At 42.5% G+C, this 123,628-nt stretch overlaps 4 protein-coding genes across 15 annotated transcripts; 1 reads left to right on the top strand and 3 right to left on the bottom strand.

Moving 5' to 3' along the window:
* Positions 1–9,328: 9,328 nt before the first annotated feature.
* On the bottom strand, positions 9,329–28,650 carry CHRNA9 (cholinergic receptor nicotinic alpha 9 subunit). The gene is made up of 5 exons (XM_074589476.1): positions 28,317–28,650; positions 13,658–13,803; positions 12,693–12,847; positions 11,489–12,021; positions 9,329–9,885 (listed from the first exon to the last, which is right to left on the bottom strand). Exons 1-5 carry the CDS (start codon positions 28,531–28,533, stop codon positions 9,329–9,331), a joined length of 1,608 nt encoding a protein of 535 aa, XP_074445577.1. The 5' UTR covers positions 28,534–28,650.
* Positions 28,651–29,144: 494 nt separating this feature from the next.
* Positions 29,145–30,988, top strand: LOC141743615 (uncharacterized). Of its 2 annotated transcripts, none has more exons than XM_074588229.1 (2): positions 29,145–29,358; positions 29,797–30,988. In XM_074588229.1, the coding sequence occupies exons 1-2, from the start codon at positions 29,193–29,195 to the stop codon at positions 30,696–30,698; spliced, it is 1,068 nt and encodes a 355-aa protein (XP_074444330.1). In that variant the 5' UTR covers positions 29,145–29,192; the 3' UTR covers positions 30,699–30,988. The 2 variants fall into 2 exon arrangements, with proteins under 2 accessions (XP_074444330.1, XP_074444329.1); XM_074588228.1 differs by having other exon boundaries at positions 29,794–30,988.
* A 19,783-nt stretch (positions 30,989–50,771) lies between these two features.
* On the bottom strand, positions 50,772–68,750 carry RHOH (ras homolog family member H). 4 transcript variants are annotated; one of them, XM_074589228.1, is made up of 3 exons: positions 68,481–68,750; positions 67,286–67,391; positions 50,772–53,963 (listed from the first exon to the last, which is right to left on the bottom strand). In XM_074589228.1, exon 3 carries the CDS (start codon positions 53,734–53,736, stop codon positions 53,161–53,163), a length of 576 nt encoding a protein of 191 aa, XP_074445329.1. In that variant the 5' UTR covers positions 53,737–53,963; positions 67,286–67,391; positions 68,481–68,750; the 3' UTR covers positions 50,772–53,160. The 4 variants fall into 4 exon arrangements, with proteins under 4 accessions (XP_074445329.1, XP_074445330.1, XP_074445332.1 ...); XM_074589229.1 differs by having other exon boundaries at positions 68,702–68,731; XM_074589231.1 differs by lacking the exons at positions 67,286–67,391; positions 68,481–68,750 and adding an exon at positions 58,476–58,558.
* Positions 68,751–85,473: 16,723 nt separating this feature from the next.
* Positions 85,474–123,050, bottom strand: N4BP2 (NEDD4 binding protein 2). Of its 8 annotated transcripts, XM_074587855.1 has the most exons (20): positions 122,863–122,988; positions 116,196–116,310; positions 115,723–115,896; positions 113,356–113,502; positions 111,020–111,358; positions 107,956–109,186; positions 106,989–107,113; positions 105,738–105,826; positions 103,887–103,963; positions 101,921–102,076; positions 98,366–100,683; positions 96,911–96,996; positions 96,145–96,187; positions 94,905–95,149; positions 93,388–93,506; positions 91,892–92,030; positions 91,607–91,792; positions 89,240–89,408; positions 87,266–87,389; positions 85,474–86,439 (listed from the first exon to the last, which is right to left on the bottom strand). In XM_074587855.1, exons 5-20 carry the CDS (start codon positions 111,234–111,236, stop codon positions 86,394–86,396), a joined length of 5,370 nt encoding a protein of 1,789 aa, XP_074443956.1. In that variant the 5' UTR covers positions 111,237–111,358; positions 113,356–113,502; positions 115,723–115,896; positions 116,196–116,310; positions 122,863–122,988; the 3' UTR covers positions 85,474–86,393. The 8 variants fall into 8 exon arrangements, with proteins under 8 accessions (XP_074443956.1, XP_074443953.1, XP_074443957.1 ...); XM_074587852.1 differs by lacking the exon at positions 113,356–113,502 and having other exon boundaries at positions 122,863–123,050; XM_074587856.1 differs by lacking the exon at positions 113,356–113,502 and having other exon boundaries at positions 107,956–109,183.
* Positions 123,051–123,628: the final 578 nt, after the last annotated feature.

Here is a 123,628-nt window from a genome sequence, read left to right as displayed (position 1 = left end):
GAGGAATCCTCCAGAGGATTGCAATCTGATGTGACAGTGGAAGTTTAAGTTGGCATTTTGAGAAGAACCATCGTCTTCAGGAACAAGCGCAGGCTTGGATTGCAACAATGAACCAACCAGAACAGTTTCTTCTGCGTTCTTCAGAAGTGTTAAAAACTGCATTTATCAATGTGTCCACCTTTTGAAGTGAAAGCCATCTATGGAACTGCTTCAATGATTTCCCCCCCCTCACTCCAGCTGGCTGTAGGGACAGTCTGATACATAGAGAGGACCCCTTTTAACACTAATACTATGTGTTTGCAGTGAGCAGGGTATAAGATTAATTGTAAAGTAAAAGTGAGAGCAAATGATCCCTTCTTTCTTCAACGTAAGGGGTGTTGCCCCACCCAGTCAACATTATGTCAGGGATGCTGTCCTATCCAGTCAACATCTGCGGCTACTGAACTCAAGGAGACACATTTGTGGGACACAGGGAACAGTACCACGATGCTAAAGTTGTTTCTTATAGGGGTATGGTCATAATGTAGGGTATAACAGGATTCATACTACTCTCAGAAGAGAGCATACAGACTAGAGGAGTAAACGGGCTGAAGAACTCAGAAGCAACTCAGAGAAGAGTGGGATCAATGGAAGAAAGCCACTTGCACGAAGTCTGTAATTTGAAGTTGGTCAGAAACCCCAAGTTGACACATCTCTAGTGAACTGGCTAAGGGCTAAAGTCCCTCCTGCTGCAGTGCCCAATGCCTTCAGTGGGCATTTTCTCTTGGTCTCAGCAATATGTCTCCACTGCTCATGAAGCCTTCAATCTGCAGTACTTTGAGGACTAACAGCCTACCTCAAATCCGTTCTGTTCATAAGACTATTAGCCCCCAGGTCACACTATAAATTTAAGCATGGCTCCTGAGGAAGCCATGAAACAGCCTTTCAGAACAGCAGTCTTTGCACTTGCCCATGGCATACAATTCTTCATTTACCTAGACCGTAATAAAACATTAGCAGGAACAACCATGCTAACAGGGCAAAAAGTCTCTATCACTTGTTGCATCTGGGAGAGAACAGAATATTTAGGGTTAAGAGCAGCTTTTTTTTTGTTGTAATCATTAAAAGATTGCCTAAGAAGCCCTGCCTTGAAGCACTCAGGCAACTAGAACGGCACTTGTATGACCCCTAGAGGTCCCAGGATTTAGGTGAGAAACTGTCTCCACAGGAGGAGCTTTTGCAAGTTGCTGACTTTCACAGCAGAGACACCTGGGCCCTGGACTCATTCTCACCACCACCCTTCACAGCTCTCCTCCCCTTCCCTGGGGCAGGACCTCCAGGCTGGTTTGCTGCTGATGCCTCAGGAACCGAGGTGTAATGCTCCTAACAACACAAAACTCGCTGGCTTGAAGCACTGCTGAGAATTCATGCAGCTCAAGGGCGCTGTGCCAAATAAGCACTTGTCCAGCCCACTTCACTTGGAACCATGGTGTTGGGAAATGCTCTTTGTTATAGTTCAAACAACCTCTGCAGGATAGTGAACGTGGCATTTGAAAGCAGAACTAAGGCATGGTGTACCTGAAGGTGACTAAGTTTTGCCCGTACCTGCACACCAGGCCGCTGAGCTCACTTGCACCACACTACTGGTTCAGTGCAAGGGGGTGAGGGGCCAGTTTACCCTTGGGTTTGCGACGTTAGTGTTAAGACTTTAGGAAAAATTCCCATCCTTTAGCTATGAGGAACGAGATTGTCTCATGATCACCGTTCTGTTTCCAACTATGCTAAAAACACTAGAATAAAAGCAACACAAGTTTCACTCACTGCAGATATCTTCCTGGCAGTCATCTAGAGCATTAACACACTGAACAAAATGGGGGACAACCCGTAGGACACAACACCACATTTAAACAGCTCTGAACCATGTCAGAAGTGCATCTATCAATCAACTTCCTGTGAGAAAGTAGGTGAGCTGAACAGAAGGTGATTTGAATACACATGAGAGCCAGAAGGAACTTACGACTATAAAGTAGCCTAGAGGAAGCCAACCTTCCAGACCACCTAAGTGATAATCTCCATACTGAGGGCCACCAGACACATTTGAGAACTGACCAGAAGGGTGAGACGGGACTGGTTTACCAGCAGCACTCTGGGTAAGCTGGGACCTTTGCCCCTACCCCAGAACAGACCTGCTGCTGCAACACAGCCCCAGGGTAGGAGCTGGGTTTGACTTGCTGGTAGCCCACCCCTGGACACAGGCTGGCCAGTGAATGGGGTGTGAAATGGAAGTAGCTATACCACAGCAAGAATCTGGTCTGGTAAACTCACCAGTGCTGAACAATAGTCTCAGTAATTTTACGTCTTTCACCTCATTTGTAGTTAGTTTTCCCCCTCTCTTTCCTCATCCTCATTTTGCAAACATCACGTAGCGTATTTTTTGCAACGCAGATGTGTCTGCTGCCATCCTCTAAACAACTTTGCCCTGTGGAGGTCACACCATCACTTTCATCACCATTGAATAGGGACTCCACATTCTAGCCAAATGCTTTATCTGCGAAGGGCTTTTCTGGAGCCCTAACCCTACTTTCTACTGGCTACTCCAGATGACATTACCATTTATTTAACTTTATTGTTAGAGTCCATTTTTGCTACAGTGAAACACTAACAAAAGGCACTCCCTGCCACTGCAATGTAGTGAGGAGCTTGGCAGCATTCAGCTCAAACTGAAAGTACAGAATAAGAGTCAGGTCTATTACTTACCTATGGCAGACTAACAACAGAACCATACAGGGACATCCATTAGTCAGTATCATTCTTTATTTGTTCACATTATATTGGCTCAAAAATTTCCTGCTAGCATGTTCTGAAGCATGCTAATGAAGAATTCACAAGCAAACAAAACCAGAATATGATGTTATTATACAGTATTTAAGACCACTATTAATCAAAGTTATATTTTAGTGGTGACACATAGCAAGCAAATACCAAGTGAATCCCAATTTACTCATTTTATTCACTGTAACGCTCTGCCTACAATAATCTGGGTTAGGTTTATGCAATTTTAAGAACCATGTTATTTTTTGGTCTGCTCTTCCTTTGCCAGCTCTGTCATTGCATTCAGATTAATGGAAACCAGTGCATTCTTCAAACGAAAGGATAATGCAGGACAGACTTTGTGGAGCGCCATCCCCAGCAACTCCCAACACCATAGAGAAAATCTTGTTTGATGAAGAGTGATATGAATAAAAATAATGGCATATAAAAAATCTGTTTCAAATTCTTTTAAAACAGAGGCAAAAATTTATTGCAAGTAGCTGTGTGAAGAACCTGGTAAAGATAAATGCTCAGAATGGCAGAAGAAGCAAATAGCAATACCTGTTCCCCGGAAAAATCCATAAATCTAGGTGGGTTACATAGAAGGTAGTACCAAATCACTTTTTAAATAAATGTTTTCAGCAACTAGATTGAAAAACCCTCTTTAAAACTGTAGCTGCCATTTCTTAATCTTGATTTGGGTGTTCTGGATGTATACTATATCGACATCTACTGTGAAGCAGGAGTGCCCAAGAAGAGACCAAGGCATAACAGTTCTGAGCAAAAACTGCATCTGGAACTAAGCACAGACCACATTCTCCACCCGTCAACTGACATACCTCCCCCAACAGCTATATTTGTATTTCATCCTGTTGCAAAGGTGCCCCTGGGTTGCCTTCTCAAACACAATGGCTAGAACTACACCTGGAGACGCAGCACTGTCAAGGCCAGCCAAAGCATCTCAGGACCCCACAAGGCCAAGAAAAGGCATGACTTAGTTCACCACGAGCCTGCTGCAAGGTCAGGTAAGCAGAAAGCTGACTGCACCGCCTGTGGGACTCGCCTTTGTGGCTGAGTTGGACAACTTTTGGAGTTCATACAATCTCACAAATCCCCACGTGTAGCCACGTGGAAGGATGGGTTAAACTAGTGCAGCTTGACAGAACAATTGCAGTGTATTCCTGGTGGCCTTGCAGACCTTCACTGGTCTGTGGAATACTGACTAGGAATCAAATGCACACAAGTATTTAGAAAGAAAGGAGTAAGAACATACCCGAGCTGGGTAATTGCAATTTGTTATTCCTTGCTGCAAGCAATGTAAAAACAGTATTGTTCACTGTCATCTTGCAGACTGGAGTTCTTGAAAGGTGTCTGGAGACAATGAAGCTCTAATTTGCACAACACAAACTAGGTACAAAATCCCCAGCTACTTCTTGTCCCTTCCACACAGCTGGACTTGTCTCTAACAAAGAAGATTTCTCCTTTTTAGTGGACTTCAGAAAGAGTGAGAAAAGAGACGTTCAGCTTGCCTTCCTCTTTTAATTGAGCTCTAGGTTACTCTGTCTGCAAGTACAAAAGAGGTGGTTGCACACAAACTCCAGAGGCCACCTTTGGCCCTATATCCTGTCACCGATGAAAAGATTTTAAGAATGAAAACAAAAGTTGACGTATTCTTTTCTTCAACGGGTAACAGACGTTTGTAAGAAGAAAAGATGGATTCTTACCAGTTTTATAAACAGAATGAAAGGAATTCCCTCTCACCCCACACACTCCTTTTCCCGTCTCCTAAACAATCACTTTACAGGTCTTCCATTTCTCAAGTTGGGACAGAGGTGCACAATTTGCCCCACTCCTGCACTTCTTCAGAAACAGCTCTCAGACACTTCCCATACTTCTGGCAGGGTCAGAGAACAAGGCTTTGTTAACCAGAGGGCGAAACACGCAGATAGCTTACGATGTAACATCTGAATTCCCGAACATGGTAAAACCCAATTCTCTATTTCAAGATATCATTTACTGTCCAGGATGGTCCTTTTGAGTTTAGCCTGAATTCTCAGGCTGCAATTGCCACAAACAGAAACAGATTTCCTGGGGTAGCTAACGGCATCTCCTCCCTTTCTGCACTGTTGGAAACTCAACACCCCAATATCCCATGACACTTCATCTTCAGTTCTGTAATCCTGATCGTGGAAGAGAGCACAGTGAAGGCATCACAGAGACAGCTTATATTTCTCCTTATTTTAACATTGCAATGACTCAATGTAAGAGGGGAGAGGTGATCTCTCTGCCAAGAGATGGTAACAAAAAAAACCTGTCAGCTCATTCCCCAAAGGCCTCTGCAGCATATAGATCTCAAACAGTATTTTTAGAGCATCATTGTCCTCCTCAGTAAATATAAAGTCACCCCTCTGCCTTCATGTTAAGCCTGCAGAGTTACTCAGACAAGTGCATAAATAGTTATTTTTCTGTTACTATAATCATAGCCATTCGTCATCTCCAGATTTAATCTTCCTCAAAGATTACTGGATCTAAGCATGAGACACACAAAGGAAAGAGGAAAAGACCAGGGCAGACAGAATTAGATCACACACTCCTGTCTCCACTCAGCACTGGGGTTGTCACATACAGTTCTGACTGCTAACACACTTGGTTGATTTAGAGCAGGTTTTTTCTTACTGAAATAGCTAAATACAGAGATATACAAACTAAACATAAGACCTTGGAGGGACACAAACTTCAGTCCCTACAGTTTAGTTAGGGACTCCTAAGCTAGCTTTAAACCAGCTAGCCCAGGTATGGCTGCAATAGCATGGACCTTGGGTCAGCCTTGTCATCAAAAGCATGGCTCTGCAGCAATACTTTGTTTTTACCCTGGAAAATTATCAAGTCCAAAGATGTGACTCTGAGGGCCCCAGCATGAGGCTTCACAGTTACAATTCAGGTATCAATTTCTATCAGCACGCACCATCTGCTGCTCACATTCTTTATTTGAATCCAGGGCTCTTACGAACTACAACCAGAGAAGTGTTTGTTACAAGAGCAAGAATAATATCATAGAATCACAGAATCTTCATGGTTGGAAAGGACCCTTGAGATCATCAAGTCCAACCAAACAACCTACAATCTCTGCCACTAGAGCATGCCCTGAAGTGCCACATCTAGACGCTTCTTAAACACCTCTAGGGATGGTGACTCAACCACCTCCCTGGGCAGGCTGTTCCAGTGCCTGACCACTCTTGCAATAAAGTAATTCTTCCTAATATCTAATCTAAACCTCCGCTGCCGCAGCTTCAGACCATATCCTCTGGTCCTGTCATTATTCACCTGGGAGAAGAGGCCAACACCCACCTCTCTACAACCTCCTTTCAGGTAGTTGTAGAGGGCAATGAGGTCTCCCCTCAGCCTCCTCTTCTCCAAGCTAAACATGCCCAGCTCCCTCAGCCTCTCCTCATATGACCTGGTCTCCAGACCCCTCACACCAGCCTGGTAGCTCTCCTCTGGACACGCTCCAGCACTTCAAGGTCCCTCTTGTACAGAGGGGCCCAGAACTGAACACAGCACTCGAGGTGAGGCCTCACCAGTGCCGAGTACAGAGGCACGATCACTTCCCTACTCCTGCTGGCCACGCTATTCCTGATGCAAGCCAGGATGCTGTTGGCCTTCTTGGCCACCTGGGCACACTGCTGGCTCATGTTAAGCTGGCCGTCCACCAGCATCCCCAGGTCCTTTTCTGCCCGGCCACTCTTCCAGCCACTCTTCCCCAAGCCTGTAGCATTGCTTGGGGTTGTTGTGACCAAAATGCAGGAACCGGCACTTGGCCTTATTAAACCTCATACAGTTGGCCTTGGCCCATCAATCCATATCCACGATATGTAAATAAAGGAAGAGAAACACTTGAGAGTCACTGGTGATCCAAAGAAAAGGATAACAGAAAATAATTAAAACCAAAATGTAATAGTTAATAAATTCAAATAGCTATGAATAACTTTCAAATCATATTCTTGAAAGGAAGAGAATTCTTTAGTACTATCATATCTTCACATAAAACACGCTAGGGAAGTGCAAAGTATGAGATCAACACCATCATCCAAGCATGCAGCGTACTGAGGAGCACCAGCACAATAAAAACATCTGGGATCCACCTATGATTGCAAAGTTTCCCTTACTAGCCGACAGCTACAGCAGTTTGTTTGGAACAGAATGGCATGGGCACAATCTGAATTTTTAAGAAAGATATTCCGAGTCAGACTAAAGGTCTGTCTAAGCCTGGAAGCTGTCTCCAATGGGTGCCACCAGTGGGATGAAGGGCACCAAAGAACAACACGCAGTCATGAATCCCTAAGATATTGCTCTACCTTTCAAAACTTCATGACTGTATTTAGTAGTATGCTGATATATTTTTCTTCCATGTTTTTTCCCCGACTCTTTAAATCCACATATTTCATCATTCACAAATCTCACAAAACCTGTTGCAAGGAGTTCCTCAGCCTTCTCACATATTGTACAGACTCCTCCCCTGTCACACACTGTATATACTTGATGTACCCAGTTCCTGTATGGGAAGACACAGTGAACAGTAACTCTCTAATTTCTGTATGCCACCCCTAAGCCTTGGACAAACCCTTGGTCATCAGTTTTCCATTCTGAAGACCCGTGTTCTGAAAATTTACCTTAATCTTTAAATACTTTGCTCCCTCAGCTTTTGGGACAATATTTTTTTTCCACAACAAAGAACACATCAGTTTCCTCAAACAGGCAGTGTAAGTGCCAAACCCTGAACCCCATGGCAAATGGGTGCAACCATTTTTCTGCACGGTGAAACAGTTTGTCTTCTAAAGGAGCTATTCAAAGTTACCCCGGTTGACTGGGAACTGATAATGTACAGGGAACACACTTGAGACTTTTTCCACATACTGAGTTTATTCTTGGCTAGCCACCCACTTTAGCTTTACATTAGAGCCTGGACTTTAAGGCTTGCATTATGTATGAGAATCCAGATAAGTTTACAGCATTAATTATTCCACACAAAAGAAAACCTGCCATTAGCAATTCAATACATCATTTACATCATCATCATCATCATAATTACAATTCCCTTTCTTCCAATAAATTTTGGCATAACTACTGCATCACTTTGTCATTTTGACTCATTGCTCTTAAGTTACAGCTCTACAGGTATGCTCCTATTAACTGCAACAATTATGAAAATGAGTTTTATCACATGAACTTTTGACTGGGATCCATTACAGTGTCATTCTGCCTCTCCCACTGCATCTAAAATATCATGGTTTCAAAGTTCAGGGTGCTTTGTAAAAGCAATTTATCTGCCTGCAGGCGTGCTTGGGGTACTAGCTTCTCACTTTACTACATGAGACATCTTCCAGAGCTCTATTAGCCTGAGAGAGTTAACAGGAATTAAGGCATAGAAAAGGGGGTTTTGGTGTTGTCAGTGACAAACACATTCACATACACTTAAGTACTAAGGTGTTGAGCAAGGAGTGTTGATTATGGCACTACTTTAAGAGCCTGTAAGATCATGCTTTTGTGCTAAGTAATGCACAGAGCAAACTCAGCATTCCTGTGAACAGTTTAAAATGTAAGTATTTAAGAGGATGCAAGAGTGAACAAGGGACACGTGGGGTGAACACCAGTGAAGGTCAATAAAATGAGCAGAGACAAAAGTCACAGCCTCCTATTTTAGCAGTCTCAAGTGGCATTTAAAGGCCCACCTTGCAAAAACGCCCAGGGGAATGAGACATCTAGGAAGGACAGGCGAAGTCCTTCCTATTAGGCTCAAGAGAAAGAGAATGGAAGATTTGCCCTCCAACTTGGTGAGGAAGAAGCCCTGGGAATCTGGCTTACTGGAGCCACAGTTACAATAGGGTAATATTCAGCAGCAGGAAATGATAAAGAGCAAGATCAAGGTAACCATCATATTCAGTAAGCTCAATGGCATTAGAAGTGAAAGGCACAGCAGATAGACATGTAAAGCCTATGAAATGACAGGAACAGTGATCAGAAAGGCCATAGCAAAAAGGTAAGTTAGGAAGACGAGCTAAAAAAAAAAAAGGAAAAAAGCCAATGCCATGAAGGCATGATTTCCAGGAACTGCCTGAACTGACTCCTAGGTCAAATACACATTTGTTTTTCCAGGGGAGAGAAAAGGCTGCTCAAGTTACAAGGTGCAGAGATGCAGCCCTGTGAATACAGTGCTCCCTGCTAGGCTGTCTGCTCCATCGCTGCAATGCTCCGCCCTGTCCATCCCCAAGTCATGGCCACCACCCATCAAGATGGAGCCCAGAGTGCTCACCCACCAGCCTCATCAGGGCCGCACTCCTGTACTAAAAGGCAAGGACAGTCACTAACGAAGCCCTCAGCCGAGCAATGTCCCAACATGCTGTCACAGCCTACAGAATCAATTTGCTTATTGTTACAGAATGCAAGACAAAGATCTCAAAAGCACCCCTGTTCCAGAGCTCCACCGAAACAAGCTAACCCAGTATATACAGATTTACAAAAGGAATGTGTTCACCTTCGGCTAAGGTGCTTTTCCAATGACCAGCACACTCATAAAAAACACCATAATAAAGAAAATCCACATGAAAAACCTGTCCATCACTTTTGCGACTTTTTTCCACTCAATTCCTTTGGCCCGGTTTGCTTTATGGTCTCTAACACAATTAGCAATATATTCGATATTTTTAATCAGCGTTTTGTAACAGGAACAGCAATTAACAGTCTCCCTAACATTTTCACCATTAACTCCATAGCTTTTATTCAAATTTCCATTGAGCTTCTCCTTGAGATCACGGTCATCCTTCCTATTGGAATGGTGACTCCTTACCTCTTTGTGCCTCCTCTGACACCCATCGTCCCCCTCTAACTTACGTTCTTCTTCCTTCTCTCTTTTCGGACTTGTGCAATTTTCACCCACATCATAAACAAAAAAGATTTTTGACATGTAGTCCAAAATAATCACCTTGGCCCATTGTGGAACAGGCTTTGCTTCTGAGCCACAGTGATGGAGATTCATTATAATGATTGTCAATGCAGTGGAAGCTGTGATCATGGTCATAGTCGCTATGTAATACTTTCCTGAAACACAAAATAAAATCATATTAAAAATGCTACCCTAATAAAAAAAAAATCAATGCAGAAATAACAATGTGACAACATAGTGCTAAACATAAGTGCAAGCAAAACCATTTTTTAAATCACCCTGATTCTCTAGATACTTAGATCAACACTTAATTTACCATTTAAAAACAAAGATTAAAACCATTAAAGTAAAACCTCACAGTCATTACTGGCATGCCTTTATCAGATGAGTAAGTGACTATTGTATTAGCATTGTAAATATTTGCAAGCCAAAACCTCTGATTTCTTGAAATACACCCATTTAAAAAACAGCTTAAAAATGTTTAGCAGGAGCCTTGCTCTTTTCCTGGTGTCTGTAAAACCCCAGTGTTGACGTCTTCACGTGGCACATTAGAAATCCCACTTCCCGATGTATTAACAAAAGTGGTGATAACGCTTTGTTGGAGCTACCCCACACCAGCAGATGGATTCCTTCGCGTTCACACAGGCCGGTGAACACCCAGACATTGCTGGTGTCCACAACTCCCTTGCTGACAGCTGGGGCCAGGCACAGAGCTGAGGGGTGGCCCTGTTGCCTGTTGAGATGTGTTGGCTGGATTTTTGATCCCAGTTTTCAAGGGGGTTGGGAAAGGATGGTGAGGGAATAGAGAAAGCAGACTGAGGCTAGATCCTGGGGCTCCTTAAATTAGACAGCATGATAGGAGGGTAGGGAAAGTACTCCAGAACAGCAAGTCCATATTCTAGGCAGGAATAGTTGCTGCTGGGTATTGGAAAAGCATTCAGCCCTCCTGTTCATTGACCAGTGTTCTGTCTCAGTTAAGCCATGCAGTTTCTCATATAAACAGTACTAACAAGAATAAAAATAATGAGATATGAATTATCTTAATGAAGCTGGAAGCCAGCACGGAGGCAACTGTGTTCCTAGTCCTCCAGAAATCCCACCGGGGAAGCTGGGAAGCCTCCTGCCGCAGGAGATGGAGCATCCAGGAGCAGGAGGTGGGTCCTGGCAAAAGGCAGATGGGACGGTGCTGAACACCACCCTTTTCACTACATATCAGCTCTTCTGAACTCTCAGACATAAATTAAAATTCAGCATAATGGATTGCCAGGCATTACAGTTCAATGTAACAATTGTTGGATATGTAGTCAGTTGGATATTAAGTCAGGATTGTGTTGGGTATTAAGTCAGTTGGATATTAAGTCTGAGTGCCCCAGCCAGGCCACCCAGTCATCTGGATCTGACAGAAACATATCTTGAAACAGTCTGGTCTTATGCATACAGCTCTTGTTTACACTTTGTACCCTGGTTCTAACATTGTTTTCCATTACTAGCTTTATTACAATATGTGATAAAATAGTTTTACATTTCTAACTATATTTGATAAATAGAAATAGATAGGTAATACATAATTTAAAATAAACACAAAATAAACTTTAAAAGCTTCAGCATACCTGTAGAAATTCCACACACATGTTAAGTATTTCACTATGTTTTAAAAAAGCAGCACCTTTATCTTCCCAGAAGCCATAAATTATGTATGGTCTCCCTGACATACAGCCCTGCTATTAATAAGCCACGTTTAAAGTGTGTAAAGCTCACCTATCAAAGGCACGTTTTCAGAGGGAGGCATGATCTCTGCAACCATCAGCTGAAACACAGTCAGAGCAAGCAGGACTGTAACACCCAGAGACACTTTTTCCCCAGAGTCTGCAGGGAGATAGAATCCCAGTGGGGCCAGGAAAGAGATCAGAATGCAAGGAAGCAACAGATTAAATATGTAGAATGAAGACTTCCTTTTCAAAATCAGTGTGAAGGTCACATCTGGATAAGGCTCAGAGCAGCAGCCGTAAGTGATGACATTCTTAACCGCTGGCATACCATGAATCTCCCATTCCACATCTTCTATGAAGTCAGAGAGGTCACCACTATCAAGAGAATTGATGATGTCTACCTGATTACCATTATAGGTCCAGGACCCAAAGGTAAGGTTGCACTGCTGGCTGTCAAAAGGGAAATAAGATACATCCACTACACATGAGCTCTTTGTGATAGCAGGTGCATCCCAAGTGATTTTTCCATCATATCTCAACACAACATTAGTATTCACTGGTTCTGAAAAGTCATCATCAGCCCTAGAAGACAGAAAAGTAACAGTCAAGATCAACCGTCAAGAACTTAATGTGCTAAGGGGAAAGGGGAGGAAGTCCCTTGTTTCACACCTTTAAAAGCATGCTTCTGAAATCATGTACTAATTTATCCTGAATTTTATTAGGAACTTACTATTAACTATTATTTACAGGTACCAGTGCCCATTAATGCCAAACATCAGTGCTGCTAAATTATGTTGTTATTTGTTGGCCATGGCTTCTTCAAACTTGACTACGAACAGGATGCAGTAGGATAAGAATCCATTCAAAGATGAAAATAACCTCCAGTCACTACTGGCCTGGGAGAGCAGTCAAGGAGTGTAACCTTTGTGTACCACCCTTTTGTGGACACACAATCTTCCAGAGCTCTTCAGCAGCCTCAGCAGAAAGCACTTCAGACAGCCAGGGTATTCAATTCTCAGCGCAGAGGAATTCAGAAGAGCTTTGCTGCGTAGCATAATCAATTGCCAAATCCTATCTATGGCTTTATTGCAAAATATTTAGACGATCAACAACAAATGTTAAAACAACAAACCAACCCCTTGCTAAGGTAAGGTAAAGTGATGCAAGTTCAGACTCTGTGGGTCAATTCCTCCTTCTACCCCCTCCCTCCCTCAGACAGATAATTCAAGCTGATTTTCTCCAGCAACGCTCACTTGTTATACAGGACAATATCTGGTCTCCAAACCAAATCGCTTGGAATCCTGATGGAATCCAACCCATCGTATTTATCTTTGTCCCATTTGAGGTACGCATCATACCAGCTTTGTCGAATCCATAAGTAAGCTGACAAAATTTGGTTCCTTTCATCCTGCACAAAAACATAGAAATATTTCTAGCTGAAGGTGACAAAAGCACATCCTAGATGCAGACGGCAGTTGTTGTATAGCTTTAAAGTAGTGCCCAAAGCAGGCCAGAATGCTGACAGGCCACAAGAGTACCCCTCAGACAGGTACATATGCCCATACACTGTATGGGGAGGTTATTTGTTTGGACTTTCTCTAGTCCAAACTTTCTTCCCCCCTGCACCCTCCCTTAGCTTTAATCACAGTTGTCTGAGGCTCCCAGTATCTTAAGAATTTCCTTTTGTGAGCTTCAGAACACCAAACAGCTAATGGATTCAGTCTAACGCCATTCTCTGAAAGCTTGGTGAGGCCTTGAAGTTGTAATTTAGAAATCACAAAAGTGATTTTCCATCCTCCTTCCCGACACATTTTATTTTGCCTTAAAAGCGTATCTGGCTGAAAGAAATGTATAAAAAAAAAAGTCACTGGCGGCTAAAACAGGGAGTTTATGTAGAAATTAATTGCATCTCAGAAAACACATTTGCTCTTTTTATTTGAAACTCGGTAAAAATTGCCTGGGGGGTGTGATACCGACACCTAACTACAAAAGAAGTCTTAACAATTCAGCAGCTCTAAGTTTGCAGGCTTATAATGGAAGTCTTAGTGTTGCAATCAGACAAGAATCTACAAAGAACTGGAGAACATGACCCTCCTGAGGAACCATTACTGAAGTTGTCACAACAAAATGCAAGTTGTTTTTCCTACTCCAAGCAAAAGGCTTACAGCTAGTGCATTTCTGCACATCTTTAGAAAAACAGAACTGTACTCTTACTCACCATGTCTTTAATTTGGGACAATGTGATCTGAAGGGTGACATTCAGTACTTTATCTGTGTCTTCCACTGGTCTTAGCGCATTTGAGTAGTCTTCAAACAGTTCATTAAACAGCATGTGAGCATATTTTCCTTTGGCTGATTCTACTGCTAGATAACACAGATTTGTTCAGTACATCAGATTAAGCACTGAGCAGTATCAGAAGACATCCTCTTTCCACACCTTCAAGTAGTATTTGCCATAACTGTATTTATCATTCGCATACTAGAACATCATTTAGTGTGGAGAAGAAGTAAACCTGATGAAGCTATTTAAATGAAGACAGCTTTCATCTGTAGTAAATGAATAGCTAAGCCTAGCTTTTCACACCCACTGAAAAAAAACCAACACTCTGCATCCAGAGATTCCTGCCTTTTTTGAATGTAAATATCATTATCTTTATTTTACTGATCTTTTACATAGGCACAGAGATTATTGACTTACAGTCACACAACTGCCATGCTAAAATTAGAAGCGAAGTCTGAAGTCAAGCCTGCTCCCGGGCTAGCGACTGGCAATATCTCCCTAAATGCAGCACTGATTCCTGCTACTTTCAGAATTTACCCCCACCCTTTTTTTTTTTTTTTTTAAACTACCACTTGGAAAAAGCCTGAGCTGCTTTTCTTCACAAACCAGCAATTGCATGTTGTCTGAACACATCCTTGGACTAACATCTTCCCCAAACCATGTATTTGGGGATGCTTCTTGCTATCCAGACTTAACCACTAAGGATAATCCGCTGAAACTTTAGATTTTAACTGACACTTTTGCTGTTCCACACTGTTTTGTGCATTACAGTTTCTCTAGGCAGTGTCTATGTTACCTTTATATAGATTCACACATTCTTGCAAGCAAAGGGCAAGGACAGTAACACAAGACTTGCACAAATGCCATCTGGCACTACGTAGGAAGCAAGTGCTTTGGCACACATCACTCTCAGGTGACTCACAGTGACTTCCTGCACTAATCAGAGTTCAAAGCAAACCCTTCTGATTAAAAAGAAATCCTAACAAATCAATGAGTCGCAAAGAGCAATTAAGTTCTGTATGTACATAATCATTCTTTTTGTCTATGCATCACTAAGACAAAGTAAAACAAAACAGATGAAAGACTTCCAGAGCTCAACTGTGTAAGACACACCAGGACACCAGCTCCTGAATAAAACAAACCTCAACGCAACGTTTAGCTATCGAGCAGTATTCTCACCTTGCAGTATCGCTGCTGCAAACAGCAACCACAGAGAGATGTAAGAGGGCAGGCTATTTCTCTTCATTTCTGGACCTTAAATAAAACTGTTCACCCAAGGGCACAAAAATGTTTATCACTATCCAAAACTAACAAAAAAAATAATCAAGCTGCACAGCAATATAAAGATGCTGAGGCACTGATGAGCTGCTAGAAGCAACTCAGTCCTCCCTCAGCAGCTGTCAGAGTCCTAGAGTGATGGATGGTCTTTGTCCCTGCCACCACCTGGGGCTGTGATCAACCCTCCCTCCCTCCCTCGTAACTTGAGAGCTGCCTGCTCTGAAGCTAATGCTGAGAGAGAAGACAAACGGATGGGATATCAGTAGGAAAATTGTATTCCATTGCATTTTTTTACTACAAATATGAGATTTTGTCCAATTTATGAAGAGCCCTTTATAGTTCTTTGGTGGGCCACGTTTTTGCTGCCCCTACGTTCAGCAGTAGCTTGCTCAGAACCAGTTCTGTGGAACTCGTGTACCCTCACAAAAAAGTCATCTGCCTCAGTACTTTAATTGGTATAGTTACACTCACACATCCAGTATGTCAAAAAAAAAAAAAAAGCAGCCTACATACTCCCATGCTGACAAAACAATGTTTTTACCTAACAAAGTGATGCCACATGGAAGAAATGCAGCTACGCCAAGTTGGACAACGCAGGCAATATTTGCAGCAGCCTAGTATCGCTGTGCAAACAAGAACTTACACGGGTGTTGACAATTCTGAGACCAGTACTCAGCACAGTAAATCAGGAGCAAAACTGGACTCTGCAGATAAACTACCACATCCCAATAAAGCACAGTTTTTCCCAGCTGGACTTGGCAAGACTTTACAAAAAATTAGAGTTACTGGACAGCTCTTGCATTTAGCCAAAGATTTACAGGAGAGAAATATGAACACGAAACAATACCACACCTGGCCTCCCGTCTACCCCAATGGTCAAATCTTCATTAGCTCTGTTTATATTACTCATGTTGCCTAGTTAGTTTCCTAGTACTGCAAGCAGTTTCTTACAAGTTTCTCACAGAGAAGAGGAGATGACTTCTTCCTTTCCACAGTCCAATCCATCCTTCATGATATACGGCAGTCCATTTTACCATCCTTACAGAACAGAAGAGAGTCACTAAAATAAAATGGTGAAAACGCACAATGACCTACCAGCAAAAAGAATTGGCCCAGAATAGTTCTGATCCACACAAAATACAAATACAAAGCATATAATCTTTTGGCTAGAAGGAAGCTGATCCCTCCACACATGTAATTTCTACATAGTAGCACTCCTGGCACTCACTGGCTAATGCTTGTGCTTTTGTGGGGTCTATAAATCAATGACATTTATGGCCAGGTTTAATAGGTAAGTAATAAATAATTTCAGTCAAAGCACCCATAATGAAATTCATCTCTGTCACTTCATTTGCTGAACTGTCAAAGGGGAAAAAAAAAGTGGAAAACAGTTTAGAAGTCACAAGGTCAGAGCAGCCCACAGGCAGTATGTAACAACCTGCTTTTTCTGTGGGAAGAAGGTATATATTGTTAAGGGCAACAAAAATCAGAGGCTGAAGATGAAAGATTTTTGGATACAGTCAGATCAGCGCATTCTCAGGGGATACCTTTAGTCTACAGTACATTTGCCATTATGTCAGCAAGTAGCTATCGCTTTGCTTCTCTCACTGTAATTACAAGAGTGACCAGGGGCACTGCTTTAAGTGTGCTCCTGTAAATACTGCTGGAACCAAGACTGAGCTTGCTTTGCCACAGGCTTGAGACAATCTTGTGACCTGTTACACCAGCATTACATATCTGCCAAGTAGTGCAGACTGATGTACTTTAATTTGCATAAGATCATGTATATTAAAGAACCCCGCACCTTTATTGTAGTGACATCTTCTTAAAGGGAAACCACAGGTTCTGGAAAGACAAAACCAAGAAGCATGCTTACATGCGTTATTTACTCAATTTATTCTTATACGTACATATATTCCATATGTTATTCATTATAAACTTGCAAAGGGATAGATCACAACTGGAAGGTTACGATCTATCATGTTTTCAGTCATCAAATATATCCAATAGTTGCCATATATTGGACATACAGACAGGCAAACACAAGCACACATGTACAAGAACGCATTTGTTATGTTTGAGATGCTGCATTGATTATACAGTGCTTTAAAAATAAAATACACCCAAAGGCCTTCAGTATTACAGATTCAAGAACCTCAATCTTAGTATGCCAGAGCATTTGGCTCTTTTACATTTGCTCACAAGAAATATGATCTGTAATTTTAATCAAGACATTTTGTGTGAAGAGTGAGTATTAACATTAATCGTTGTTCATTGGTCTGAGAGATTCATCTACAAACCCATGTTTCCTCAGAATATAGTTTTGAATTGTGGCATAATCTACGGCAGTACTACTCCCAGATCAAACATCCCATTTAACGTTTGAATGGAGCTCAAATTTATAGTTAAGCAGTTCTCCATTTTTACAGTATGAAGTTCTGCTATGAAGTCAGGAATTAATATAAAGTACGAAGCAGCTTACGAAGATAATTTAAGAAGAGTCACGGGTGTTTGGAAGTTAGAATCACGCCATTAACCTCTCCTGGAACTAGACTCGTTCCCAGGGAAATTCAAAGTTATCCTGTTAGAGCGCATCTGCCAGCAGATGGCCCTGTTAGCCAGCCTAATGCTCTACCCAGATATTCGAGACGGTTTTTGTTTATCACACAGAAATCACATCTCATTTTAATATACTTCGATTGATTTCACTGATTATTTGCCTTACGTTTGATATAAGACAAGCAGAGACAAGATGTTCTTCTGAAGAAAAAAGATAAGCAGAAGGAGCAAAACCGCTTAGTGGCTGAACCCGGCTCTCGGCTGTGCTTACCATACATGAGACCAGTCACGAGAGGGTTTCAGGGAGAGCAAATATATATCATTGTCAACAACTGTACAATACAAAACCATATTTAGAGCACAGGCCGCTTCTGCTGATGCAGAGAGTGGTTAAGGCCGATGGCACAATACCCAGCCCTGCTTCACATATTTTATTCAAACATTTGACTTTGTGAGAACGTGCATGGGCTATTAACGGAGCAGAACATTGTGTTCGTGCTCACATTCAGTGGGACAAGAGTGTACCATTCATTGGTGCACTGAGCTTGTACGACACTCATGACACATGTAACTTTTTATGGTTCTAGACAAACACACGTGCTGTTATCAAGACAATAGCCAAAAAAAACTGAATTCAGTGTACGGCCATGTAAGGGAAGTTTGATTTTGCATGCGCTTTAAGGACAGACTGAAGTGGAGATGACATTGGAGGGATCCAACTTTAGATATTTATCTTAGCCAAACTATAAGCAAATCAGGAAAGAAGTCTAAAAACATTTAAAATTTTGTTCTTTCAATTAAGCAAGTCTTTCCTCTCCTGTCTAAAACAACAATTTGCTCCTGAGGCTCAAGTTTTGACCCGTACATTTTCAGAATTTTTTTTAATGGATTCTTATCCTTTTTTGCATAAAAAGCAGTAAGAGTTTTTAAGCCTCCAACTGGAAAAGCTACAGATATTGTATTATCACAGGCCTCAAGGCTGTCTGCACCATTTATAATCCATCCCTTCATCAGAGAACAATAAAGAAGAACAGATTGGTTTCTAAGCACAGTTTGTAAGAAGTGTCTCACAGTCTGCTCCTCCTTGCCTTCCTGCCAATTTTTCTCCCCAGAAGCTGTTGCGTTCACATTCTTCGGAGCATTTGCAACAGAATATTATCTTGTGATGGGGTCAAGCAGCACACTAACTCTTCAGAGTCAGACTTCTCTCCTTAGCCTAACTGAAGTCTTAACAGCACGGGTAACAACAGCTCTTCTTGCCAGCAGAATAGCCTCCCTGTGCCTGCTCTGGAGAAGGAGAATACAGCACTTCATTTAGACGCAGTGTGTTTCTGTCCGCCTCATTTTTTTCTCACCCACCTACTGCCTCCTCCTTCCTTCTCTCTAAAAATCCCCTACCACCTGAAGCCAACATACTCATTCATATTTTCTTCCACCCTGTTGTACACATGGAAGACAGGAAATACATTAGGAAGCGTTCACAATGTCAGGTCATGAGATAATGCAGAATATTCGCCATATTTTCTAGACGTGGAAAATCCTAACTTACAGGTTACAGTTGTGAGTTTTTCAGAATATAAATTTTATTTGGGTCCACTTACACAGGCAGCTCTGCTGACCACCTCCCAGCACCTGAAGCACAGAAACCTTTCACGCCTAGAAGCCTTGTATAATTTAGTGTGATCTAAAATGCAGCACATTCATCCTTTTTCATGAGACTGCTTGCAAGCTGACTGGTATTTTGTCCGTCCTTGAGAAGCATTCAGTATCTGGCAGGGTTAAGAGCAAAGCTATTTTATAATTTTAGCTATCAGAAAGCTATTTTATATACAGCTCTTTCTCATTGGGATCATTTCCAGCTTCGTACCATGCCTCTGAATGGCTGACCACAGGATCTGTGCTCTACACAAAGACAACCTCTGGGCCTAGACACTGTTCCAGATCACAGGTTTGCTCTGACAGGCAGAAATACTTCTACCCTTTTACAAGGGTGTAGGCAGACTCAAGCATCTTCCTCTGCATGATCACTCTTGAGCCATGGAAGACAGCACACAATCTCAACTTTCAGAAGTAGAGGGAAGCCCTACAGCTACCAGTGCAGGCTGAAGACAATTCCTTCAGCTTGTGTGCACATCACAAAAAAACTGAGATTGAACCGCTATCTGAAGAAGAAAGACTGGAAGGGCAACAGTGTAGATACCTACTCAGAACAAGTTTCACTCTCTCCAAAATTCAAAGTGGGGAGGACATCCCTTTAAAACACTGCTGAAACTCACCATGTTCACAAGAGTATCTGTATAGAGGATCCAGCATCCCCTGAAAACATCTGCCTTCCTGATAAGCTCACAAACACCTTGCAATGCAGAAAATCGTACATCCAAACTTCTTTGTCATTATCTGAGTTGCTTAGAATGTAAGTGTTCCCCACAAAGAGCTCAGACTAATGCTGTGCACTAATACAGTGCAGCTGGCTGAAAAGGCAGGATGCCAAAAGATGAAGACAAGAAAAAAAAATGCAGACCATAAAGTATCAACCTAAACTTTAACTGTGTTTTCAAGGAATTCACAGAACTCAGTATTAATACATGCTACTTGACCAGTGTTGTATACAATTTTACTTACATTGTGATACAAATCTCTTGGAAAAAGACACTAAGCAAACATTTATATTGCAACATTTGGCATTATCTAATTGTTTCTGCTCCATCTAATCACACACATCAATCTACCCAGGGGATTCATCCATGTTCCCAGAACTTACAGGAAGAAAACAAAAATACTGCTTCATTCCGAGTGCAAAATACCCACCTTGGCAAATCACTCCAAGAGCAAGGTTTTCGTTAACAAAATAAATCAGTTTCCAAGCTTACAAATATTGCAGAGCTGCCCACTTTAAAAATATCAGAGCAATTACATGGGGGAGGACACAAGTCTAAATTATCACAATGTGTTTACGCCTGAACAAACCTCCCTGCAGGATAAGGCAAGGAGCAGCAGCTACTCAACTCTTTGAGGGAAAAGAACTTCTAATAAATGGTGGGTTTAGCTACTGAAACATCTCATGGTACATGGGTACTGACATGCTTTAGAATTATCTAGCATGAAGACAGCTACATTATGCTATTGACTGAGCAAAAAAAAAAACGTCCTTGAGCAAAATATGGTAGTAAACATGCAGTTTTATTCAAACTCTCCCAACTATGCTTGTTCTGTCACAAGAGTCATTTCATTTAGATCTTGGGGACAAAGCACCACCATCTCAGATGAACACAACATCCCTTGTCTTCAGCATCTCTGAGCACAGGGGCTGCAGATCAGTTAAGGGAGGCTGTATTCATACCATTGGGTTTTATCTGCGAAGTTTTAAGAAATTGTCCAGTGCCAAGATACTGAATCATAGAATACCAGGTTGGAAGGGACCTTAAGGATTACCTGGTCTAACTTTCTTGGCAAAAGCACAGTTCCTTCTTTTCGAACCACAATAAATGCATTGAAATGAAGGCTTAGTACTTCCATGGGAAAAAAGTTCAAGTGTTAATACAGGGTATCAGCACCAAGGAACATCCTTTTCCTTGGTTAACTGGGCTGAAGAAAACTTATTTTGCCCATAAAGACAAAGGATTTGCCATCTAGAAGTGTTAGCCTACAACACTGATTTGAATCTTACAGGCTGAATAACTGCTGTTTTTCAAGTTCTGTGGAAGGTGATATGAGGTATAAAAGCTGTTAAGGTCAAAAAAAATTGTGCTCTAACAGTAAAATGCTACTATAACCACATATTATACCTGGTTGGTTTGTGTGCTTTGGGAAACATTTGCTGCTCACCTGCCAACAACTGGCAGGGGGCTGTGAAGTATCTTTGCCAATTGCTCAGCTGCCTTTAGCTTAAAGAAGGGCATGAAAGGCGTTTCATTCTGAAACAGAACCAAGATGTTGGGGAACAGACAAGAGGGATTAGTGCACAGTTTACAGCTATAGCAGAGCTATGAGAAGACAGACTATCCTACAATCATCCCATGGTTATAGCTTTTGCGAAGTGTATATAAAAGTTCAGTTAAAAGCAAAAGACAGTTCCTCAAATTAGTATAAAAGAGCTAGCACAAGAACATTGCTTGGAACAATTTTAGCAACAAATTCCATATTGGCTTTACTCCTGGGCTCTAGCAAAAGCAGCATATTACATTCCCATTTCAGAGAGCTGCTCCTAATCCAATGACTGAGGTATGGTCAGGTCTGGACTCTGATGGATAATTGATTTGTTCTTGGTGGGAAGCTACACGTAAGGAAAAAAGCATAGGATATGTGGTATGCGTGTTCTCTAAACTCTTTCCCTTCTGCCAGTACTTCAAGGCAACGTAAGCAGCAAATAAGACACAGGTATGGTTAAGCAACCCGTTGCAGTGAATGCACAGCCAGCCTCAGAGAATGAGATGGCAACACATTATGACACCTCATTGGAAGAGATGATTCAATGAGTCAGTAGCAATTGGTGCATTCGGCACTATACCAATGCTTCTGGCCAAACTTGCATCACAACACATAAAGCAGAGCCTTCTTCACTTACCTTGATTGAAAAACATGCTTTTCCTTTAGGTATCTTAAAATAAATGCACTTTTAATGCCTATACAGCTTCCAAGTTTGCAACATTAGCAATTACAAATCTCCTGAGGAGGTATGACTTAACAATATGAAATGAAACATCTTCAACAGAAAGCCAAAGCAGGGTAAAGAGAGCGCTGGCATGTCGTGCCCAGTGTGCTGCTATTAGAGCTGATGCAGAATGTCAGTGTCCTCTTTGCTATATGGAGTAGAATGATTAAGTCTCTTCAATTTACAAGTAAACATTACAACTAATGGATATATGTATGTTAAAGTAAGTAGAAGGAAGAAGTCAAGGTGACAAAAGACTTCTAGATACCCAAAAGGCACTTTAGGGATGTTTCAGGTAACAAATCAATGTAACTCCTCAATCTTTACCGTCTTTTGCTAGCTACTTCCCTTCCAGGTGCTGGTTGCAAACAAGAAACAAAAATATGGGAGATGCAATTGCTTGCATTTGCAGATTGCCTCAAAAAGCTTCCTCTGCGCTTTTTATAGTGCAAATAATTCTCTGTATAACCACTGAAAAGAAAACCCCAAGAGGTTTGAAGGCATTTGCCTGTTTATCCCTAGCTTTCTGGACTTGGGTCTTCACTATCAAAGAACACTGAGTGCTATATTAGCAGGGGATGCTTTCATTCTACATGCAAAAGCATGGAGTACTCATGGATCTCGGTGCGAAACCGGACAAATATCTGATTTAGTTACCTACTTCATTTCCAGGAGATATGGAAAGAAACCATTTTTTTTTTCAAATCTCATCCATTTCAGGAACATGAATGAACTCGGAGGTACAGGTTCAACAACAGAAGTTTTAGCTGTGTAAGAACATACACTTGATACTTGATTAATTAGTACCACAGTGATTAATGGGTAACATTATTTCTGTTATTCTAAGGAATATGTATTTGATATAAGCATTACAATCAGAATAGAATCGAATGCATACCAACCAGGTGTACAGAGAAAGTTCGGGGCTTTTTTTTAATAAAAAAAATACTACTGATCACTTCCCCTTTATTCTTGAAGAGTCTTATTAGTTAAATTCAACAATTAGAAATTATAGAAATTGTAAGTGTTCAGGCTTCCACATGAATGATTCACCAATATCTCCACATAATACAGTGAATTCCCACAGCAGACAGCGATCCCCAGTACAAAAGTAATTTAGCTCTTTCTAGTCAGTATGCTCAGCCTTTCACCCTTAACATGATAAAAATGTGTGAAATCAGTAATTAACATTGTAAGAAAGAATTGCTGGTTGAAATAACTCCCCGTTTCACTTCTCAAAGTAAATACCTTTCTTATATCCCCTTCTGCTTCTATTCAGGGTCTTTAGAACAGCTAAATGGAAAAACCTTGCAAATGTTAATTTGTTGTAGAGAGAACCATTTCAGGATTCTGAGCTGATGATGCGAACCTCCTAACATTCAGGAGAAAACGGGTCTCATTTACTTACCAACTGTCTCAGTTTCATTTGTCATGTAAAGAGAGACCTATAGCTCCAACAAGTAATTATAGATCAAGCACTGCATTTATAACCCTGTTATCTGAAAATATGCCAGCCTATCAAAACAGGGCTCTTTAAAAAGCTAATTACCTCTGTGATGGCTGTTCCTCAAAAACAAATTTCTCTTTTACTCAATGCTGGGATCAGAACTCAGTGGAGTTGATAATTATAGTTGATTGTCCGTTATCTCTCCAGCTATTTGCTAGATTTCACTTCCTCTTAGTGGGGTACAAGATCAAAATCTCTGGCTACAGCTACAGAATGTAGGTAGAAATAAGAACAAAGATGATTTTCTCTTCTGCTTCATGTATCACACAGACATAGAAATTACAGCTAAGACAGACATTCATTTTCCCAGTATTGTAGAGCAATTATCACGGCATTTATTTGCCAAACACTAGGTTCTCCGGAAGACAGACTTACCTCTCTCTAAGGTTTAAAAACAACACATATATTAAAGATGCTAGCATTAATATGGCCATTCCTGTCTTACTAGAACATCCACTTACACTCTAAAAATATTTGCAAGGTTTCCTGTCTTCCCATTTGGGAAATCAATTAAATGGGAGAGTCCTAGCACAGAGTTAAATGGTCACTGACTTGGTTTTAGACCAAGTTCATTTTGGTAGTGTAAGAAATAAGTTCCGGTCCGAATGAAATAGGCTCAGGCAGAATCCTCTGTGAAGCACATTTTTATTCACGTTCTTGCAAGAGTGGGTGACCTAGCAAGTAGGCACACTTTTGGTTCTTGAAACACACCTTTTTATTTCCTAATCCCCGGCCGAATTTTCCCTCCCCTGTTTCCCATTGGTTAGGTACTCCAGGGTCCACAGTCTGTCCGAGGTGCCTAAAATCCTTCCCAGATGTCCTCCCTCTGTTTACTTCTCCTTATGCTACACCTAAAGGGATTGTCTGACTAGTTTATTTCTTTTCTTTTTGGTAAAATTGCTCAATGTCATTAGCACTGGTTAAATGTTTGACTACCCTTCTAGTCACTAATCCGGTAAGAATCAGTTTGTCCTTTTGTCTGTGTGATAAGAGATGTTCTACAAGCCTTTGCTGGAGTCTCTTTGTCTTAGTCATTCCCTTATCATGTCACCTCTGATGGAAATGGCTTTTCTCCGTTGCAAAAACAATACCTGCCTTTCTTACAATAGGTCTGGTGCGGCTACTTTGATCTACTTGCATAGAGGGTTAAAGACAGGGAGATCACTTAATTACTGTCACAGGTAAAACAGACTCAACTTGGGAAAAATAATTTATTGCCAATTAAAATATTTGGGTACTGGGAAACAAAAATATGAACTGGGCAGCCTCTTCCTACAGAGGCCACCCCTGCAGTCCATCCCCCTCCCGCCCCTCTACCAAAACCATGCCCCATTTAGCCAATACACAGACCTTTCACACCAAGGCAACAGACGGTACTAGAAGCTGGCATGCCTGGGTACAGCACAGGCCAGTGAGCAGACACATCGCGTACGCACAGGACAGCAAAAAAAAAAAAAAAAAAATCCATCACAGCTTACACAGAGCACAAAGCAGTTCCTTATCCAGGTATGTTCCAAGCATCTGCTCAGCCTGACTGGCAGCAACAGCAGCTGGTGGGCACCTCAGGATAAGTTCCTGTGCAGATGCTACATCTGCATCACCTTAGCTCTATTTACATTTAGATTTCAGGCACAAAAATTGCGATATAAATAAGCATTTCTAGTGAATAAAGCCACACAATGAAAAAGACAGCTTTTAGCTGAAGTTAAAGATCTCAGATATGGTCATAATCACGGAAGTCTTGCCACACTTTAGTTAATTCCCACAGTGAACACAACGACACTCTCACAGTAAAGAGCAGCAGACTGGTGCTGCTCTACGTAGACAGCGTTAATTTCTACTAACCAGAAGTCTCAGAAATCACAGCTAACTATCCACATGGAGATCAAGCCAGCATTAAACTTCAGCTAGCTCCCACAATTCTGTAACCCATAGGTTTTGGGGTTTTTTTTTAGAAAAGGGCAGAGTAAGATAGAAAACTAGCCTGCTTAGCAGTAGTCATGGCCCAGGTTTGGAGCAGTGATAGTAATAAGGGTGATCGAAAGTCTTGCTCACCGCATTTCTCAGCCAGGGGACAGTCTGACTCACCAACTCCCTTCCCAGTCCAGCCATATGGTGAAAAAATATATTCCACCACATGCTATCACAGTACTACAAATGCTATGATTACAAAATTAGAAGTATTCGAGCTATTGTACTTTATGATTATGGTTGAAAACTCAATTTTAAAAAGTAACTTAAAACTCAGGCAAAAAAAGAACAGGTTGAATTAAGGACAGCAAGTACCACATCCTAAGGAAATCATTAACTGTTAAGTGAACCATGTGCCATTTTTGTTATTTAAAATACTGATTAGGCTAATTATGCTCAGAGGGAATTGGGTCTAGAGGATTAAATTAAATATTTTCAGAGGTAGAGTTTGATGAATAGAAAAGCTCCTGTCTCCCATTTAAACAGGACAAGATATCACTTTGAACATCTTATGAATATAAATGCTTTAAAAAGCTCATCCTTTGGTGTCTGTTATTGGGCTAATAACGGAGCTTTTGACCTTAGTGGCGTATCACAGAATCGCAGGGGTTGGAAAGGACCTTCAGAGATCATCGAGTCCATATGTTAGTGTTAAAAAGTGTACAGCTATGCCAAAAGGCATTACAATTTAACTGCCTCCTGGCTTACAATGATTACCTTAGAGTCTCAAGAGCTTTCCTTCAAAACTTCAGAGTCTGTCATTCATTGCTCTCAAAGCCAAGACCACAATTTCAGTAAAGAGCAACAATATTACTAGTAGGCAGAGACTTTTTTTAAAAAAGGAAACATTTATTAACTCACACTATACAAGACAAAAGTGCCTGCAGACTTGCTCTGCCAAGACCGGCAGACAAGGTCCACACACAGCAGGTTTGACACCCCCACCCTCAACACCACAGACGGCACAAGCTGCAACAAGTGAGTGAACTTCAGAGACCATCCCACTGTGAGGTAGAAAATTAATTACAGGTGTTAATATTAAATTACTGCCAAAGACTAGAAACTATACAGTTAAAAGCCAACTCTACAGAAAGAAGGTAATTCATTAGCTTCTTCTTTCCCTGTTGGTCTCCATGGCTATGATCTCTCTGGGATCACACAGGGCCATCTTGCCAGGCGAGTGATGTCTTCCCCAACATAACCGCAGCGTGCAGCAGTGATGGCAGTCCCCAGACGGAAGGAATGCACGCCATACTGCTCCGGGCACAGCCCCAGCAGCCGCAGGGCCCATCGGAGAACGGTCAGGAACTCCCTCTTTGTTACGGTCCTATCATCTGAGTGCATGAAGAGTGGCCCTTCCAGCGGCGAACGAACTGTCACATAGCTCCGGAGCGCCAGAACAGGGCACACCCACGGCTCTCCAGACAGCCCAAGGCTGATGACATGTCTCTCCTGACCCACAGAAGAGTTATGCAGACAAATCGCCACTCTCCTCTCCGTCAGCTGGAGGTCACTCAGGTACAGCAGCTCAGGCTGCTGTACATCATGGTGCTTTGCCACCATCTCTCCTATTCGAAGTGCCCCAAAAAAAGCTACAGTAAATAATGCACGGAACAGTAAGCATTCATAATGAGTTACGCATACAGACTCCAGAGCTCCTAAGAGAGATCGCAAGACCTCAATTGTTATAGGCAAGTATTTATCCCGCAGGATGCCTGCTCGACGTTTCAATCCTATCATCATGCAATGGGTTATAGGATCTACCAGAGGATCGGGGTTACCAGTCAATTTTGATAAATAAGAAAGTGCTGACACATACACCAGTGTCTTTGAGGATGAATTAAGAGATTCCATGGCCAAGAACCCTCTAACTTGCTCCTCTGGAATTGGCCAGGCTGCAGGCATCCCCATGCTTTTCCTAAAGACAAGGAATTTCTTCAGTCCTTCGAGGTAGGCTTGCCAAAGCCTACTATCCCCCGAGCACTCCAACAACGACAAAGTCTTCAGAGGCCAAGGTCCCAAAGAATGTTTCCGAGGACAACTAAACTCCTTTCCTACAAGAGAGGATCCTCATTAGCACACATATGCCACTCAGAGCAATAAAGAAAGCATTCCTCAGTGCAATGTACCTCTAGACAACGCTCTGGCGGTTCATCCGATAAATCACACACATCCACACCCAGAGCTGTTAGAGAGCTGAGATTTTTTCAAACAAGAAACATCAAGCAACATACCAGGCACATTTCAAGCAATAGATCTGGTAACCCTCTGGGAATTTACAAGTTTGTGGAGTAGTAACAGAGAAGAGAAGCAAAAAAAAGAAAGAACGTTTAAAACGAAGTTTAAAGCTTTTTAGCATGGCTTACACAGATTATGACTGCAAAGGGCACAGAGCACACTCCCACCAGAAGACAACATGTTTTCCACCGCAGGAAGGTGAACTCCCTCGAGGCCTCCCAAAGCTCCGGCCTTGCACAAGAACGCGAGCACAACGAAGGAAACGCTGCCTGGCGGGAGCCACGGCTGCCAGCGACCCGCTCGCCCCCCGCCCGGAGTCAGATGCCAGCCCCACCGAGTTACCACCGCCGCATGCGCTGCCAGCCCCACCGCGCAGCACGGCCCGCACTTACCAGACACCTCCGCGCCGCGCTCCCCGCACCGCCGGGAGGCGCCGGGATGCGCCACCGCCTGGGTCCTACACGCTGCTCCTCGGCTGCCACGCGGGAAGGTGGCTGCTTGCCCAGCGAGGCCCAGCTCCAGCCACTCCATCCCCGGCTCCCGGGCCAGCAACGACAGCATCTCCCAGAAGGGCGCGACGGCGGGCCCGGCCGGAGCGCTGCGGGACATGGCCGGAGGACCAACACTCCGCCCGCCACACAGCACGGCAACTGTCACAACAGCCCCCCACGGGCCCTGTTATAGTCGCGGAGCGGCTCGCAACGCCCTCCTCCGATTGGTTGCTCCGAGCGGCCGATAGCGAGGGGCGAGGAGCCGGGCCCGGCCTGCGGGCTGGAGGGCGTGAAATTTATGGGTGTTTCCCATGCTTTTTTCTGCTGAAACCTGAAATACGGACAGGTTTACTGATAAGGCTAAAAGGAGAGAGGAGTGCTTGCCGTTATCAACCCATTGTTCTCCTGTATGAGTCACGCAGCGGAGGCGCACCCGGGGGCACACCCTCTGTCACCGCCGGCACCTCCTCAGTTGCAGCGCAGCGAAGGCGATAATGGGCCATTTAGGCCCGGGCAGCCAAATCCCACCCTGCGGGCGCCTCCCGGCCCAGCGGGGGCGGTGGGACCCCGCAGAGGCACCGTCCATCAAGCACAGGGAGGGGCGGGGCGCAGAGCCGCGCGGCGTGCTCCCCCATTGGGTAAGAAAGGAGCGGAGGGCGCGCGGGGATCGCTCCGATTGGTCAGCGTTAAGGAGCAGGGTATAAAAGGGCAGCGCGGAGGCGCCGCTGAGGACTGTCCCCTTCGCACTTCTGAAGCGTGGGCGCCATTTTGTTGGTGATGCAGAGAGGGGTAGACGAGCCGCTTGTTGCCTCTTCTCCCTTCTGGGCGCTGCTGGCCTTGCTGCGGCGGGAGCCCGGTATGGGATGGCTGCTACGCGGCCTGGATGGCTGCAGAGGATCGAGGGGTGCCGGTGGAGTGGACGCTGCCAGCAGGGAAGGAGCTGGTGAGTGCAGCCCTTGGGGGTCGGCTGGCTGTGTGGTGGGGGAGGTGGGTAGAAGACTTAGGGGACCTGCGTGCACTGCCGAATCTACTGCTAGTTTGTGGTGGCTTTGTTACTCCCAACCCCTTGTTGCCCATTGATGGAGGTCTGGGGTTGCAGAAACCTTGCAGTAGTGTGCCGGGACTGTCAGCAGGCTTGAGGTGTTGCTTTAAAGAGAAAAATCACTGGGTTTCACTGGGGTTTTTTGAGATTTTAATCCTTCTCCTGTACTCTGGTTCTTGAAAGCTGTGCAGAGGAGACTTTTAAGAATGCATGCGCTGGGATTTTTCAGAGAAGTTCAAGCAGAAGCTGAAATGTGTTGAAAGGGAGGAAACTTCTGTCTGCTTTACTGTATATGAGACTGCCTTGCTTGCCACTGCTAATGCGCATTTTCCTCAGCAGGTGAACTCAGCCAGGTTCCTGAGAAGCATCCCTTGGGCCCTTGGCCCCTGAAGTCTCTGCTGTTACTGGAGGACTCAAGAGATAGCTGCTTATGGCAGGTCTACTATGAGGGCCTGAAGAATTTCCTTGCCTTTAGAGAAGGCATGTTTCTGTCTGCAGTCTGGCCAATTCCAGTGGATCAAGTGAGAGAGTTCTTGGTCGTCATGGAGTCCCAGGATCTGCCTCCCACAAAAATAATAATGTATATGGAGGGACTGTCCTTCATCTCCAGAATGGTAGATCTTCCTGATCCACTTCAAGATCCTGTTATCTGCCACATGATATCAAGGTTGAAACATAGGACTGGTCCTTCAAATGATAAATACTCTCCTGTAACCATTGAAGTGTTAAGGTCTCTCCTGGGGACTCTGGAATCTGTGTGTAGCTGTCCCTATGAGTGCATATTGTTCCGTGCCATGTTTACTGTAGCTTTTTTTGGTGCGCTCCGTATAGAAGAGATGGTGGCAAATCACCAAAATACAGCACAGCCGGAGCTGCTGTACCTGAGTGACCTCCAGCTGACTGAAGGGAGTGCCAACCTTTGCTTGCATACATCTCATATGGGCCAGGAGAGGTTTTTGATCCAACTGAGATTATCTAGAGAGATGTGGGTATGTCCTGTTGAAGCTCTCCGTATCTATGTGGCAGCACGGCCGCAAGGAGAGGGCCCTCTCTTTGTGCACTCTGACAGTATGGCTGTGACAAAAAGGGAGTTCCTAACCATCTTCCGCCGTGCTCTTGGGCTTGTTGGACTTCCTCCAAACCAGTATGGTGTGCATTCCTTCTGGTTGGGGACTGCTGTAACAGCAGTATCTCATGGGTATTCTGATGAAGCTGTTAAGAGAATAGCAAGGTGGTGGTGAAGATCCTGAAGAAGACCTGGTTCCGTCTATCTTTCACAGTAAAGGGGTATCTTCTGCAATGCAGAAATCTTGTGCTTTATACAGAATAAACTTTTGGTGCTCTGTAAAGTTACAGAGAAGGGGAGTAACTAGTACAAGGTGACTTTTCCCACCTGGGACAGTTTTGAGAATGGGGTGTCAGCAGTTTTAAAACTGCTGTGACTTGTGGGTCTGTGTGCACGCTATTTGGCATGTTTGTTCTAATTGTATTTTGACCTTGTGTAAGGTTATATTAAACTGCACTTTCTCTCAATAACTTCTCTGTTCTTTCTGTTACACCCTGGTCAAAGGCTGTTGATCATAGTGGTGACAAAATAACTTCATATAATGAGAAGTGAAGCTAGCTGATAGTTGGTGATTGGAAGCTGTGTGTGTGAAGGGAATTTAGCTGTGAACTGATGTGTCACTAGCAGGGACCATGTTGTCCAAGTTGCAGTTCCATAGCAGCTGCAATCTCAGTCTCCGCACCCAGAACATGTTCCCTGTGGTGATTCTTACGATCCTTCACTGAGTCCTCTTCAAAGGACATATCAAACCTGGGTACAGACCAAAAGCAGCCTTTAATTGAAATGTGGCTAACATCAAAGATGATCCTGCTTGGTTTAAAGGACCCTTTGTAGCAGAGAACATAAGTTAAGAGCTAGCTAACACAAAAAACCCTCATTCTGTAATTGGAGCACTTGTTAAAGAAAGACTTAATGCAGATTAAATAACTAGTGTTTGAGAAGCAGGATCATAAGAAGGTTGAGTGTCACCTTTCATAATGAGGGTGTTTGAAGTCATGACATCCCCTGTAGTGCATCACAGCTGCATGTTCAGGAGCTGCTTAGGTGACAACTAGGTCTACAGAAGACAACCAGCGTTATACTGCACTTTTCAATACCCAGTCAAGTTTCTAAGAGGATCTTTAGTTACAGAAAGCTCTTGCTCTGCTCTTCATGCAGAGCACACTGCAAAGATGGAGATGTGGTAGCAGACAACAGTCTGTTAACTCCTTGGCATATATTTGGTAGCTCTCCTTCCACGGCATTACTCCAAGCTGTTTCTGAATTGGCACACGGTGGTGCTGAGGCTGCATCCCCATCGTCCTGCCTCGTACTCAGGAGTGTGAAGTGGTATGTCAGAGTGGCTAGAGCACTCTCTGTGACTGCAGGTAATGGGTTTAGTTAAAATATCCATGTGCAAAGTGTGCCAGAGGAAGCAGAAGTCTTAGGCTAGGGGATGAGAGGGAGAAGGAAGAGTTTGGCTTTCCAGCCTTGGTTATCGAGGGGAGCAGGGTGAAGGCTTGCTTTGGCAGTGAGGGGAAGACTTCCATTTATTGTGAGAATGCAAGTGGTTTCTCTGGATCACAAATAGTGGACTCAAGAGGGAAAAGGGGATTTGTTAGGGAAGGAGAAGTAGGATGCTGCTTTGTGCATGATGGTGGGGGTGGAAGTGACTGCACAGGCCCAAGCGTTTGTGGGCATGGCTGCTCAGCCTTATGTTGTGTGATCTCACATGGAGTCCTGGATTGCTCTCTCAGCCTGAAACTCAGGGGCTGGCATGTGGCAAGGACAGGTTGGAGAACCTGTTTCACTGACCCTTGTGCTACCAGAAAAGTGCTGATGTACGTCACGGAAGCGTAGCAGGCTGCAGAAACCAAGACAGCACAGGGAACAGCAACCTTGAGGCTGTCCTTGGGCGTGCAGTTGAACGCTCATCCTGTCCCTACCCAGCAGGTCTCTGTTAAGATCCAAGTGCAAATTGATAATCTTTTCAAGGCCATAAGAAGAGTGCTTTCAGCTACAATGATGGTAAATGCTCTCATTTTACTGTTCTTTAATTTCCTGAGAGGGAAGGGGATGCTGACCTGTCTCAGAAACCAGGGTATTCTTGATAGTAACAGTGAGGGCTTCACACTAAGAATCTCAAAGAAATGGGCTGTATCTCCATACTCATGTCATTACAGTTCACCTAAGAGATGGGACAAGAAAGGATGTAGAGCTCACTATAGCCGACTCAAAGCCAGGAAAGCCTCTCTGGGTGTCCCCGGTGATGATCTCCGTGATGCCAAGCAAGCAGGGAAGAATGGCAAGGGAGGAGGAACTCACAAAAATTGTCTGAATGCCGCTGTGCAGAGCAGCCATCCCACAGTGGTTCCTCCTCATCTCTGTAAGCAGTTCCAAATGGCGATGGTTATTTTTCTCCCAACAGGGAAAAGGGTTCCTGAGCAAATGCTTAAGGCTGTGCTGCACCTACAGGTTCACAAGTGTTTCAGCAGCAGCTACCGTAAGCCCTTTCTCATCCACTGCTGTTGATTCCCTCCCTGTACCACCCCCCTCAGCTAGTACACTTCACTTGGCTAAACTTGAAGCAAATCTAAAAACAAACAGATTAAAAATAATCAGATTAAGTTTATCATGTAGATCTACAAAAAGCTGTACTGAGGCCAAGTAAGAAAATGGCACAGGTTGGTTCTCCTGCCAAAAAGTTTTCACCAAATTACATCCTGAAAACACCTCTGTGAAGTAGTCTTCCTGGGGCACTATCTTCCTACACTGCAACCACCCAGAGTTTTAATTGTTGCCTGTCCTGAGGCTAAGTTACTGCAGCAACAACTCCTGGATAGCAAAGCCAGGCAAGGGAAAGGAAATTACACCAATTTAACTGATGTATTGTTAAAACTTCCAAGGAGCTTTCCCTGCCGGGTTGCTAAGCCTTGTGCACATCACGGGGGAAGCTTTGCTTCACAGAGTAAAAAATTCTGTAATCCATTGGGCACAACAGTACTGAAATGCAGCCACTTCCTAAAAAAGGGGAATTGATTGACAAATTAAACAGACAAATTTAACCCTATTTTACCCTAGCAATGTGACCACATATTTGTAGATAAATATGTCACTGATAGACACTTGTTTCTTCTTTCCAGGCTTAGTCTGTAGCACAGTGGGGCAAAATCATATGTAAACACGGTCCTGAAAAAGTCAAGGTAAATTAGTGTAAAGGCTGGAGGTAGCACACAAACTCCTTATGGAGCTCAAGCCTTAGACACCATGTTCTAGAAATTGGAGAGCTCAGACCTTAAAATTATTAAAGCCTCTTGTGTGGTTTCACACACCCATTCTGCATTTAGTATTTATAAAGATACCTGATACGCTTTAGCCACAAATTCCCACGGCGTTATGCAGGCTGGACCCCAATATCCAGTACAAGCCACTCACTTAGATTTACTCAGCTCTTTACTTCATGGTACATCGCCCTCATTCCTTCAGAAACTCAGATTTACTTTAAGACTAGGTCAATTTGGAACCAGGTCTTGCATCCCAGCTTGGCTTTCCTGACAGCACGCTGTAGTTTTAGCTGCCTGGTCACTTCATGGCACACCCCATCCTCTCGCCCCCAGCCACTCGGCAGCGTGAGCTCTCACATCCTCATGCTACAGCCACGTTGTACAGTTTCTTTGCTACTAACCTTTGGAATGAAAGCCTTTAGGGGGTTAAACAGCAAAAATCATAGAGGATTTTACTGAAAATGCACTGTTGGTGGTCATGCAATAGAATAAACCAGCGCCTGTAATATTAGTGACCAGTATACCCTGCGTGTGATGTCTGAGATAAATTTAACAATAAGTGTGGGAGGAACAGAGGCAACGCATGTTGCCTGTAGAGCTTTGGCATCCCACTCAAGCATCTTGTTCCTGCTGCAGTGTCTCTGCAACTCTGAATGTATGGACACGGCTATCTTTCTGCCACTGAGGTCACATTAGTGTCAGGGCATTTTCTGTTGGCTTTTTTTCTTTTTCCTTTTTTTAAAATAAATATATTCTTCATTCAATAGATATTTAAGTTTTAACCCTCAGCTGATCCCTGGTCTTTTCATGCCTGGACACAAGATGATTGCCAAAGGCTGGTTCTTCCACAAGCATTTCTGGCCCTTACCACGTAGTTCACAAAGTGGGTTCTGCAAGTGCCCAGATCTCAGCCTTTTGGCATACTTTGGCTGTTTCACAAAAGCCCACCTACTACAAACCAAAACGCTAAAAGAAATTTAGGAGACGCATCCACCGTGTCCTGAGACCTGCTCTGCACTGGGTGGTGCTCACAACAAGCCACAGTAGCTGGTAAGCAGATGCCATCCTCCTGCCTCAAGCACGCTCAGCCCTCAGGGCCATCACTTTCCGCAAGACTTGGTAACTGCAGTCACCCGTAGAGACACCTGAAGGGAGCTAGGAGTGAGACCAAGTGACAGCGCATAGCACTCCAGAACCCACTGCACCCACACAGATCACCTGCTGCTTTCATGGTCAGGAAGGAATCGGTAGGCTCAGTGCACTGCAGAACAATGTCCACCCATGCATCCGTACGTGCATTCACATATGTGTTCATCCATCCATTCGTTCATCCATGCATCCATGCATCCACCCAGAGGTGTGGGTAGATGACACTTGAAAGGTTAAGAGCTGTCAGACCCAGCTGGGCTTGCAAGACCCAAGGGATGGCTTTCATGGGCCACAGATATTGTACCCACTAGGATCCCCAGTGCTAGAACTTAGACTAGCTTCTTGGACAAACAGTACGCATGGAAAATGCACCAGATTTAGGCAGCTTGCCAAAAGCTGCCTGTGCTTTTGCTGGGCCCGTTTTAGCAAAGTTTAAAAGAGATAGGATGACTTTTTCCCAGATCTTGACATTTAGATGTGCCCCAGCTTGGCAAGCCTCCATTTTGTTGGAGGAGAAATGCTGACGAGCGGGGCAGAGGCAGTGAATCGTGCGCAGTGGGTAGCTGCCAAAAGGAGGAGGAGGAGGAGGCAAAAACGTTTAACTGCTGATCCGATCAGGCATTTCGGCTGCCCCTCCTCGGCGGGCTGCACTTCACCAGGCATGGGTGGCAGGGCTTGTACCTTCCTGTGCTCGGGGCTGTGACCTGCCCTGGGCTTTTCTCCTGCAAACCACTCTTCAAAGAGTTCAGAGGGGACAAAAGCGGCCAACTGCTCCTCCTCAGGAAGCACCCACCAAGCTATCCCTTCAGATTGCGGAAATGCAAGGTCGGAAATGCAAGGTCACCCTTGTGGCCGAGGACCTGGTATGCCCTTTTTTGGGGCACAGAGAGTTCAGGGCTGCAGCACCTCTGTTGCTGGGAGAGGGATGGGTGTGGACCCACCACCCCCTCCACGGTGGCGGCGGTCACACACATCACGTCCTGGGCTGGTTGGACCACAGCACCGTGCCTCCACACCGGGGCCGGCAGCTCCACGGCCAGTGCCTTGTGGCGTGGGGTGTGAATCACATACAATCATTCTGTGACAATTTATTTTATCCAAATTCTTTCTAGTCGGGAGGCAAAACGCACCTCCCAGCGCACAGCCCGTTGCGAGAAAAAAACGCGTTCCAACAGAAGCCTGCCATGCACCTGGTGAAACGACCCAGTGAGCTGCCTTGAATTCAAGCCGGTGTACCGAACATCACCGCCTGACCTGCTGCTATACGGCTGGAAGTTTAATTTGGGGCTTTTCTTTGTACAGCCTGAGTGAAGGCAGGCTTTTTGGCAGGTGTTTCCGGTGCAGAGAGAAAACAGGCCCCTGTGGTTAAGCGGCGCAGTTTGCTTCAGCTCGCTCGCCAATCGGCGCCCGGCCCCAGCGGCTCCCCCACCTTTATCTGAGCCCCTGCGAAAAAACTCCAGAGCCAGGAGAACATTTTAACACCCAGCACTAACCTCAATAATCTAATGTTACACCAAGAAAGTAACTTTAAAAAGGAAAACAAAACAAAACAATTTACTTAGTTTTCTGCAACAGTGGCTGCAAAAGCTGGGCTCGGGCAGCGGTGTGGTGGATGCTGACAGTGGTTCCCATGCCCAGGAGAAGCTTCCCGGCCTCCCCCAGTCCCTGTCGCGCATCCCCATCCCTGGACTGGCTCATCCCAACCTGAATGGAAGTGTGGCTTACCTGTCTCCTTTCCACCAGGGAGACTGAGGAAGAATAAAGACCTCTGAAGGCTCCCGAAGAAAAGTTAAGGAGCAAAATTAGGCCGAAAAATGCAGTGATGGAATATGTGGTAATCCTCCCATGGGCAGAGCACAGCCAAGCCCAGCGTGAGTGCAGGAGGCAAAGAAAGGCTTCCTGGGCCAAAGATTTGGAGGCATGCCTATCGCTACACCTCCAGCCATACAATAAGCCCTGAAGCAAGCTCAGCTTTTTTCTTCTTCCACAAAATTTCCCAACCTGGTCCTGCAGAAGCAAGCAATAATCTTTTTTTCTTGTTCTTCTTTTCTTGTTCTTCTCAAGCCTCTGAAGTGTTTGGGTGCCCACCAATTTCAGTTGGGCTGTTGGCACCTGAGTTGAAGATGCCACTTTGAACACTCCAGCTCCCATTTCTGCCAGAGGTCCCTTCCCCTTGTGTTTCTCCAGGGCAGACCCAGTGTGCTGCCTTGGGTCAGCCTGAGACAGCCAGGACCATGGGAATGCCTGCAGGCACACAATTTGTGGCCATAAGGTTTCTCAGCTACTTAATTTTCCTACTACATACACACAGAAGCAGCTTTGTTTTGACAGCCTATCTTCCTCACACCTCTCCTCACCCACCATCCAGAAACAGGGTGTTCCTCTGTCTAAGAGCATGGGCACATGAAGAAATTAATTGACGGTGTGAATTTACAGCATGTCATTTATTCCATGGTAACTACCCATGCGTACACACTCCTACTCATCAAAACACAAGGTAAAAAAAGGTGTAAATGGCTTCACGTTTCATCAAAGAGCAAGAGCAATCACCCAGAGGTATTTTACCCAAGCAGCTCACTCCACAGTAAGCTTTGCCTTACTTCTGGCCTAATCCAGCCCAGTGTGCATCACTTCATCTCTTTGTTTCAGGCAATTAGCTCCCTGGCAAACATAAAAGTTTCACGTGTTCCTTTAACCAAATTATGTGTCCCTATTTGTGTTCTGGGGTACAGGATAAGGAAGACCTTACCTCCTTTTAAATGGGAGTGTGGTCAGGTTCCCATTGAAGGGGAGTTGTTATCTCCCGTTAAGTGGGAGATAAGGGACCCAGTAGCCAAACGCTTGTTAGTGCAGGACTCAGATTTTCACAGAGTTATCAAGTCGTTTTATTTATGTGATGGTGTTTCTCCTCATCTTAGGTAGGAACCAGCATTTAAAATTCAGAAGAGGAATGAGATTACACGGCCAAGAGCTCTCGTCTTATCTTCAGACTTGGAGTTGTACACCTTGCAATTGATCAGGCTGTCTGAGTCGAAAACTTCCCGGTCACTTTAATTTATGTGGAACAGCCAATTTTTGGTCACCTTGAGCCCAATAGCATCTCACCAGCTTCCCAATGGCAATTATCTGTGAAGAGGGGGTGACAAATGCTGGGAATGCTGATGGCAAACTTTTCAGTGAAGTATTTTTTCTCCTAAAATCTCTGTCGAAGGAATACTCCATGAGAAGTGTTATTTAAGAGCTAGTGAATGTTAAAGGGAGAGAATACTGTTTGCTGTAGGAGGGTATGCTGCATGCCCTCCCGACGGAGCTGGAGACCACAGGACAGGGGAGGCGTCTAGTAGGCAGAGCCCAGTGACTGTCATTAGTTGGTTCTTGGTATAGCTAATAAGGAAGCCAAAATTAATAGAATTTGTAACTGCATACTGGATGCACTTTATAATTAAAAGCATTCCCAAACCATAGCGGCTGCACAGCGCAGAGATCTACAGGTGCACTCAGTAAGGGAGAGGGAGGTTCGTCTGATACCAAAGATGTGCATCTGGGAGCTTCCCCCTCTTCTCTCATTGCATCTCTCTGAAAAAAACACAGGAACGTGTCCTAATCTCACCAAACATTGTCTGGCACGCAGGCAGCAGAGGCCTCCTTATTCCACTGCAGTCTCCTTGAACAGTTTCTCATGTGCGTGGACCTCAGGGACGAGACCTAGTCCTTTCTGCATGCACCTCCCTTTTCTCCTCCACGAAGGAGATAACGAGAGTGGGTGGGAGAGCTCAGCTCCTCCCTGAAGGCATTAAAGACTGAATTATTGCTTCAACTGTTGGTACAACGCCCACTGAAGTAGCTTCAGCTCTCCTCCCCCAGAACCCCGAGTAAAATTACCGAGTGCTTAGCCAGGTGGAAGGAATAGTATTTCGTTGTAATAATTCAGCTGGCATACACTTCTGTAAGGAGACCACATCAAAAAGTGAAACTGCAGTCTCATGCGGTCGTTTGCAGAGTAGATGAGTCAGAGCCTCTCTCTTTCCATGCTGCAGCTCACTAAACCTGCATCGAGTTTAATAATTTCCATTCCCTTCAGGACAGAGGGCCACCTTCATGCTGGGTGATCGCCCAAACACTCTCCACCATGTAGTGAAAGACCTGAAGGTCTTAACCTTAGTGTGTAATCGGTGAACAATACTTCATTTAAATTGTTAGATTTAACACACATCTGCTTTGGCAGAAAACCTCATGGCTAAAAATCCAAGAACAGAGAAGCTTCACTGTTAATCCAGTGCCAAAATGAACTCTGGATTCCCTTCTGGATTTAATTCCAGCTGCAAAGTTGACGGGGACCGTTTTGTGAGCGAGGATGGCTAAAGAGGGAGGGCTGTACCCATTGCACAAGCATCAGGCCGTGCCTTCACGCTGCACATCCCTCACACCCCATCGGTGTCCATCCCTGTCCCAAAAAATCCTAGGTCTGACATCAACCCGTCTGAGCTGACTTTGTACCCCATCCCACGGGAAGCCCCTGAAGTGGCTGCTGTGAGATTAAATGCCTCAAATCTACAGAGCGGAATAAGCCTGTCTTGATCTTGATGCAGAAGTTGAACTTCAAACATTTAGGCCCGTAAGCTTTACTTTTGTCTCTAATTCCTCTGAGTTTTGTTTGATTCTACATCAAATATAGATGATCGTACCTTTATGCTGCTTTGTTGCACAAAGTCGTTCCTGGCAGTTTCTCGTTCCGCCCCTGGAGTGACAGGTGGGAGAAAAAAACCCACCTTTAAAGTGCAGTTAACTTCAGAAAGACAAACAATAGCTGTGACAAGTGCCTCCATCCCTCTCAATGGCGTTGTAATATAAAATAAGGTTTAAATGCAAGTAGAAATCTGTTTTGTTATACCTCTGCCCACAGTTTCAACAGCAGCATCGCGATCATGTGCATATGTTTGGAAAGCATTTTCCCTTGGGATCAGACATGAGGTGAACACTCTAGTCACCTGAATTCGTAAGAAAACAAGGATTATGCGATTGCTGTCTGCTTGTCTCTCCTCTCCAACAACTTGTTAATGCACTGGTAAATTTCAATTAAATTCAATGGAGGAGCAAAAAAACCTCAGAGAGACTTATTTCTTAAAAATGTCATGGAAATATTGAAACAACTGAAGTGAAAACGCTGTGATCTGAGCTGAACTCACCCACCTTTGAGATACACGTCTCTGGGAAAGACAGCTTCACCCCTTCTGCTGCGACGTTCAGGCACCGCAGTGGTGACAGCTGCGGCAGGACTCCCCAGACCAGTATCAGACAGGGCACAGAAAGCTCCCAGAAGCTGTGCTAACTGGTCTGTGCACAGTGGCTGTAGACAAGGGTGGAATGAATCCCCGCATCTTCAGTTGCCCCAGCATAGACACCTACGGCAGAGTGGGTTGTTTAGACTCCTTTTAGAGCTGAGAGAGAGAAACGTGCTTTTCTGGGGCACAGACCACCTCACCAACGTCTGGAATAGACCAAGTGAATTGTACGTCGGAAGTACCTATTTATCTCTGTTAAACTTCTGGGTTTGGTTTTGGGGAGAGTGGGTGGGAGGCAGGAGCAGACCCCTGCCCACGCCGTTGCATCTGGGAATGGCTGGCACCAACAGAGCCTGTGAGCAAGCTCTTGCAAGGCAAGGAGAGAAGAAGAATACAGCCCACAACCACATTACCTGCAGCTGCTGATTAGTAATCTTTCGTCTCTGTTCAATTCTGCGAATGCTCCTTCCCTGACAATTCTTCTGAAGTGCCGTGCAGATGGACACGTGGATCTGAAACACTTTGAAATACCAGCTGTTGGGCCAGCAGCTCTGCTCTGAGCTATACCCAGAGTAGTTATGTTGTTCCAAAAGCAAACCCTGCCAAAACCCACCGGCATGTAGAGCTCATATCCCAAGAGGACCGTGCATCATCACGAGCCACCTGGTCTCTCAAGCATCTGCAGGACTTTGCAGCAGAGCACCAGTCCCACAGCACGTGCTCTGAAGGCTTTCTGTGTCGCTTCATCTTAGGCACAAGCTGATTTTTTTACCCCAATCGGTCACCTGGCAAATGAGACTTGCTTGTGAAACCTGCTGGATGCTTGGCAGGCTGCTCCCCAGGTCTGCAGCAAACCTGGGCAGAATCGGTGGCACAACTTGAGTCCCAGCAGAGGGAAAAGCTCCCAAGTCAGATGCAAAACTTGTTTAGGGTGAGGCCAAATCTAGAAAACAGATTTCTACTTTCCTTTAGCAACCCAAGGGCACTAAGCCTTGGGTTTCTCTACCAGTTTCATGAAGTTTGTAGTAAGTATGTGGGTACCGAGGAAAATATCAGCCCTAGGTTTCATTGCCACAAACACTACTGCACCCTGACTGCTACCACTTGGTGTCACCGGGTGTCACAGACCCAGTGTCTCCCCACACCCTGGGGCATTTACAGGTGCTCTGTCCTCTCTCCACAACCCCCTTGGCCACAACCACCCAGCACCTCCGAAATAGCCACCCTACTCACTTTTGACCTCAGACGTCCTCCCGTGGGCGCAGCACCAAGCTCTTGGTCCTTGGCAGAGCTGTGCTGGCCAAGGGACAGCCTCCCCGTCCCCTGTGCCACAGTCCCCTGAGCCCCGGGCAGGGTGTGGGAGAGGAGCAGGCAACCAGGGAGGCACGCGTGGGGCCACACACAGGTGTCACAGCCTGCTGCAGTGCAGGCACAAAGCGAATTTGCTTTTTTAAGGGAGTGTATTAGGCTTTGCCTCTAATTCTGCCTGAGAGCACTGGGTTGGGGGTGGACTTAGCTGCCCTTCCACACTTTCCTGCGTGGCAGAGGCTGATCTCGCAGGAGAGCCCTTGAATTTGACCTCATTTGCATGAGGTCATTCCTCATGTCGCCTGTTCATCAATGAATTCCTGGTTTGAGACGTCACCTTTGTTGCTCTTCTGTCGGCAGAAGAATCAGAGCAAATTGTCTGAATCCCGCCTTGTGCTGCAAACCACCCTGAGAGAACAGCTTTTGAAAACAGGAGCAGGGAGCTAAGGAAAAGCTCCCTTCAGCCACATTTTCTCTTCTCTAATTTCTTTGATTCTCAGTAACCTTTTTCACTTTTTACAGCCTCAGCTATTTCCTTTTACTACGCTTGAGCTCCTACCGTTCTGCTTACAGCAGCCCACCTCTCTATCCTCCTTCCCCCTCCTACCTTCTTTCAAGACTTTCATGAGAGCAAACCACATCCTTACGCTCCTCTCATTGTTAGAGCCTCCACTGTCGCTGCTGTTACAGCTCTACTTTTTGATCAAATGGTCTAGCGCAGCTCTGAACCCAAACTGCTCTTCAGATGTTCCCATCTGCAGGTGCGCAGACCACCCCAGTAAGCTGTATTTTACACGTTTGAACTAAGTTCCCCTTAACCGTGTCGTATACACCTCAAAGCTGTAAATTATTCCTTGCAATAAGTGCAGGCTCTCCATGAAGTCGAAAGTCAGGGCAGGTTTTTGTTCCTGTGAAAACAGCTTGCTAAACAAACTGCTGGACACTTCAGAGAAAGAAAGAAAAAAGGTGATTCCTGTTTGTGCCGTTGACCAAGGGCTTAACTTTGTGGCCATTAATGCCAAATCTGTGCATTGTTGGATCACTCAGTGCTTGACTCAGACCTGAGCTAACCGAAGCGCAGGTACACGGCTGAATTCTCAGTGCACCACTGGCAGTGTTCGCGCTTACCTGTGAAGAGCATGGAGCAGTGACCACAAAACCCAGCTGGGGCCAGCTCTTGCAGACTGCATCATCTCCATCCCCCGGCTTGCCAGTATTTTTCGTTCTGTGACCCCAACCCTCTTTGCGATGTAGAAATATTTGGGTTTATATTTGTTTGGGGGGAGTTTCCTTGCTATGTCCAAGCAGCATCTCTGTCCCATTCAAGAGGTTTTGCAGCTTGATCAACATTTGCTACATGAAGAGAGAGCTTTCCTCATTGACCCGGGACCACGCTGGAGGGAGGCACAAGATGCAGACCTGCTTCTTAATGATCTGTTCCATGTATGCCCTCAGCCTGTGAAAGGAAAATGATTTTGCAAAGGTCATACTGCACACGTGGGAAGATCAACAGTGGAGGCCTCTGGACTGAAGAAGATGGGAACCTGCTGTGCTAAAATGGGGAGCATTTGGTCTTTTGAGAGAGACATATTGGTCTTCTGACATCTGGCAGCTGGAAGCCTCTCCTTCACTGTTCAGTAGATTCAAACCTGAGAATATGATCACTGCACCAGGAGGTGACATTTCCATTCCTGCAGGTCTTGTCCCAAACAACCTGCAGAAGACGGATGCAGAGGAATTCACAGGGGAGTTTTGCTCCCTGAGCATTTGGCGTGGTCAATGGGAAACATGATCCTACAGGCCGGCTCCCTTGGCCAAGCTCAATTCCTCATGAGGAAACAGAAATATGAGTGCATTGTCAAATATCACGGATACTTTACACCTCCAGTTGGTCTGATGAGGCACATGACAACCGTACTTTCCACATCTCCTGCCTCTTTGTTGAGTTCAAATAGGTCTGGCCCCAGCCCTGACCCCTGATCTTCAATCCACTGAGAAAAATGGAGCTTCTGCACCACCCTCCGTAAGTGGCAGTCCTACCTTCCGTTCTGATGTTTTGAAGCCATTACCAGATCCCTTCAATTACTTCTGTATGGCCAGTGACTGTCCATAAGAAGTACTGACAGAAAACGTACTTGAGTCTGACCCTGCTCGATTCTGATTCTGTCTCCTGTTTGCCCTCTGTGTCCTGCACAATATTTGTGCAATCAAGGACAAGCAGACGTCAGCCCGCCACAGTCACTGCCTGATCCAGCTGTGGCCCCTTCACTCACATCCCACTGGGAGCACCAAATCATGAGATGCTTGCAGGGATGTGAAGTCCCTCACAGCTGCTTGCTGTCATGTAAAGCTGTGCACGCACCGGAGGCACACAATGAACTTGTCATTTTTTTTACTTTGATTTCTTTTGCACCTCTTGCTGTGATTGCTGTGTTATCCTGGCAAGCTGCTCTTGAAAATTCTGGTGCTCCAACCATTCCCAGTGTCTTGCAGCCCAGTCCTGAAGCCCATTGCACCCTGTTAAACCCAGGTCAACGTGGGACCTGGTGTTGTTATGAAGCCACCTCTTAGTGCCACATCAACATAGGCACATGCTTCCCGCTCCAGGGACTAGTGGCTTTAGCTCAGGCACGTCTGCATGCTGCTAGCCATGTGGGCTACAGATGTCCCTCAGAGGCCTGTCTCCTACGTCTTTTGTTCCCAGCCCAGCCAAGCCAGGGGATGGTAAGAGTTAGACTCTGCCTTGTCATCAGACATGGTCGTGCCACAGCCCCCAGGATGTCCATATGACCTTGTGGACCCATCACAGATATCGACATGGCTCCTCTCTGTGTTTCGGTTGTGGCTCAGCGTTCTCAGGCTGCTGCCTCTCGGAGACCTTTTCAGCAAAATGGCTGATTCATCGCCGCCTTCCCTCCAGGCTTCAGAGAAAGCGTGGCTCGTTTCTCTGTAATATGTACCTGCCAGGGCAAAACCAGCACGTGACCGTGTTTCATAGTCCCCATTGTCCATGTTTCCCACCAGAAAAGCGCAGCATCACCTTCCCAAAGCGGTAGCAGCTGTGGAAGCCCCAGGTCCAATCAAAGGCTTTTATTTCCCTATCTTGTCATGTACCTGCAGGTCCTCAGAGGCCCTGGCGCAGCTTTTTGTCCACAGCCCAGGGATTTTTTGTAAGCGTTACATAATTATCTGTAGCGCCGCAGCTGCTTACGTACCTCTGCCCTGTACAGAAATGAATGTAATTTCCATTCACATTCATGCTGACTCTGCCCATCTGCCGCTGCTTCGTCCACTGCTCCTGTGAAGCGCACCCCCGAGCTCCCAGGCTTTTGTCTTCTCTCCTTGCCCCGGGTGTCTTCTCCTGGTGCTTGCAGACTCCTTGCAGACAATGATGCATCCGCTGCTCCTTTTGCATCTCACTCCTCCTGCCAGCCACACTCGTAGCTTCTTTTGTTCGTCACAGCACACGCAGCTCAGCAGACTGATTTTGTGGAGTTAAAGGCAGGGTTTTTTCATGCCACCCTGCCTCAGGTTACAGTTTTCCCACTGTTTTCATTCTTCTGTCATATGCACAGCGTCAGAGCACCACCCTGCAGACATCTAAGCTCCTGTGCTCAGCCAATGCCCCGTTAATTCTGGGTAGTTCAATAGTATCCCTGAGCGATTTGTCCCAAATCCCAATTAGAAATTAGTCTTTTTTCAGGAACCCGCTTAATCAACCCCTTCTGCCTCAGATCTTTCCAGAACCCATCTCTGTTTTCATATGCTATTTGTAGTCTCCTTAAAGCCGTATCACTCATGTATTTAATATGCAATGCCGTGATATCCCTCCAGCCTCTGCTGTGCAGTTTCACAGAGCGTTAACTCCGCCAGGGTTGGCTGGCACCTACCGCAAAGATTGACTCCATCAGAACTAGCAGTTCTCAGGGGGGAACAGCAACTTCCCAACCAATCTTTTTGCTAGGCAAGGCTCATAGGTTTTCTTTCATCCGTAAATTAAAAGTTAAGTTGTGACATCTCTGTAGTGGGGTTCAAAAGCCTGTGTCAGTTTTGAAAGCAGGAGGGGAATTTCTTGGGTAAGGTTGCCTCATTTTCTTTAAGTGCCTCTGGATAAATACGGCCCTGCACATTAGAACCAAAAACTTGAGGATGGTCCAGAGCAAGGGCAGTGCATCAGCTTTCTTGGCAGCCAGGTGGAAAGTTGTGGAAGATGTGGAGCAGAGTCAGAGGCCCCTCCTTGGGTTAATCTCCTTGGGTTATGTCTTGTACTGACTGCATCAGGAGCCTGAGACTCCGTATGGGCATGTCTGTCTGTTCCCACTGCAGAAAATAAAATCCTTCCCATCACAAAGGAACAATTTGGGTAACATCGGTCATTTCTCCCCAGTATTTTATCATGGAAGGGTGAAATTCTAAGGGTGCAAAGACTTTGGTTGCTTACCTCGTGGCTGCTCTCCCTGGTTGTGCTAAACCCAAATGCTTGCTCAGGTTGTCTTCAAGTCTCTTCTCTTCACCCTTAAAGGAAACAGGAACGTTTTCAAGGTGATGACATTTCAGTGAGATCTGTCTCTTGGGCACTAAATCCTTAGTGTAAGAATGTCCCTACTGCACACATTGAGATCAGTCCAGCCCAGAGTCCAGTCACTACAGTGGATGCAAGAGTGTGCTCCAGAAAGAGCGGGCAGAAAGTATGGAGGGACCTTCCCGCTGCTTTACCCTCCTGGCACATGTCACTGATGAATCAGGTGTTAGCTCAGCCCGTACCCATGTTATGTACAGTTAAAAAAGGGCATTATGTTGATAGTCGTGATTACAACCTGTTAAAATAGTAAAGTAATTAATGCATTGTTATATATTGTCCTTTCTCTTTCTGTCCCTTGTGCTTACCTACTCCCTATGCCTTCAGATAATTGAAACACTGGAAAGCCCTAATCCCATAAAGTGGTATTACAAATCCCTTCAGAGCGAATTCTGCAGGTCAAACCCATCATCAGAAACATTTCTCAGAAGGGGAGGTAGGACCTGGCGAAGTCAGAAGTATCTACCAGCACCAAGATCTTTCATGACGAATCTGAAAATACTTTAAAAAAAAGGTCACTGCCATCTCCCCATTTCACGTGGGGGGCAGGCGGAGCCGTGGCTCGCCTGGTGTCACTCAGCTGTGGCAGCGAGGCCTGGGACAGCCAAGGTGTCTGTGCAGCGGCGTTTCACGTCTGCAATTCATCCTCCCGCCGTTCACCAGCCAGCCACAGAAAACAAGGTGAATCCATGGACTTGATGATCTTAAAGGTCTCTTCCAACCAAAACGATTCTATGATTCTAAATGTAAAAGCTCCGCATTGACCTGACCTGGCTTTGGCCAAGCTCTGCGTGATGGGAGAGGGATTAAACAGCAACGTTCACTGTCTAAGCCAAAGCCCTGATCATGACCCAAGGCTGCACCTCTGGTTTAGCTGGTCAATAATTCTATGACGGATCAGATACCATCCCAAATTCCATGTACTATGTAATAGTTTAAAATATATGTATGTATTTTAATACCCAATATCCATTAGAAGACATCAGAAGATCCGTTAGAAGACCAGTCTCTTACAAAATCCTGTGACATTTAACCATTACTCAGGTGCGTGCTGTGTTGAACACTGTGTCATTCACAGCAGGACACTGGCTTTTAAGCAGCAGATTTGGTGTCACAGTGGCAGATAAACACAAGCATTTTGTCAAGATAATAGCCAGAAAATCACTTAGAATTTCATGTATTAAAAAAAAAAGTTTTCTGAGAAAGAGAAAATTCAGCAGTTGCTTATGTGTTACCAGAGATTTGGCATGTAAGACACATAAGTCCCCCTCCAGCTGCTTCTACATAATTAATTCATCAACGAAGTTGAGGAGCATCAGTCTTGGGTCTCTCCCCTCACCCTGGGGCTGGCTGTGAGCCTTTGGCTACCATGACCCTGCCTGTGGCTAGCAGACACACTCCACCACCTCCGGGGCTGTCAGCATTTGCAAGGGATCTTGATTCTCAAAGCAGAGCCTGCTCTTTCAAAAATCTCACCTTTTTGCAGTACCTGAACAGTGATGAAGCCTTTAGGGAAGGCAGCCCAGGGGGTGGGGGAGACTCCTGGGTCTCGGCATGGGAGACCAGATGGGCTCGGTTCTCCGAAGCACGGCCGGGAGCTGCTGGGGCACCTGCAGGAGCCGGCACTCGCCGGAGGCTTCTTGGAAACACTGCCGACGCAGGCGAGCCAGCACCTCACACCGTGCAGAGGCATCAGTCGTCGTTTCCTTCCTCTTTTCCAGAGACAGAAACAACCACCCGCCACACGCAGGCCTGTGCCCTTCTCCTCCGCCCCGGCATGAATCATACCGATGGCTGCCCAAGGTGAGAGGAGTCACAGCAGAAATCCCCCCGCCCAGCCCGATGTCAGGCAGTTGTGAAAGACCTGAGGGGGGCACATTGCTCCTTCACTTCTTCTTCACAACCATAAAGGCAGCAACAGCTGTCATTTTCTTTGCTAATAACTAATTCGCGGCTGATGCAAGGCTGGAGGCCGGCTCCCTGCGCTCGGGAAGGGATGTGCCACAGAGTTGGGCTCGGTGCTTTGAGATTCCCCCATCAAAGATTCCTTTGAGAATCCCAATTGCCTGTGAAGCCTGGTAGAGGGGAGCCCTGAGGAGAATCTCTTCTCTCCCACTCAGAACCTGCCTCCCTCGGGGCTGGGTGGGCAGGGCTGCCTGGTGGCCCATGCTCTCTTCCTACCTCCTGAGGAACACAGACCACGCTGGCACACAGCAGCTGCGTGGTCCCACCACCATGGAGCGAGAGGTCCAAGGCAGGGGATAGGCCACCATAGCTCCAGTTAAGCAGTTACAGCACCATAAACATCTAGGTACGCACAAAGGTTGTTTTCTCCCTGAATTTTGTTTTCAACAGCTGGCCGCTCGGAGAATGACACGAGAGGCGCGCAGGACAGCTAGGGCAGCCACACACCAATAAACCATCAGGATTTTTTGCACTTACAGCTGCAAAGGAAAAACTCCGAGACATAAAATCTGCTTCCTCACAGCCAGAGACAAAAGCTCATTACTGTTGTTTCAGAGCGCTTTCTAACAGGGGAGTTTGGCTAACCCGATTGTGCTCGTATCTGGCTTTTTTCAGCAGCTGAACTGACTTTTAATTAAGTCAAGGTAGTTAACTTGCTGGCAGAGGCAAGAGTAGACAAGCCGTTCTGATGTTCTGAAACGAAGCTTTTTATTCTTTGTATATTAACCTGAGCCCTGCGTAGCAGAGGCATTAGGAGAAAGTGCTAAGAGACATGAATTGCCCTATTTATTGGAAATTATTTTAATGGCTGTATTCACTCGACTGCAATAGTAATACAGGAAAGGCTGAGATGTCAGAGTGCCAACATTTCTTTTTTCTTTGTGTCTAATCCCTGTGGTGATTTATTTCACAGTGGTGCCACGTATAAAAAGACTGTTTTAAATGCATTTTCTGTATCAAGGCAAGCATCAGCTAGTGTGTGTTCACACACCTTCGCAATCGCAGAGTACCCACAAAAATTGCACAAATATTTGCAAGCAAAACAGTATCAATTAGATCTAACAAGCTTGAATAATTTCCTATATGAAAAATCAGGGAGTGGGGGGGAAGATCTGAAACACATTTTTATTATTTATTCTTAGAAAATATTTATATTGTATACTGCAGACCAAGTAAGTACAAAAAGGCTGGGAAATCTGTATTTTAAATAATGTAATGTGTACTCACCACATTTTGCAAATTACTAAAGGAAAATACTTCTTCTTTTCTGCTAAAAGAACAGTTTCCAATTTATTCAGAATTGCATATCTATTCAACTTCTTATCCGACTTGCAGAATTCCATAAAACAATTAGTGACCCAAAACGACTTCTTCTGTCGAAATGAGAAGTCAGACGCTGACGAAAATAACGGCGCTATTGCTGTTCTCATTTTAAGTTCCAAGTATTTTCTCTTTTTTTTTTTCTTTTAACCTATTTTAATAGCAAGTGAAAGTAGAATTAGCAACGAAATAACAAACTGAAAGGGGTCGGTTTGAGAAGATAGAAAGGGAACATTTGGGCAAGGTCTCTTCCCTCAGCTGAACAGCCCGACCCGGCTGAGGCGAGACGCCACCTTGTCTCAGTCTCCCTCAAACTGCTGTTTTTCAGAGCAAAAGAAGTCAAAACTTAGCATGTGTGCCCAGCTGTCATTTGAATGTATTTTGAATATCAGAGCCAGGTTTTTACCACCGAGCCGTACCCAGCGACCCTGTGGCCCAGGTAATGCTAGCAAAACCACCTCGGTAGGGTTCTGCGGGCAGGACAGCTGCAGTTGTGCAAGCCCCACAGCGATCAGCCATTTGGCCAAATTCTGATACGTCCAGTTCTCAGTTCCGACACATCCAGATTTCACTCTCTGCGTTTGAGTTGTCACGCTTCTTGAGCACACCGGTTTTATAATTCAGGCAAAGCTGCATAATTACAGACACGAAAATAATGTGCTTTGCAGTTTGTTCCCAGTGAAAAGTGCCTTTTAGCTTTGAGAGTCTGAAAATAACCAGGCTGTGAAAATTGGAACTGTTGGGTTTTTTTTTTCACATAGCACCAAACCAAAATCCCCCAGTTACTTTACAGTCTCTTAATTTGACTTTAAAAATCTGACGGCTTTCGGTGGCCTCACACCTTGCACTGGCTCTAGGATGCACAGTCAAGAGTATATCAAGCAACCTTCAAATTGCCTTTGCATCCCATATTGTCGTCTCAGGCATCTCGAGGAAGCCAACCCGCTTTGCTTTGCTGAATTGCAAGCAAACCTTGCATTCTTCATTTGTAACACACTGTAACAAGCCTTGCGAAACAAACACAGCTGAGATGGGATTTTCAGTTATGGTGTGATTCTGGAGCTCGTCTTCATCTGGCTTTGTCTGATAAAACAGCTCTCTGGAGCCTTCTGGTCCTTGAACACCAGTATCCCGTGGCAGATACCACAACACAGCATCCTGGCCTAGCAGTTACTGCTCTTCAACACATAAAAACAGCAGTACGAAATGTTGTAAACTAAGCTTAATTCACAGAGAAAAAAAAGGCCATTTAATAGAACACACTGGCAAAAATATGTTTAAAAGAAAAATTGAAACCAGGTATTAAACCCATTAGTGGAGTGGGGACCATAAGAAAGATGCCCACAATTGTAACAGATTTGAAGATTCACAACGTGACATTTTGCATGTGATCTTTAATGTTCAAACAGTAACAACGGCTACTTTTAAATTAGGGTTACAAAAAAACAGAACTTTCAGTGAAGAGGCATTGCAAGAGTTGAGATGTAGAAACGTATTTCTTCCAAAAGCCAAAAGGTTTTTCACTTGTATAACTCCGCATAAGTATCACGCCATTCAGGTTCTTTTACAAATATGTCGGTTTTAGTGTTCCAGGGGGCAAAGGATTTGCAATCAACGCATGGAGATAAAGAGAAGCAGGAAAGAGAAGAGTACAGAAAAGATGGGCGGTGATGGGAGCCCTCGGCTCGTGTGCTCGGGTGCAGAAGCTTGTGAAGATTTAAAGCTGATATGAAAACCTCACATGAGACTAGTCTGTTTTTATGACCAGAAGCCTCCCTTAGAGTCAGGTTGATGAGTGGTAAATATTCACCAGCCTGGGAGCTGGAGGAATGATCACAACATCGAGTGTCCCATGCACCACTGCTATTCAAGGTGCTCGCAATGCAAATACTCGCTCACCTACCTCACAAGTGAGATCATCTCTGGGATTCAAAGGAGGGGAATGATTTCATTTGGAATGTCTCTTTATAGAGGAGCTCAGAGCTAGAACAGAGGATGGAGAAGAGCACCCAACAAGTCTTTCAGGAACAAACTATAGATAGATGAGGTCTGATCTATAGCTCACTTGCTTAGTAGGGTAACTCCTGAAGTCCCACCTTGGATTTGAATGAGACAAGCTGCTGCATCCTGTTGAAACACATGAGTTGGAGCTCAGTCAAAACAGACAGAGGTCATTCTCTTAGGATCCATGAGGAGAGAGAATCATCCTACTGTGCTATGTACCATCTTTTATGGCACCATGCTATAAGCCTCTCAAAGGTCAGTTCTGAGCTAGCTGAAGGACAGGGAATAGAAGAATAAAAATCTTGTTGCACTAAGAAATCCCCCAGGGGCTTTCTTCTACGGGCAGCAGAAACCTTGGGATGAGACAGATCTGCAAGATCTAAGATGGTGCGGGACAGAGGGGACAGATAACCTGACGAGGAGGGGAACACCACAACTCAGGAGGAAAGTACAGCAGTGCGTGTTAACCCCACTACATCTTACAGCAGAGGTCTCTTACACACCTGGAGTTTCCACCTCCTTAGCCTGGTTTTCTATGCATGAGGGCAACATGGCCCAAGTAGGTACGTCAGGATTTGACTCTTAGACTTGCCAGGCTCCCCAGGATGCAAAGCCTGTTTCAGTCTTATTTTGATACGACTCAGGCAGTTATACTTAGTATGCAAACTCAAAAAAAAATGTTATTTAGCCATTCTAAATAAGCACATTCAACTTTGCCATGTACTTAATTCTTTTACTATAGTGGGTGACTGGTTTCACTAAAACCATTGTTTCAAAGAAGTGTACTAAAAGTATGTAAGAATTTTAGTGCTCACGAAAAAATACCTTTCATCCCTGCAGACTGAAACCTTTTGCCTCCAGAATTACAGAAGGGACAACAGAGATGATGATAGCACAGATTCATCTCTGCCACCCAAACCATATGTCTAAACCAGCCCTGACTGCAAGCCAGCCCTTCTGGGGTTGTAACCAGGTGAGGTCTAGAAAGAATCAGGCTAGTTTCCTCCTGGTTTGTCCCATATTTGACCACATTGCTGAGGAACAAGACTAAGATAACAAATCTCACAAAGCCACAGGACAGCTGTCAAATGTCACTAAGTTCTGATCACTCCTATACTGGACGTACTGGATTTGATTACTGTTATGCAGTGACTCAGGCATGTGTAAGAAGTGCTCAGCTTGCCTGCAGGCCATTTATTATATGGATAGGACAATTTATTTCTGTGGTTAGCTAAAGGAAGAACCTCCAAAACATGAAAAAAAACGTTAGGATTTTACAACAACGTATACAAAAGCCTTTTAAATAGAACACACAGTGGTCAGATTTTATACAAAAAGTTCTTAAAGTAAAAAAAAAATATCCACATGGACAGACATGTCAAGAGGTGGGGGTTGATCCAGGCAGAAGTTTGTTATTAAATAAGTGCAGACAAACCAACAACTGAGGAACATCATCATCAACAACAACAAAATCAGTACAGCTATTATCTGAAGATCTCCAGACTAGGCCTGCTCCAGTCCAGGCTAGCAAAGTCCAAACACAAGTTTGTGAATAAGGGTATGTACCTGCACCTTTTGTTTTTAAAGATTGTGCCCATGTGTGCTGGGGGAGCAGATCAGATAGAGTGCACATCTGTCTCAATGGGGGCACCTGCACTGTGGTCCAGCCAGGAGTCCTCCTTTGATTCACCTCCCATCCTCTCTGCCACAGTATCTTTGTGCAAAGACAGAAAGAACGAACACGAGCAAACCCGCTGCCAATGGTCCTCAAAAGATCTTGCACTCGTTAATGGAGAAGAGCTTCCGCCTGTTCTGCCTTTTGGCTTGATTGACTGCTGTCCGCACGGCGTACTCAAACACCTGCTGCACCCCTCGGTTGCTGAGGGCAGAGCACTCCAAGTAGCCTTTGGCTCGCACGTCCTGGGCAAGACGCTTCCCGTCTATTGAGTTGATGCAGGAGGAACGGTAAGGCCCCGTCTCGCGCTGGTCAGTCTGAGTAGCCACTACCAAAACGGGGATGCGGGGCAAATGGCTGCGGATCTCGCCGATCCATTTGTTCCTCAGGTTTAGAAAGGAATTGTGGTTCGCCACCGAGTAGCACATTAATACCACGTCTGCCTGTTGGTATGAGAGGGGGCGAATGCCTTTGAAGGCATCGCTGCCAGATGTGTCCCAAAGACCTAGGCTAATCTGTACACCATCCATGAAGACGTCCACTCCGGTATTTTCATATACAGTGGGTCTGTAGTCATCTGGAAAAGTCTCAGAGGTGAAACGTACCAAGAGAGATGTTTTCCCCACTGCGGAGTCTCCCACCAGGACACACTTGATTGAATCCAGCATTTTATTAATGTCCAGGGCCAAAAGCACTGTCTTGGCGCAGCAGGAGTGGGATGGAGAGATGCAGTGGTCTCTGAGGCTTTCTAGATAACTTCCATTTGGTGAGAAACCATCCAAATCTCTTTACTTCTCAAGACTTGATTGTGTCACTTGAGTCCAAAATCCCCTTTTCTCCCACACGGCTCTGTGGTGCTGTCGGTTTTAATTCTTCAGTGAGTCAAATGACTTTTCTGGAAGAGTAAAAATAAAATGTAATGTTTATAACCCTCAGACAACAGACCATATCCATCAAGATAAAGATGCCTGGACACGTCTTTGGACAGCTATGGGAAGTACCCCACATTGAGGATGCTGAACCTTGCTGTTCCCTCCCAGCCGGCTGCGTGTGCAACAGCCATTCATGTAAATAACCTTCTTGCTGCTCCATGGGGACTAACAGTGCTATCACCTCTGCCATTCTCCACTGACACCAACTATTTTTTCCTTCCAATTATCTAAAAAAATGAATAAAACCAACTTATCTTTGGTATAACTGCTACTAACCTGCTTTTAGTGAGATATTTCCTGCCTCTGACTTTCACCAAGACTGACAGAATCCTGATCCCTCTTAACTGATCAGTTCAGATTCCCTTGAAAATGTACCCGTGCTCTCTAGAGGTACTCAAGAGAAAAAACTGCGCTAACCAATTTGACTATTTAAGCAATCCTATGATGAACAGTAAAATGGAACCACTTCTGACAATGAGGAAGAAAAGACTTCAGGTATGAATTTCAAGCAACATAAACCTTAACAGTTTTCAAAAGCAATGAAGAATTCATGTCAAAAATACGAAAAAGTTCCAAATTTTTCTTACAAATCACTTTCAACAAGCCAGAAGCACAAGCCAAAGAAAGCCACACCACCAATGCTTGCCCCAGTCAAGCAATTTTGTTTGAAGGGGATACAGCTGCCCTGACATTTACTCTGTTGTAAAACTGAACTGAGAGTAACTCTTCAGAATATGTAATTGCTTTTGAGCTCCTGCCAGCATTCAGTCAAATTTTCCTATTTTGAAAGCGTTTGCCTCTTCCCCACTAGCTGTGTGCAAGATTCACTGCTCACACAGGGCGACACACAAGATGCTATGAAAATCACTAACTGCAAAACTGAAGGCAAATTAGTTCTGCTCAACAGAAGTAATTAAAACAAGTATCACTGCATAATTTCAAAATGTCCTGTGTATGTTACACAAATAATATATTTCTGTCTCCTTCGTATATGAAGAGAGAAGTCACAGCTTAAGGTTATTTACACAGAAACGAATGTTGGCCACAAAAAGCATATACTCTACATTACCATAACGCTCTCCAGTTTCAGTACCCTAACCCCCACCACCACCCCCCACCCACATTTCTAGTACGCTCTAAGCTTTGGCGGACTCCACAAAGGGGAAAAACAAAGGAAAAGAAAAGCGCCAGACGAGTTTAGAAAGAACATTTCACAGGCACTGACAGCTGCTACTGGCAACTCCCCCGCTTTCATTTTGTAGTGAGGCAGTGCCCTACCTCCTCGCGTGCTGCCGGCACACCTGCAACTCTCCCACCCGATGCACCGGCCGCAAGAAGATGTGCCAGCGGCTTGGCCGGAGCACATTGCTTTATAGAGGAGGCACCAAGCCTGCGGCGCAGTCCTCATGCGTATTTGAGTTACCGGTACCCAGGAGAGTCATTGCAACAGACCTCACTTCCTGGTCTGCCAGCGCGACCATGCTCTCGCCATCTCAGCTCGCTTCTAGGAAGTGGGATGGAGGCCGAGGCTGCTTCACAGCATTCCTGGCTGCCGGGAAACAAGCTGCTTCGTGAATTTAAGTTTTGGTGGCAGCAGTTGGAAACTTACTTTTAAAGATTTCAGTAAATCTAACTCCACTGTCTTGCCTTCTCTGTTCCCCAAACAAGCTCTCAAGGGAATTAAACAAGACATTTCCAAAATATACCTATGAAAAAATTCAAAAAGTATATGCAGGATACACAGTCCAATTACTTAAATGCATCATCATCTTTTCTTCAGGGTATTCTACTTCAAAATTGTGTCAGCGGTACAGTTTGAAAACACCACAATTCACCACAAGCAGTAGCGTGTGATTCAGACAAAGCTGCACGCTCCCAGGAGAAAGCCAGCATCTACCAAGTCTCCTTTTCAGAACAAACATTTCCTTGGTGCAAGAAGTCCTTAATGCCTTCAGGCTCATTATTTTGTCTTTATTTGAATGTGGCGGAAAATAAGGATGTCCAAAGCATGACTTTTGCTATTTCATAAATATTTCATGATTGTTCTGTTACTCAGCTTGTTGATTACCAGGTCTGATTATGCTGGCTATTTCGAAAGAAAGTATATAAATGATTAAAGACTGAAAAAGGTATCAAGAACTAGTGAATATGGCTAGTTGACACACACAATAGGAAAAGCTGAAATATTCCACCACGACACTGCGGAACTGTTTTCAAAGCGAATGTTCTACAGTCCATTGATGAATAAAAATGAACAGTATATAACAAGCTCCACATTCTGGTCCTGTGGACAGATTGCTGTCAGTGATCCTGACCTTGCTTTTGTTCACAGCCATTTGGAGTTCATGTGCCTCCATATATAGTTGGGACAACATTTGAGCATGTTGAAAATATATTTTTAATTATGTACATAGCCTGTCCTTGATGCAGCCTCAGGGTAAGAGCAGTACTAAAGTATTAAAATAATTAAGCAAGTTGACCCTAATTAATGGAAAACTCTTTAGATTAAACATAAACAGAAAACAATGTCCTTTAAAGGACAGGTCAGTACTGGGGACCTCTACACCTCAGTATACAACCATTTGCGTAAATATTTGCAAAAGCCTTGGTTCCTTTCTCTCGTACTATATACTATGGTCTTGGTCTGATAGCACAGCATGCTATGCCAATTAAAAGACCACACAAAATCTTCTCATCACAGATGGTTGAGTCTAAGCTGCTGATGGATTATTTCTTTTTCCCAACGATTTGGTTTTCCAAATCTTACTAACTTTACCAAGTCCATTTTAGATCTGGAATTCCAGGTATAAACCTGTATCTTCTATTACACTACTTTGCTTTATGCTTTCATCACTTGTAACAATAGAAGATTTTATTTGAACAACAAGGTGAGAGGTTTTACAATATTATTAAGTATAAGACTATATGTCTAATTCTACTGCAGTCATTCTGAATGGTGACCTTTAATAAACTTTGAGATTAGCCTCAAAGAAAATTTTGCACAGTTTTAGACAGAGCACAGTTTTTTCGACTGTATCGTATTGTCTAGGTAACGAATGCAACATTTACTTTCTTTGCTTTCCTATTTTTGTTCCCTCTGTCTTTGGAACACAGAACCTTGGCACTGGTGTGTGGTTATAGAGCACTCAGACCTCAGTAACGATGTGAGCAACAAAAGCTGTACAAGAACCGCTCCCCAGGCGCTGCCTGTCCTGCACCTCAGCGATTTCATGCAAGTAATGCCTCGCACTTGATCACGGCAGAATATCATATGGACAAGGTGAGCGGTGTTATCAACCTGTAACGCGAGGGGATGGGAAGAGGAGCACAGCAGCACCAAGGTCTTTGCAGGTGGAGTATTCTCTTGAATACACATCCCATGAAAAACTAATCTAATATTCGTTGAAACAATTCTACCAACAAAGGAAAGCAGGACTGCTTGTATCTGAAGGGGTATATTTATCAACTGAACCAAATGGGATTTTCATTTACAGCAGGAATGCCGCTGGCATCTACTATAATATCATTGTGAACACGGCTCACTATAGCTAAACGGCTGCAGGAGATGGACAGTGTCTTATGATAGGGGCAACTAAAAAGAGTCAGGAACTCCTAATTTCAAAACCTATCTTGGATATTGATAGTGCACCCTCAAGTAGGCTGGGATTTGGAAGGAATTAGCTCATAAGTAAACAAATGACACACACAAGACAACAGGGCTTTTAGATCAGACAGTCACAAAATGCTTCAGAGAGTAAAGCAATTAACATGCTAACTATTACTGCCATTATCCGGTCCCTACCACAATTACATGTCAGTGCAGTTCCTGTTGATATCAGGATAAGAGCAGGCTAATTTTTCAGTTTGAGCACAGTGTACGCTAGCTCTTGAAGAGACCTGATGTCGTGAGGAAATTAAAATATTTATACTAATAAAAAAAGCTGAAAACCACTGGAGAGACTTCCACTTGCTATGCGATGTTTGAATACACATATTGTCTTTGCCTGCCCACATTACTCCTGTAACTCCCACCTCACACAGACGTGGGGTCTGCAAAACAGTGTCTACAGTTCTTCTCTATCGCGTTGATTGTAAACACTGCTCCTCCTAACTGCGCAACAGATGAATAAAAACTCTCCTTGCACCTCTTACATGGAGGCTCTCGAGGAGAGGAAGGAGACATGGAGAATACCCTCACTGACCGGAACAGCGTGCAGCTTTACGCCTTCACCTCCGTGGGTGCAGTGGGCACTGCAGGGCATGGACGGGGCCTGAGAGCAACTCCTGCGAGGAGGAGGAGGAGGAGGAAGGCTGGCAGGAAATCGAGACAGGCCAGAGATCCTGTTGCCTGGTTAGGGGCAGCACCCAGAAGATTCAGCGGGGAGATGACTGGCCTCCATGACGGAGACACCGCGGCCATTGTGGATCCAGTCTGGATGCTCAGCTGGATGACCAGGTTGCCAAGGTCATGCTACCTTGTTTTCAACTCCGTGGGTGAGCTGTACTTGCTCCATTCAGATACAAACTGTCAGACTGCTGCACGGGCCTTTGCTGCCACAGCACGGGGCTGCTGGAAACGAATACGCCAGCTGTAGTCCGTCTGGAGACTGCAGCTGGTCTGAAAGCAAAAGTCCCCTTGCTGCGAAGTTTCCTGTCACGCATTCATTAAGCTCATGCTCTGACATTTGCATTAGCTGCCTCCTGGTTTGTAAACTCATTTTAAGACGACTTTGATCTATAACACTAAGTGGCCCTGGTCTTGCCAGCCTAGGAAACAGCGTCCCGCTGCCTCACGCAGTGTCAGCGTTTCAGTCCGTAGTGGCATTCAGTGGCGGTACCACTGCCGTGAAGGAGAACTGGCTCACAGCCGGTACCTTTGCAAGGAGCTGCATCTTTTCCCCAAACTACTCCACCAAAAAATCAATATTCAACTCATTCACTCTCCAAGCAGGCTACCACAGGGACCATCTTTATTCCCTGGCCCAAGAGCAAGATGACAGGTTATTTCATTGGCAGAATGCTTCAGCTGTCTGGCATATTTATGATACTGATGGGTTAATTGCCAGAATACCTCTTAATGTGTTCTTATATTTTAAAGATTTGAGGGGATGCCTAGAAGCTTGGATGAGAGCTTTTATACAGATACTTTACCCTTACGTACAATCGTATCTGCAATGGCTTCCTAAAGTTAGAAGAGCGAGCAACATGCAATGAATCCATATATTCAAAGCCAGGATGTCTTGTCGTCTCAGAAACAATCTGCTTCCAGCATTAAAAAAAAATGCAGACATAAAAACCTAGAAATTTTTCTTTCACTCCCTTATTCACCAAACCGAAATCCTGTTCCTGTTTTCAAATTTCAGTGCTTTGTTTTGAAAAAATATGAAACTAATTTATTTTTTTTTTACATTTCTAATTTATGAAATTTAAAGAAAATGGAAAACCACTTTCTTAGGAGTCTTTGCAAAAAAATCACTTCTGGATCAAGACAACACCTGAAAATTTAAACACCAGTTTCTTTCTTTGGCAGTTTTAACAACTGAAACTAAAGAAAAGGATTTATGATCAAATATTCAGTCATCTTGCCAACCTTATTATTAGCAAGGGAACTCAAGTCATCAGATTTAAAGGAAATTCCCTCATACTGAGACTGGGGAATCTTGCTATAAAATAATGACAAATACAGACCAATGTTATTTAGAAGATGAAGTTAGACTTTAAGTCCTAAAGGGATGAAAGCTTTCCGTATAAGAACATGTACATATTTACACACGTGCTTACACACTGCACATAGATATGATGCTGTATAATGAGATACCTTAAATTAAAAATCGCTAGTTCATAACTTTAGTAATAGGAGCTATAATTAATATATATAAGCAATGGATAATGACATGTCTAAAGATCTATTTGGTTCACTACAGTCACTGGGAAAAACTATTTAACTCTCATTTTAATTACCCAATTAGACAACAGAAATATTTATTTTATCCTCGAGAACACTTTAGCTGTGACTAATCACACCTTGATTCAGCTACTTACAAATTAAACATGAACACAAATGATTAGAACCACTCCAAAAATTAACAAAAAGTCTGTAAGACTCTCACGTATTGATCCAAGATCCAAAATTCAATTGAAGTCAACGAGACCTGGGAGTGCTAAGTACCTGCTTCAAATTTCAAGCCATGAGTCTGAAGTCATTTTTCTCCACAAGTTTATGGCATGACATGGTAAATTACGGACTATGGGGTATTCATGGCACTGTAGGGCACTTTCAAAAGTGACCCATTTTCAGTGTAAATGTTGCATCCTCTCCAAACTAAAATTTGGGTAAATCGAGTGGGGGAAAGTAACCCCTTCACAGAGGACCAGCTCATGTGTTGTTCTCAGTCTGATCCAATATCCTCCAAAGTCGGGAGAAATGGAGCGGCCTGTCGTGCCCAAAGCGTGGCATGTGCCCTTGCGCTTACCAAGTGCTTCCCTTCTGCAAGATACTGGGTATGTCACCTGCCTTTCCCACCCTTCCCTGTGACGATTTTTCTGCTCTGCTCTTAAACAGAGAAGAAATTCTTCATGAATCTCACCACAGACACAGCCGTTCATGGAGCAGCTGGTGTGCAAATGTCACACATGTTTATGTTCGAGCACAGAAGTTCGCCAACCATCTGTCCGTCTGCGTTCCCTCATAGTCTCTGTTTTTGTACACACGCACATGCATATATATATATATATGTGTATATATATTCACCACTGACATAGAACTACTTTGGGTCCAGATGCGGATACAGATAGGCTTGCAGGTGAACATGGATAAAGCGCTACGCACTGACTATAGCGCTGTCACATGTATCTAAGAAAAGTTACTCTATCACACTGGACTCACAGTTAAAAAGCAAATTTCCACCTAAGTCTAACTGCATTGTAGCCAAACTGAAGGACTGACATTATAAAATGCATGATATTTAAGTAATTGACTTCAATGATACTACTGCGTATGTAGAATTATTCACATGTGGAAACGTTTGCAGCTTTAGGCCCCAAACCACTTCAAATTTCTCATGCCACATCCTCTTTTAACACAGTTCACCTTTCTTGAAGTTTGAAACGAATCAAAAAGGCACTTACAAATATTTTTGCGGATTTTTTCTTTTACAGGTTTAACTCTTCAAAATCTCCTCGAATTTTTTTGGCTCATAAAACATGAAGTCCTCTTTTATTTACAACCTCCAACAATGATTGTGTTCTCTTTCTGGAAAGCCTGGCCCTTTCCCTATTTCTGTTCGGGGCTTTTTTGACCATCTGCAGATACAGGCTTAATCATCATGAAGTATCTATTTTGCTCTCATATACAACTAATATGTGTTAGTTTTAAATAAGCTTTTTAAATTTCTTGTAGAATTATGCATTATTTGCTAGACTGGCTGCATAGAAGTGTGTATCTATTTCAATATGTCAAAAATATTGAAAATAAATCAGTGTGTATTTCAAAACATAACTATTGCAATAATGAATCTATACATCCATGTACAAAAAGTATGACATCCATAAGTACGTGCATGTGTTTGTATGTCTATATACAAATATAGACAGGTATATATATACATAAACTGATACTCATTCATTTGCAGAAGACTGCTACAGATTGCTAAACAAAACAGATGCATATTCAGTGTAAGATACCTTACCGTCATTTGAAAACCTGCATACATATTTTGCATCAAAGAATGGATGCATTATTGAAATGACTGTGGTCTTTAAATTACTTTATTTCTACATATAGGTACACATGTGTATTTGCATACACATGAGCAGAAACGACTGCTGTGCTACATTGAGATTTGCAATACCATAGGTATATAACTGATAGATAATAGTGTTACACGTAAATTACATAGTCACACAATGTAAACAATTACATTTCTACTGCGTATGCAGCCGTTACATTTTTTAGGCACATATTTACGATATGTTACAATAATTTCTTTTTAAGGAGATGGATTTATATTAAATCCCACAGATGTGTAACTTGGTAAAATGTTAACACTAACTACCTGGCAACTCCACGTACACACTTGCATCTACTGGCAAAAGGGCTTTGTCTCTTTCGGAGCCTGTGCCGAACCCGCTGCAGTGGAGCGGGCCAACCGCGGGGTGTTTGGGCTCTAACCTGGGGTAGGACTGCGCTCCTCTCCCTTGTTTGCACAGTACCTCATCTTCCTGACTGGGTCCCTTAAACGCTAACAAGTAACCAATATTAACAGTATAGCTAATATAGGAACGATGCAGGTGATGTAACATCCTAATCGATGTTAAAAAGTCTTAAAAAAAATTGTCCTACCATTTCTCTGCTGCCTTCCACAGATCCCATGCAAGATCTCCAAGGTCACTTTCAGAGGTCTATTCAGGTTTAACTTTGCTCTGGTTTTATAAAATGCCTACCACAAAATAAGCCCAGATCTTCTCCCCCTAACCTCATGGTGAGGAGAAGGAGGTTCTCCATGTTCATTAAGTTATGTATTCGCATGAGTTTAATTTCGGTGGGAGGTAAAGGTGGAAGAGGAAAATGTTAGTTAGAACAGAATTATCCAATGTTCGATGGAAGATTATTTTTGCATATTTTGTGATAAGAATAAAATGTGTTGAATGTATAGCTGTTCTGAGCAGCAAATAATGGTGCTTCAGTTGATCAAGCAATTCAGAATAATGACTTCTTGCCAAAACATACTGATTTTTTTTCTTTGGGAAAAAAGCATATTTACTGTATGTCACGGCTCAGTTTTGCTGTGATGTATGTTAAACTTCTCGAATTAATGAGCAAAGCTAGTAAAGTCAGCAATGATAACTTGGTTGGTTATTTATTTTATTACACTGAGAAACTGGCTGACAATTTCAGCTTTTCCCTTTAGAATTGCCAGCAACAAAAATATTTTTCTTGTGTCTGTATATATTAGACTGTTTAAAATCATAGTCTAGATTTCAGCCAGAGGGAAATTGCTGTCTTTTTACGTTCATTCTTAAATTTCACGTGTGCACACATGTACATTAAAATGTTAAAAATTTGGAGGGCTTACTTGGAAATAATTTCAATCACTTTGCAAGTAGGAGGTGCAATACAGAACATACAATTGTCATAACTTTTCCTGCATTAGTTGATTTAAGGTCTTTATCTTTTAATTTGTTTTATAAACTAAAAAAGGAGTTGCCTTCCACGATCTATCCCACAACTCAGTATTCATGCACCATACCCAGCACAACAATAAAATAAGGGTTAATATGTATTTACAGGACAGTTAGGAAAATATTTTTACTCACTATGCAGCCTCCCTAGAATTCCTTAATTGTAGTAAATTAAATTAAACACAATAAATGGGCATGCCTGCTTGCCTACATCAAATTGCCTACATCCTATGCATAGTTATGATTAAAGCCCAATTTCAAATGAACATGCTGTCAAGATTTCTTTTTTTTTCTGGAATTAGCATAAGTTATACCTGGTAGTACAGATTTTACATCGATTTGTACCTTACACCAACCATATGACAGAGCAGAATATATATTTCAGGGCCTGTTTTCCTTTACGTTTCTCTGATGCTGGTATAACCTTAATCTCTTGTCACTTTTATACAAAACATGTAATACTGCAGACATCACTGGGTCATATGGAATAAGTTAAGAGACGAAAAGCCTCTACTATGTACTACCAAATGTAATTTAAAAATCCTTCTCACGCATTCTTCAGTTCAGTATTTTGAGAAGCCATTTCAGACACGTAAAGCTGACATCTATTTGGCTTTCAGTTGGTTTAAAGATCATGCAAATCTCCACGCTACGCTAAATCTTAACACAGAATGTCCGTTTTTCAGTGGGAAGCATAGAAAGTTTTCCTTGATATTCTTTATTTTTACATATTTTGCATGAAAATGATCACATATATGAAAAGGGAGATATTTTAGGAAAGCTATGTTTGAACATTATGAGAACATTTCCCATGCTTTATTTTTGAATCCCGGTGGACTTGATTCAAACTCAGAGATATTTTACCCAAAGGCTTTTCATCCAGAATTAAAACTCCACTGAAAGATACATGAATTTTAAAACCTGCATTTAAATTGATGGAAACAAAGGAAATTACATGAGGGGGTTTTAAGACAGATGTTTTATAATATATTTTTGTAATGAGAAAAATGCAAGCACGCAGATGATGAGAGGAAGTTAGTAGATAATTCGGTATGTCATTAATTCAATAACTTTGAACTCTAAAAACTTTACCAGTTTTTAAGCGCAGCCATTTAATGAAAAAAGAAGGCAAGCTGCAAACTGTGTGTCCACTGGCATGCCTATCAACAAAAGGAAAGAACGGTTTTCTTGCTAGAGTGAGAGGTTTCGTATTCTTTCAACAACTGTGTGCACAGGAGACAATCAAAACAGACCCCTAACTACGTAGGGGTCTTGGTCTTATACTTTTATACTAGGACAGCCAGTCTTATCTGTAGTTTGACATAAACCAGGATAACCTTCAAAAGAAATTCCCTGTCACTTGTGAGAAAAAGAGGTATCACCAGGTTGTACAACAACCTCAAGCTGAGCGAGTGTAAGTTATTAGGACTTGGTACTCCATGCTCACACTTGTTACAGTACATAACCACAGCCCTTCGTGCTGGCTTCTGCCAGGAGAGGTGTTCGTTCCCTTTCCGGCACATGCTGGGTCTTTCCTATGCGATAGATCACCACGTACCCCCGCTGGGGAAACCCCCAAACCATAGCAGAACCCACGTGTGGTTTCCAGCAGGTTCGTACATTTCGACAGGTAAAGACAAGTATGTCAAGTTCAGCCCCACCCTCATCCCTTAGGAATTTACTCTTCTCCTTGGCTTCTGTAAACAAAGACTAAATGCGATTCCTTGTGCAAAACAAATACGACGCAAACACATCGGCGAGTGATTGTGCAGGGTGGGAAAGATGAAAGAATCTGCAACAAACACAGGTCACAGCCACGATCGGGGCTGGGCACAAGCTAATGCTCCCATACCTACCCTGCGAGGAACACACACCCAGAGTAAGTATTAGTAAGTATTCAGACCATGTTCCCAGCTATCCTCCAGCTGCCGTGCCAGCAGTGAAGGCAATCCTCTGACACAGCCTCCGGCAGAACGTGGCCTGCCGGGACTATTGCTCCATGTTACTTTGTCAGCTGCGCATTTTAGACCCGACACACCAAGGTTTTGTACCTGTGACTTCCAGTGCTTACGCTCGCTGTTGCATTACAGAGGTTTTGCTGGCTCCAAATATCTCCCCTTCCACTGTAGACTGACGCTTTTGGTGGATTAGGAAGGTTTTCCAGTTCTTCACTGACATAAGAATTAAAGCACAACTAAATTCTGCTAAGCTCATATGAAACTGTATTTGGTTTTGTGGAGAAGAGCTAATGGTGAGCTACAGCCCAAAAATTTTGTTGTTAACATCACTTTGTTGTATTTGTGTGATCCTGTCCAGTATTTTAAAGTTGTCATACTTTAATAGCAGGCTTGAGACAACTGCAGCCAACTTCCTTTCTTAATTACTATGCTGGGGTTATCCCATTTTTCAGCTGTAAGCTGTACTCATAGTGTGGAAACATTTGAAAAATGCTGATTTAATAAAACCACACACCGCTGGCCAAAAAGTAACAACCTAATTTGGAAGTTATGTTAAGCTGTGTAGCGTGATGCCTGAAGTGCCACATTAGGACTTTCAAAAAGGCAAGTTACTTTTTTTATTTCTTTTCAAACCATAATTAAAAACATTGTAAAAAAATATGAAATTTTTCATTGTATGGTCAATGTCAGATCGAACAAATCACTTGAACAGTGCATTCAGGAACATTCAACTTTTTCTTAATGAAAACTACAGAATCACAGCACCAACATTTTACAAAGAAAACGGGGGTGTTTGCTTTAGAGAAAAGAGGTATTTTTCATTGAAAATACTTTTCATTTAAAGCTCCTAACCCAGCTGCTGCTGTGCATCTCAAGCTGCACAGCAAAAGCAAGAGGAGAAACAGCAGAATTTCATGTCCCTGCCTGGGCGTCCCCATGGCTGGTTATCAGAAAGTGTCACCAAGAAAAGCTCCTCGGGAGCTTCCGCTGCTGTGGCCCCACTGCTCTACAAGACAGGCCAGAGGTGCAGCCTGCAAGGCCGCCACCGCAGTTTCTGCTCATTTCCTGTGTGCTCTGGGTATACGGCAAAGCGTCCACTTACATCTTTAAGGATGTATATGGCTTGCCCCTCGCTTTACAAGAGATTGCCTCCCTCATCTCACAGGCACTGGCAGCTGTTACCGGCTGATGCGACTTTTGCATCAGTCTCTTGGTGGCTGGGTTTATGCATCAGGGAGAGTATTTTAATTTCGTCCCCAAATTCACACTCACAATGCAGCAGCTGAGCCAGAATCTGCTAAACTTGTACATATAAAAATTTTCTTGAGAAAGCTGGTCACCAGGCTGCAAAAGTATTTCTAGTAACTTTCTGGAAGTATAGCTCCAACTTCATGGTTTTACTGTGCCGCATGTAGATACAGGGACTGTATCTGATATATTCTGATATAGGCAATAATGTGAGGCTGTGAGGCCATCACACACTGCTGTGTCACGGTAAAATTCCCTTAAAATTGGATTAAATGGTAGTAATTTGCAGACACTTTGACCTGCTGATGGACTATGAATTTGTGTCTAGCTATACATGAGAATCAAATCCATTTTTAAAATTTTAATTCTTTGCTCTGGCATTTAGATAGCAATTACAGATTACTTATAAAAACATAGTTTCTCTACAAATACAAAACTTCTGGTTTTCCTGGTTTGGTGCACCTAATCTAGTGAATGAGGTATTATGCCTCACCAAGGTCTGCTCTCTCAATTTCGCAGGAAGCAAGTGCACGTGGGGCTTTTCTACCCTGTGGTTACTGCCCAAGTCTCAAACACGGTATTCACATCAAGCCTGTACACACTTTCTCTGGCAAACTGGACATCACTCTGTGATACATCTTCAGAGCTGTTTTAGAAAAATGAGATCAAATCCTGTTCTAAAGTCAAGTAAGTCTACACATACGGTCTTTTCTACCGGAACATTTGTAAACATCCACTGATTCTAAATGGTGAGTTTTGGAAATGTGCAATACAAAGCAGCCCAATGCAATGCCCAATCCCACCTTATTGTGACAGCAGCAGCAGACAGGCATGTACTGACACCACAAAAATGTTGACAGATCTGCTTGCTAACAACTTTATAATCTCATTCATCCTACCTTTTTCCTCTGCAAGTATTTTCTTCACGATAGATCCCGTGTTAAAGCTGGCTTCCTCCAGATGCCACAGCTGCACTCCCACACCATCCACAGCTGGAAACAATGGCTGAAAGAAGCAGTTAGAAAGCCTTAAAGCTACATTCAGATTTTTTGCAGGGACCTGTGTCAGAGGGCTGGTTCCAGCCTCTGCATGCTTCCTCCTCATTCACCTTTTAGATTAACTGCCTCTCACTGGCAATGTGACAAGACCATCCCACCACCGCTAGACCATTGTAAGATGCAGGTTTTTGTAAGCAGAATCTAGAAATGGTGTGCACAGATATGCACACATGCACTCACACACACACGCACTGCTCTCTAAAGGAATCCCACACTATGAGGATGCCACAGTTGGCTCAGAAAGCAGAGGGGAAGAAGCCATGGGGGTGAGATGAAAGCAAAGAGTTACAGCCGCGGCCATTTAGACAGCAAAGGAAGCCCTTCCATCTCAGAAGGCAGCAGAGGCTGTGCTTAGACCCAGCGGGGCCAGAGAGCCGCTGGAACCAGAGCCAGTGACAAATTAAAAATACTTTGAATCTCACTTCCTAAGAACCTCACAGTCCTAAGAACCTAAATTTCACCTTTCTCAAATCCTTACAGTAAAATCTTCACCTAAATTTGCTTGGAAACATTTAAGATGAAGCAGAACAGTTTTCTCATAACCATGACGTACTTCACAAATGGGGAAGAAAGCCGTCCTGTGAGGTGTTGCAAGTTTACACATGCCTTTCTCTCCTGGGTTCATAGTTCCTACAACAGCACAGGGCATCAGAATCAAGCCCACCATTTTTAGAGTAATTCCCATTTTCTCTCTTTTTTCTTCTACCAGTTAACGTGGAAAATACTGGCAAGGCACAGCCCATCGCTCCCCTTTTTTCTGCTTTTATACATGGCCTTTTTATGCTGAAGTGGAAACAAACTCTGGAACAAATGAAAATCTAGAAGATGCACAACCTGAGGCAGGATTAGACCACTGTTTAATAGGATATCACAATACTGAGTATTTAAGAGATGGTATTGAAAGTAAAACTGATTATGTGAATCAATTTCACAAACTTATTAATAAAAGTAAAACTAAAGATAGTGAATTTGATTCAGAATATCAATTCACATTTAGACATTTTGGGGAAAAAAAAGGAAAACGCAAAGAACTCACCAGGCGCAGGAAGCTGAAAGCGGCTGTTGGAAATAAATGTTACGGAAGTCAACTACTCTAGACGAGACAGGAGAAGAAAAATAGAAGAGTGGCGTTCTGTTCTCTTGGCTTTTTCAGATGGACTTCTATTTTAGTAGATTAGAACACTGATGTTACTGAGATGAAAAAAAAACCCAACAAAAACCAAACCTCAAGAGGTGACCTGAGACCACTGCACGTACAGGCCAAATTAGTCCTGGCAACTGGGTCTATCTCATCCGGAGGCAGCAGTGACAGCAGACCCAAATGTAGTGTGACGAGAAATAGCGGCGTGGTTTAGGGTAAGTCAGCTTCCTGGTGAGAGCTCCTCAGCTCTGCCTGTGTGGGTTTTGTTGTGGGTTGGTACATGAGTGTATATGTCTTTCTCTCTTTGGTGACTATGGGAGCAGATGTAAAAACCCTGAAGATGGGGGAGGGGGGGCAAAACCTCCAGGCCGCTGAAAGCTTTCTCTGTGCACTCTGCTGCTCCTACAGCTGCCTCCTCTCTGCCACAGCGGTGAATGGCATAGCGCAGCCCAGCAGCTCCGGTACCTGCCAGGAGAAAAGGAGCAGATCGACAACTGCCCGCCAGTGCTATGTGCGAGTCACACTCCAGTAGCATGGACAAGACTTGGGATATTTTTATACAAGCCGGAACGTGGCCCTGCCTTTAAAAAAAAAAAAGGGAGTATACGTGTTTAGTTGATCTTTTGCAAAACTGAAGGCAGGTACTTTTGGGCTGTTTCAACATTGGTTTATAGGGATTTGTCATAATTCAGTGAGGATTCCCCAGTAGCATTGTTTAGGATTGACCAGTATCATTTTACTAACATACATGTCCTCTCTTCTGCCAGCACACGGAGGCTGAGCAGGAGGAGCAACGACAGGCGTGGAAACTCCCACCTTTCCCAGCATCAACAACTTGAGCTGGCCAGGCTGTCACCACTTCCAGCTTTCCTACCACAACACTGAAAGCATAGCTCTGATGATAGTTCCAGGACAACAGGATGACCGTGAGCCAGCAATGTGCCCTCGTGGCCAAGAAGGCCAATGGCATAGAATCTTCATAGAATCATAGAATCTTCACGGTTGGAAAGGACCCTTAAGATCATCGAGTCCAACCAAAAAACCTACAATCTCTGTCACTAGAGCATGCCCTGAAGTGCCACATCTAGACGTTTCTTAAACGCCTCTAGGGATGGTGACTCAACCACCTCCCTGGGCAGGCTGTTCCAGTGCCTGACCACTCTTTCAGTAAGGTAATTCTTCCTAATATCTAATCTAAACCTCCGCTGCCGCAACTTCAGACCATTTCCTCTGGTCCTGTCATTATTCACCTGGGAGAAGAGGCCAACACCCGCCTCTCTACAACCTCCTTCCAGGTAGCTGTAGAGGGCAATGAGGTCTCCCCTCAGCCTCCTCTTCTCCAAGCTAAACATGCCCAGCTCCCTCAGCCTCTCCTCATATGACCTGGTCTCCAGACCCCTCACACCAGCCTGGTAGCTCTCCTCTGGACACGCTCCAGCACTTCAATGTCCCTCTTGTACAGAGGGGCCCAGAACTGAACACAACACTCGAGGTGAGGCCTCACCAGTGCCGAGTACAGAGGCACGATCACTTCCCTACTCCTGCTGGCCACGCTATTCCTGATACAGGCCAGAATGCTGTTGGCCTTCTTGGCCACCTGGGCACACTGCTGGCTCATGTTAAGCTGGCCGTCCACCAGCACCCCCAGGTCCTTTTCTGACGGGCAGCTTTCCAGCCACTCTTCCCCAAGCATGTAGCATTGCTTGGGGTTGTTGTGACCAAAACATCCTGGGGTGCATAAAGAAGAGTGTGGCCAGCAGGTCGAGGGAGGTCATCCTCCCTCTCTACTCCGCCCTGGTGAGGCCGCGTCTGGAGTACTGTGTTCAGTTCTGGGCTCCATGGTTCAAGAAGGACAGGGAACTGCTGGAGAGGGTACAGCAAAGGGCTACCAAGATGATTAGGGGACTGGAACATTTCTCTTAAGAGGAAAGGCTGAAGGATTTGGGTCTTTTTAGTGTGAGAAGAGAAGACTGAGGGGGGATCTTATCAATGCTTATAAATACTTAAAGGGTGAGTGTCAGGAGGATGGGGCCAGGCTCTTTTCAGTGGTGCCCAGGGACAGGACAAGAGGTAAAGGGCACAAACTTGAACAGAGGGAGTTCCATCTAAACTTAAGGAGGAATTTCTTTACTTTGTGGGTGACAGAGCACTGGAACAGGCTGCCCAGAGAGGTGGTGGAGTCTCCATCTCTGATGATTTCAAGTGCCAGGTCTATGGTCTATGCTTCAGGAGCTGTGAGTACAAGAGGTTGTCCACTTTGGCAATCAGACAGCAAGGAGGACATTCCTGTCCCATAATCCCAAAGCAGCTCAAGACCCCTGGCACGGATGGGGAGCTGCCCCAGAGCTGAACACGAGGAGCTCGATGACCAGCACAGTGGGCTGGCTACACCTCCGTTGGAGGCATGAGCAGTGGGTTTCCCAGCAGCCTCGAAACTGGCCCCAGAGACAGAGAAATAGAACCAAAGTCCTTTTCAGAAAACGTTTTGTGTTCAGTGAAGCCTTTTCAGACCATCTCTATCCATGAAGCCATAGGAACAGGCTGCTTGATCCAGATCTAAAACCATGCATTTTGTGTTCCTTGCAGGATGGGATCTCTCTGAAGACAGATAACGAAATTGTCCACATTAACATTATGACAGTACAATGCATTCCAAGATAAAGTCATACCGCTTCCAAGAATGATTACAAACCGACCAAATAAATTACAAGATAAAGCAAAAAGGAAACAAAATGATAATTTATATGTAGATGAAAAGCAGTTTGTGCCAAAAATATAAGTAGTTGCTGCAAGAATATAACCTGTGTAAACATGCTGTAAACGTGCCGATTCAAAGCTTGCAGAACAGTGCTGCACAGTTAGGCTGGAGAATCAATTTGTTTCTTTTCCTTATGAAATTAAATTAATTTAGTTAATTATCAACAGGGATGAAGGCAAGGAAGGGTGGCTCACAGAAGGCATTTTTGGAATACTGTCTTCTTAAAAGCTTCAATCTTCCTTTTAGTTTGAGACAAGATTTTTGATAAGGGGCTTCAGTGCATTACCAGTTTACGTGAGAACTTGTGTTACTTAGTTTTCACATTAAACATCTATTCTGTTTTTAACCGGGTTTGGGTTTCCCAATACCAGTGCATGCAATCAGGCAATAAGTTTCCATTGCGATCGTGATAAAGAAAATCAGACACCCAAACATCCTGAAATGTTTCCACCAGAACGCTGTGGCTTGTCAGAAGTAGAGAAATAAATACCATTCGCAATTTATATTGATATAAATGTCTTCAGTGATCATCACCCATTTTAGGTCCGCTACAGATAGCAACTGCTTAAAAATGCAACTATTCTTTTCTGTTTTGCGCTGTAGACTAATCCAGATGTGAGGCCATCTGGCTAAGCAGTTTGCATTTTGGATAAAGAGCGCATCCATCTGTAAAATACTTCATAAACAACTTTTGAATCAAGTGAGCTCAGCGAAAAACCAAGACTGTAGAATAAGAAATGTGTTCTAACGTATCTTGATGTCCACCCGTTTCCCTCCACTGTGCTTCCTGGAGCATCTTGACCCAATAATTTGCTAAAAATAGTTGAATGTCAGATTTATTTTTGTTTCTTCCATTCTTTTGGGGTTTTGTGGATAAAAATTTGAGACCTTTCTTAGGGATGCACATGCTTCATGCACTTGCTCCATGACTTCACTTCCTAAGTGACCTGGAAGAGACCCTCAGCTCCACACTCCCTGCACAACGTGCAGGCAATTCCAAAGTTAGATGTAACACTGCAGCCTGACAAGTTTATCTTGATCCTTGCTTTTTTTTTTTCTTTTTCTTTCTTACTACAGTTTTTCTGCTCTTTTTCACCTCTTCATGGTGTGCAATGAAGGGGAACATCTGGCTGTGAGAGAATATTGTTAATACATTCTAAAATACGTTGCTTCTCCTTTTTTTTTAAACTCGGTATGAGTCATTATCTGGGACTTTCAGAAACAAACACTTTGTTGTGGAAAATATTTATGGGGGTGCAGTGGAGGGTTGCAAATTATCTTTGCATTGAAAAGTAAGTTGACAGTAAAAATTAAAGTCTTAAACCTCAAGTAACTAAGGGTTTATAACCAATTATGTAAAATAACATTATCCAGGGTTTTGTCATGTAAAGACATGGGCCAGTTTACAAGGAAAGGTCGCATTTGTCTCTTAATCCACTGATTTCTGTCTCACTTGGAGAAAATTGATGTTAGGAAGGGGGTTGAGATCAAGGAAAGAAGCTATCCCTGTCCCCACTACCTGATTGCCTTTTTCTTCTCAGATTTGCTCAGCTCTGGCTTTGGTCTGCCTCCAATAGTATGGTATTGCAATGCTCGGGAAGTAAATCCTGACACTCTTGATACACATTGTATTTAGCCTTTCAAGCCCTTCTTCTGTCCTAGATGATCACTACATTATACAAAATAAAGCTAATTGTTGCTTATGTCTAGGCACTGCACCAGAGGTATAAACAACACACAAGAAGCGTGCTTATTTGGTTAAAAAAGAGCCTAATTTGTTTTTGTTGTTGTTAACATTTTCAAAGGAAGGGAGGAGAAATGTATGTGGTCAAAATGCCAGCTGTGTGTTGGGAAAACTGGGATGTGGCTATTTGCTTTCGCTTGGGTTCCTGGGGCAGTGCGGGGGAAATCAGGTAGGTTGCCCAGACCCATATCAGCCTGGGGGTGAAAGCACTCCCTTCCCAGGGATAGATACCTCAGAGAAAGGGAGGCTTCCTCGCAGCACAGCGGAGAGCATCGCTAAAGTCTCTAAAGCAGACCAGGCACAGCAACTTCTGAAGCATTACTCACTGTCAGAGAAATAAATCTGAAAGAGGAAATGAAAATGCAGTTTCACAAGCAGTTCCTACATGGATTTTGCTAGAACTTGCACACTATTCATTCCTGTGCCTTGATGAATTTAGGCTGTGGTTCCTCAGCAAGATAACACAGTGGTTAGACACTCCTCAGTTTTGGTACTGTAGTGAAGCACATGGTGATAAAACAGAATCCAAAACCCAGCATGAGGTGAGTTCCTCACACATCATGTGAGGAGGACTAGAGTTCTTCAGAGGGTGAGTCAAAGCCCTCCAGCACACTGGGGCTGCACCATTCCTGACAGAGAAGTCTAAATGCAGGAGTATACCTGCAATGCCACCCCCTCCTTCCTGAGTGGACCCTCCTTCCTGAGTTACAGAGCAAGTTTCAAAGTTCAACCCTCAACTCAGCTCTTGAGCCCCTTCCCAAGGCCTTGCCTCTTCCTTGAGCAACGACAAAGGAGCCGACACAGCCCTGGTGCAGAGGGAGAGGTGGTGTGCGGCTAGCGGGGAGCTGGCACCACAGCTGCAGGTCCCCACTGTTGTGGGCAGGGGCTCCATGCCAGCAAGGTACCACCTCCAGCCACCTTTCCTGCTGGTTGCCATCCTGCACCTGGCAGGACCATGAAAGGAGGCCCATCAGGAGGCAGAGGGGCAGCGTGGAGCAGCCACAGCCTGGGCACCACTGGCATACCTAGCAGGTAGAGATGGCCAACGAGCATCTCCATCTGCCCTGCAAAAGCAGATCTGTGTTCCTGTAACGCAGAAATGGAGCTGCCGTCAGTGACAGGCTTGCCCTGTGCTTCAGGTGGCCACAGAGCATCCCTCCAGCTACCCATGCTCTGGGGGATTTGGCCCCAAGCCACCCACTTTCTGGGTGCAAACAGCGCTGAGATGGGTGCAAGGCATCGAGTGACTCAGACCTGGGCACATCTGAGCAGCACAGACCTCTCAGGCCCAAAACAGAGGACCCTGAATTGTGCAAATGATGACTGCATTTGGTTTTGGTGCTAACATTTGTATGTGGGCATCTACATTTATCCAGCCTCTTTTCAAGACTGATATAGCTCTGTTCCATACATTAAACCCATACACTTGTGCAGACAAGAAGGGAGAGATTTCCCCACTTTCTGAGACCACAACCTTCTGCAGTCTTAACTACTTAACTACCCTTTGCTACTTTTATATGTTTTCCTGCTGGGTACAGATTACTGACTAGCCATTTCTCTGGGATATTCCTCTTGAGATTGGGTTGTGTGACAAAACTAACATTTAAACACTTCTTTTTTCTTGGTATCTGATGAGCAGAAACCAGTGTGCTAACTTCCTAGCACAATTCCTCCCATGACGCCAGTGCAGAATGGGCTGTCAGGACAATATATGGGAAGTGCTTTCCTCCAGGGCAACATGAAAACCTACTTCCCCTTTCATGAAAGGGAAACGTGCTTAGGAACTGCTCTGAGGGTTACTTAATTCCTCCGTTTCATTCTTAGACAGTCTAGCATAAAAGAAGTCACGCTACTGTGAATAAATTCAATCTTCTTCCCCCAAAATCAGTTACTAATTCCCAAAATACCCATCTACCCTATTGAGGGAGCAAGATTTCTTCTGCGTTTCGTAGAATGCTTGGAGTTGAAAGGGACCTTAAAGATCATCTAGTTCCAACTCCCCTGCCATGGGCAAGGACACCTCCCACTAGACCAGGTTGATTTTGGCCATCCAGCCTGGCCTTGAACACTTCCAGGGATGGGGCATCCACAACTTCTCTGGGCAACCTGTTCCAGTGTCTCACTACCCTCACAGTAAAGAATTTCTTCCTAATATCTAATCTAAATCTACCCTCCTTCAGTTTAAGACTATTACCCCTCATCCTATCACTACACTACCTGATAAGGAGTCCCTCTCCATCTTTCCTGTAGGCCCCCTCTATGTACCAGAAGGCTGCCATAAGGTCTCCCTGGAGCCTTCTCTTCTCCAGGCTGAACAACCCCAACTCTCTCAGCCTGTCTTCATGGGAGAGGTGCTCCAGCCCTCTGATCACCTTTGTGGCCCTCGTCTGGACTTGCTTCAACAGGCCCATGCCCTTGTTCTTATGTTGTCATCCCCAGAGCTGGATGCAGTACTCCAGGTGGGGTCTCACCAGAGCAGAGTAGAGGGGCAGAATCCCCTCCCTTGCCCTGCTGGCCACGCTTCTTTTGATGCAGCCCATGATGCAGTTGGATTTCTGGGCTGTGAGCACACATTGTTGGCTCATGTTGAGCTTCTCATCATCCAACAACCCCAAGTCCTTCTCCTCAGGGCTGCTCTCAATCCATTCTCCACTCAGCCTGTATTTGTGCTTGGGATTGCCCTTACCCAGGTGCAGGACCTTGTAGTTGGTCTTGTTGAACTTCATGAGGTTCGCATGGGCCCACCTCTCAAGCCTGCCCAGGTCCCTCTGGATGGCATCCCTTCCCTCCAGTGCGCTGACCGCTCCACACAGTTTGGTGTCATCAGCAAATTTGCTGAGGGTGCACTCAATCCCACTGTCCATGTCACCAACAAAGATGTTAAACAGCACTGGTCCCAGTACCGACCCCTGAGGAACGCCACTCGTCACTGCTCGCCACTTGGACATTGAGCCATTGACTGCAACTCTTTGAGTGTGGCCATCCATGCAGTTTGCCCACTGTTGTTTTTCTGGTGTAGCTCTTAGGAGATATTTGCAGCCTGGAGGGGCACAGAGTGGCCACACAGCTGGCAGGGAGAGGGCAAGAGCAGCTGAGCAGGCAGGCTGCCTGTGGCAGGGGGACAGATGGTGGCCAGGGTGGCAGGGCAGGCAGAGGAGAGCCCTGGCAGGGGCCGGTGGGGTGGGCAGGGTCTGCTTGGCAGCCCCAGGGTCTGAGGGGCAGCCCTCTCCTGCCCGCAAACGCTTCCACATGCATAGTGTGCAAGCCCACATCTGTTCCTGTAAATTGTCTGACTTTTGCAATTTTCTCTCTCCCCGGGGACATTCACACTTCCTTCGCCCATCTGGATTCAATGCAAAATTAATCCCAGCAGCTTTGCTGAAGCCATGGAGGCGGCTGTAGTGGTTTTCTCTGTGAAATTGCACCCGAGGTGAGGCCACTCCACGGCCTTCAGGGCCAGGTCAGCTTCCCTCACTCACCCCTGGCCTTGCCCAAGGCTCAGAGCAGCTGAGGTCATCCCCAGTGCCACTGCCCAGGCGAGAAAACAACGAGGGAGGCCAGAAACGCTGAGGAAACGCTGGTTCCTCCTTTCACCCTGCCCAGAAGGGTGAAGAGCTGACCTCCGTCACAGCAGGGAAGTGCCAGAGGAAGCAGCTTTTCTCACCAGCCCTGCTGTGAGGCGGCCCCAGGCCAGGCCCTGGCGGCCATCCTGTCCTGGGACTCCCCCTTCCCTGCCTCCCCAGCAGCCCAGGAAACCGCAGCTGAGGGCAGCTCGGCTCCCAGGCCCCGGGGGAACCACCAGAAATGTAGATGCTGACCACACAGCTTCCCCAGCCCATCCGCCCATGCCGAGCGAGACGGGACCAAGTGCTCCTCTCCCCCTTCTCCCCCAGGGCTGCTCCTGCCCCGGCCCCACTCCACTCGCACACCTTCCTGCCCCACAGCGCTGCCCTGTCTCCTTATTTCCGCAGCCTCCTCATCAGCCTTGGCAGGGAAAGAAATGCCAGCACAAACTAGGCCTCCTGCCCTGCCAAACTCAGAAGCCATCGGAGTTCCTCTTGGGAAAATCAGGAAGATGAAGGCAGCAGCTGTTTTTATTTTGAATGTGCTTTTCCCCACTTCCTCCTGTTTTGAAGGAGGAGATGGGGACGGTCGTACCCAGCAGTCTCAGGCTCCCCTTTTCACCAGCCAGTTTCTAGTCCATGAACATGGAGATGTCTCCCCAGAGGAAGGTGCCCTGAATTGCTCACAAAGCCCTCTCTGGGAGAAGCCCCCCTGCCAGCCAGGGTGCACCACCCCTCCTGGGACGTTCTGTTCTCTCTGCAGTACATCAAGATAGCTACTAAACATGGCTATCTTGGTAAATGCCGAAAAGCTGAAGCTCCCAGTCACCCATGGGTTGCCTATATGGCACTGCAAGACAGTAAAAGGGGATAGTCTGGAAAGGCAAGATGGACACAGAGGTGAGGAAGACTACTTTTACCCTCACTTAGAGGTGGGAATCCAAGGCAATGCCTTGTGAGTTAGCCGATGCAGAGCTCGCACAGCCCAGCTTGACAGGACTACCACTCCTCTACTTACAGACCAAATTGATTAAATTTGTGGTGCAGGCAGGATGTGTAAGAAGGAGGAGGGTCCTGTTTCTCAGGGGAACACAAAAATAATAATGATCTATGCAGCTGCTTACCAAGCTTGTAGAAAGAGCAGTCGTCACAGCAGCACTGCCACACTTCAATGTCCTACTGCCCAAAGAAAGTCACAGATATCACATCCCGACCATACAGAGGAAATGCATCAGTGTTTAATATTTTTACTATTATTTTAGCATTCCCCAAGTCATGTAACATGTCTCCCGAGCCATACGAAAAAAACGTTCCCTACTCAAAAGGAGTGCACAAATCTAGTTTTAGACCCAATGCCATGGCAGAGGACACAAAACAGCTTAGGACAAGGAGGAGGAAAGCAAGATGGTGGCTTTTATCCTGTGCTCCCCCTCAGTCCTTTCTGTTTCCGCAACTTGAGTTAAAGATCACACAGCACAAGGGTCTCGGGCCATAGGGACCTCTGGTGGCACTGGGGATAGATACATGGCTGCCTTTTTCAAACCCTGAAGTAGCAGGGATTGCCTAAATGTCCATCATGGAACAGATGACAAAAGCCCCATGTTTTTGACAAAAAGCTACCAAAACTGCAAGTGCTTCCCACCCCACCCCAAAGTCTGCAACACAGTTTTTGTCTCAGTCAAGACAGAGATCTGAGGCATTCTTAAAATCTGAAAGCTACATAAATAAAGCTAAAAGAAAACCCCAAACCTGAACACAGTACAAAACAAGTCACTCACAGGATGTGGAGCCCCATCTACTACACTTAATTCAGCAAGAATGGGGCATCCCAGCAACAGTCTGCTTTGAGATGCTGGTTTGGACACATCAGCACTGCTCTGCTGGAGGAAATGGGCTGCCCCAGCAGTAGTGCCCCATCCACACATGGTACCTGTTACAGTTTGAAGAACCCACAACAATTTATTGTCATTTAGACAATTATTCTATCCCCCGATGACACCTCCCAACCTGGGAAGGGGAATCTGAAAAAACAAGGAAACCTGAAGGCTGAAATATAAACAGATTTAATAGAATAAGACTAAATAATTAACATTAATAACACTAAAGAACCAATATTGATCCTAATACCAATATAAAACATGCAAGGGTTATACTCAGACACTTATATCAGTTGGAAGCTGTGCTCCTCCTTGTCCCCGCACTTGGCAAGGCCCAAAAACACTGAGACCTTGAAACCCACACACCATCGCTGGCTATAAAGTAAATATTTTCACAAATTCAGACACTAGAGTCTTCTAAAAATGCAGTCTTCCCAAGCATTAGAAGAGACCCTACCCAAAATTACTGAAAGATAAATGAATCCTATGTCTCTCAAACCAGGACATTACCTTACTGCAACGGTCCTGCGGTGCTCCAGGGTGTCCCGGACACCTCTGCACTGCCCACCTGCCACACAAGACCTTGCCCTATCATCTTTTCCAGATCCTTCCTAGTGTCAATTCACTGGCATGCCCCTACTCCACGCCACCATCCATCCTCCGGCATAAAGCCCCCCATGCTATAACAGGCCTTTCTCCTTCATCACAGCAGTCTCTTTGCGCTGATCTGAATCCAGTAGCCACCCTTCCCCACTGCTCTTCAGGGCTTGTGCCTGCACCCGGCAACATGTCCCCTCAGTCGTGGCCCATCCACAGGCCACCACAGATCTTCCTTCCCTACGAGATTCTTCCAGCCTACAGGGCATCTCCATGCCCCACCACTTCCCTCACCATCTGCCTGTTGTATTTTCCATTGAGATGTGAGAGAGAAAGGCTGCAGACCCTATTCAGCATCCCAAGGGGTCTCCAGCACTTAGGGACACAGAGCAGACCAGCCTAGGGGATGGTAAGGATTCCTGGATCCTCCAAAGCTCCCAACTGTCATTCGGGACAAACACAGGCCCTGTTTATGGGAAAGGCTCTCTGAGCTAATCCTCAAAAGACAACACCTCCCAGCTACATGCCGTGTAGAAGCCACTCAGGCTATAGGAAAAAGCAAACTTCATCTCCTGACATATCCTACAGAATTAACGATGGCAACTAATGAGAAGCCATTGCTAGCCCAGCCAGGCCTCCTAATGCAAGAAGTCAAGCAACATCAAGAGGGTCCTTCCCCATGAGGGATTTTAAGAAGATTCAAGATGACCACCGGCAACACCCACGGTGGCATAGACTTTACGAGATAGCACAATGTCTTTGTGTCAGTCTCTGAACAGACTGATTTGTCCACACACCCAGGCAACTAACCTACAAAAACCAATGCAGAATAGCTAAAGGAGAAACCCCAACGTTATCATCTTCAAATCTGAGTGCAAAAACGAACTTGTCTTCCCCATCTTTAGTACAGAGCAGCAAGTATATTTTGAAAACAAACTCTACCCCACCCATCTGTAAAGAAGAAAAAAAAAGTCACCAAAACAATACTCTGAATACAGTATTCTCCCTCTGAGGAAGAAACGAGCAGCATGTGATGTGTAATAACATCCTTTAGAGCACATCATACAGAGAAACAACAGCTCCGGCAAGGGCACAGTAAAAGCTGCTGCCACCATCACTCTATGCCATTAGCAAGGGCACCACCTATTGTCGAGCTGCCCGATGCATTCCACCAGCAGACACAACATTTAATTGTACTTCAAGGATCTAGGCTGAAAATTTCTGTTCACCTCAAGCAATATTTTTATTTTACCACACTTCAATTTTCAGCCTTAAAAGTTCAAACGATTTCCATAAGCAAGGACAGACTGAAATACTACACTTCTCATATTTAAACTGAGAGAAGGACTTTCAGAAATGCCCAGAGTGCCATCGCGGAGCAAAGTTCCAGCTGCAAGCAGAGAAGAGCTCAGAGCCAGCCCAGCACACAGAGGAAAGAAAAGCATGAAGTGAAAGAGAAGGATAGACTGTTTAACAAGCGCAGGAGTCAAGCTGGGTCTCCATGTTGAGCCGCCATCCTGCCTCCAGAGAGGAGGCAAGTCCAGAAGCAGTTCCTCCACTTTAAAACATGATAGTTTGAGAGTCCCCAAGCTTGACCTTGAGCCACACTGCCAGAGCAGAGAGTCCTTTAAATAAGGAGCACACAACCGACCAGACATTCACCCGTTCTGTGGTCTAGTCGCTGTGGCTCAGAAGCAGCCGTATCGGATCCAAGCCAGCATCTGCCAAACTTTTATGTGTTCCCAAAACCTTATTAGCTAGAGCTTTGCTGTGCAAACGCACAAACCTGGCTTATTTCAGCAGTCTATCTGAGCTACAAGGCAATGAAGTCATAGGAACAACTCCGCAGGAGTTAACTCGGATTGAAGCCAGTTGTCCTCAACCTGAGCTAATAAAATAGCCTGGGCTCTGGCCAGCACTTTGCTCTCAGGTGTCTTTCCACACTTACAGGAACATAACACAGGAATATCTGCACAGAGCAGGCTTGTCTGGGAAAAGCCAGGTTTGGGAAAAGCCAGACTTACTAGCTCTGAATCCATGACAATACAGCGATTGTGCTTCCTCGGGATGTGACCTGTCACTGCCCCTGATCTAAGGGGTCATGCTAAATGAGGTCTATCCAGAACACTTCCCTACCCCAACCCCTCACCTTTACAGTGGTTATACCTGCCCTCCCCCTGAGACATACACCACTGCCCTCACTCTCCCACAAAATAAGCCAGGCCTGAACAAGCATCTCTTCAGCTACTTCAGGCCAAAAAAAATCTGAAACCATGACCCTTATTTTCAGTAACGTGAGCATTCAGCTCCCACTCACAACACTTAAAATCAGGCCACAAATCTGTTCCTTTTTACACCCGCAGATGGTCGCTTCATCTCCCTACAGACGGTATCCTCAAGTCAAGGCAAGTGGCTTTCATGCAGAACTCCAAGACGACTACTTGACAAAATCTGATACAAGCTGAAATGCAATCTTCCAAGGAAAGACAGAAGGCTATACTTGTGGCAAAAATCCTTTATTAAACTAGATTTTGTAAATTCCTTTTCATATTAGAAATTCTAAATGCAAATTACAAAACTGTATTTCAGTAAAAAATGAAAGTTATAGTTAACAGCAAAATTACAACTTTATACAAATAAAAAAATCATTTTTTAATTTTAATTTAAAAATAGACTTTGATATCTTCCACTGTATGGTCCTAAGAGCTTTTACAACTGGTAGCTGCAATACTAGGTCTTTTCACATGCATATTCACATATAGTCATTTAATCCTCTGCACAGTTTATTTAGCTGAAATAGCATGAACCGTTGGGCTTTGGTTGGGTTTTGTGTGTTGCTTTGTTGTTTTTTTTTTTTAAAGAGAACATGATACTTGGAAATTGTGGTAAGTCAATGAACTCCTTTGTTACAGCGTTCACGCTCTATCCTCTCAGCTCTGCAAAGAGGGCAATATTGTACTGGAAATGTGAATTGCACTTGAAGACATAAGCATCAGTAACATAAAGTCTATGTATAATTTCTCATATTACATTTATGACGATCCTTCTTTGCCATTATCAAAAATAAAATTATTCTCTTGTCTACCCACCATGTTTTGTGGCAAGATTAAATAACAATTTGGTTACATTTCACCTCCTCAAGTTAAACCTTCTAGAATGCATGTTCTGGTAAGCATGTAAAGATCTTCCCTGACACTGCATGTATTCACAACAGTCATGTTCCAGATGTTCTAGTCATGTTCTAGGTTACGACTAGAGCATCTGGACATTGTTTAAATGGGGATTCCCAAGTCACAATGTGTTTCCAACAGCCACAAAGAAACACCAGTTAAACTTTGCCTGAGGTGTCCTTCAACAGGCCTATGAAAACATTAAGTTTAAATAAAGTTCTACCACAAAAGCAAAATCCAAAGTCGTTAAAATATTATCAAGGTATCTTGAAATTTTTTTTTTTTTTAAAAGTCACTTTTGCCCTAACACTTTCACAATCAACTGAAATATATTTTTAAACACTCACATTACTTATGAGCAACTTTCTTCATTGCACCCCTGAGCCTTTTTTTTCTTTACTGTAAGAATACTCATCAATGCTAGCACAAGCATCAGGTTTTGTATTAAAAATAGTTTTCCTAAATTAAAAACTGGGATAAATGTTAAAATGTTTTGTAAAAAAGAAAGCAAAAGTCACATATTAAAGAATACCAGTCATCACAACCACATGCTGTTGAAGACTAGAATAAAAAGTGGTACACAAAATTGGTATTTTAACAGTTGCACATTATTTCAGAGTGCTGGTGGCAATACTGCTAAGCGCTACTTTAATCAAAAGTGTAAGATGATACAGAATTTACAAGATACCTCAGGATTCTCACTGATGTAACTGCAAAAGACATCAGAAAAGATGGAAGTTCTGAAATATAACCTATTTTGAAACAATTATATTTGATGTAATTCATCCCACTATACATTATAAAAACAGTCAAAGAAATACAAGTAGTCCAGTGTGTTTTTTTCTGGACAGTTTCGCGAGTAGCTAAAAGCATGGAGACACTTACTAATAAAAGTCTACTTTCTTTCTCTCTGTGCACTGATCTTCTGCTCCATTCTGTACCCAGCTCAGCACAGCTTCTAAGCACACGCTTAAGCTCCTATGGAAGAAAAAGGCTGAGCTCATCATATTTTCTGAGTTGCAACTGCAACGGCTCACCCCGAGCTGCTGAAGGCTCTGTCAATAACTTTAGTAACAGTAAGACCAGTTCTGCCCACGTTATGATTTTAAACCATCGTTTTCCATCAAAGTTCAGCCTGTAATCAAATGGCAGATACTAGCCAAATGATCAACCTATAACCACATAGGGTATTCAGAGCACCTTCGTGAACCTCAACATCTACCCAAAGGGACAATGGAGAGAGGGAGAGAGAGAAGTACTCCAAATGGCTCCTAAGCTATGTACTCCTCTGCTGACTTTGACAGACTGGAGAAAGCAAACTCTCCTAGTAAAGACTGGAGCTGAGGTTTTGCCCTGAACATTTTTTTTATGCATTTATCCAAACAGGACTAAGAGACGAAAAAATAATGTGGAAGGATGTTGAAGCTCAGTGAGAACAGCTTCTTTTCTGAAGAGTCTTAGCCCTCTTCCAGAGGCCGTTTTATGCATTTTATATTCTTTAATCGCTTTTGTCCCCTTGACCTTGCATTTTTAGCTTACAGTTGCTATTTTGAAAGAGGCTCAGGATGTGGCAAATTCAAGAATACTCCTGAGCGCACTGGTCAGTATTTTCTGGGGAAGTGAAAGTCAAGTGCAATCATCACCCCCTTGCTAAGACAGGAGCTGTGTTTCTCACCTCCAGGGTAAACTTGTCAACAACTACATTATGATGAACAGATGGGGCAAGACCATAACTTTTTCTGCTCATCTTTTGAACTGAAATCTAAGCTGCCTTTGCCCATGTCAGGAACAGTGCAAACATGCTGAGTGAATCAGGCCACTTCCCAGAACAACCAGAAGCGTTGGCACTTCCCTGTTTACGAGCACATCACTGTAGGGCTTGGGCACCCAGCAGCTCAACAGGCAACACTTCTGAGCACACACTGGGCAACTCAGACACCCAGGCCATACAACAGGGACCACGCTTTAAAGAGCTGCGCTCCATTCGTTGTAAACAGTAGCACTAAGGAAAACCTGTTCAGGCGCAGAAGGAAGCTCCTTGGTCCAAAAGAAAGATCCTAGCTCTGCTGAAGCATTCTAGCATCTGCAACCCTGGACAGCTGATAGTCTGAACTGCTGTCTCGAGTCCAAGTGCCTGAATAACATCTCAGTCCGTTTTAGGCACTGTCACAGAGGATGAAGCATGGGCTTCACCGCACAGGACGTTGTGTGGTGGCAGAAACAGCTGTGCTAGTGCTGTCTGGGGAGCACAGATCTTCTGTGTTTCACCTACTGGTTACCAGAGCAGCCCAGAGAGAAAGAAAAAGAGAAGGGATGCAATTCAGGTGAACTAAGTACCCACAAAAAGTATAAAACTTATTATGACAGCCTATTATTCCAGTAAGAGTCCCTTTGATTAAATATTGTTCAAGCTATTCTTCCACTTGAAATCACCATGGAAAGATTACAGTATCTGTTGAAGCATGACAAACTCAAATTTTTAAGTCTACCGTACATTGCATTCACTGTGTATATATTACAGTAAATATGGATATTCAGGAGACATCATGTCTTTCAGTTTGTCAGCAACTTAAACAGACACATTTTCAAGTGAAACCTATTTCTGTGCACAGCTTTTCTCACAGAAGTTCCTTGCTTATTACTACCCATGCACGCAAATGGCAGAACTTGCACACACATATGGATTCATACACAAATTCTATGCGCGTGTAGTTCCTGGGTAAAATTTAGAGCAAAAGTGGTTTAAAATGAAAGAAAAACACCCTCCCACTAATCCTTAACCCATTAGTATTATTCCTAATACAGAACTCATACCTGTTCTGAAAAAGCCTTACAACAAAAATTCATATGCCTTTCAAGAGGCAAAGATGTAAACAAAAGTAGTAATGCATTCTAGAAGATGTTTCTATTAAAAATACATTCTGATTGCTTACTGGAAATACTTGCCAAAGTATAGATGTATATAGATGTTTATATTTAATTTGCAGGGGTTCGTTTGGGGCTTTTTGTTGTTTTGGGTTTTTTCCACAGGTATTTCTAGATGCTGATGCAACACCACCAACAACAGAATAACTTTCGTACTCTCAGACTTTCCAGTTCGGCAATTACTACTGTAGTATTAGCATTCTCTTTGACGTTAAAAATACATTTAAAATGTCTCACAGACAATCATACTTTCTACAAGGACATCACCAAGTTTAATACAGACAGAATGAAGACACACCACTATTAGACACCTGTAAAGTGAAACAGTACTCACTTCGCTCCATTCAAAAAGTCATAAAGGAAGAAACACTTTTAATCCAGTGGATGTTGAAAAGAGTATGGGCATTTCCTGCAAAATTACAGTGTTAGCTATGTGTAAGTAGAGATTGAACTATAGCATTGTATTTTTCACTTTAATAGATCACAGTCAGTTTGCAGAATTACCAAACACACAGCTTGTCTTAATGCACAGTCCTTTATATACAACCTCCATCAGTATCAGAAGAAGTTTAGAATAGAATAAGGACGACAGAACCGGTCAAACCATCACAAAACCACCACTAAAAAAAGACTACATTAGACTTTTGAAGAAACCTGGAAATATTTAGCACCCAGCTGTAACTGGATTTGAAGTATTAGTAGTTGTTGTGTTCTCACCTCCCCTGTGCTCTTCTGAAGGTTTTAGCACAAAGTTCTGAATCACAAAATAACTTTGTACAAGGTATGACATTTCAGAAGCACAGAATCCACAGCAGTTAAAATGTGTGAGGGTCAAAAGACACAGACTGGGTATGCTGAGAAGACAGTTATATTTAAAAATTGTACCTTAACTTCCCTTTAAAACAGCATACACTGCTCAGCAGAATTCTTAATATGCATTTCTGTGACTTCAAATACTGTGTCTTCTTTTTGCAGGTTCAAAATAGGATCCATTCCACAAAAAAATTTTCTTGAAAACATACTGACAAAACCACTTGCTGTAAATTGAAACCATTTCTAATAAAATAGCATCCTTTAAAACAGATTACAAAATACTATTGCAGTTGTTCAAAAAGTTTTTAGCTGTAATCTAACACCTCAGTTTCTATATTCCTCTTCTCTTCTTGACAACCCTTCAACTCAGCATGACTCTCAGGCAGCCTGGTTTTACTTCTGTGAACCTGTGAAACAAGAAAAGATGAAGCTTCAACATGAAAGCTACGTGCAATGCCATATCCTTCAGCCCTTATCTAACATACGGAAAGTGATAAGGCTCTCAGTCAAGTATGCATGCCTGTGAGAGTCAGCAAATCAGCATCACGTCCTCTGGATGTGACAGTGAAGGAGGATTTTACAGGGTCTGGAGAGGTGATGAGCTGGAAACAGCAGGAACTAAGAGGAAAGTTTTAAAAAAAAAAAGTTGCCCAATATTCCCAGTTATATTCATTCTGCTCCTCTTTTCCTGCTCCCCTTTCATTCCCTCTTCTTTCAAAACAGATTTTCTCCCTTGTCTTCTGTAGAAAATAAGAAGGAAATGGGAAGTCTTTGCTATTTCTGAGTCCCACCTTCACATGCTCCTGTAAAGAAAAAGCAGCAAACACACTGATGCCAGCCCAGACTTGCTCAATTGCTGTCCCGCATAAGATGCTGAGCACTAAAGCAGGTTATTGGAGACCTATAAAAAGCAGGATTAACAACTTTTCACAGTAAAGCTAACAACATTGAATGGAAATATGTAATTAAACTATACTAGATAAGTTTAATTCATAGTGTTTTCATCTATCCCAGAGGAAAGGATCTAACACATAACAGATGCTCCGTATAAGATGGCTGTGTGTCACACAATCGCACTGGATTTATGAAACAGCAGACCTACTTTAATCTGAAACAGCAGACCTGCCTTAATCTGTTTAGTAGTTTAACAGTATTCTAAAACTAACTACAATTTTCAGTTAGTTAAATGTGGGCTAAGAAAAAAACGTATCAGTAACAAAAATCTAAACTCACCTGAAGTTGTGGCTTGTGAGGTATCTGATAGCTGCTGGTCTGATGCGAGCAACTCCTCCCTGACTATGGCTTCCTCTTCCCGTGATAACACAGAGGTATGGTTTACCACCAGTCTGCTGGTACTCTGTAACAGCAGGGATTGTAACGGTTAAAATCTTCCCTCAGCAGAGACTTGGCATTCAGTATAACCTTTCCATCCATTCTTCTGAAAACTCTCACTAGTGATTTAGAACTTTGCTCTCCCATGCTGGCTATGTATCTTTTACGTAAACGTAGGCATTTTTCCCCTCTTCTGAGAAATATATTCTGAAAAAATATAGGCAAGCTTTTTAAATCTGGATTGCTTGCAGTACACGTTGTGATCATCACAAAATCCTTCTAATTTCATACAGTTTTACTGTTTCTACCATTTAATCTTTGCTTGGAATTTACATCCTGTGATGTAAATTAAAATTGCAAAATTAAAAGAAGCAGGTGTGATTTAGTTAATTTTTAAGCAACACTTCTCTCTATTGCTTCACATTTTATCTTAAATTAATGTGACTAATAAAATAAAATTTTATTAGATAAAGAAAGGAAGAAGGAAAATATAAATCCACACAGTTTTTGACATTTAAATTACACTTATTTTGACTAACTTCTGCTATGGTGGAGCATGTGAATCAACAGATCAACACATCACATGAGCTTTATTAGGGCATCTAGCCCTGATAACAAAATACATTGCTCTTCTACCAGAGGTAACAGCAACCTAAATTGATTAAGAGTTTAAAAAAAAAAAAAGAGGAAAAATATAAATTAAACTGGATTCTCAAAACAAGACAAGATTTGCCAGTTCAAGATTATCAGTTCAGATGACATCTTTCCTCAACTACCCTCTCTCTCTCACTTAACTTTATTTGGGTTTTATATTAGTTTACTGTTAATTCTGCAAGCATTTAGTGGCTGTTATTGATCCCTTTCCCATGTATGCACACTGAAATGAGTTTTTTGTAGATTTAGGTGAATGGACTGAAAAGAGAGTCCCTACCATCATTCCAGCACAGATCAGGAAATATAGCTCTAAAAAGCGTTAGGTTGCAGCTTAAAGTATACAAATGTCATTTTAGGAATAGCACAAGATAATGCAATTAAATTATCTCTGATGTATATTGCAAGAAAAGGATGAAGGCCCCACTGAACACTTTTGTTTCTACTGTGTGGATTAGCTGCTTCGAAAAATTAGGTTTGAGCAGTGGTACCTTGCATAAGAAATACTTCTTATAAAAGCATTCCCAGTGTGTTTAAATTTATAGGGTAAACTAATAAGGCAGAAAATATATCTTTTTACAGCAAGAACACTCATAAAGTACTTGAACACTTCACTGGGAGAAAAAACAAGCCCTCAAGCAAAGCTGCACAAAATGACATTCATGGAAGTAGCAGTGTTCCCATCTCAAGAGATCCTGCTGAAAAATAGATATGGAAGCTACTGAAAGATAGCTCAAATCACACAATTTCATGTAAAAGTTGAAGACAATATAACCATTGTGCTCAGAATCCCAACATAATGATTTTTCTTTAAAGATTAAATAAGTAACATAGTTCTGACAAAGCAATGCAAACATGACACATATGTTTGAATTACCATCTCTGTTAAAAACGCCAGGAAGGACAGATCAAATGTTCAATAAAAAAATAAAAGCGAAGGATAAAACAAAAGGAAAAGGAAGATATACAAAGAAGCATGGGGCGGGGCAGCGCGGGGGCGGGGCGGGGCAGGGCAAAACAGAGAGCAAAAAGAATCATTGCCAAGTCAAAGAAAATAAAAAAATCCATGGGGGAACTTTGAAAATAAAACCACCCAAAAGCCGGTTGGTTTTACATGTTATTAAATTAGATTAATTCCCCCTGATATTGCCATATATTGTGATTTCTTAGTAGAAAACGAGGAGAATAACTTTTAGGGGGCAGGAACTATTAGTTTATTCCTACCTTCACTTTTTTCCTGCAGGACTCTGGACAAGTGATTCACAGCTTCATCCACATGGAGACCATGCAGATCCAACACGTTCATAGGCAGCAAGGAAGTATTTACTTTCTCAAAGATTTGCACAGCAGCAGCATGGTTGGCTTCTTTCATCTTTTGCTCATGAAGACGACCCTTTATTCATAAGCACAGCAACTATTACACGCTGAGATATAATCTAAGCTCCACACTGGTCGTTGGGTACAAAATGACAGTACTGGCAGGGTGCTTTTCGCTCACAGTTTGAAGCAGTAAAATTTATAATCGCAACAGAACTTCTGGAAGAGGCTCAGTGAGACCTACTCACAAGGAGATTTCACGAAATCTGTTCTTAGGAAACTATTCAAAGCTGGCACAAAGAAGAAATTATAACAAAAGCCTTACAAGAAAAAAAAAGCCAGAAAAGGCACAAAATCATAAGGTCTTTACATAAGCTAAAAAGTTATACTCCATGATGGTTTTCCGATTTATTATCCTAACGATAGAATTTTACTTTCTGAAATTATTTTGCTCAACATTTAATGAAACAATGTTAGAGAATCTTCCCAACAGGCCAGGAAAAACCTGCTGAGTGTTATAGCTGAGGTTAATTCTTCTGAACACATTCCCTAAAAATCAGACAAGTCAAGGGCAAACACTTTTTTTTTTTAAACTTTTTTCCCTTTTTTTTTTTTTTTTTTTAAAGTAGTTGCCTGTTATCTACGTAATATTTTTGACAGATCTTTTATGACTGACAAGGTCAATACAGTCTCTGTTGGAATTAGGGTTATTCACATTACACAGTGAACACATGAACCTTGCAGTGTTAATATCTGTAGGCACAGCTGAGAAGGGATGGAGAAGGGAAGGAAGATTTAACACCAGGTATTGGACTGACAAGGGCTCAAGCGAACAGAAGTGACAGTCTGTCTTACACTTTCTTAAAATGGATCATCTGAAGTGCATTAGCGTCAGACCAGAGACACCAGCCCTTTAACTCTCACTTGCAGAGGATTCTCAAGATAGGTTAAGGCCACCAAGCATAAGCATTTGGTATGAATAAAGGTAGCTTAGTTTGCCTTTTTATTACCTAAAAGAAAGTATATAATAAATTTGTAGATTGTACTTGTCATTATGACTAAGAACAAAAGTAAGATAGGACTTGAAATTACATTTCTACTTAAAATCATGCAGACCTTTGTTTAGAATCTCTCCAAACTTCAAGGATATATAAACAAAGAACATAAAGAGTTCATTATAAAGGACGATAATGAGTATTTCCTGCATGCACAGTAAAAATCTAAACGTTTAGAGTGATACATTATACCAATTGCATGAAAGATTTAAGATAATAGCAAATTCAAGTAATTCATTATTACATTTTTGTTCTGTCATAATGCAATTCATAGTTTAGAATTAAATGCTTCTATAATGTGAATTCTTACTGAATTTTTATGTGCTATTAGATCAGTGAAAAAGCAACAGCCTTTGAAGGTATTTGTAATAGAATTTTTTAAAGAGTGGTCTGAACGAAGCGTGAATGGAAGGGTCTCATGTGAAGGCACCAGGAAACCAATCTACAGGAACAGCTGATACTTCGAATCAGGAATATGATCAACAGCAATGATCAACAGTAACCAATGGGTATATACTGAGAAATGTGCTTGAATCAAGACCAGAAAGCCTGTGCTCCACGGCCAGAGCACACAAGACTGATCAGCAGCAGACCTAGCACGGCATACCACACCACGTTCATCCTGACCCAAGACAGACTGCAGCCATAAAGACAGTCAGAATGAGGAGGCAAAGACAGCAGGCAGCAATCTTGCCCGAGATTTATGGAGGATGAAGCAAACAAGATTCTGACGCAAAAGGTCACAACTTAATACCTATCTGACTCTTAAATAAAAGTGCGAAAGACATGTCTAAAACCAGTTCATCATCAATTAAGAGAAACCCAAGGGACATACAGAGGATTCGAAAATTGATGTTTGCTGCAGTCCATATCACACATGAGTGAACCTGGCCAGACCACATGGACACAAATCTCGGTGCTTACAAGTATCTGGATGCAACAGTGGGATCTATGAGAAAATGAGTTTGTGTGACTAAGCACTAAATACCATCTTTCACGAGGTCTCGCACTGAATTTGGGTACGTTAGCTTCCTGTATCAGTATCATTACTAGTGAAAGGAATTTTACTTGTAAGGTGATTCTCAATATAACATACAGACAACAGTAACTGAGCAAGTTTATCAACTGTAGTAGGCACAATGTTATTCTTATCACTTCCAATTCAGTATTTAAGTACCTCTCTAAATTCAGGCAAAAAAAGCACCATATTTACATTTACCTGATGTGCATAAAATGCTGCCACAGGCTTCATACCCATGCGATAGGCCTCCCCAGCCTTTTTCAAACATTCCTGTCTCTTCTGCTGGTGACAAAAAGCTTCTGCTCTTAAATCATCATATTGTGGATACTCAAATTCTTGAAATACTTCACTCAGAGGATCATCATCTTCCTTACTTTTTTTTGCCTGTAGGAATTTGCAATGTTGAAGCTAAGTATGCATTGTAGGGTGTTTTCATTAACATAGCTTTGAACATGTAACTACTACTAAAAAAAATAAAAATACCTTCTTATCCCGGTTCTTTGCAGCACTGTAAGAAGAAACAATTTCATTTTGCTGAACACTTTCTTGAGCTATAACTGTTTTTACAGGATCTGCCTCCAGAACACAGTTCAGAAACTGTTCAGTTTGTTCCAAAGAGTAGCTGTAAAGGATAAGTAAATCTGTGACTTTACAAACACATTAATAGCTGCTACGTTTATTAAAATGCATATTACAAACCTTGATATCGTTACAGAAATAGATGACAATAGAAATAAAGCACTAGAATGGAATTTTCCACCTTATTACAAAAAGGCTTGCAGACTCACTGTACTGCATTACTGGCATCAACACACATGCAGTCTTGATTGACTGAAACGTAATTGAGGAGCACTTGAATATTAAAAGGACAATGAAATACTAAAGTAAATTGCATCCTACCTTAATCAAACAGACATTAGTTTAGCAGTACACACTGCTTTTTGGGCTGGATAAGTTACTTCATCTTAAATCTTCTCTGGTCAGGGTTAGATAGTACAAACTAGTTTAAAACTAGCTCAGTTTTCTGAAACTGCTATGCAGGAAAATCCTTGTATTTCCAGTCAAGATTTGTTATTAAATTTAACGAAATAGGAATAGGATCATCAGTTGCCATCAGATTTCTAATAAGCCCTCTTTCTTCTTTATTCTTCTTGCTGTTCAGTAAGCAGACAAGAGGAAGACTGATCAAAAGTAAAGATAGATTTTGGGAAAGACAACACTATGCAGAGAATTTAGAACGTGAAAAATGAGGGATGGTGAAATGTTTGAGCTATAGAGATGGATGAAGGACATATTTTAAACGTCCCACAAGGAAAGGCTTTGATAACAACCTGGACAAGCAGAAAGACTGACAAGTCAGCATGCAAACCCATATGTACAGACAGACATTCAACTGGCCAAGGATGATAAAAGAAGTTTCTCCTGAAAAAAAGTTCAGTTCTCAGGAACTTGGATTTAAGAAGGTAGCCACATAACCCAGAAATATAATGCAGAAAAGAATGTCAGCAGGAAGAGACAGAGAGATGGCTCATTCCTTCAGAGCTGCTGTAGTAACCAGGAAAGTACTTGCAGCTAACATCAAGTGATGGCAGTTTTCCTCTTGGGCGGATGCCATTTTTTGTGAACCCACTATTCCCACTCCCACTAATTTCTCCCACTTGATTTAAACCTCATCTTTAGAGCAAATACGCAGTTCCACTGACAGTCAGACAGAGGTCAATAGCCAGAGACATTCTTCTGCCAATGAGTTAACCTGTCTACTCCCAAAAAAAAGAAACAAGCCTACACATAAAGATTTTATGCCCTTTTTTCTTTTAAGACCAGCTGGTTTTGCCTTTATATAGATCTACAAAAAGTGTGCTAGTTTGGAAAAAGCCATTCTTTAGCAGTATCTTAACTAATGTTTAAGACAGTAGCTGTGCACTACTATAGAGTGTAACTGAGTACCATTTTTACAAAGAACTTTAAAGATTTCTTACTTGTTGTCCCTGAAGACATCCATTAAGAAATTTTGATTAATAGTTGGAAACATCTCAAAAAGTTGCTTCTCCTTTAGTTTAGCGGCACAGTCTTTTCTAGCCATAGAAGAAACACGATTCTACCCATAAGACAAAGGAAAAATATTACAAGTTCTCAATTAGAATAAAATATAGTAACAACAAAGCCAAGCCAACTTTACTATTATTTGTCAAGATTAAAAAAAAAAAAATATCTACTCAGTAGGTGTGCACCCACAGCAGTGACAACATGCCAATATCAGCCTGCCACACTGATTTGACAGGAATAAAGTAGGGACAGGTGAGTTGTATTATACACCTCTGCAGTCATTTGAAGTGACTCAGCTGCAGCTCTCTCATAACTTGGACAAAGGAAAACGAGGATTTTTAGGAGGAATTTTGCTAGTCTATCTAGTCCAATGCTAAGCTTGTGCAAAGTCCACCTCTCTACTTTATACTGAGGGCCTGTGGTTGAAACAACATTATTAAACAGCATAAACAATTTTGTTTTCTTGTATCTGAAGCTGTACCATAATAAATATTCACATTTGTGAAGTCATGCTGAGAAGAAAACACAATTACAGCTCAGAATAAATCGGACTGATCATTCCAATACTCAGATTTTAAAGAAAAAAATAATTGTCAAAACAAAGCCAAGCTCCATGAATCCGAACTGAAAATAAAGCTGCAGACATCACAGTTGTTATTATCAGTAAGCCACATGCATGTAGTTCAAAGAAAGAATCCACAAGCCATTCTTTCAAAGTACAGGCTAATCCATACAACTTTCTATACCAGTAGAAGCAAAGTTCCTCTGTTTTAGCACAGCTACTTATGAGAGATAATTACAAATAAAAATGCCTGTTCTGAACAACTGCCGGGCAGTAGAGGGCAGTGTTATGCACACACCGACCAGAAAGGGTATGCTAACTGCGTGGAAGATACAGAATTAATAAAAATCTTTAAAAAATGAGTATTTTCTGACAAGTGGGTACAGAAACCTGTTTGAGATTAACCTCAAGTACTTCTTTTAATGTCTCATCTGTGAGGAATGTTGTGGGTTCTCCTTACAAAAAAATATTAAAATCAATTCAATCCACTTCTAAACAAACAAGGCATGGAGCTAATTAAGAACTTTTTTTTATATTGCTTTCCCAATAAAGGTGTGGGAAATCGCACTGATCTTTGTTTTCAGGTGAGCAACCAAAAAACAATTCAACCAAACAGAAATGCTAACCTGTATAGTGAAATGCACCACGATCTGTTTGTGAAGCAATCAAAATATTACTTTTAAAAATAAGATTCATATTTTTCAAACAGAAACACCTACCACAAGCAAACCCCTGTATCATAGTAATCAACAATACTAATTAGCATGCATTTGTCTCATGAATTCAGGCTGTAATCAGCAGCACAAAGATGAGTCACCAGATAAGACATACTCTGCTTCATTAATAGTAATGAATTTAAACTGCATTTAAAAGCGGTGCTATCCATACCAGGTCCTGTTTCTCCTGCATAGCTATTTCTTCGGAAATTATTTGTCTGAGAGAAACTTTCTGAATCTGAGCGTTCCAGTGATCCATAAAAGGAAAAACATCGGATGTTGCTGGTTTTTTTGTCTGTATGTCATTAGATGAGCCTGAAACCCAGCCCATTTTTTTCTTCTGTATTTTGCTGTCTGCGTTCTGAGATAACAGCATTTCTGAGTCATCTGTATCTATCTGTTGAATCACAGTAGGACCTTCAAAAGCAATAAAAATGAGGTGACAAATAAAACAATTATTAGCTTATTTATACAAGCAAAGTCAAAATAATTAAGTTTTTCAACCTAGATGGTCTGTGTTGTTTTCACCTTCATCACTTCTATTTTCCAAAGACTGTCTGATCATCTCTATTTATTTTGTAAATCAAAAGCAAAACCATTAGACTCTCTCACCAAATTTTCCAGTGCCAAGACATATCTTGCAGCTGTAAATTACCTTCCACATACCTTAAGTGGGGAGGTTTGTTTGCTTTTATAAGAGAATTATTGACTCATGTGTTTACATGTATACCTGCCTTTCCTCTACAACTTAAGGACAAACGCTTAACAATCTGATTTTACGTTTCTGAGTTAATGCTAACAGCACTGTTTAGTCATTTGAGAGGAGCATTTGCACCCACACCGCAATCCAAGTCTTCACCCAGGTCCCATGCAAGAGTAGTAGGATTCTACTGCAGAAGGCCATTTATTCTGGGACCTGCATGAAAACTAGATTGCTAGAGATTTTAACACTTTTTGAACAAGGACGTACATCCTCCTGCTACAATCAGTTCCTCTGACAACAATGTGTGAATGCTATATTCCCGACCTCCTTCCCTCACCTGCAGAAATCTTATTCAGCTAATAATTCTCTGGCCACACCTTTTCTTGCCACAGAGATTACAGAAGTTGTACCAAATAGCTGTCTGATCCAGCCAGAGCTTCCCTTTAAGCTCTGAAGTACACAAAATTATAAGCTTTCTCCTTGCATCTACCTGGGACCAGTGATTCTGCTTATAATTAACTTATTTTTTTCCTCCACAAGAAAATGATAAACGGAACCAAGGGCAATACATAAAGGCTTATCTTACTAAATGAATCCATAATTTTTCAATAGACAGAATATTTGCAACCTTACTGAAGTTTCAAAGAATTAAATATTTTTTATAATGACAATTAAGTATTTTTACAATTAAGAGACATACAGAACATACCTTCTGCAAACAACTTACATGATTCATCTCTCCTCTGACGCTTCTAAATAAAAATAGTAAAACCATAATGTAAGCTATAAATTTTGCAGTGAAACTTCACAAGTGTTAGCTTCTAAATAAACCAGCTTCAAAATAATGTCTCACGGTATTTCTCAAAGTTTGGATCATTTTAAAAGAAATATATTTAAGAAAAATTATGAAGTTAAGTTTAAAAGATAGAACTATCTTTCCGAAAACACATCAAACTGGAGGAACATGCCCTGCTGCTAGAATTTCATAACCTTAATTAAATAAACCGAACAAAAATTTTCCCAAAAAGTATTCTGTGTTTCATATGGCTATAAAGGAACAGAGGTTAGAAGACTCTTCTCAATTAATGTACATGGAGATGTTTTGTATACGTAATTATTCATAAAAGAACTCTTCTTCCATGTGTAAAAGCCAATAATAATTTTTGGCCAGTGAAATTTTCGGTCAATTTTGTAATGAAATTGTGCATTACAATCCTTCTTTTTTTAAGAATCTTCGTTTCATGAAGAAGCACTCATGACATGCCGTTTCTTCATCCCTTGAATTCTCTTTCAACAGCTCTGATGATTACAACATGCTGATATACGCCACATATTTTACAAACTACTACTGTATTTTATCATTGTTCTCGCAAAGATACTTCCATCTTACACATTTATACCAACACATATGGAGACAAATGGTCTGACAAAGCACAAGCATGCCATACCGTATCATAAGCAAGAAATCTACTAACCAGAATAGATTCTTTCCATTTTTCATGAATCACTCTTGCCAAATTCAGATCAATATGAACCACACAGTCCTCAACAGTTAGTGATCCTTATGGAAGAAAGAAATTATATTCATTAAAGCATTCTATAAAAAAAAGCAATTAAAGTACAGTAACCTAGACTTATTAATTGGAATTCTGGAGATTCTGCACAAACTGTCACGCCTGAAAAAAAACTTCAGCAACTGCCAAGTTGAAAAAAAGCATTCCACACGGAATTCATTATCTGGTGTTCAAAAACTCAGAAAGGGTAGGAAAAAAAGTTAACATTAATTCTATGTTGTTGAAATATGACTACCTGGAACAACTACATTTTTCCTTCTTTTTTCCAGAACCTTCTAGAATTAGAAAAAAGCCACTGTTAATTTACAAGCAGAGTTTCATCCATGAAACTGTGATTCCCCCTATTCCACAGGCAACTACTTTTATGTAATACAACATACTCGCCACTGCCCAACAGCAGTCACATCCCTACTTTCCAACACACAAACTCAGAGAAGCAAACTCCAAGTATCCCCTCTAACTCTAAAGGAAACTGCAGGAATTATCATGGTATCATAATGATACATCTTTTCCCTAAAAGATCTTTCTGATATTATTTCTTACCCTTTCAAAAACAAATGGGCAAGAAGTATGTATGTATCAAATAAAAAGAAAGGGTATATTTCAGACATGACAAACCCCTTTCTGCTATCAAGGAGGTAGGCATGGAAGGCAAAGAGGCCAGCAGTCAAACCCACCAATAAATCAGATATACAGAGCTTCGCATCAAGTAATCTTCAGGAGAAATGAGAAAAAATTAAAAAATAAAAAAAAAGAAAACAAACCAGCTATATATTCCTTGTGTCCTTGTGTTTTCTTTTCTTCATTTTTCTATCAGTTTTAACTTTTGTGATGCATGTTCAAGCTGCTTATGGCTTCCTTCATCATAGTGTCTCAGCAGACTAGTCTGTTTTCATCTTTGAAGTATAGCCACACTTTATATTCTCTCTAAACCATTCATCTTCTCCTTCCACAATTTTACTGGTGCCTAAAGCTTTCTTTTTCTTTTCTTTCTTCCTAACCAGTCATAATTTGCATCTTCCTCATCATCTTAATATTCCTTCAGAGTTTGAATATAGGCTCAAAGGCCTGTTGCTCAAAATGCAAATAAGCCAATATATTTTCTTCTGCTTTTAAAGCACACACATGTACAAAAAAGCAAGGCAGAAGGTAGCACTACTGTATTTGTACTTTTCCCACCCTTAATTCAGTTCCGTTTTTGGATTAACAACAGCAAACAACAGTATAATGAGGAATTGTGCAAATCTGTTCCCTAAAAATCAAACATGAAGCAAAAAAGGCACAGGCAAAGGAAGAAAGGTTTTCTTACACAAACTGAGTTTTTTCATAAAAATATGGATATAATTATGGTCATACCTGCATCAATGCCAACAGGCCCAAATATTTCCTTCAACTGGAGTGCCAGTTCAGGAGGTAATGTTAGTTCTAGGCAATCTATATTGAAGGCTGCACTTGATGCTGGTAGACGGTTTTGTATCTTGGCTTTATTTTCATCCCCGCTTAGAGTTTCAATTTCTTCTTTACCACGTATCTCCCTGGAACTCCCCTGCGTTTCTTTATCTGTCTCCAGTTCTTTATCGCTCCTAGTACCCGTCAGAGGTGCATGATCCATTTCCAGTAATGAAGTAGTCAATTTGGAGTTCTCTGCATTACTTTCTGAAAGATTGCTGTCACTTTTGCTATTTAATTCAATTTCCAAATTGGTAGATGTTGTGTTAGGACCATGAGGCAAAGTCATGGGTATACGTAAACCTGCATCAAGTTGTGAAACTGATGGCTTATTTATATTTTCTTCAACAGGACTCTCAGACTCTACCTTCTGCTTTCCTGAAATGGATGGCTCAATGCTACCTGCATCACTGCTAGGCGCTGCATCTCCAGAATTTTTCAATTCCGCTGAATCATTCAATGAGGTAGCAGTCAATGAGTCAGACACATCAGCATCTGTCACAGTTGCCTTGGTAGCCCTACTTTCTGCAACACTGAGTGATGAGTTCTTGTCTTCTGAAGGCTCAGAGATATCACAAGCCCCAGTTACTTGTGGCATTTGTTCGCAGTCTTTGAGATTCTCACTATAGTTTATACTTGCCTTGAAATCAAGGTCTGCAACAACTGGCTCAGCTTCTCTTACTTGAAAGGATTCAGTATCAACATCTTTGCGTAACTTTTCATCAGAGTCTAACAGCAGACCTGTGGCCCAGTCTATGTCTTTGTTACATCTTTCATAAAGATCTTTCAGAGCTTCAAATGAAACAGACTCAAAGAGCTTACACAGTATATTTAGCTTTTCAGACTCATCAATATTGATAAGTTCACTTTCTTCCACAAACGTACTTTTATCATACATAACTCGATAGGGTATTTTTTCCTGAGAATCTGAGGCATTGTCTACGTCTTTGGGTTTGAAGCCATCTAGCCTGCCATGCAACACTTTGGCAGTCTCGGGAAAAAGCATTTTCTTTTCTAATCTCCACAAGAGAGCAAAGTCCTGTGATTCAGTCTGTGAATGGCTACTTTTCTGTCTACATGAGCACGCATCATATTTCTCTTCTGCTGCATTAAGCATAGGCAAATGTTCCTCCTCTTTGGGATGGGGAAAATTGTTGTTTGTAAAAGTGAGGGCCAATTTGTGATGTTTCCTCATTCTCTTATTTTGCTGGGTTTTTTTCTCACCTACTGTTTCGCTAGCTACTAGTTCAGGTTGGTGCGTATGCAAACTCTTTGTATCTGGTTGCTCTGCAGCGTTCACAGGTGTCCCACGAAGCACATCTATGGTCTCAAGAGCATTTCTATCAGTGTCACTCTCGGTATTTCTAGCTTCATCAGATGGATTTGGACTTGCCTTTCTCATTCTCCTTGACCTTTGCTGTCTCTGCTCTAATGAGCCTGAGACAGGCCAATGTCCTATCATTTGCAATTCCGGTGTAACTTTATCTGAACTAAGAGAGGAACAGCTAGAGGCTAAATTTTCTTCCTCATGTCCTTTTTCAACATTACAGGTCCCAGGCAGGCCTGCTTGCTCTTTACCTAACCCAGGGTGCTGCTGACCAGGAGTTTTAACTTCCTTATCGCTCTTCAGAGAAGATTTTTCTAGTCTTCTACTTCTTTTGACTCGCTGTCCCATTGTTTGTTCTACAGGCCAGTCACCTAGAAAGTTCAGTGGTTCTGGTTTTCCTGGTGCGTCAAAAGCTGAACTGCTTGGTTCTACTATGTTACTACTCAGTGTTGATTTTGGTTCCATACATATTTCGCCAGATTGTTCAACTTCAGTTTGAACTTTGAGAATGTCATTATCACTGTGTTCCTCAACTCCCCCTGTATGCAAGCACACAGTTTCTTCAGTCATGGTCACAGCAACCTCTTCCACTTCTGTTTCAGTATTTTTTTCTGTTTTTTCTCCATTTTCTTCTTTCTTCTCCAAGGGCAGTTCTTTTTCTACACAACCTGATAAATAAACATCCAAGTCATCTTGAACAGTGCTGTTCTCGGAATTGTGTTCCACTGAGTTATTTTCCATTTCTTTTTCCTCTTTCTGAAAATGTTCAGGATCACAGTTACTTTCTAATGGTAGAGAAGTATTGGGAAAAGTTTTATCATCTTCAGCTAATTCAAGAGGTTTCACGTCAGAAGCAAAAGGTTTTTCTTCCTTTACATCAGAATATGCCTCTCTCTTTCTGAAATACAAATGGGAATGAAAGGTAAACCCATTTAAAACCTTCTTTAAGCTCTTATCCACATTTTTAATTTTGGCTTGGCTATTTAGTATTTTCAAATTACAGACCAGAAACTACCTTTTAGGAAACTAATCATCCAGCTGGAGAACTCTAGTGAGAGGAAAACAAATTTATGACAACTTAGTCCTAACCTCAACACTCCTTTATAAAAAAGAAGGAGCTAAGAAAAGCAGAACTTTCCTTGGTAAGTATCCCTTTTTCACTTCAGCATGGGGCTAAGAATACTTTCTCAGAACTCTATTTTCCCCCCATTCCCAGCATTCAGTTTCGTACTGAAGCACTCTGCTACCAGACATCTCCTCCTTCAGATCAGCAAACCTGGTAAACAGGCTTTTATTTAATGACTGTTGCTTTCTCCCAATAGCCCGATGCTAAAGCAAGTCTAGAAGTTAACTAGGAGAGGATGGGCCTTTTCTTGTCACACCATTTTTCACAATCAGCTACATTCCATTAATTATCAGAGCCCACTTCATTTCAAATACATTAGGTATGCAAAACCCAAATGAAATAATAACCACAATAAAATCTGATTTCCTATGCATTATTATATTGCATATACAGCATTATTCAGATTAGCCACTACAAAACACTCATGTATACAACCAACATAAATTTAGATAAATCTAAACTAAATATACTCAAGTAGATAACTCGTTAATACTGCACGAAGATTCCACCTTCTACCACAAAGACATCATCTAATACCAACACACAGACTCAGAAATAGTAATTTGCTCATATTTGGGGCTACATTCTTTTGAAAAGCATTCTACAGATTTTAAGTGTTTTGTATCTGCAACATACATCCAACTGCACATTTCTAAGATAAGAGAAAGTCTACAGATTTTAAGTGTTTTGTATCTACAACATACATCCAACTGCACATTTCTAAGATAAGTCAATCAAGATTGGCTTATTGAAAAGTAACACACAGCCATACCGGGAGGTTTTCAAAAAGCACCAAAGTTGACTAGATCCTTTGACTGCTCATTTCTAGAAATGCTGAAACTCTTAAAAATTAAGAAAACTATATAGTGTATTTCTTTTTATAATTTAACTAATTTTTTTTAATGCATTCACTGTTCAACAGCATTATCCAGGTATCCAGATTCTATTGCTATGAAGTTTGAATTTTTAGCCTTTTTTTGAGACTACAAAGCTAGTAAGGCAATCTAACCTATGGCTTTCCTCCTGACAAGGATCTTCACTCCAGCCTGCAGCTTCTGATTTGTCTGGGACTGAAGAATCCAATATTGAACTAACAGTAAGGCAGCGTTCATACCGTTCCAACATTCTTTTGATCTTTTCTTTAGATACACCATGAATGTTTCGCCTATGAATTAAAAAAAAATAATTTAAAAAGAAACATTTCAGATTTGTATACTACAATGAAAGAAAAGAATAATTTAATAATAACTTAATGATAATAAGTTTACAGCAAGACTAACCAGAGAATTCAGGGGGCCAGGGCAAAAGCTGTGAAACAGCAATTCTTTCTCTATCAGTGCACTAAGGCATTCCAAACAGGGTATCTCAGAAAAATCGCTGCTCTACTTGACTTCTCCACCCCACCTGGTGGCCCTGTTCTGCAATAAGATGTTTTGCATAATACTAAAATCTAGAACCTCACCAATAATGCATCTTCATATAAGTATCAGAAACACACTATATCAGATCCTGACAGTGATGCAGGATATCAAACTGGGTACGGAAGATTTCTGAATTCAGTTTTCCTTCTCTGGTTTTCCTAAACTAAGAACTTCGAGCCTTGAGGAAAACCTATTCACCTATTATTTTGGACACCCTTTGGCTAGAAATTGTCACTGACTCTGTTAAAACACCAACTAGCAATGTGCTCTGCGTCAGTTCCACCTAGAACAAGTGAACCTGCCAATGGCGGCAAAACAGGTATTAGGAGAAAATGTTTAAATTCTATTTTAGGAAAGAAAACAATCTTCCTTACCTGATTTGCAAAGTGGCCAACCTTAAGCTAAGCGTGCAAACTCAGACAACAACAGATATTATGAAATCACAAAATAACCTACACTGAAAGGCACCTCTGGAGGTCACATAGTCCAACCTCCTACTCAGAGGAGGTACGGCTAGATCAGGTTGCCCAGAGCTTTGTCTTGTCAAATTTTGAATATCCCCAAAGACTGAAAGTCTATAAATTCTCTGGGCAAACTTTTTCAGTGCCTGATGACCATCGAAGTAAGTTTTGGCGTTTTTTCTTTTATGTAATCAAAATTTTCAAAGTTCCAACTTGCTTATGTTTGTTTCGTCATATCTCTGCATGATTGTGAGAAGAAATCTTTTCAGTCTTCTCTATAAGCTCCCAAAAGGTAGCTGAAGACAACAATACGATCCTTCCTTAACGTTCTCTTCTTAAGACTGAGCAAACTACTCTAGCTCAATTCAGTATCATCTGCAGATCTGCTAAGAGTGGACTCCGTCCCAACATCCAAGTCATAAAAAGGACATTAAATAGTAGTGGCCCTAGTATTCATCCTAGAGGGACACCAGCCTCCTCTTGGACTTTGAACCACCGATCGTATCCTTTGAACCTGTCATCTAGCCAGTTTTCTAGTTACCTTATTATTCCCTTACATAGGGTTTAAGTCTTGCCTATTTTTGGCTCTAAGTAATGGCTCTATGACTGTGTAGAAGGTCCTGGTAAAGAAGAGGCAAACAACAATGGTGATGCACAGGGGTTTGTCCCTCTCAGGCCACAAGGTGCTGATTGCCTTAAGCTCACTGACAGCAGAAACATTTCAAGTAAGGCAACAGACCAGCCAGATGCAAAAACAGCCCCAACCTGACATTATTTTTGCAACTTCAGGAAACGAAAGGAGCAGTCACTATACCTTAAATGCAAAAGAATTGCAATCATAAAAACATTACATAATATCTAATGCTAATAGTATCTTTTGTATGTAACTACAATAAAGTAACAGGAAAAAAATATCTTAATACATATAAAATAGGGAAAAAATACTAAAAAGCTACTTATTACCGCAAAAATCTTGACTGTTATCTTGCTACTTTCACCAGCCACTGTAGTAACTGATACCTTTTTAAAAATAATAGTTCATAAACTGTGAAAGATATGCAATCTAATATGAAATTTTCCTTTACATTCTTACCTTTCAAGTTCTTTTGGTTTAAACTTCCACCAAGTGTCTGGTTCTCGGAATATGACTTTGTATTTGAACTGCTGAGCCTGAATAAAACAGGTATAAAACAAAGCCATATGATCCATTTCTTATTTCTACAAAAAAGCACACATACAGCCTGCTGCTTTAAAGATATTTTTTGTATTTTTTGAAACCAACCGAACATTTGGAATAACATACTTTGTTCAGTGTTTCACTTCTTATTATAGATAAATGGAGATTTTTAAAATCATGTATATGCATCTCTTACTGTAAAATTAGATGTGTGCTATGATCACGGGGTGGGGTGGGGGGATAAAATCACTATTTCATATCATCCCTTTAAATATTCTACCTCTGAGTCAAGACCGCAGAACAGCTCCTCTTTCCAGGTATAGCATGCACATGTCTATGCAGCCTCTCCAAGCCAGAGAAAAGCCTACTGCTTACATTTAGAGCTGACCAGATGTGAGCCCGTTTCAAAACAAGCAACGCAGTTGCATTAACACAGCTATTGTGGGCAGCCTATGAGAAACCTGAGCATGCTCCAAGTCAATAGTCCTTCTACGGTCTAGTCTCATCATGACAGAAAAGGAGCCCAAAGTCTAATCAGGAGAAACACTGGGAGTAACTGTGCCATTTCTCCTTGTTCCTGTTTTCAAAAAAATTCTTATCACCGTACCAAACCCTGCGTTTCCTGGAAGAACTTTTGTTGTATCTTTATTTCAGTATACATCATCAAGGACTTAATTTATGAAAGAACTGTTAATCTGACAATTGCTAATAAATGCAAGGATAATAAAATAAAACTTTTATTAATAAAAATTATCTGTATTAAGTCCCACTGTTCACTGATCTATTACCACATGCAGCACATGTAGGGTATCTGCTCAAAAGCCATCAGTGCTATGTACTACACTCTGACGTGTTTCTATACCAAGGTAGGAGAAATCCCAGATCTACTTTATGATATTTCTTCCAATATATTATTTCTGTTAATCAGAACTAATTTTATAAAATAATGCAGTTCCGTAAGCATAAAAAAAATTATTAAAACTACCAACCAAAATGACAAATGATCAACAGCAAAATAAAAGCTAGAGTCGAAACGTGCTGATGCCCATTCAGAAACAATTATGCAAAAGGTGAGAAGCTCCAGAAAACTGGAGTATGAGAAACCTACAGAAGAGTTCACCAAGTTACTTAAATCATTAAAGAGAACTTTGGAAGTTGAATGTAGATTGCTTTTATTTAGTACTAAATATAAGATGGTCACTTTTAGTCACTAAATAAAAGCACTACACTACTAACAAAATAGTGCAGTTGCATTATTTTGATTACATCACTTCAATAAAAATTATTAAGCAAATATGTACAACTTCAAGCAAGCTAGCAACATTTGGTAGCCCTGCAACTGGTCATCTGCTATCTGCCTCTAGGTCATATTTAGGATGAAACTAAGACTAAGACTGAGTTTTCAAGTTTCATGGAGCATCAAACATCAGTGTTATTAATTAGTGCTAATTATATTTTAGAAGTAGCTTAGAATTTTACTGATCATAAAAAAGAGGAACAGTATTCAGTTTCCTCAACAATATTTATTTTTGCTCCCAAATGCAATGCAGTTGGCTTTGTCACTTGGAAACTAGGCCAGGTCAACACTCAGATGTGCACAGAATATGACACTGAGTAACACGATTCCATTGTAACACTTTTCTTTTAAGTCCAGACTTCCTTGCGGAATAACAGCTACACTGAGAAAGACAATCTCATTTTAAAACATGTGTTGTTGCCATGCTGGTCAATAATCCCTTTTTAAATCGATCAAATTGTAATACTAACCAAAGTAACATAAGGCTTCATCTCCCATGCTTGTATGTTTGTGTTGTCTATTATTATAGGAGAGATTCTCATTTCAAATGCTTCTTTGGCTGAAAGACACACGTGTGCAATAGAATGTGATACAGTTAATTTTGTTATAATAGGGTGTACATGTAACATTTATACTGATTTTCTAAATTTGTAATATTTTAACTACTGCGTAAAGAACTCTTGCCACAACTTGATCTGTTTCAGGGTCCTCTTTCATTTTAGAAATCCCCCCTTCACATGTAAAGCTACTGAGATATGGCATTATTCTTTTGAATTAATGTATATATGATAATCAAGGAACGAAAATGCAGATGTAAAATGCACAAAGATGGCTAATCAACCAGTAAATGAAACTAAAAAAAAACCAAACAACTACATGATCACCTTAAAGTGGACGACTTTGTTGCGTACAAAATTCTTGGCTTTATAACAGTCTTAAGATTAGTCCACTCTGTAAACTGTATAAAATATGAAAAGTTATTGTAACTTAAATACACAGTAATGAAGTGTTTAGAATCACTAGCTTTGAGATACAGTGTTTTTGTAGCTATGTTACAATGCATCTGAACAATCGAACTTACCGTTGAATAACACGTTTCTTATTAACCCATTTCTCCACTGATGAGAAATGTGGTAGCAGAAAAGTGATCATGGTTCAAATTTAGCAAATAAAAGTTTAAAAAGAGTTGTTCTATGGTGAGCTTAGAGAAAGCCACTATCAAAAAAAACCACTAATTATGGAAAAAAATAAATCATTTCTTCTGTCTTGCTTTTATAATTTTAAGTTTGCCAAGAATGTAATGCTCAAGAGAAAAAATAATCAAGAGCAAGAAAATATCTATGTAAGTGTTATCTGTAGCAACATCCTCATTACTTATTGCATATGCATATATAATGGCTCATCTCAGAGGAAATATTTCTGGGAGATGGTGCAGATTACCACTCCAGAAACAGGAGACAACCCAAAATACATACCATGACGAAATCCGAGGACAAAACAATCTTTTAAAAAAGACACTGGCATAGTTAATTGCAAAAGACACAATGGACAGATGACTTCTGAGTTTGTGCTCATATTCTTTTTCCACACACATATTAAAAAATATTTCTATGATGGGATAAATGCTTGTCCTGTGACACGGATATTACAAGACAGGCAGCTTTTTAAATGGCACACAAGCATTGAACTGTAAACAAGCAAGCTAATCCCTTATTTCTCACCTCGTTTCCTGTTCCAGTCATGTGCTTCCCCTAAGCAATCGGGATCATAATGGTATTGTCCATGTTTATAAAAGTATTCATCAGTACTAAGAATGATTCCACCCGGGTTATCCTCAAGCAAAATCCTGTGAAAGACCAAGAAGTAAATAGCTTTTCCCCCTTTTCCTCCCCAGCCCTGATATCTGCTGCCAAATATATGTGTATTTAGGCTCTTGCACAAAGGGATTATTTGGAATGGAAGTAGCAAATCCAGGTAAGGGAAAAAAAATCATCTTAAATCCAGGTAAAGATGATCTATAATAATTTCCCTCTGTTCCCAAAGACTGAGGATATCTGGGGGAAAGAGCTGACAAAGGTTCCCTACAAGTCTCATTTCAAAAAAACAAGGGAGGTATTTTTCCATCTACATCGAGTGACATACTTTCACACTGACAAATACACATACAGTCTTAATTGCACCAAATATTTCAGCTGCCAGCCAAAGGAGTCTAAGCTTAATCTAGGCTTTTGGAGAGTTAAAAGAGAAATCAAGAATTCAACCCAAGAAGCTCCACACGTACTACTTACACAGAAGAATTCCAACAGTGGAAGGGAAATTTCTGCCTATAAAGAGCTGGTGTATTTCCATCCATGTTATTGGAAGGAAACACCCAAACCAAACAGTGACTAGAAGAACACAGCAGACCTAATACAACTGCAATGATCCTCTGCTGACATACGCTCCTTCGGTCGGTGACAGAAGTTAAAGCTAACCCCTCCTACTTCAATTTCCACTAAAGGTGAAGGAGCTGAAAGCAACTCAGCTCTGCGCAATTATTATTACTCATCTTGCTGCATGTATCATGTAGCTGGCAATTAGGGCATAAGCGTAACTATTTACAAATGTCAGAAAATTGTCTCTGTCTGCACTAAATCCTGCACACAATTAAGCAATTTCTTTTAGAAGCTCACAATATAGATGTTCTACCTTGCCAAATATGATTTTCCTGATCCTGGAACACCTCTGAGAAGAACAAGTACTTGACCTATAAGTTGCATCTTTTTTCTCATCATGTGACAAACAGGTGGCTGCTGTGCTTGCGAGAGGTTCAATTTTGAGTTTCTATCTTGATTTCCCCATACCTTCAGAGAAGGGTTGCTATCCCAGGCATTTGAAACCACTGGAGAGGAAAAAAAAAGTCCTTTTTCCAAAGTCCTATAGTCTGAAACAGGTCTCCACTGCCCTGGACTAACAACCACGGGAGTTAGAAAGCTGTGACTTCCACTGGATGGATAAAACACGGGAGCCATGAGATTCCAGTGTTGTTGAGGTTGACAGGACAATGTAGAACAATTTAAGTCATAACCCTGCTGAGTTTGCTGAAAATCTGCAGGTTTTGGTGTTTTCAAACTGGATGTTTCAAGTGAGACATATGCCTCAGGAAGACAAATGCTCTGGTGGCTGTTAAAGGCAGTCACTACCTCTTCATGCTGTTCCAGGCACCCTGAATTAGGATTTCCAGTGACAGCTACTCCAAGTTCCAGAGGTCTTTGAGAGGATTCACCAGAAGCAGCAGCTAGACTTTTTTGATCCAAAACAGTATCTTGTGTCTGTTCAGAATTTCCACATGATACTTCTCCATTCGATTGTTTACAGACTTCTGAAGCTACATCATGCTGAACATGTATTTCTGACAAATCAGACTCTTCCAATATCTGTGCAAAAGTGTCTGGTGCAGCTGGTGAGCTTGTCTGGATGCTCAGCTGACTCACTGGTGGCTGAGGACAGCAGAAGTTTTCTAAAAACTCATTACTCATCCCTGTTTGCTGCGGAAGAAGTAGGACATCGCAAGCTGAATCAGACTTTTCCCACTCAGGGAATTCATTAAAACCATCGTGTTCCACAGAGTGCTCATGTACTATTTGGTCATTTGCAGAATTAGGCAATTCATCCCTTGAGCTGTATCTCTGAATGGCGTTTTCTATTAAGGAATCCAGTTCTTCAGTCAGCTGCACATCAGGTGATAGTACCTTTTCTTTTTCTTCTTCAGAATTACTTTGTTCTGCAGTACTTTCCCCCATTCTTTCATTTGCAACAGATCTTTGCTGATTAACAAGAGCTAGTGATGATGCCACTGAATCAAAACCCAAGGTTTTTGAAGATGCTACTCCTTTGGCATGGGTGGACAGCTCTAGCAGATAATCCATAGCATTTTCTACTGTTGAATAAGGTAAAGAGAATAAAGCAACAGTCAGCTGAACAAACACAAGCTGATGTGAATGCATTTTTTTTACTTGAAGGAGTATTTATCACAACTAAAGAGACAACCAAAAGCAGTTCACCAACTCATCTTTTAATACACCTTCTGCAACTCCCTTGACCTGTTTCTCATTCGAGGTAAAGGCAGAACTCAATGCAGACATATTGCAAAATAACAACCTAATAAGCATGAAAATTACTAAGTAAATATTGCCCAAAAATTATTAATTTTAACTGGGAAAAAAAAAATCAGAACTGGGTATTTAAATGGATACTCATTTCTAACCTAACTCATATAGGCAAAATAGTGTAAAATGAACTGAAAAACACTACTGAGGACTAAAAAGATTAAAGTATGCAAAATGGCTAGGCCCAATTGAAAATATCATACCTTATATAGTCTGAAAAATTCAGTATCTGCACTAATTCTTTGTAAAGCGACTAAATGGAGTATAGGTTGCCCTGACACAAGTATCATCTGAGCCCTAAATCTAAGCTTCTGTTTTCCTGAAAGACAGTTTACCAAAAAGCCTAAGTCCATTGAAGTGCAACTCTTTCTGCAAACATGTTAAATAAAATCTTCCTTGTCCTTCCATCTTCTCTACTTTCTGAGAGCAACTTATTACTCATATGAAAAAGATGCTAATCTTTCAATTTTTAAACTATTGTTAATAGTATAACACAATAATGAAATTAGCATATTTACTGAATTCTCCAATAAGCTTCTAGATAAATCTGTGATTTTGATAAAGGTAAATCTTATTAAGAGTTCAAAGCATGAATCAGTAATACCATCAATTTAAATTTTAGAAGGAATAACAATGATAGCAACAAATGTGAGAGTTATAAACTCCATACAATTTAGGTAAGGCAAAAACAGCAATAAAAGCAGCCTTTTTAATGGCTACCTAGTTTTCATACACACAAAAAAAATGCCAAACTCTGCCTTCTTTGCAAATAGTCTTAGAAAAATCTCAGCTAATCACATCTGATCACATGAACAGATTAATTAAAATGCTCCATATATGACTTATTCTCCTGCTAAATAACTCCTCAGACGTTGCTATGCAGCATCTCATCCATTACTTTTATAATAAGTGAATAAACTTGTATATAGAAGAATTTCAAAGCCACAAAAGCATGGAAACGACTGGGCACAGGCATGAAAATAGTCTGCCAGGAGAGGTGAGTATGTAGCTTGGCAGAACACAGGGGAAGAAACACAGTCCAAGCAAGACTGCAGAGAATTCAACATGACAAACAGAATTTATCCTGCAAAAACTAATCCTCAGTGGAGATGACAAGATGACAGTGCAAAACAAAGTAAATTAAAATCTCAATTCAAGTATTTAAGGAAAAGCAAATGCTGCCAGGACCACATACTGTGTACCATTGTCTTAAAAAATGATGATCTACAACATAAAATACCCCTCCTGCAGAAACAGTTTATGCATCTAGCAGATATGGCACAGGAACTAATTGGAAAAAACAGATTCTCCTCACAACTCTACCACTGCCTGCTCTGTGTCACAGAACAAGCCACGTAAACTGTACCTCCATGTATGAAGCACACAGCTACTGCAAATTACCAGCCTCACAGAAACATTGTCAAACTTGGAGAATCTTGCATTGAAAGAGCTATAAAATTTCAAAATATTATGACTCACCTATTCATTAAAAACTAAACTCACAAATACGCTTGCAACACCCACATCAAATTTTCTGGAGTCACCCTAGTTAAGAGCTGTCTGCATATGGAACAAAACTGTAACGCCAACTGTGCATTATTTACCTTTAAAATCACATTCAGACAGAACCATATAAACCACACTAGGATCTAGATCAGAAAACATCTCTGACATGCTGTTGAAGAGCTCTTCCTTATTGACACTATGCACTGCTTGTGACACTGAGTGGCCTGGGTCCCCTTGGGATACACCAAAAGCAGTTCTGTCAGAATTGCCATTCTTCCGAGAAGGACTCCCACCAGTCTTCCTTCTCCGCGGCATTTTATTTTCTAAAAATCAGCTTGCTTTTCGATTTAGTTTCTTCACATGAGGCTGACAGCACCAAGCTCAGAAATCACAAAAAACCTCTCGTAACTGGGATACGGATAACAGAAATAGCAGACCTGGAAAAAAGAGAACAGAGAAATTTTATTGAAATACACAGTCACATTTCCATGTCTCCTATTTAGATAGCTAGAAGATCAAAAAAATACATCCGCATCCAGGAAAGCATTTTCTAGAAGGCTGCCTTTCTTCTTTTCAAATGGCTGACAGCTAAATAGCAGCCTTATTTTTCAACTAACTAGATACTGAATCTGCGTCTGGAAGAGAGAACAAATAAAATGGAGCTTAAAAGAATAATCCATAAGAGTAAAGGAAGCAATACAAGGCAGCCAATTCACAAATATTCCCCTGCTAACACCTACTGATGACCAGTTAACATTATGGAACACTTATATTCTCTGTTAAAATTCACAAATTTTGCTCCCCTTACGAAAGTATTGGAAAATGTAAGAGACATCTCCAAATCTTCCTCACACTTGATTTTTTACAACTAAATAGTTGGGGTTCTTCAACGTTCAAACACTAGCGTAGGTTGCGCAGAGAGGCTGTGGAGTCTCCAACCATGCAGATTCGCAAAACCTGACCGAACATGGCCCTGAGCAACCTGCTTCAGGTGACCCTGCTTGAGCAGGTGGGTTGAACCAGATGACATCCAGAAGCGCCTTCCAACCTCAGCCTGTGTGGTTTTTTTTTTAATTGTTAAAAACATTTTACAGCTTTATAAGCCATAAAGCAAGACAAGGCTTCTGTCTGCCCACCCCCCCCCCACTCCTGCCATAAAGCCTTTGAATAAGTCTAGTTAAAACATTATGGCATCTCTAATAACTGCAATTACTGCATTAATCTTGTCTAGAAAAGGAAAGCGATTATTAATTGAAGTACAAGCACAGAGTAACTACCAGAATATGGTGAGACCTCACTTTTTTTCTTTATATCAAAAAGTATCAAAGCTCTGTTGTATTCTAGGGATGCTCATAATAAACTAATTCATTTTTACAAATAATTATTCAGAATTACATCCACGTATGCTAAGGCAATGCACAGATCAACATTTCGTCTCATCTCATCTAAAGTCTTAGTAAGATTGTAGAAATTTTAAGACCTATCAAAAAGATAGATCAGCATTGCCCAGGATTTCACTTAAAATAAGGCATTTACCATGGCCAGTATCACAGACAGATATTTTGACACAATCTGCTTTGTTTACCACAATATTCACAATGAAATTCCTGGACAGATTCCTGGGTAGTATCTTCTGTTGATATTACCAAGCACAATAAAAGTATATAAAAATAGATGCCTGCGTACATGCAAAGCACACCCTACTGTATTACATAAGACATAACATTAACATGCTCAACTGAAAGGAAGAATTTTCACTTGCTTTTAAGAGCAAACTCGAACTTTACAGAGGATTTTATCTAGGGACTTGCCTTTTCAGATAGTCAAGTTTCTCTTTTTGAAAATCAGTTTACTATGAAGGAGGAAATAATTTTGAATAACCCAATAGCCAGACTTGCAGGTCAGCTATATTTATTGGTTCTGGATAACATAATATGAATCAGTCTGTAGTTTGCTGTAGATGAGGGTGGGTTTTTTCCCCTCACAGATGAAAATGGAGTTGTAATAACATAATGATTTAGAAGAGCAGGGCTGTGCTGAACACACTGAAAGGGAATTCTAGACAATTAGCCAGAGGCTGCAATATGCTTGGAGGTTCTCTAGTCAGTTCTGGGTACACCGTTTGACATGCATCCAATTAGAAGAAACAGCTGTTTCATTTTAGCACTGATGAAAAACAATACTCTTGTGGCAGTCTCAACTTCACCTTTAAAAACAAAGCAAAACAAAGCAAAACAAAACCCACGAGCACCTCCTCACTCATAGTTCTTGAGAAATACGCATCTCATGATATTAAGGATCTCCTCCCAAACAAACATATGTACAAAAATCTGCCCGTATGAGAATTACCTTCCAAATTAAGCAATCTTACAAATAAGAGATATTAAGATATCAGCATTCTCACAAAATAATTTAATTTTCAAACCCTACTAACCTACAAGAGAAAAAGTAGACTTGTCAGGTCAGGGCACTTTAATGTCATCATCTTTCTAGCTGGGCAGAGTTTATTTCTGATGGTAGATTACGAGCCTCAGGCAGTACTGCTACCCCTAAGGAGCTGGATGGATGCATCACAGACATTCTGTAGGCACAGACACACGTAGCCAGAGATCAGCATCCATAACAGGCAAGCCAGTCACTACAAAAACAGGCAGGTACCAACGTAATCAACCTAACACAACACATTTTTCTTTCCTGTTTGACAGACAGAACAATGAAGCATAGACAAGTGGACAACCTGGCACAACAAGAGGAGGGAACAAGATCTCAAGTCTTACTTGAGATCTCAGCACCTTACTAACACCATTCAACTTCCCTTTGCAGTGAAAGGAAAACAAGTAATTTCATAAACTAGTTCTAAGAATGTGTTTATAATTCCCTAGGGGAAAGAATTAAAGATGACCAATGTTCCCAGTAAATATGAAGTGTCTGTCAGTTATACAGAAGAGAAGAAATATGCAAGTTTTTTTTCCCACCTCCCTCTCCATTTTTTTGCACTCTCATACCTAAACTGATAAACTAATTGATAAAGCATTACGGTCTTAGGAAAATATATTAAAAAATTTTCCATAAAGCATGGAGTGAATTTAAATCACCGTACTTGCTGCAAAGGAATTCCCTTGCAGACACATGATCCAAAATGTTCCATTTTATTTCCATTAATACAATTGCCCATAGAAGAAATTAATCCAAAATAGCAGCAGTATAATAGTCATCCTGATCAGACTCCTCACATTAAGGGGAAAAAAATGTCAAAAAAAAAAACCCAAACCAACCCTTCCAGGCCCCAACATAGGTAAAGCAAATTGTAACTTAACTGCAACTTATATGTAACTTATCTTGGGGGGGGGGGGGATAAAAAAATAAAATGGTACTCTTTGTTATGACACATAATATAATAATATAAAGAATTCAAAACATTTAAACTAAACCATCCAAATGAAAATCTAAGGCAGGGGAGGGGGCATCCCCAACACCCTCCAAAACCAAATGTGTTATTTTATTATTTTTAGAAGAGCTAAGATTTCATTTCTGTTAGGAAGTAAGTGCTAACAGATTTGTCATACACAAGCCTTCACATTGCTAAGCGGTACTGTTGAATCCACAGACTTGCTGTAAAGAATTCTCATAGAACTTTGAACAAATGTAAAAAAAAAAAAAAAATAAGGTTACAAATGCATTTTCTAAAATTAAGCTAAAAGGCATGAGTCATGTTTACACTGAGGCTACATTACATTTGTCCAGTTAAACATCTTTTGTTTTCCATAGCAAAAGCTAGAACTTCCCCCTTGCTTCCTAAGAACTGCTATATATTGTTGAAGAACTGGATTTTTACAAAATCAAACAAAAGCTACTATAAAACAATATTAGGCACCACCTGACCATCATAAAATTTCTGGAAAAGCAATATGTCTCAGGCTTGAGACGTGCATTATTGTTTCATTTTCAGTGTAGTATGAAAATGCATATGCAGTTGCTGAATAAAGATCTGATTAAGGCCTGACACATCTCATACGTCTTTTACACTGGGATATCTTAGAAACCACACGCAGTAGCTTGCGTTTTCAAGATCTGTCAAAATTCTTGAGTAGACTGGACTGACTGCAAGTCGTATTACACATATATCTCAAGTACAGTAAGAGAAGGAAACAGGTAGTATTCAAAAGAGAGAGAACACATGTAATAAAGGAAGAAATATACTAAACTACTTTAAGTGAGTTAGTTGATACCAAAGTATTGACAAAGCTCTTTAAATCAGAGATACTGCAATCGGGAAATAATCACCAGTAAACATAATTTTTCAAAGTCATTATGAGAACTTATTTTTCAAGCAAACAAGAAAAATATTCTAACCACTATCTGAGGTTTACTAAAAGTATTCAGCAGCACGGGACATTTCAGGTTTACCTGTAATCAAGTTCAAATGACAAATAAGCTATCAGTATTACTTCTCTTCCTTTCTTAAGGACAAAGAAAGTCTCCAGCCTTGACATAATGTAATAATCAATATGACGAAAGCTGCCTGATTTGTATATATTTTTAAATTTGTCTGATCAATTTAAGGACATTAACTCACATATAAAAGAGGTTGGTTTAGGGGTTGGGTTTTTTTGGTTGGTTTTGGGGGGTTTTAAAGAATTTTTCAATTTCAAACTACATAAAATATTTATCATGTAATGTTAATTTGCATCTTTTGGCTTTTAAAAAACAGTCACATGTATATATACGGACATGCTGGACACTGAAAAAAAATAAATCTACATTTGTAATTCAAATAGAACAGTAATTGCATAGAACTTACATTTTCAGCTTCACTGAGTTGCCCCACAGTAGGTCCCTTCTCATCTTTCCAAAACCAACACTGATGCCACATTTAATAAAAATCTGCTGTTAAAAAAATATAATGCACTCTTCTGTCAAGAAACCATACTTTCAAACATAAAAATTAGATGTCAGCAGAAGTGGATACTCCCTCCTGGCAAAGGAATGATCAGAACACAAATTAAAATTGATATTTTGCTCACAGACCATAGAACAAAGTAGGGATTTAACAATGAGCAATACACATAGCTGTGCTTAGTCTACTAAAAACAATTAATATTATACTGACAAAGTACACAACATGCCAAGTTGAGCTCAAATGTAACTTTTCCTAAGGATAAGAATACCTACTTGATTTCAGCTACTGATTTGTCATCTAAAAAAGCTGACTTACATCAGGTAAAGAAAAAACATAATGGCAGCAGAATTAGGAATAAAAGTAAGTTTCCTCACTTGTCATTCCACTTGGTTCTTCACCACAGTTCTTAACCATCCTGAAGATGTTTACGTATCTATGCTGGTCAAGAAATGATTTGTTCCATCGTGTGGTGGATTAGGCAAAGAATACCTGGAACATCAAAGTCAGAATACGTTATTGACAGATATACCACTAACTTGCAATGCCCTACCAATGCTAAAACACTGCACTTCTGTTCATCGAAGAGCCTGCAAACTCCTAATCCACTGTGTACACACCAAAGATTTCAGATGTACTCAAAGCCCAATTTAATTCCAGTGTACATATTAGCCTAATCAGCCTAGAGCTCACTTTCCTGACAACAGTCTTATGCTTTCAATCAAATTAAAATCAGCTTAAAAAAAAAAAGGCAAACCAAACCACACCTACGAGCATACACACCTAAATCAAGTAAAGAATTTGGAACAAACATTCTGTCGCACACCTAATACAGCAGGCTGAGGACTCAACTACCTTGTAACACTCTTCACAAGAGATGGAGAAACCCAGCTCCTGTTTTGCACCTAATCTCACTCCACCGCTCTAAAGAGTTAAGAATTGTCATCGAAACATACACAGCACTTCACATAAGCAAGAACTTGATCATGAGGATCCAAATTTACAAAGTAAAGGACAGGCTGCAGGCAGAGAACACTATTCACCCCACTCTCAAACACATGGTTTCACAAAAAATACACCAGGAAAGGCTCAATTTTACAGAACATTTCATTTCTGAATATAAATTCAGACTAGAACAGAATGAAAAGGCTGAAGCGTACCTGATAACAGCGTAATGCTACATTATTTCCACTACTCAGATTTCTGCTTTCTGAATCAAGCTCTACGAATGCAGGCATTAAAACACAAAGGTTATCTCCACATTTTTTCACTTGCACTTTGAAGTCTCATAAATGGAGTAAAACAAGTAAGTATGTAAATAGAAACAGAGAAAAAAAATAAATAGAGAAAAAACATCCAATGAAATCAAACTGAGACCCAATCATTGTACTCTAGTTGTATTCACACAAGAAGCTTTTCTTTTTGAAAAACATTTTAGTCCCCTCTCTAAAAAACACAAGGTAAAAAGGGGAAGAAAAAAAGGAAATGCCTTCCAGCAGATTTTTCTCAATAAGCATTAAGAGTAGCAAAGGAGACAGCTTGGGAACCTTTTGTGTGCTTCCATTTCTGACAGCAGTCAGCAACAGCACACCCCACCTAACCGCTTTGTTACTTAATGTGAAAATCTATACCCAGCTAGAAACAAAGCGCTTTTAAAAACACTTCAAGTATCTTTTCTGGTCTTTTCCTTCTCTCACTCAGTGTTATTCCTACTGGTTGTTCCAAGGGCTTTGGCTATTACAACAGTTTTAACTAAGCTACTCTTTTTCACATCAAATTCTGTCAAAGTGCAAGACACTGACGCCCATGTCTCAATACACTTGCTTTATGCAGTCTGCTCTGCTAGGGCTTTTTTTTCCAGTTGTGATTTTTAAGCCCTGCGTATGGCCTGGACCAGACTGCCAGATTCTTTTGAGGCAGCAGCAGAAAATAAATCTTGCTTTGAGTTCAGAACAAAAGCTTCGTCCATCAAGTACACAATTCAAGAGTACAAAACCAGCCCAACCTCATCCGAAGTAGATGCTTAGGAAGTAAATGCAACTTTCAGGAAGAGCAGAGCGCTGTTCGCTAGGAAGGACTCAAAGGCTTTTCTCCACGGGCCACATCAAAAGGAGAAGTCAACCTGCAGTGACAGTCAGATGGTATTTGACAGGTAACAGAAGCTGTCAAACTCCAGAACTCCACATCACGCAGTTTCCTTTTAAGCCGGGCAGCTGCTCTTGCTAGAGGCCCTCCGTACAGGTGAGCGCAAGCTCCCAGAACGGTGCTTTCTAAAAGACAGGCGGATCTCCTGCTGGGTGCACACGACTAAAGCAGTGAGGTAGGAGGAGAGCCACCAGTAAGCAAGTTCCCCAGCACCAGGTCTGCTTGGTAAGAACTACTTTTGCACTCACCCTCCTTTTGCTGTGTGCTGAAGGTCAAAGCCTGGGAGGTGGCAAAAAAACCAACTGGTCTTGGGATTATGGAGCACACAGATATGCAGCCTGACAAGCTAGAAAAAAAAAAAATAATCAACAAGCAGTTGTTTTCCTTGTTTGGGTGGAGAGGGTTGTTGGTTGGTTTAGAGGATTTTTTTTTTTTGCAGTGGTGCTTCTGCAGTTTCACATCTGTAATCAGTGCTACTGCTTAAGATTGTATTCCTGTTCCATATTATAAAACAGCAAGAGAGAAAGATTTGGAAAGAGAAAAAGAGAACTCCTGCCAGATGGAGCTGCAACTTGCCCCCATCATGTTTCCAGAGACTCTGTCCGAAAGTCAGGCTGAAGGGCAGTGAATAAGAGTAACACGTCTCTGCAGAATTACAGTTCCTCAGCACAACAGAATTTCCTTTTACATCCTCTCCAGGTGAACTTTCATACCTGTGTCCAAAAAGCCTTCAAACAGACAGCAGCGCTTGGATCTTGTAATTCAAGACTTGGTGCCTCTCTGAGTTGCTGGAAATAGCTTGTAACCTTTTATAAATTGCAACTCTGACAATATCTAGCTAAGCTACAATATAGTCTGATGCACAAAATATTTGAGTCTGATTGAAAAAAAGGAAAATATAACATTATAAAGCTGAGCAAAACTCTCCTAATGAGGTTAATTTTAATACTGCTGTATTCTGCTATATTACTGTTTCCTGTCTCTTAAGAATTTATTTTTATTTTGTTTCTGTGACTGAGACCTGGCCAAAGAATGAGCACTTATTTTAGTGCTTGGAAAGCCAGCAAAAGGGCAGCAGCAAGAGTGAGTGAGGACTGGTTCCATCAAGATGAGAAGATACTGTAAAAGAGAAGTATTACTGAAGATCACAGGTGAGGCTTATTATTATGGGCACGCAAATGCAGGTGGCATTATAGAGGAAGGAAAAGTGGAAAATCAAAAGAATACTTTATTTAGAGTTTTCTGCAATGGCAGCAGTCAGGACTGGCAATAAATGCAAATGCTACTTCCCCAAATCTTGGCTTGCTTTAGCTGTTGATGCAAATGAAGACAGATTAACTTCCTTCTTATAGATGATGCCACAACTCTAACGCGTCTGGGAACAAAGGGAAGTGGCTGTCAAAGACTCAGACTCCAGAGCACGAATCTTCAGACCTATGTAGACATCTAACAGGGCTTCTGCCATGTGACCAGGTCTTGGTTCTGCTGCTTCCACAGACAAAGGCTTCTCAGCTCCACAGCTTTCCCTTGCATGTGATAACAAAACAACTCAAAGGCAGCACTGTCTGGCCAGCTTTGTGCAGTATAATCTCTTCCTGAAGGTCTGCTGAAGATCTTGAGTCTGTGATGTACACAGTGCTGCACTCTGGTGATCCCCAGCTGCCACTTCCCTCCTAACTGCCTCACACAGTTTTCAGTTCTGTGATTCTAAATTAACGTTTGTTGCACACTGGGACAAAGCTGAAGCACAAGAAATTTCTGGACTTCAGCACGGGCTCAAACACAAAAACAAAATGAAGATGTGTTCAGGTCTGCAGAAAGCACGTGCAAGAACAGGAGACTTGCAAGATTGTGACTGCCGGAGCATCAGAGCACAAGGTGCACTGGAACACAAGCCAGATTTTTTACCAAGGTGTTATCTATGAAGCAGTAACCTCAGAACAGTAGCAGCCACATCATGAAGCTAAGGAGTCAGGTTGGAAAGAGACATAAAGCAGTTTGTAAACTTTGCTGGTGGTCCACCCACACCAGCAACATGGGAACCACTCCAGGGTTTCACAAACAGGAACATACCATAGTGACACATAATACAGTTAGACAACTCACACCTATTCAAGTTGCATGATACAATTATAACTTAAAAAAAAAAGGCAAGAAACCAAATCACATGAAGAAAGCAAGACAGGAATGAGAATAGCTTATTCATATAGACATCCTAAATATTTTCTGGGGAAAAACAAACAAAAAATATCACATATCAGGTCCTAGGCTGGAAACTACATTACACAAACCTATCCGGGCAATTATATCTACTTCATACATTCCAATGCACTTCCATTGCTGAAGCCACTAGGCCTGTTGAACATAGCACACACACACCGCCATTACACAGCTATTAAAAAGATAAAAACTATTTTCAGCTTAATATAAACCATAGATAGATGACCTCATCCTGATTTGTGTATCAACAAAAAGCTCACAGTCTCCAAATGACTGTCATTACTTACTTGATAGAGACTCAAACCTGTCATTTACCTTCAGAAAGTAGTTCACCTTAGATGACTTGAAAAAAAACATCAGCCAGGTCCACTTAAATGGTTATAATGGCGGTTCAAGTTAACACAGGCAATTTTTGAGATGGAACACAGATCAGTTACATAAACCAACCCACCAGGAGATCAAAAAACCCCAGTGGAGTTGCAAGAAGCAACAGCTGGAAAACTTAACCTTTTCCATAACCACAGCTGAATTCAGGAGAAAATATCAATGTACAGCTTTACCTAGTTCTGAGGTGGTGTAACTGACAGCTAATTAATGCCCTACTGACATTTTTATAATAGCAAAGCCTCTGTAAGAAAAACAAAGGCAGCAACTTCCTAAAACTCAAGGATTAGTAATTCAGGAACTTCAGAGCTAAACTCAGAGCTAAATTCACATGCAGAAGAACTTTATATAAAATAATAATTATACTGATTACGTCAGCCATTTAGCACAAAGTACAGATCAATACACAGGTAGGAGTGAAAGACACGAAACCATGCAACACTTCAGAACTACATCCCCATGAAGTCCCTATTACAACATATACACGAATTCAAGACAACGTAATTTTCTCTTGTAAAATGGACAAAGTCACAGGTAACAGTCCACCTACACCATAAAGTGAAACAGCTGTAAGTATACCATGAATGTTTCTTAACACCATGCCTAGGCTAACATTTTTGCCAGGTACTACTGGACTTTCACACTGGTAACACTAAGAACCTTGCTTCCCTCTGCATCAGTGCGTTCCCCATCTGAAATGCCTTAATGTTAATACAATAGAGTTCTTAAAAAAAAAAAAAGTGTAAACAAGACCACAAAAAATAGCGTAATTCCACAGTTAAAAACAAAACACAACAGGAGAAAGCCTATAAAGAAGAAATTAAAGGATTTTTAAGGTGTGCTTTGATGCTGTTAAATTTCCTTCACAAGCTCTTCACATGATCTATAGGAACACAAACTATTGCAACTTGAAAGTGCTGTAAGCACATGACACAAGCGAGCCCTGCCCTAGTCATGGTGACTGTACCCGTATGAATCAGGGCTAAAACTCTCATGCTAACAAACATGTACCATACCTAATTTTTTCTGCCCTTCTGTAATTTTCTTCAGGTTTGCATCTCAACCTTTGGCTCTCTAATCACATCCCAAGACATATTAACTTAAGCTTTTATTCCAGTGAAGGTGAAATGGATGAAAAGCAACCCTGTTACCTTCTCTGTTCTTTTGCTTTACCTGAAATAAGCAGAAAAACTCCAAAAGTATTTTGGATAAGTCCTATATGAATTATTCTCATCTTTTCACTGCAAGGTCCTACTGAAAGATGCGATGCATACTAAACTTTGTCAAGACGCTGTATAAAAACATTTTAAGGGTCTCTTAACAGTCAAATTGGTCTTAGTTATTTAGCACAAGAGTTAAGAAAAATAAATACATATTATTTTTTTTCCCTCTCCTTTGAAGTCAGGGTCCTCCAAAGCCCCAGTGACCTTATGGCTCTCGATCAGCACGTGGGAACATTACGCCACGAAGGACACAAATAACCGCACGATAAACACATTTCAGCGTTCGACCGTTCAAAACCAAACAACTCCTTCAAGTACTAAAACCCCTTTGATTTCGTTTTGCGGGGGGTGGATTTATCTTGCGGGGCTTTGCCCTTCGGGACACGCTTTTAAAGCTCCCTGGCACTCCGCACCGTTTGCTCGGGACCGGGGGGCGAAGCGTTTACACGGCCTCGCCAGCCCCGTCCCTTCCTCCAGCGCCCGGGGCCGCCGCACAGGCCGCGGCCGACGGCGGGGTAGGGCAGGGCAGGCCGGGGCCGCCGTCGCCCTCCCCGGGGCTGCCGGGGGCGGCAGTCGGTGTTTCTTGAGAGGAAAGGCCGCCTTTCACGCTGAGGGGCGAGGAAGGTGGAGCAGGGGAAGCAGCCAGCGCCTCACGCCGCGGAGCGCCCGCAGCCCTCACCACAACGGCGGCGAGCGGCGACCCGGCGGCCGCTCCAGCCGCAAGGCCCACCCTGGGTCCGGCAGGCCCCAGCGGCGACGGGACCCATCCGCCGCTTCCCCGGCCCCTTCGCTGCGCTAGCGGAGCCGCTAGCGGGGGCCCGCGACCCGCGGCCGAGCCCCCGGCTGGCGGGCGGGCCCGCAGCACAGCACCCGCCCCGCTGCCTCCCCTCCCACCCGCCGGCAACTCCTCTCCAGTGACGCCGGGGGACGGGCCCCTCCGTGCCACCGGGGCCGCCGCACGGCCCACAGCCACCCCCGAGATGGCGGAGGCCGCAACGCTACGGCGAGCGGGGGGAGGGCGAGGCTCCTCCCCGGTCCTGCCGCTCCGCGCCCAGACCCCGCCGGCCTTTACCTCCCGCCGCTCGGCTCGCTGGCTTCCGCCGGCGGCGGACGCAGGGGCTGGGGAGCTGCTTGGCGGCCGAGGAGAGGGGGAGGCTCCGGCGGAGCGTGCGCCGCGGGGACACAGTGCCGCTCTCCGTCCGGCCGGGGAAGAACAGCCCGGGAGGAGGCTCCGCTCGGCGCCGCGCCGCCCTCCTCCCCTCGGCCCGCCCTGAGGGGCCGCCGCGGAGGCCGGGCTGGTGGCCCGGGTGTCTGGACCCGGCCACTCTGGCGTCCTCCGGGTGCTGCCCGACACCTTCCCCCCTGCTGCCAAGGGGCCGTTTCTGAAGGAAAAGGAGAAGAGACCCGGGAGTGGCGGGGGGGGGGGGGTGGGGGGTCGCCTCCCACCGGCTGAGGGCAGCTCCCCGCCTGGGGAGGACCTCGCCACCTTTTCCAGGGGTTATTTGATAAAACTGACCGCCCGTAGCGTTCACCTGTGAAAAGGGAAACGGTGTGCTCTACCGGTGCGGGGAAAGGCGGTGTGGAAGGACCGGCCTCGCCCGTAGAGGCCATCTTGATGGCTGCAGGGCGTAGGCGAGTTCAGCGAATGACTGGAGATGAGAGGCTGAGAGTATAGTTAAATCTGTCGGGCGTGTACTGGCAGGCTTCAAGTTTGTAACAAAAAGGATGAATGTTTAACTTCTGGTGCCGCTGCCCTCTTTTACCAAGCAATTTCTAACGTTGCAGCAGAAGAGAAGGCTCCTGCGGTCCAGAATGATGTGGTGGATTTGCGAGCTCAG

This window comes from Larus michahellis, chromosome 5, assembly GCF_964199755.1.
Source record: "Larus michahellis chromosome 5, bLarMic1.1, whole genome shotgun sequence".
In the NCBI taxonomy this organism is placed as follows: Eukaryota; Metazoa; Chordata; class Aves; order Charadriiformes; family Laridae; genus Larus; species Larus michahellis.
The sequence above is the reverse complement of the archived record's forward strand: the minus strand, read 5'-3'. Positions and strand labels throughout refer to the sequence as shown.

Excerpts from the sequence above, each read along its gene's own strand:
- LOC141743615 (XM_074588228.1), top strand. The coding sequence starts at position 29,193 with ATGCAGAGAGGGGTAGACGAGCCGCTTGTTGCCTCTTCTCCCTTCTGG. Across the intron at positions 29,359-29,793 it reads TGCCAGCAGGGAAGGAGCTG|CAGGTGAACTCAGCCAGGTT; the intron begins GTGAGTGCAGCC and ends CATTTTCCTCAG.
- RHOH (XM_074589228.1), bottom strand. The coding sequence starts at position 53,736 with ATGCTGGATTCAATCAAGTGTGTCCTGGTGGGAGACTCCGCAGTGGGG.
- CHRNA9 (XM_074589476.1), bottom strand. The coding sequence starts at position 28,533 with ATGTCCCGCAGCGCTCCGGCCGGGCCCGCCGTCGCGCCCTTCTGGGAG. Across the intron at positions 13,804-28,316 it reads GCGCGGCGCGGAGGTGTCTG|CAGTAGAATCAGCCAAAGGA; the intron begins GTAAGTGCGGGC and ends TGTGTTATCTAG. Across the intron at positions 12,022-12,692 it reads GATATTGTCCTGTATAACAA|GGCTGATGATGACTTTTCAG; the intron begins GTGAGCGTTGCT and ends TCTGTCTTCTAG.
- N4BP2 (XM_074587852.1), bottom strand. The coding sequence starts at position 111,236 with ATGCCGCGGAGAAGGAAGACTGGTGGGAGTCCTTCTCGGAAGAATGGC. Across the intron at positions 96,188-96,910 it reads AATGGAAAGAATCTATTCTG|AAGCGTCAGAGGAGAGATGA; the intron begins GTTAGTAGATTT and ends ATTTTTATTTAG. Across the intron at positions 86,440-87,265 it reads CTCACAAGCCACAACTTCAG|GTTCACAGAAGTAAAACCAG; the intron begins GTGAGTTTAGAT and ends CTTGTTTCACAG.